Source organism: Eretmochelys imbricata, chromosome 9 (assembly GCF_965152235.1).
Source record: "Eretmochelys imbricata isolate rEreImb1 chromosome 9, rEreImb1.hap1, whole genome shotgun sequence".
NCBI lineage: Eukaryota > Metazoa > Chordata > Testudines > Cheloniidae > Eretmochelys > Eretmochelys imbricata.
In genome coordinates this window covers 18,185,355-18,314,892 of record NC_135580.1, presented here as the reverse complement: position 1 = coordinate 18,314,892, position 129,538 = coordinate 18,185,355, and the positions used below count along the sequence as shown (strand labels likewise).

The 129,538-nt window shown below is 40.6% G+C and overlaps 2 protein-coding genes across 4 annotated transcripts; one reads left to right on the top strand and one right to left on the bottom strand.

Annotated features, from left to right (window-relative positions):
* Positions 1-10,436: 10,436 nt before the first annotated feature.
* PDCD10 (programmed cell death 10) lies at positions 10,437-33,697 on the bottom strand. 3 transcript variants are annotated; one of them, XM_077826525.1, is made up of 8 exons: positions 33,603-33,697; positions 25,652-25,865; positions 21,946-21,999; positions 17,354-17,471; positions 16,352-16,478; positions 13,749-13,827; positions 13,148-13,230; positions 10,437-10,920 (listed from the first exon to the last, which is right to left on the bottom strand). In XM_077826525.1, the coding sequence occupies exons 2-8, from the start codon at positions 25,745-25,747 to the stop codon at positions 10,839-10,841; spliced, it is 639 nt and encodes a 212-aa protein (XP_077682651.1). In that variant the 5' UTR covers positions 25,748-25,865; positions 33,603-33,697; the 3' UTR covers positions 10,437-10,838. The 3 variants fall into 3 exon arrangements, with proteins under 3 accessions (XP_077682651.1, XP_077682650.1, XP_077682652.1); XM_077826524.1 differs by having other exon boundaries at positions 33,539-33,651; XM_077826526.1 differs by having other exon boundaries at positions 33,534-33,604.
* A 146-nt stretch (positions 33,698-33,843) lies between these two features.
* Positions 33,844-113,803, top strand: SERPINI1 (serpin family I member 1). The gene is made up of 9 exons (XM_077826748.1): positions 33,844-33,986; positions 82,112-82,379; positions 84,626-84,856; positions 87,873-88,067; positions 89,628-89,832; positions 101,576-101,673; positions 110,030-110,116; positions 111,514-111,603; positions 113,489-113,803. The coding sequence occupies exons 2-9, from the start codon at positions 82,130-82,132 to the stop codon at positions 113,563-113,565; spliced, it is 1,233 nt and encodes a 410-aa protein (XP_077682874.1). The 5' UTR covers positions 33,844-33,986; positions 82,112-82,129; the 3' UTR covers positions 113,566-113,803.
* The last annotated feature ends 15,735 nt before the right edge of the window (positions 113,804-129,538 follow it).

The window sequence follows — 129,538 nt, the reverse complement described above, 5'->3', positions numbered from 1 at the left end:
AGAGTCCTTTGCTTTCCTTATTCTTGGTGCTTACAAATGTTTCCTGGCAACGTATACAAAGCTAGCTAAGCTTCCCTCCCTTCTCTCCTCTGGTTATTGGTTAAAATGGAGGTGTTTGCATAAGAGGGCTATTTGCAAGCATGACTAGAAGTACAGTATAGCTATAAAGGAATGGCAATGGCACCATTTAATCAAATACACTACAAAGCCCTCCTGTCAAAGCGACCTTTTTTACATACTACAAAATAAGATTTGTTTTAAGTGAACCAGCTTTTACATCACAGTATACAGCAAATTTGGAGTCTGATCTTGCCAATCCTCATCGTGCCCACTGCCAGGCACAATCTTATTGATTTCAGTGAAGTTTCACCAGGTAATAAATGATGCAACTTGGCAAAAAGAGTGGGCAAGATTTGACCTTTTATCCTATGTTTGGGTTTAGATCATAATTATATTACGGTAGTACTCGGAGACCCATATCAGGTTGGGATGCCTATGTGCAAGGTGCTGTATAAGCACAAAGGTAGACCAGGTTCCCCTGCCCTAAAGAGTATGCAGCCTATGGGTATGTCAAGGCTGCAAGTGTCCCCTTAGTCCCGTCCGTCCCCCCCGCCAAAAAAAGAGGCAGCAAGTCTCAGAACCCAGGTCAGGGTTTTAGAGCCCAGGCTCCAGCCTGAGCCCAAATGTTTACACTGATATTTTTAGCCCCATAGTGTGAGCTCTGCACATGCAAATCAGTCAACCTCAGCTCTGAGACTTACTGCCAGGGGTCTACTTTATGGGGTCTCAACCCTGCCAATACTTGTCCATGAATGGTAAGAAAAGTTTCTTGCATGCATATGTTTTGCAGGATTGGTGATGGAGCAGACAAGCAACATATGCAGGGTTGGGAAGAAGGAGAAAAACAAATATACACCATTTTATATGCATTTTATATATGTGTGTATACACTTGCTTGTTTGTAATTACACTGACTTTTGCCAAGTGGGTGTTAGTCTAACTGTGTGTTTTCTTGCAGGCATCAGGCAGAAAACAGATCTTCAGAAGGGATTTGAAGGACAAAGTGGTAGGGCCCTTACTGATTACTTCAGGGAGGGTGTTCCAGACATAGTGGCAGGGTTGAAGAAAGCACAAACATGGTTGTTGGAAGAGTGGAACTATATTTCTTTGAAATACCAATTATGAATAATTAAAAGGACATTTCCTTTCCTAGGACCTAAATCCCATAACTAGTCATTTAAAACGGAAAGAAATTTAAACATCTAATTTCTTTTGCTATCTATAAAGATATCAGAGGGATAAATACCACAGAGGGAGAAGAATTATTTAAGCTCAGTACCAATGTGGACACAAGAACAAATGGATATAAACTGGCCATCAGGAAGCTTAGACTTGAAATTAGATGAAGGTTTCTAACCATCAGAGGAGTGAAGTTCTGGAACAGCCTTCCAAGGGAAGCAGTGGAGGCAAAAGACATATCTGGCTTCAAGATTAAGCTTGTTGAGTTTATGGAGGGGATGGTATGATGGGATAGCCTAATTTTGGCAATTAATTGATCTTCGACTATTAGCGGTAGATATGCCCAATGGCCTGTGATGGGATGTTAGATGGGGCGGGATCTAAGTTACTATGGAGAATTCCTTCCTGCGTGTCTGGCTGGTGAGTCTTGCCCACATGCTCAGGGTTTAGCTGATCGCCATATTTGGGGTCGGGAAGGAATTTTCCTCCAGGGCAGATTTTCAGAGGCCATGACGATTTCTCGCCTTCCTCTGCAGCATGGGACATGGGTCACTTGCTGGAGGATTCTCTGCACCTTGAAGTCTTTAAACCAGGATTTGAGGACTTCAGTAGCTCAGGCATAGGTTAGGGGTTTGTTACAGGAGTTGGTGGGTGAGATTCTGTGGCCTGTGTTGTGCAGGAGGTCAGACTAGACGATCATATTGGTCCCTTCTGACCTTAAAATCTATGATTCTATGATACTCTGTTTTGTGCAGAACTCGTAGCTGATTTATGTTACCTGAGAATCTGGTCTAGTGATGGAGCATTTGGGTTTATTAAAAATTGTCTTTGTTGGAACTAAACAAAACAATGGAACTATTCCCATTAGTTTTTGAGAAGATTATGCTCACCTAACTGAAGTTCAGGGTCAAATTTAACCTGGAAGTGTCCCTTTAAATCCTCCATAGTACCCTCTTTCTTTCCTGTGGAGAGCGTGGTAGTCAGATTACAGTCACCTTTGCTTGATCTCAGTGTACAGATGAGTCACATCATACACACATTTAACGTACGGGAATTCAACTATACGTGCTCGGCAAAGAAAAATAACAAGATACCTGTAAATAGCGTGGGCGATTCCACCCACCATTCCACTCAAGGAGCGTATGCCCTGGAGTGAGCGTGAGATGGGAGACGTGAATCTGCTGTTCCCTCAGTCGGTCTCAGTTCCCGCATGCCTCTCATAGTGTGAGCATCTCGCCGCTCTGAGTGTGAGTCTAGTGTTTAAAGATACGTATTTTTCGGACAACATGGCCCCTAAACACAAGACAACTACTTCATCTGGTGCTCAACCGAAGAAACACATCTGTTCCAATGCTGCAGGAAAAACTGGCTGTGTTGGACTTACTGAGAGACGGTATATCGGTCTCCAACATGGCGTGTAAATATGGCCTCAATGAATCTAGCATCCATGCCATCAAGATTTGAGAGAGAGAAATTCGTCAAGCCGTGGCATCAAGTGCTCCAATAACTGCTAAGATGATGAGCCAGGTGCATGATAAGACTTTAGTGAAGACTGAAAAGGCATTAAACTTATGGCTGGAAGACATGAACCGTAAATGTGTGCCTAGCGATGGCAACACATTGCGAGAAAAGGCTCTTCACCTCTACGCGCTGTCCAAACCTCCCGCCGAAGAGGGACAGCCTTCTGACGAGAAGGAATTCAAAGCCAGCCAAGGTTGGCTTAACAGTTTTAGGAACTGCTTCAACCTCAAAAAAGTGCAGACTACTGGTGAAGCTGCACCTGCCAATGAAGAATGATTTAATTTATGAATACGATCCCTATGTGGAATGAAGCCTCAAAACCACACGTAGTATTACAGACGATTTGAGACCATATTAAGAAATGTTTGAGCAGCTCAAGAGACAACAGTGAAAGTTGCCGATCACCATGTTTTTCAAGGAAAAACAACCAGCAGCAGATGAGACTACGCAATCAACTTCTCGAGCTGAACCAGAGCCCACTACTTCGTCTACGACTCGTTCTCCGTCACCCAAGCTCTCCGTCACCTCTGTCTCCTGGACTGACATCAAGCTCTGACGACACCCTGTAATTACCCCCCCTGTAATTAAAAATACAGTACTGTAAAATTGTATTTTGCATATGTACTCTTTATTATATACTGTACATTACTGTATACATTATACATATTACTGTACAGGTTGTATACACAAAACCATGTACAGTATACTATACTTTATGGGCGATTTAAGGGATTTTCAAGGGTAATTTTGACTATACGCGATTTTAGCCTTTTGCGCTGACTTTAGAACCTAACCCTGTGTAAGATGCGACTCCACTGTATCTCCCAGGCATGGGGATTTCTTTAAGTCCCTTGTTGAGTTTATGGAAAAATAGCTATTACTTTTCTTTTCCTTCCAGCAATCATGTAAACCCTATCTTACCTTCTCTTCTATTTTGTGAGAATGTAGCTGGATTTATTTGCAATGCCTATTGTTTTACCTTTTCGCTTTTGCCCCTACATTTGGGCAAAGGATTCCACTATATTCTCTCTGCTCTGTCCAAGTAAAAATGTGAGATGTTAAAAAAGTAGGGTCCTGAAAACTCACCATCAGTGGGAGGTGCTCAGAGGTATCACACAGGTGCTGAGGTTGGACGTGGAAGGGAGGTCTGCTCCTCCTACACCTCTTCTAATGGCCTATTTTGAAAGAAGCTTCTGCTAAGGAAAAGGGAATGAGAGGGAAAACGATACAATATATCATAAATAAAAGCATGGCAGAACCTATAGATACAAACATGCAAGGCTTGATCACTCCTTGAATTTCACTGGCAGAAGCCAGTTTGGAATCCCATCATAGGGTAAATTGGTCAAGAGAGCAAATCATCTGTAACCCCCTCTGCTGGAGAGAGTAATCATTGCCTACAGAGCCAGTAATCATTGCCTACAGGAAGGTCGGGCCAGATTGATGGGGAACATTGATATGGTAGTTTGGGCCACTTCCTCGGAAGGGGCGCCTACAAAGATCCAAGCGGAGAGTAAATCTACCCTACCCTGCACAACACTTAGTGAAGGATGATGTCAGGCTGACCCCCCCACTCCATCACAGCTGGGTTGGGGAGAAAAGGTTATTGCAGCAACCATCATCAGTTTGCACCCACAGAAATTAATCTAGACCTAACCTATCAAGGCCACTGTAATTCCACCTCCCTTAAAATTCCCTTTAAATTTTGTTTGCCCACTGCACTCCAACAACAGATGTCATGATTAGAGATAGACTGAAAAGGAAGTGGGTCAGATTCTGATTTAATTTACACAGACATAATCTGGAAAAACTGTAAATCCTGAGATCACTGTAGTCAGTGGAGATACTCCAATTTTACCGTGGTGTAACTGACATCAGAATTTGCCCCCAGCCTACAGGTCTCAGTTAGATTTAGGAGCAAATCAAGATTTGAATGAAATGTCTCCCCAAAGTACCTATGTTGGTCCCAAGAGAGATTGGAGAGACAAGATGGGGGAGGTAATATATTTTATTGGACTAACTTCTGTTGGTGAAAGAGACAACCTCCCTCCAACACCACATACCCCTACTTGTCACCTACCCTCACACACTGGGACCCATATGGGGCATCATTAAACAGTTAACAGTTGATGGGAACCATATATTCTGAAAAAAATCTTTCTCAAATTCCCTCTTCTGGACTTCAATACCCCCCCTCCCCCAACCTCATCAAGCTCATCATCAGAAGCATCCTCCTCACTGACCAGGACCCACAACACTTAAGAAGTATGGGCTGGATGAATGGACTTTAAGGTGGATAGAAAGCTGGCTAGATTGTCGGGCTCAAAAGGTAGCGATCAATGGCTCCACATCTAGTTGGCAGCCGGTATCAAGTGGAGTGCCCCAAGGGTTGGTTCTCGGGCTGGTTTTGTTCAATATCTTCATTAATGATCTGGAGGATGGCATGGATTGCACCCTCAGCAAGTTTGCAGAGGACACTAAACTGGGAGGAGAAGTGGATATGCTGGAGGGAAGGGATAGGATACAGAGGGACCTAGACAAATTAGAGGATTGGGCCAAAAGAAATCTGATGAGGTTCAACAAGGACAAGTGCAGAGTCCTGCACTTAGGATGGAAGAATCCCATGCACCGCTACAGACAAAGGATCGAATGGCTAAGCAGCAGAAAAGGACCTAGGGGTTACAGTGGACGAGAAGCTGGATATGAGTTAACAGTGTGCCCTTGTTGCCAAGAAGGCCAATGGCATTTTGGGATGTATAAGTAGGGGCATTGCCAGCAGATCGAGGGACGTGATCATTCCCCTCTATTCGACATTGGTGAGGCCTCATCTGGAGTACTGTGTCCAGTTCTGGGCCCCACACTACAAGAAGGATGTGGAAAAATTGGAAAGAGTCCAGCGGAGGGCAACAAAAATGATTAGGGGACTGGAACACATGAGTTATGAGGAGAGGCTGAAGGAACTGGGATTGTTTAGTCTGCAGAAGAGAAGAACGAGGGGGGATTTGATAGCTGCTTTCAACTACCTGAAAGGGGGTTCCAAAGAGGATGGCTCTAGACTGTTCTCAGTGGTGTCAGATGAAGAACGAGGAGTAATGGTCTCAAGTTGCAGTGGGGGAGATTTAGGTTGGATAATAGGAAAAACTTTTTCACTAGGAGGGTGGTGAAGCACTGGAATGCATTACCTAGGGAGGTGGTGGAATCTCCTTCCTTAGAAGTTTTTTAAGGTCAGGCTTGACAAAGCCCTGGCTGGGATGATTTAGTTGGGGATTGGTCCTGCTTTGAGCAGAGGGTTGGACTAGATGACCTCCTGAGGTCCCTTCCAACCCTGATATTCTATGATTCTATGAAACTCAAAATGGCACCAGACTCTGCCAGAACAGATGCAAAACCTGCAGACATCTCCACTGCTACATGATCAGTTCCACCCCCCACAACACACCTTTCAAGATCCCTGAGTCCTACACATGCCTATCACAAGTGGTGTACCTCATCCAGTGCACTAAATGCCCCATTAACAACTATGCTGCTGAAACCTGACCACCACTATGCTCTCAAATGAACTCGCATAGAAAAATGATAAAAAACAAAAACATGTCACACATGGGCAAACACTTTTCACAAAACTATCACTCCGTAGCTGACTTCTCAATCCTCATCCTCAAAGGAAACCTGCAAAACATCTTCAGAAGACAAGCCTGGGAGCTTAAATTCATAACTTTGCCAGATACTAAAAATTATGGTCTTTATAAAGACACTAGATTTATGACTTATTACAACAATCTGTACCCATTAACTCCTCATTTTTGTCATATGACTACAGGGTTGTTAACCTTAAAACACAAGTTAATTATTTATGCTAAACAATTTGTGCCACCTTGTATTCAGCTGACACTTTTCCCAGAAGTCTGTGTGGCTCAAAAACATGTCTCTTTCACCAACAGAAGGTGGCTCAATAAATATTACCTACCCACCTTGTCCCTTTAAAATTTGGTCATTTATATCCTTTTTCTAAGGCTTAGATTTGTGATCTGTTTCTGTCTAGCTGATTAAAAAAAAGTCAAAGGTTCATGAAGCTAAAATGGAAAGCAATGGCCTCATAAATCAAAGCCTTATTTTGACAGCGTTCCTATGTGGAACATACATGTGCGATCATCCCTGTAAAATGAAAAACGTAGACAATTTCTTCCAAATAATTAAATACAAAAGGAGTATTTCCCCCAGATATGTAGGAAAAGGGTTACCAGATTTGCCCGTTACTTTGGGGTATGCTCATTCATTAGGGTTACTCTTGGGGGCGGTGGTAGAGGGGGCTCTGTAATTCTATCTATGTGCTGCTTGTGTCACTTTTGTTCTCATACGGAGCTCTACTTTTCCCTGCTGCAAGTTCTCTCCCAATGGAGCTGTCCTGCAGGACCTAGGTTCCCCAGGGCTGGGTTCTTCCAGCCCCAGAATCAGACAAACACACACATTAACAGAGAGCCTCTGAGAGGACTGGGTTAATCAGCACTCCCAAGCTAACCCCTTATACGTCCCTGGACTCAGCTGGCTGGGTCGAGCAGCATTTCCAAGCCGTCACCCTCATGTCCCAGGTTCAGCACGTCTCTATTCCTACTTTCATGTTACAATTGTTCTGGTCGTACCTCAAACAGTTTTGAGGTTTGAGGCCACTGCAGGGATCTTTAGTTTAGGTACGAGGAGTGTTTCTGCAGAGCAAACGAGAAAGCCAAAAAAACCCATGGGGTGGAGGGAGAGGGGGTTTGGGAGGAGAGAGAAAAGCAAGCAACCAGCTTAACCATGAAAGTTATTCATTGCTAGGTAATTATCATAGAGCCAAACAAACAAAACAGTTATAAAACTAACTTAAATTTGATTATAAAAGTCAGGTTTAGAAAACTATAACTGATCACAGAAGTCAGGTCAGAAGGCTATACCTAGAGAAAGAGAGTGCTGGGTTCCCATCACTTTGTGAAGCTTGAATCGTTCGGGGGTCCCAGGTGGTGGTGGTAGCTGAGGGTTTGGAGTGCTGGCTAGACAATATGAACTGATCATTCCTTGCTATAAGTGGTGTTCCTTGGAGTGAGCACACAATGCAATTAGGGAGTTTCACTATTTTGGATAACAATAAAAAAAAATTACTAGAATTGGTCTGATAACTACTGAGCTCGGTGTGTGCAGGTGTCAGTTCATTAACAACTGGAGCAGAGATCCCCCATCATGCAGTGCTTCCCTGCTTTTCTGATCCCAGAGTTCCATGAGGTTCTTGCCTTGGAATCTCTGTTCTCCATTCTGTATGCTAATGGAGATGCCTCCCCGTCCCATCTTCAATGCAAATGAGGCTAGGGGAGTTTCCTTAATCCTGTCACCCTTGTCCTAGGGGGTTTCAGTGCGTCTCCCACTGCGTTTTCATTGCTTTTTGTAAATCTTTCTTCTGATTGGTTTTGATTCAAGCAGAGGCCAGAGGGTGGTGGTGGAGGGAGAAGAGGTCTTCCGTGAGACAAACAGGCTCAGTACTGCGCCCTGGTTCCCCAAGAACACAGAACTGATAGGTAACAAAAGGTTTGAGAGAAAGATCACTGGAAAGCAGGATGCAATTGAATGCCAGTCAAGATAACCGAGAAGGAGGGTAGGGGAGAAAGAGAAAGGGATGGGTAAAACAGGCTCTTTCATATCCATAGAAAATGCTATTTATCTCATTCCAGGCAGATCCCCATATTCCATTGTTTTGGTAAATCAAAGTTTGTTTGGAGAGTTCATGCCTGCTGCTGTTACATCTCAGATGGAGGGTAAGCATCTCTGTTGAGCTTGACTACCACCACATTTACTCTCACTTTAAAATGAGTCGCTCACTTGTTTATAATGAACTTTGATTTAATATTCATTAAACTATCAGCTAAACATAAGTGAACTTCTACATTTTTACTTCATTCATATGCTAAGAAAAATATCAAAGCAAGTACCTTTCACAAGAAGTGGTGGTTCTTTGCCCCTTTACAATCCCAGATTTTCTAAATTTTGTTTAACATTGTTTACTGGACTGGTTTTCACATTTACTCTGTAATATCTTTGTTAAAACTCACATTCAGAGCGGATTGCTATAGGAAGACCTCTTCTGAAGTGCTTGAACTGCTATATTAGAAGACTGCAAAAAGTAAGCCTCTCAACAGTTACTCCAGGTTACTCTTATTTACATAGAAGCTGGGACAAGGAAGTTTTTATCAAATGTGAAGATGTACTTTACAATCCCAGTTCAAACATACAGGCTGATAACTCTGTTGTAACTGCGTAGCACATTTGGATAGGATGCAAAGGTACCTATAAAACCACTTATGATCCCCTGATCCTAAATTAGGTCTGTGCTAAAATAGCCCCCTCCAGAGCAAGTTAGAGCAACCCAGTGGTTGCTCTAATGTAAGCTACCTGCACCAAATGCTGGATACTGCAGCTAGGGATCATGATGTGCAGGGGATGGTCTACTCATGCCTCTTTTCCACCAACAAAAAGTAATGAACCCAGAACCATCACACTGCCTTTTTGCCACATGAGTATCTACCTACCTTGACCCTCCCGCAGCCAGCGACCAGTTTTAAGGATGCTTTACATCAACATGGCAAAAACTAGACAACACAGGGAGGATCTAAGCCACTTGTTGAGCTTGAGATTTTTAGATAAATCTTTTTATGAAGATTGTTTTCATGTTTTGTACTGCGCCAAAGCTGTGAACTTTAAAGCATCACCACATTAGACTCAAGTGTATTGGAACATCTGAAAAATTCACCACAAAGCCTAACTGATGTAACATTTGGAACTTTCTGCCCAACACCCATTCTAGGGCTCCTGAATCTCTAGGTAAATCAGATACAGTGTGTCCCTTACCACCATTATAGACTTGCAGTTACTGAAAAATTGGCTGCCTGCAAGGTAGAAACAACTCTTGTCTTTCCTAAAACAGGATAGTTTTAAATACAGTAGTTCTTCATGGGAAAGGGTAAAAATAAAGCTAATTGTCATGTATAATGGATATACATTTCAGAATGTTATTTGCTGAACAAAGTCAGCTGTGTGTGCATATAGAAAGACATATAAAAAATAAAGTATTGTAATTCAGTGCTCAAACTTTAAATACTTAAGATAGTAATAAAGAAAATGAAGTGATATGGATTGGTGTTGTGCAAGCTTCCTTCCTGAACAAATATTAACAGCGTACCTAGACCTGTTGGCCAACAGCCTCAGCAATTACAAGATATATGTTAATTAGATGTCATAGTTAGGATATAAAGAAATGCTCACTAGGTTGCCTGTCACATATTTTAGCTTTATTTTAGATTTAAAACCAGATTTGACAAATTACCTGTGTACCTTGCCTTGCCTTTAATCTATCTTTATTTTTAAAAACAAAATGGCTACTTTGGGGTGCTTTGTTTTGTCTTTATGATTGAATAATAGACGTGTAGCTTAGTATCTTACTCAAAGTTTAACAGTTGGTCATACATTTCAAAAAAGTTTGCTCTCAGATTTAAATGGAAAACAGGAAAGCTCCCTTTTTTAATGTTGTGATTTAAAATGCCATTGACCTAAAACACCCACATAATTTTCTTTTACTTCTTACATCTAGTGTATATTCTTAAATTATAGGGAAACAGGTTACACATTTTCTGTTCACATACAAACAGACAAACTAACAGATGTAAACTATTTATTGAATATTTGCCACCAATATTGTTAAATACATAGTCTTGTAGTTTTTCGCTTTCAAGTTAAAACGTCAGAAATAGAACACCAAATATTTACAATTCTTATAAGGAATGTTACATAATGACACATTAAGGCGTAAATTCTTTTGGCTTATAATTCTGAAAAGAATGATAATAGCAAAGTGATGCAAAATCTTCATTGTGAGATTATGATTAAGCTACAATGTTTTACAAAAATATGGTGTAAGATGGCAATAATCCCATTCAAAATCCTGCATTAGGTCCCTTCAAGAGGGACTGATAATTTATACAGTCAAAACTTTAAAATTTACATATAAAGGTATCCTATCCACCATTGAAAAGTACAACTCTCAACATATACAGTTTTCAGGCCACAGTTTTGAAGGTTTGGAGTATCAAGTTGGTTTGATGAATTAGTCGGTTGGCACTTACGAACACATTTATTGCCCTGTTGTAAGAAAAGAAACATATTTCAACACTAAGAACGGTTTCAGACAAAGACTGCTTTAGAAATACTTTATGCAATAAATTTTAGTACCAAATCTGGACAACTACATGCATCCTGGCTCAGCAAAACATCACAGTGAAGCACATTCAGATGTTTTGCAGTATAGCAGCCTCCATTCAATTTACAGCTGATGACTAGATATCACAGTCTTGCATGCCTTACCCATGCAAAGAATACTAGCAACTGATGGTAGGATCTTCAGTATTTTTGGCTCCTGAAAATTTAGTTAAAAAACCCAAAGCTAGCTAGAGAAAAGCGGAAAGTGGGCATTAAAGGCCTTATTTTCAGAAGTGGTGAGCACTTACAAGTCCAGCTGAAGTTAACAGGAGTTGATGTTTGCCATTTTCTCCCTCATCCCCATATAACAGAGCAACTATACTGTGTTGCTTCAGCATTGTTTAGTCATCTTTAACTTAAAAAAGACCAAGAACGAGGTCAACACAGATGGGATTTTTCACCTCCCTAATCCATAATTGTCAGACTGCTGTCATTTTGTTTGCATTATTGTTGCACTTTTTTCTCGTGCCTTTTAAAAAGTCTAACTTCGGGCCATGGCCAGTTTTATGCAGGTTATATCACTTCTTGTATCCCAACATAGTCAGTAATTCAAGTCTCAGATGGGATCTCATGCAGTATTTTTCAGACTCTCCAAATCCTAGCATTGGCTCTTCCATGCTTTAAGATTATCAGATGAAAGGCACTACAGAAGTGCAAATTATTAATGTGTTCTTGTGTTTGGTCTGATAGCTTTTGTTAATCATCATTATTCCAGGTTTCTAGTTTCCCCTGCTAATTTTGCCTTCTATCACTTGTGTAAGCCTGTTACTTTCAAATATATTTTACCATGCATATTATGGCATATTCCTATACTAGAAGACCCTTTCAAAGTTGAATAAAATCTTATTTATAACTCCTGACTGGTGTCTGATTATTATAGGAAGCTTGCTATTTCTCCAGTTTGTTGGTGTTCTTTACATTCCTAGTACAGACTTAAGAACTGTACTACTCAGAACTACAGTTTTAACCCTGAAACTTCAAGGCCCTGCACTGCAGTCACCATCTTCAGGCTGGGGACAGGATTCCCGCACATTGTCAATTAGCATCTGGTTCAAAGACAAAGATTCCCTGAAAACACAATGGAATACCAAGAATGATTCTCCCCTTCTTCCAAAGGTAGTTGAAACACCATACAGTTCACCTCAGATATAATCTTTCAGCTCTGGCAAAAAACATATTGTGGACTCTGCATGAATACTAAAGATTCCATTCACTTGCGTGAATGTGTGTAATGAGAGAAATATTGGCCAAGTACATCCCTATCTCTGTAAGATCTAACCAACAGTACAAATTTGCTGCTATGTCCTTGACCAAAATTTCTTCTCTTCTCCTATTCGTCTGCAGACTACATCTAACTGGTGCTTATATTATCTGAAAAGTACTTGGAGATATTGTGGTATGAAGGAAATTTTCTAAATGTAAACTATCAGGGTCCTGCAACCTCGTGGCAGTTCTACCATTGATTTCAAAGGGAGCAGGGGAGGTGATCACTGGTAGTTTGAGGACAATTTCCCTCATATAATGGTGCAATGTCTCAACAATGCTCTCAGCCTTTGTTGACTTTGACACAACAGAATGGAAAATGAAAGACAAGCAATACCAGTTGGCTGAAGATTCCGCCTGTCTCCAAGACATGTATTGGACTATGAAATCAGATCTTCTTCATAACAGTAAGTGACAGTGAAATACCATGGCACAAGTGGATTCCAAAACACAAAAAGACATGAACCTTAATGAACTGCCTTTTTTTAAATAGATGAAAAATTAGAAGACACATAAAAAATGTAGACATCTATATTCAAACTGCCATTCACAAACCACTAGTTATAAACATTAAATATCTGTGCAGATTTTTAGTTGGCTTACCTTACTATTGTCCTGTTCTCATAGCTACATATACTATAGAAAGTGAATCACAATATTCAAAATTACACACCTGATTACTTTGTGTTGATTTTTAAGTATTCATGGGTTTATTCTCCCTTTACAGACACACGGAGAAATGAAGATAGACAAATGCCATGGCCATATGAGGCCAAGTAATTTAACACCACATAAAAGGGAAAACACACATTTGTTGTTGTGAAGCTGCATTCAAAAGCATACTTACTTTCCATCTTTAAAATAGGTTTTCAGAGTATCACTGAAACTTTTGGAGTATTTTACAAACTCTTTCTTTTGGTGCTCAAGTGCCTAAAAAATACAAATCCACAATTAAATAAAAAATCTGATTCAATACCTTTACAGAACAACATACTTATAGTAACTCATCACTAACAAGCTACAAAGGACTAGGAGGCAAAACAAAAAAAAGAGTGAATTAAAGACATGCAGATCCAGGAATTCAAAAGATTTTGAAATGAAAAGGTAAGTAATAATGGAATTTCTAAGTTTCTTGTCAGACGTTTCCAGAAAATGAAACATTTATACTTTAATACAATATTTTTAAAATGATACAACACTGACACATCTATACATATTAAAAACCCATGCATACTGGAAGAAATAAATAGAAAAAAGTATATGGCCTTAGTGACAGATTTGAGTTGGTTATACTGCTCTATCTTTTCTTTTCATTTACACTTCCTTCTGACTTGTCAATGACTAGCTAAATTCCACCACTCACCCTTACACTATAAGAACGAAAGATCTTTCATATTTATGTTTAGTAGTAATAATACAATACTACATGCAAATCTTAATTCACGTACCCTCCGGTTCTGGTATTGATATTTCTTGAAGACATTATTTACTGTGTCAAGAAGTTCCTTTATTGCACTGGCAATGTCCCTATTTGATTTAAAAAAAGATAATTATAACATTTTAAATTAGCCTAATTTAATGCTGAATTTTAATCACTTTCAGGAAAAAAAATCATATTTGATACTTACTTCTAAAGAATTTTATAGAAATAATATAGATATGATGCAGGAAGACCAAATGCAAAGAACTAATCAGATTATATAGTACTTAAATCCAAATTAAGTGTAATGTGCTCCTTAGACTCTGAGAGCTAGCATCTGCCAAATAATATGGAAACCTATGTTAAACAATACTATATACTGTACTCACTTGTTTAACAGTAAGAACCAAACTATGCCTTCAGTATGCACACACAGCTCCTAGCAACTTAAGGGGTAGTTGCAGGTGTGGATCTAATAGCAGAATTAGATCCTTAATGTCTGTTCCAAATATGAAAAAAAAATCATCCATTATGTGCCTTACATTTAGGGTACCAAGGGGCTCAAAACAGTTTGGGATTCCTTGTATCTTGCCCAATCACACCAAAAAAAATTAAACTGCCTGGCAGAAAATGTTCACATCCAGTCCCTTTGAAAGCAATTTGATGCCACTAACCCACACATAGGACTGATGTGTACAACAGTATCTAGTTTTGCAGGATTTAAAATCAATTTGAAACAAGACCAGCTAGCATCTCTCTTATTGTACTAAGAGTGGTCAGAAGAGAGTAGTTACTGTGTTGTGCCACTTTCTTTATATCAAAACTGTACAATAGTGTGCACAGTTTTATAAACACCATTATATAAAATGTCAAAAATTACACTCTATATGCAATTTTACTACTATCTTACCAAAATTAAAAATTGCATTTCAGGATGTTTATAATCCCATTTCCTAGTCACTGAGCAGAAAGCAGAGATCTAGGTACTCTTCTGATAAAGTACTACAGGCTATTTCCTGCTTGAGAAATTGCTGACACTTTGTATCACTGTATCAGTCCAGAACAGTGAATCCAAAGTTCATTGAAAGTAGCCCAACTAATCAAGATTAAGTTTTCGCATAGAAATGACATCTTTGTCTGACCCTTTTTGTTTCATGTTTAACATTAGCGGTTTTCAGTTATATAACTGTTCCCCTTAGCTTGTGAATTTCAAGCAAACCCAAGCTTGCTATATTATTGGGACATGAACATATCTTCCTTCACCCCACCCCCTTTTATAAAAAGCAAAGGCACTGCCTCAACCCTTCTATTGAAATGTCAAGCTCTAAAAGTGAAGACTGCCACACTGTAAGACAACGACTTGAGAAAAACAAATCAAACCCACATATGCAATGGAAATAGAAATCGAGAATGGTTAACCAATATAGTAAGCCAGTGCAGTTTATAAAGCCAGGAGTTTTCAGTCAGTACTGTACAAAAGGACTTAAAAATAGCAGTACAAACATGGGCATGTATAAGCCAATCAGCATTAAGAAAATTTACCCCTTCATCCATCAGTATCCATTACATACACATATACTTTAGTAAGTTGTGTTGGTGGCAGGGAAGATCAACTCTTGACATTTAGATACAAAAGTACGTTTACCTGGATACAAGATATTATAACATGTATGGATAGCCGCAAAACCAATAAAATTGAGTTCTAAGATTTATACATTATGTATTACACAAACCCCTCTAAAATCTCTCAGTCAGTATTGCCCCATCTGTGCATTCAAAATCCCCATAAAAAAACAAACAAAAGCAAGTAATCAAAATATAAAAAGTGTACAAATTAAATAGCATTATATCATCAAATTAGGCTAACCATGTAATTCTAGGTTTCAGAGTGGTAGCCGTGTTAGTTTGTATGAGCAAAAAGAACGCCTGTGGCGCCTTAGAAACTAACATTTATTTGAGCATAAGCATGTAACTATAGATTCAACCATTTTCAAATAAGCTGCATCTTGTGCTAAGTTAACAACTGTTAGCACATATAGCATTATTATTAGTATTATTATATTTCATGGACATTAACAGTGTTACTACCGTGACATTGATTTGTTTTATGGTCTTAGGCAAGTCACTCATCGGTTGTGTGGATAAGTTAGTTAGTTTCATGCAATTATAAACTACCTACATAATCAATCCTGTCCTATATTTATTCATACTGTGATTTATATTTTATTACTATGACACACAGTCTCTATGTGTAAGTGAAATATTGTAAAGGTATTTATCACACATTACAACAAAACTACTTTTTAATATATAAGCAAGATTAGTTTCTATGATCATGAAAAGTCAAACTGCAACCAATGTCCTAATTAGCCCAAAACAAGTGCAGCACAAGCAAAAGTAGTCCAAAACATCTTAATGCCCCTGTGCTTCTTCCACATGCTACACAAAGATGCAATGTACAGCATCTCTGAACATGCTGGTCCATTCCTCCAGAGGACCACAGTTCTGCCAAAAGCTCAAGGAGCACTGAAAGCACCACATTACATCACTAAAGCACATATAGTAATATCTTAATATCCAAGTCAAGGCTTCCAGCTTGATCTGCAGATAAATACAGAATGCAGCACTTACTTGATTGTCTGAAGAAATCTCACTCGATCATTGATCTCATCAGGAATCTTACTGAGAATCTGTTTAAGTGCTCGTGCCTTTTCATTTAGGTCTTGGAATTCTGGCTCTGGCCTTTCAATCATATACTCTGATAGGCAAAACAAAATTACAAGAAAAGACTTACTCTCAAGTATATTTTTAGTGACACTGTGGATATTGCTATTCATAAAGTTCCATCAGTACTTCAAAGCAGTATTTTAAAAGAGGTACACAGATCAGCATTACGCATGTGCAATGGATTTCTATATCAATAAAAGCATAGTCTGTTATAAATGCCTTTACTTGATTTTATCCACTCAATCCAAAAAACCCAGAACATTCATTATTTTAATGTAATTTATAAAAAACAAAATCCACGGAAGAGCCACAGAATGGAATGATTGCATTGTGCTAATCCAATACAGTATGAAAGAAGTTTACCAAATGGAGTGAAACCCTCTTACAGTGAATTCCTGGTTCTATCAGGGAAAACACACCACCATATTAGAAAGAACATTTTGCCTCCTAACTTGTGGAAAAGGCAGATTTAATGCTATAGTGAGTAAATAACATGCACTGTGCGTTCTAATAATTTATCATTTTCACTGCAAGGTTAATTATGCTTTTAGAATTACAGAGTATAATAAATATGTAAGTTAAATTACTATGCCCAATAAAATACCCATACCACCACAAGTGCTCATTATAATATGGTTTTTCCTATATTGCAATGGGATTTGTAAAAAAAAAATGCTCACTATTATAGGGGATTCATTACAGCAAGAACAGGATTAACCTGTACTTCCAATGCTAAGATGAAACCTGTCCCGAAAAAGAAAACTGACAGATTTTCTATTCTAATTTTCAGATTTAATGTAACATTTGTCTCTGAAAAACAGCATAAAAAAGTAGGCTTACACCCATCAATATCAGAGAACATGGGTTTAAATGCAATTCCCACCTCCCATTCCCAGAGATAAATACCTTCTACGTCATCTGCAGCCATACGCAGAAGAGACTCTGTAAAATTCACTTCTACACTTTTTTTCTCCAAAATTTTCATAATGATGTCTTGTGTGAGACCTGGATTTTCTTTTTCAGCCTATATTATAAAGAATATTTTGATTAAGAAATATTTAGGACTTGAGTGACATTTTAAAGCATAAAGCTAAATTTCAATGGGACAACAGATTGTACATACAAGATCAAATTATTACGGACTAGAGACGTTGAATAGGCTCATAACAGCAGACCACTTTGTAAAACATTTTTTCCACAATCGCATCAATGGGTCTTGAACTACTGAAGTGTTTTTGCATCAGGAATTTTCCCAATAAGTAATTTCACCCATTTCCATGAAAAGCATTTACGGGTATCTCACACTCTCCCTTTACCTGGTTTTACCCTCTGAATAAAAATTGAAAACATTAAAATTATATTGACATAGAAGGCGAGAAGACATTTTGTATATTTCTATTTAATTCCTCTCAACTGTATTTTTTTCAGGTTACACAGATATTGTGATTTTCAACTTGTCCTCATATCATAACTCTCACATATCACTAGTATTACTTTTTCATAGCTTTTCAAATGCTTCAGTGTTTCTTCTAATGGAGTGTCAGTAACAGAAGAGGACACTCTCTGCAGGTGTTACAACAGATCTGTATAATCCAATAACTGGCTTCATACATGGCTATTGCGCCTTCTTGTCTTAAAAATTATTTTCCACGACTCGTGTTTACTTTAGTCCCTACCACTTTTACTATTACAATACATTCCCTTTATAAAGAGATTTTGTTATTTAAACTCAATAATCCTTAAATGTAAATATTCATTTAATTGCACTAAACACAAAAACGTTATTACCCCTTGGGTCTAATAAAACATGTAGGAGGGTGAAATTTTGTAAGATTTATTTTGGATTTATATTTTTGTTTAACATGTTTTCAAAATCATTACCACATAATATTCAAACATCTTACAATAACACGATCCAAAGAAACAAAGTACACACAAAACAGAACCCCCTAAAAAGGTGAAACAAAAATTAGAGATGTTTTTACACTGAACTGTTGTTGTAAGCATAAGATGTTAATTCTATATTTATCCATGTAATCAATAAAAGTTTTCTATATACTGTTAAATTATCAGTTTTATTTTGAACTCAGTTCTCTCACCAGCAGCCTAGACGTACTATTTTATTATACAAGTCAACTGTCATACATTTGGATTTAATTTTTCCATCATCTACCAATTTTTCCATCCACCTTCACTGATGACTTCTTCCTCTTAGTTTTTGAATTACATGGATAGTATATCTCTACTGTCTTATTTTATTCCAGTCAGGTCATGTTTTGAGTCTCACAACAACATGTTGCACTGTACTGCACTGACAGTCAGGAAAACTTCTGTGCCTGTCCAAAACTCCATTCCAGTATCAGAGTTCACAGCTTTGTACCCATATACCAGCTTGCATTTAATTAGAACTCAAGAAAGAATACCTGGAAAGCTTTTAGACGGGAACACGGGGGGGGGGGGGGAGGGGGGGGATTATTTATCTGTAATTCTGTTTCTCTGAATCCATCATCTTGCAAGATTTTCACTCTTACATCTTAAGGGTTGGTTTTTTTGTTTTGTTTTTTGGGGACCCTTGTGTGCAGTTGTAATCCTCAGGTTTGCTGGTGAGGAGATAGAGCACTTTTGGTATTGAAGCTACCCTAGTAGGTTTACAAGATGAAGCCAAGTCTGCATCAACATTGGCAGTGCTGGCATTGAATCTCAGTACTCAATAGGCTTGGCTGATGGGCTTTAGCTTTGAAGATTTTACTCTTCAAAGCATTCTGGACCAGCCTCGGTACTGGACTCACAACAGTCTCCCAGGGAATGCCTCAAAGAGAGCCTGAAGGTACTTCCCCCATTTCTTCAGTGTTTTATGTGACATTTACAGACATATGTGGCCCTCCTACTCAACAGGGTTGACCTAGAGGAAGTCAGAACAAAAACATGGTCACTAGCTTTTTGACATTGGTCCGTCATGCACTGACAAGGTTGGAACCCATGATCATCTTCCTTTCTCAGAGGCCTTACTTAAAATAAAGAAAAAAGAAGCACCAGTATGCTGTGCCTCTAAGGGCATTGAGGAAAACACTGAACCAATATATACAGAAAAAGTCCTGAGACATGTATAGAACAAGGCATTGAGATGGAAGGTGTTGAGGTGCCTAACAAATCTGATGCCAGAGCATCTAGACTCAAGCGTGAATAGACAGAACAATGCTGACACTGGAGCATTGTACATTTAGTAGAGAATGCTGAAGTAGTGCTGAGGCTCTGACCAAAAGAAAAAAATGTATGTTAGAATGCCAAAAAAATGCCAGTGATGAAAAGACTTCAAAAATACAACTACCATCAGACCTGACTGAAAGTCAGGGTTACTGCAGGTGGAGAGCAAATAAAACATTGTTGGGATCCCATGAAAAGCTGGAAAAATGACCAGCTCGAGGCCAGTGTCCTGGAAGGAGCTCCTCCTCCAACCACGGTTAAGAAGAAACTGACTGGAACATTTGGAGGGCAGCTTTTATACTCCACAGAGTACCTCGCTCATGCTCTACCCTGCTACTGCTACCCACAGGATCAAAGAACTTTAAAAGCTAGTGAACTACCAGTCTCACATTAGAGAGCTAAGACTCTGAAGTGAAAATCCTTCATAGAATGGACTCTTTAGAGCATATAAATTAGATTTCTCAAGATAGTCGGTATATACAGAGACTTATCAAATGCTATTACTTCCACAGTATATCTTTGAAATTATTGCCAATGACAAGGGATGGCCAACAGCATTCTGTATAGCAGAGCACATTCTAAGCCCTGTATCAAGTGAAGTATTTCACTGTTTAATTGTATTTTTTGAGGTAATACTTTCATGATATATTTGCTGCTAACAAGCAATAGCAATGGTATCGAAGCAATGTTCTGTGCCTCTAAGGCAGAGGTGGGCGAACTACAGCCCGCGGGACCCTCCTGCCCGGCCCCAGAGCTCCTGGCCCAGGAGGCTAGCCCCCCCCCCTGCAGCCTCAGTGTCCTGCGCCGCCGGCGCAATGCTCTGGGCAGCCGGGTAGCACAGCTGCAGAGCTGCGGACTGACCTCCTCCCTTGCCCCAACCCTCTTCCCCAGCCATGATCCCCCTCCCACCCTCCAAACCTCTCATCCCCAGCCCCACTGCAGATCCCGTACCCCCAGCTGGAGCCTTCACCCCCTCCAAAACAACACTTCAACCCCCGCTCCCAGCCCAGAGCCCCCTTCCAAACTCAACCCCTCAGCCCCAGCCCAGAGCCCCCTCCCCCACACCTCCCAGTCCGGACCCTCTTCCCGCACATGAACCCCTCATTTCTGGCCCCATCCTGGACCCGTGCCCCCAGCCCAGAACCCATACCCCCTCTCACACTCCAGTCCCCTGCCTCAGCCCCAAACCTCTGATCCCTGGCACACCCCAGAGCCCACACCTCCAGACAGAGCCCTCACACCCTCCCGCACCCCAACCTCCTTACTCCAGCCCTTAGCCCTCTCCAGCACCCTGAACTCCTAATTTCTGGCCCCACCCCAGAGCCTGCACTCCCAGTCGGAGCCCTCACTCCCAATTTTGTGAGCATTCATGGCCCACCATACAATTTCCATATCCAGATGTGGCCCTCAGGCCAAACAGTTTGCCCACCTCTGCCTAGCAGGTTTCTAGGACTCTGGTCACGAGTGCTTGCTGACCCAAGTCAGACTGATTTGGGTGTGGGCAGAAGTGGGGCTTGAGTGAGAGCCCAGGCTTAGTGTGTAGTGTAGACATACCCTTAGAGGCACAGCACAGAATCTCACGCCTACTGCAGAAGAAATTTCAACATTGTTTTCCCATCTTAATTCCAGGCAAGATTTCATCTGTATAATCTATAAAAGCAGTAAAATTAACTAGCCTAAAGCCAGTTTACCTCCTGCCATGGGGGGGGGGGAGGAGGAAGAGAAGGAGGCTGGGGGCGGAAGAGAATCACATACACAGTAGAATGAAAACTCAAGAGGATCCTTGCAGAATTTCCACTGAAATGATTTACTGGAGATAAAGTTTGTCTGTCTAAGCAATGAGCAGAGTGTTCAGAACCTACAATCCACCCATCTCCTACTGTACATTTAATGTGAAGTAGCAGTTGTCAGTAAGTCTATACGAATGATGATTTTTATAAGTATCCTCTACTAAGGTTTTTTTTAACATCAAAGGTGCTTAATATCAGTACATTTAGCAATGACAAAATAACTCCATCTCCCCCATCAGTCCAGTACAGAATAGCACAAACTTTTAAAACCAATCATACAAGTTTGAGACAGACCAATCCATTAGTCTTTCCAAAGAAGTGGAAGCTGGGTACTCTCCTTGTAGACCATTTGATTCTTACCAAATATTGCTTCTAAAACAAGATGGCACAAAGGGAAAATAGAGCAATAAAGCTGAAAACACATTTTAAATTGTGCTTCAAACATTTATTTATAGCGTTTTTGAGTGAGAGACAACTTTTAATCTTTCTTTATTAGTTTCTCACCTTAATAAAAGCTGCTCTCAGGGTCTGAGCTGCAGATAGGTTTACTCGCTCTAGCTGCAATGAAAGTTTAGAACCATTAGTAACATGAAGTTCATCAAATCAGGAAAAGTCAGTAGTTACCTCTGAGCCTCTGTTTGGCCTTCTCTGTCATAATGGGGAAGGCCAGAACAAACAAGAAGCACGCAGTTGGTGGTCTTAGTTGTGGGACAGAGACTTGGAAATCCGACCACTAAGGGGGGAAGATTTTGCACACTGTTGTCCCAAAATAAGCTTTAAAAACTGTAATGCTCATGGATAAGGCAGGAGTGTTGATTCTCCACTGTGTGCTCCTGAAGTCAGAGAATTTGACCCAAAGACAGAAGGAGGTTGACCAAAACCCAGAGCCCCATGAACAAGTCTAAACTATGTCCAGTATTTGCAGGAAGAGACATGGTCCAGATTGGGGAAAAGATGTCACAACTTAGAATTAACATTAACCTTACAATATAGAAAGTTACATTTTAAATTAAAATTATGTTTTAAAATGTTTTAACTGGGCCTTTATAAAAATAAAATATTCACTTTGTATAAAGCAAGTTCCCTGCCAACCTCAAGGACATCACCTAAGCTGAATCTGGTCCATACTGGGAAGATAATGGGATACTTCATATCAGGAAAACTGGGTTGCATATTGTTATTTAACTAAAATTAAGTATTAGCACATATTGCTGTCTTAGGAACTTGCAGAGCGTAAAAATTCATTTTGAATTGTGAACAATTATCACAAAGGATTGACAAAATTCAGCATAGGCATGAAGACTACTAAGTGTATCATGCAGCAGCAGGAATATGCATAATACTTAATCTTCTAGGGTAAACTATGCCAAGGAAAATGTTAGTCCTTTTCATCTTATTCAAACTAGAACTTTCAGGGGCAGCAAAAAAGAACTAAGCTCAAATTACTCATGCCAGTAACAAGTTTTTTGTTATTTGCTTTTTCTAAGTTTCAATTTGTGCATGCGTGTTGTCTATATTTATTTCTACCAGTGTTAACATTCTCCTGGGATCATTATTCCCTCAACAAGATAAGCCTTACCATTAATTGAGACCATAGAGTCACAGGACCAATACATACGCTCACCAGTTTTACATTTTAGCCAGTTTAATTGTTGCAACATCATCTGCTTTCACAGATTTTGAGGCCAACAGGGAGCGTTATGATAATCTTATCTGACCTCCTACATAAGATAGGCCCAAAGAATTCACCCAATAGCTTCTGCATCACACTTGTATCTTCTGTTTGAGCTACAGCATACCTTAAAAAGATATCCAATTTTGATTTAAGACTTCAAGTGATGGAGAATCCATCGCATTCCCTAGGTAAATTGTTACAAAAAATTAATTAGCCTCGAAGTTAAAAATGTGCTTCTTATTTTTAGTTTGAATATATCTAGCTTCAGAGTCCAACCATTGGATCTCATCATGCCTGTTTCTGCTAGTTTAAAGGGCTTCCTCTACTAATGGATCACTTCTTCTGTAGGTATTTATAGACCTTGTTCATGTCACTTCATAACCTTGGATAAATTAAGAAGGCTGAACATATTAAGCCTCATTATAAGGCATGCTTTTGAGCTCTCAGATCTTCCTTGTAGCTTTCTTCTGAACCCTTCACAATTTTTCGACATCCTTTTTCAAGTGTGGACTCCAGAATTGGATACAGTATTCCAGCAAGTCACACTAATAGCATGTACAGAGGTTATATCACATCCCTATTTCTACTTGCTATGCCCCTCCTTAAGCCTTCAAGGATCACATTCATCCTCTTAGCTACAGTATCACACTGGGAACTCATTCAACTGTCGTCTACCATGACCACTAAGTTTTTTTCAGTGTGGCTACATTCCAGGATAGTCTCCCATCCTGTAAGACCTATGTTCCTAGATGTATGACCTTGCATTGGGATGTATTAAAACAAATGTTCAAATAGGCCCACCTTTCCAAGTGATCCAGGTCAGTCCATATAACTGATCTGTTTCTAACTCATTTATCATTCCAATTTTTGTGTCACCTGAAAATTTCACCAGTAATGATTTTATCTTTTCTTCCAGATCATCGATAAAGATACTAATTAGTAATAATTCAAACAGACCACTGCAGGACTCCACTAGGAACACCATACCCCTGAGATGACAATTCCCCATGTAGTTCCTTTTTGTGATCTAGCAGTTAACCAATTTTCAATCTATTGAATTTGGGCTCCACTAATTTTGAATGGTGCTTCTTTTTCTTAAGGAAAAAAAAAAAAAAAAACAGAATACCACATGGAACTAAGTCAAAGAAGGGAAAGTACATTATCAACCACATTTGTGATCACATCAATAAATACGAAGTTTATCCAACAAGACCTCTTTTCCATAAACCACGTGGATTAGCATTATTTATGCTACTACCCTTTATTTCTTTACTGATTGTCCCATATCAGCCTATGATTGTGCCTGGGATCAATGTCTTCCTAACTGGCCTTGTAACCCAGGGATGCCATTTAACCTTTTAAAATATCGTTATGACTTTAGGGAAGTTATAGAGAACTGGAATAAAGTTAATGATTCAAGATCCATTAAAAATCGACATTAATTATTCAAAGAGCTCTTTGGCCAATTCCTTTAGTACTCTTGAATGGAATTTTTCTGGTTCTGCAGTTAATGTTTTTAACTTTAATAGTTGCTGTTTAATACCCTACCTAGATACTGATGGGCTAGAAAGTATGTCCAACTTTGATAATGCAGCACTCATTTTACCACATTTCTGGATTAGCCCTGTATTCAGATTTAAATTTCCTACCTATACAACATTTGCAGATAACCTTTGCTGTCAATACAGTGATCTTAAGGCACGTCTTGAATATGAAACAATTGAAGTGACCCATGAATTACCTGCTGTTTCTATTCTGATCTTACAGGAAAGGATCTATTCATCAACCATTTTACACACAGAGTTTTAAAAATGTACTCTGATTAAAAGATCAGTGATGCACTACAGTGATCAGTAATGAAACTGATTACCACTATCTGTTTCAGGTTCCCACCACTTAAACACAGCAAAAAATCTAACTTTATAAACAGTAATCAGACCATTTAGGTGTTCAGCTTTGCTTCGAGTACCACAAAATGCATTAATTTCTAGCACCAGGAGATCATTTTCTTTTACTTTAAAATTATATTTTGCTGTTAAATCCCATCTTTACTCCCCCAGTCACAAACTGGAGCACTGAAATAATTTTCCCAATGGAACAGTATTCTCTAAAATAGGCCTTACTTTACAGAGACAGGCTGCGTTCTACTCTTTTCTCACTTCTAAAATTGGAGGGGGAGGGGAGAAATCTACTGCTACTTTAAGTTTACGTTGTTTTTTTGCAGCCTGACATATCTCTCTCAAGGTCCTCCTTCTCTCTGCAAAACCAGAGTTAAGGAAAAGATTGGGGCAAAAAAGAAAAAACTGAAATTGTTGAAGATTATGTTAAAGGTTGCTGATGGCTTTCAAGGATAAGGAGGATGAAGAAATACAAAAAAAGAATGTATGGTAGATGTTGGACTTGAGGGCTTGGTAGGACATCCTTGCATATCAAGGCGAACAGCATGTATTAATTAGTGTGCCACTTGCCTTTTGGTTTCAGGTACCTCCAAGTCAGAACAGAGTATTACACTATGAACAGGAGAAAACAGCTTACCTCATTAAAAACAGGATACATAACAGCATACAGTGGCATGGAAACCATAGAAGTGGTCTCTGCTTCATTCTTCATCTCTTCCATTGTCATCCTCATTCAAAGATCCACTTCTCAGGAAAAATGCTATAAAAGCAAAGACTCCTCATTCACTGAAGTGTTTCTTCTTTTTCCTCGTCGTGCAAGAATACTTAAAGGACTTGAAAAATAAATTGCCCTGGGAGGGAGGAGAAAATACATATTATAAACACTGAACTACTGCCACAATTTTCAGATGAAACGTTCCTACAAAAGGTTTCAAGTAGCAGATGTAGTACCACATGATAATTAGAGAAAAACACATTACGTTCACAAGAAAAGAATCCCTCAGTGAATGGGATTTCTACTTAATGAAGTTCCAAAATTTTAAGTCACTGTAGCCCATGCAAGAATTTGTTTTGATAAGCAAGGCACTACTGGAAAGGCTACAGCTTTATCTCAAGTTGTCATACGCAACTTTTCTTGAAAGAAGTATGGAAAAGGAGAATGAATTGATTCTTTCCTTATAGGATTCAGGTTGGAAGCTCTCACCACCACGAGTGAGCAGAAACGTAAGATTTCTGAAGACAATATAATTCACATATGTAAAATGCACACTTTTAAAGTGATATGTACTATAGACCTGAAATGGCAATATATATTTACAGATGCACAATTACTATAAACAGAAATAAAAACATACAATCACATTTTAATCTATACACGCATGTATCTAGTTTCTTTTTCCTCAATATAATCCTAATAATCACTCATTACAAGATACAATCAATCATCACTGCATGCTTTTTTCCTGCTAGCTCAGTCCTCGATATCACATCTTGCCTTTAAACAAACAGAAATCTTATGTCTTGTTCCTACTCAGGGTGTATCAGCAACTATGTTAGCTCAATGGAAAATAGTTGTTCCAGTAACTGAATCTGGTACTTAGAAGTTCTCCACCCTATCCAACCCATCTAACTTGAAGAGATCTGCATATGAGCACTGTATTTAAAGGGAAATACTCATACCTCTACATTATCTGGTTCATGAGAAACCCACATGACAGAGGTAAATACCCGTACCATATTATTCCAACTTGAGGATTTATCTGTGAAAGGGTGTTTTATTCAAACATCAAACCTGTAACAAATATTAAGGGATTTTTAAATATAGAATTTAATAAGGGACTTAATTGTCTTATTATAGGTCAACAGATCAGTCCATTTTTCTTACTCATCTGTCCCTTTGTCTTATGTTCTGGTTTCTATCAACCATGATAACCCCCATTTTAAAGTTAATTTGGGCTGCATGTTAACAGTTTTAGAATATGGTGTTGATATAACAAAGTTTTCGAAGCTGTATATATATATCTTAATATTCCAACGGGAAAGCTTGACAACAGAATGACAGTAAGAATCTCAAATGCTATTCATTACAGAATCGTTGCATACCTCCTTTATCACCTAACTTTGCATGCCTTACTTTTGTGTTATAAAATCTTGTTATGCAACATTTTATATTATTTTTAGGAGAGATATCATCTTAAAAGGTATTGAATCTCTTCTGTCAGCATAGCTGTCTCTACACCAGGGGTTTTGCCAATATAACTGTGTTGGCTAGGAGATGAGGTTTTTTTCACACCCCTGACCAACACAGCTGTGGGCAACAAAACTTTGTAGTGTAGAGGTGGACTTAGTGACTGATCTGAGGGAAACGGCAAGCACAAGTTGGCAGTTGTACACTGCCTGAGACACAAGAAAGGTTGACAAGCAGTCTGCATTCAAACCAGCTCATCACTGGCTTTTTTGCATGTAGAATGCATGCTCAGGTTTAAGTATAGTCTGTGCCGTGTAGCCAATACATATAGAGTGTATGGGGTAAAGGAGGACCTCAGTTAAATCTAAAGAAAGGGACTCTCAACACATATGTAGAGGATGAACAGGATACATACAGTGCATTTTCCAGAGGCTGAATGTGAAAACAGTACAAAGACTCTAGATGTCTGCCTCCTCCAAGGATTAAACCAGTGTGCATTCAAGCCTGTATTCCAGTCCCTCCACTGACTCAATCTGCTTCTGCTGCTAGTTCAAGGACTTGATTCTAACTTTTAAAGTTGTTAATGGAGCAGATCTCAGCTACAGTAGAGACTATCTCTGTGTTCATGAACAATCAAGACAGCTGCATTCCTCTGGTACAATGCAGATCACAAAGCACAGAATCAAGCAGGTGAACAGGAGATAAGGCACTCCCAGTTGAGGGGATTTAGCTGAGGAACAAACTTCCAGAGGATATTAGAAGCTTATTCAGTGACCATATTCAGGATATGCTGCAAGACTTTCTTGATAGAAGCTTTTCCACAATTACATTTAAACGAATAATCCCAGCCTCCCTAAAATAAAATAAAAACCTACCCCAAGTAGAGCTTCCTATTACCCAAACAGCCAAAGAATCTAAGAAGTCACTTAGGGACTACCTATGCCAATCTAAAAGGACAAGTATTTAGAATGGTAATGACAGCCAGTACAAAACCTAGGGTAGAGATGTTCAAACTTCCAATTCTGGCTAAGATAATTAGAGAACTAAGTGCATGCCTGGCACTGCAAAAACATAGGATATTGTCTCTGCTCCAAGGAGTTGAGCTGAAGTTGGCCCTCCAGCTCATAATATGGTGGTGGAGGAGGAAGTATATTGACTCAACTGTATACGAAAAATAAGATGTAACGTTATCATCTATGGCCCATAGCAGGAAGGTGGGCTGAAGGAATGCCGTATCTCTGAACCAGTATGGTAGAGCAGCAGTTCTCAAACTGTGGGTCAAGACCCCAAAGTGGGTTTTAATGGGGTTGCCAGGGCTGGCTTAGACTTGCTGGGGCCCAGGGCCAAAGCCGAAGTGTGAGGGCTTCCGCTCTGGGCAGTGGGGCTGGGGTTATAGGCCCCCCTTTAACTTTGGCTCCCCCAACCAGGGACTTGGACAGGCTCAGGCATTGATCCCGATAACAGAAATTACTACATGACCCCAGAAGTGGGTCATAGTGCAATGAAGTTTGAGAACCCCTGTGGTTAAGGATTCACAGGACAATGCATTTAGTATATGTGGTGGTAGTAGTGGTCTATGGCTCATAATAATGGAAATGAGGTAGGACGCGAAATCTCTGGCACACCTTGGGAACCCACTTCGGTTATAAGCACAGCTACCATGAGCTCATGGAAATTCTAGATTTCCAACAGAGTTCAGGTTCTTTTTTATTTGAATTTACAAAAAACTTAGAACATTGCCTCCACGGAGGACCTCACTATATAGTCTTATTATACATAAAAAGAAAAGGAGTACTTGTGGCATCTTAGAGACTAACAAATTTATTTGAGAATAAGCTTTTGTGAGCTACAGCTCACTTATATAAGCACACAGACATCTATACAAACACACCTATTCTAATCCGTAGATGAATTTGCCAAAAATTAAACATACAGTCAAGTCAGAAGTAAAATCAGCAGGTTATCCTTACTCCAAAACCAGGAAAATAGCCTACTACTACAATAAAAACCAAATCCTAACAATACCATTACAAAAAGCTGCCTTTATTGTGCTGCTCCCACCCCAAAATCCTGGATAATTAGAGAGGCATTACAGCATACCTTGAAGATTAACAAAATCAGGTTATTCAGACTGCAGGCCTAAAGGGAAGGGGGGAAAAAAGGCATGCTCCAATGCTGAGCCCCTCATAAAAAAATGTCTGCCCCAGCTCCCACTCCTTTATACAGGAGAGCTTCAATGCAAGCACTTTAAACCAACACCTTAACCTCCATCTGAAAACCAAGAATTCAGTGCATATCACGAAGCACTGATGTCATGTGTCCCATACAAGGTACACCACTTAAGTTGCAGATTGCTGCATCCTGCCAGCTGACAGCGTACAGTGCATCTCTATAACCTTAAAGTGACAAAGGCATGGATTGCAGTAGCAATCCAAACAAAATGGTCCATCTCATAACTAAGCAAAAAAGGGGGGGAAATGTCTTCCTAGACACTGTTACCATCAACTCCAGTTTGCAAGATCTACAAACAGAATATACCAATCCTCAATAAGAGAGACATGATAATTTTTAATTGTCTTCTGGCTGCTTCCCTCAAATTACCAGCATTGTCTTTGTCTTACCCTGATTGAACTTCAGCAGCTTATTTCCATCCATGCTCCAAACATTAGGCTAAGCAGAGGAAGTTTCGAGCTATATGTCATTAGCATACTAAAAACACCACATATCATACACTGCCTCAATAATCTTCCCAAGTGGGAAGATAGGTTAGAACCCTGTGGAATTCAACATGACAGCACCCTGGGGTATGGAAAAGCAGTTGCCTGACATCACCTTTTAGAAAAATGCAGAAAACATGAGGCTATATCCCATCAACTCCACATGATCAACTACATCAAAAAGCAGCACGTATTTATCAGCATGCAGACAAATCTTCATCTATCACCAGCAAGAGGTCTCCCAATACCACCAGTACAGTCTCAAGTCAAGATCATCTGAGGTATCTAGGTACTCAGAATGGTCTCCGCACAACCTTCCCTATAATATTTTCCAAAAATGGAAGATTAGACATCAGACAATAATTTAGCAGATTCCCAGTGTCAAGTGTTGGTTTCTTGAGCAGAGGCTGCATAACAATTTCCTCAGAGAAGCCACCATCCTACCCTGACTATGGGAAGCACTGCTAATCTGCAGCAAGTTCTTCCTCACTTTCTCTAGACAGAAAAAAGATAAGGGTTCAAAAAAGGCCAGGTTGAGGAACAATGAACCCTCAACAACCCTAGTTTCAGAATAGCAGCCGTGTTAGTCTGTATTCGCAAAAAGAAAAGGAGTTCTTATGGCACCTTAGAGACTAACAAATTGTAACCGGCCTAAACTCAATAGAAAAAAAATTAGCATTTGTCCTGACTAGATCCTATCCTGTATTCATGGAATTAGGCAGTTTGGCTCTTATCTGTTTTTATCCGCAGAGTAATCAGAAACTTCCTAACAGGAAGGGCTTAATCCAGTCACCAAGTGAAGACAGGTGGCAATGTTTGTGATTTGATGAAAAATAGTAAAATGTGGTTTGTTTTAATCATGTTCCAACTTTATGAGTAACTTAACTATATTTGAATTTCTAAATGATTAACCAAAATATAAACGACTATACTAAACAATTTTTGTTTGTTTATTTTAGGAAAAATTGTGACAAACCTGATGATCAGTTCACTTTTGAAGGATCTTTTCTTTTAAAGAATGAAAATGTAGTTTATGTAGAGCAAATATTGTTACATTTACCGGACCACTGATTTACATTATAAACATGATGAGATCAATAAAAGTTAAACCACTGTAACTAAAACTTTGCTAGTCTAACTGGGCAAAAATAAAATAAAAAAGGAACATGCACTCATTTGTATAGATTCTGGTCTCCCCTGCCTCACACACCAAGCAGTTTCATTTATCAGGGTACTAAAAAAATGTTATCAGAAAGTGAAATAATACCCCATTAAAGTTTCAAAATGGGCTTGCCCAAAAAATGTTCCAAAAATAAAGAGCCACCTAAGCAGAGGCTACACTTGAGAAACTGTATGGCAATAAGCTATTTCAAAAAAAGTTGTATGTGTATGGCAAAACCAACAAAAAAAAATAAATCAGGTATTTTATAACCTATAAATGTTATATTTATATAGAAAAATATAGATAATTATAATTGGTTTACTTGTGATAAAAATGCAAGTGCATATTGTAAATTAGGTACACTTCACTGTTGTGAATGTGGCTGAGTGCCACCATTTAAGAAGTTGTGCGAACAATTTACAAAAAAAAGAAAAGGAGTACTTGTGGCATCTTAGAGACCAACAAATTTATTAGAGCATAAGCTTTCATGAGCTACAGCTCACTTCTGAGCTGTAGCTTACGAAAGCTTATGCTCTAATAAATTTGTTGGTCTCTATGGTGCCACAAGTACTCCTTTTCTTTTTACGGATACAGACTAACACGGCTGCTACTCTGGAAAAATTTACAGAAAACATGAAAGTCTACCAGTCAGCTTCATTAAAACTGTTTTAAATCTCATCAGTTTTGCAATTCACTCCCATCTCAACACATTATTTTGAAATAGTGAACTTCAATGTGAGATTAGCACCTCAGACAGTCAAAAGGCAGATAAACATATAGCCCATTTTTAATATCTATCTACCTATCACTTACACAAGAAAGGCATCTTAAATTGGGCTCCAATTTTTGTACCTAGCCAAATTAAAATGATTACAAAACCTAAAAGAATTAGCAAAGATCACACCACCACCATTTAGTCAAGCAACAAATTATCGGCATGGATGCAATGCAACCACAGCAATGACCATGGTGAAGGTAACAGCATGCATCATTTTCTTTATCAAGTTCTCTCCCCCTATGCAGTCTCAGGAATTTGAATATAAAGCTTTTGTTCCTATCCCTGTGATTTAATCAGATGCTTCTAGAAATTAAAATGTAGCATATATTTTAGAAACCAGAATGTAAAACTAACCTCAATGATACCACAACCCACCAAGTAAATTGATATTGTGAGGCTGTGACAAGGTGGTTATCTTTTATTGAAAAGAAGAGTCCAGTGGCACCTTAAAGACTAACAAATTTATTTGGGCATAACCCACTTCTTTAGGTGCCATGCTTATGTCCAAATAAATTTGTTAGTCTTTAAGGTGCCACCGGACTCCTCATTGTTTTTGTGGATACAGACTAACACAGCTACTCCTCTGCTATCTTTTATTGGACCAACTTCAGCTGGTGAGAGAGACAAGTTTTTAACCTGCACACTGCTCTTCTTCACGTGAGTTTATTTCCTGCGATAGGGACGCAACAGAGCCTTGGCCCTGATACTGTTAGGCTGGAGGAGGGAAGTCAACCAGCCTTGACAGTCAGATGTACTGTTTAAAGGGACAGCCAGGTTACAAACTATGTGTTTTAAATTTTCCTTAAGTTGCTCTTCAATTATTAAACTGGAAAAACACATCAGCTTTTACGCTGTTTACTTTTTGCATTTTATTCAACTTGAATAACAAATAGGTCCATTTCACTTTCTGTTTCTCATGCACACCACTGCAAAATTGGAGTTACAAAGACTAGCAAAGGGAAGTTATGAATGACTCCCATCATTCGAGTATGTAAATATTTTATAAAACCTACATTTGTAAATCAAACGAAAGCCCCTTCTTAAAATATTACATGCCAAGGACACACGAGATACACATCCAGGCCAAGATTTTCACAAGTGAGGGAGGGTGCCCAACTTGCCATTCAGAAACTAATAAATCCGAAAATCGGGCCCCCTTAAAGAGGACTCAAAATGTGGGGAGAGGGGAAAGAGCCACACAGAATCACTAACCCCTTGGCCTCCGGCACGCAGAGGACGGGCAGGGGTGAAGCCTTGCGACAGGGCCGAAGGGCAGCCCCTCCGGGCCCGGGTCTGGCTGCATACCTGGCCACCGCCGGCTGACCCCCTCAGCCTGCTGCTGTTAGCTGGGGTGGGGAGATGCCCGCCCCCACCCCTGGGATCCCAGACCCCTTCCCCATCTTAGGGCATTACCAGCCCCTCCCTCACAGCGGCTCCCGAACTGCCAGGCCTCAAATACCGCCACCGCCCCCGCCCCACCGGAGACCCACAGCTCCTCTGAGCGAGGCCCTCAGCCGGGACCCGGATTCTCCAAAGCGTCCTACGCCCCTAACGCAGCGTAGCCGCGAGGGAATCACCAGGCCCTAGGAAAACACACTAGTGACCCTGCCCGGCCCGTGGGAGCCGACCGCTTCCTCCTCACCCTCCGAAAAGGGGGCACACACAGCCAGGTACCTTACCTCCCCCACCCTCCTCGGGGACTTTAACGCTCTTGAGTGGGGTCCGCTGCCGCGCCGGAAGTACCTGCCGGGAAGGAAGCGTCCCTCGCGGTTACCACACACCAGGCGTTGTCCGGAACCAGCCCGCAGCCGCATGGGCCCCTGGGACCTGTAGTGCCGTTCCAAACAACTACAACTCCCGCCAGGCAATGCGAGGGGGCGGAGCGGGAAGAGTTGGAGGAGGAGCGGGGGGAGAGCTAACCCAATCGGAGTGTCGGTCTGGAGGAAGGGGCGTGGCCCCGAGAGGGGCGGGGCAGGCGTGAGAGTATGCCGGCGTCGGCGAACGCTTCAGAAACGATTCCTGAGGCGGTCTCTGTGCTCGCGGCTGCTCCGGCCCCGGGAGTAGCCCCAGTCCAGCGGAGCTGCGGCGGGGGGCGTCCGCATCGGCTGTAGGAGCGCTCCAAGGGAGGTAAGCGCACGCAGGTACCTCGCGGTGCGGGCAGCCTGGGTGCGTGGGGGGGCTCCCCGCCCTAGGAAATCATTTGGTAGCTGCCCCCCGCCCTGTTTCATGCGTGGCAGAGGTTTGCATGTCAGTGGACTTGGCAGTCATTGTTTGGGATCCGTTCGAAAGTCTCCCTCTGACTGTTGCTGCACCTCTATATATTGCCATGCGTGTGAGTCGTTTAAACCTAGCTCACTTCTCAGTTATTGAGAAACCTCCCTCAGTTTCGTGGAGCCCCAAACCCCGTGAAATAAATCCCTGAATCTGGGTATGGGTGTGACCTAGTGCAGTGGTAAGTTTGTCCCCACCCCAGCCCACCCATTGCATTTTTTAATCTTCTATTTTATTACAATGTTGTTTCTCTCCACGCCCCAGTGTTTGTTTTGACAGAGGATATTTCCACACCCGTTATAGATTTGTAAATCTGAGTCCTGGCTTTGTTGTACTTGCCTCACGACTCTGTCAATGACTCGCTGTAAACTGGGACCAACATCTGGTGTTGATGCAATTCAGGGTGTGTTAGCTTTGCTGGAGAAAATAATATTGAGAACTCTGAAGATTTAAGAAGTTCTTAAAACTGAAAAATAATTCAAAAAATTTAATTACAAGTCTTTCAGTTTTAAGTTAATTCAGAATGAGTGTAGAAGTAGGGTATTTAAAACAGGTAGCTATTTGTGTGTGTATATATATGTGTGTGTGTATATCTGCATGTGTATATATGTATCGGTGGGTGGGTGCATGTGTATATATAACTCGTAAGTGTCCCCTATTTGGAGAAAAACTTTTTCAATTTGAACATATTTTAAAGTGCCTTTCTCTTTACAACATAAAATTTTTGCATTGTGTGGCTCACTAAACATGCAACACACCAAATTTGAAATCTCCCTCACTCAAAGTCTCACACACATCTTGACACCTCAGTAAAATGAATAGCAATCTCTGGCAGTGTATATTTACCAGCCTTCTAATACAATAATTATCCCAAGGTTTAAAAAAAATGCAAAAACTAAGTTTTATTTCTAACCCCTTTTATTAAGAATAAAAATGAAGATACTAGAATAATAAATAATGATGATGATGATTATGTAAAGCACTTCGAAATCTTTAAATGAACAGTTCTGTAAAGGTCAAAATAGTATCACTGTTTTAAGTCCTTGCATTTCCCTGTTTAAACAATGGTAACATATGTTAGTTGCTAAGAGCAACTGTTATAGAAAAGCTTTAGAACTTTAATTAGCATATGAAAAAAAGAAATGCGTTCTTAAAAATTTTAAAAAATCAGGTTTCTTAAATTTGTTAGCTCATGTAAAAAGAGGGTTTTTTTAAGAATACTGTATAGTGTGATAAAGATGTAAACACTTCATATAACAGGAGATGTGTAGGAAGAGTGCCAGCAACTGACTGAATAGGTAAATGACAGTTAAACCTATCAACCATTGGTTATAATTTCTGGTAACAAAAAGGGACTGTCTGTGGAAAGCCATGCATACATTTGAGGCTCCTAGCTTTGCAGTGTGGGAACAGAGATCTCAAATATTTGGGACAGCAACACACCATGAAACCATCCATCACCTGTTAGGTCCCGATAGCTTAATGCATAAAGAAAGCCAGAATACCCAAGATGACATCTGAATGTTATGCTTCATTTCAAAACAAACAAACAATATTCCCCTCATTCTACCCTGCTTTTTATTATTTTTAATCTATCTTTGTGCAATCCATCGAACACCAACTCATGCACATCCCTCTCTATTGGTGGGGTAGATCTAGAATTTGTGTAGTGTACAAAAATATTAATATCATTAATAGCTTTTAACTTTGTTTGGCGTCCCAAATATTTTTGTTTTAATAATTGTAGGCTTATGTCTGTAAGTCCTATGGAAAATGAAACTACTGCTTGGGACAGGGTTTTTTTGTTTGTTTGTTTTTTTTTGGCTTTTGAAAAGTCCATAAAATAAATCAAGAGGTGGATGGGGGTGTGAGACTCTCTCTCTCTCTCTCTCTCTCTCTCTCTCTCTCTCATATGAGCGCATGCACAAGGAAATTAAACTAAGTATGTTTTTAAATGAAGCTGTGTAGTAATGCACACTCTCTTTTGTTTAAAAATTCATAGAACAGAATATTCTGTTAAATATCTGGTTCTCTTCCCTCAAATTATTTAACCACAGAATTGACTTTCCAAAACAAGAGTCTATAGTCAGAGAGTAATACGTTTTCCATTCTCTTATCGCTTCCTGGTTTTTTCAAAACTGCTGTCTGTTGTGGTTTTGTGGAGAATGAGGGGGAGTTGGGAGCTTTTTGAAAACCAACTATAGATGATTGCCTTGTTATAAAGCAAGTCCTATGATCTCTTTAGGCCGCTTTTATAATATAGGCCAGTGGTTCTCAAACTGTGGGTTGGGACCCCAAAGTGGGTCGTGACCCTGTTTTAATGGGGGCCAAAGCCAGAGAGCTTCAGCCCTGGGCAGCAGAGCTTAGGTTACAGCCCCCGCTGCCTGGAACAATGGGCCGAGCCTCCCCACCTGGGGTGGTGGGCTCAGGCGGGCTCAGTCTTTCATCCCCCTTCCTGGGGTTGTGTAGTACTTTTTGTTGTCAGAAAGGGGTCACGGTGCAATGAAGTTTGAGAACCCTGGTATAGGTCATAGATAGTCAGACATGTAACAGCACTAAGTGGTTTTGCCTAAGGCACAGCTATTTCCACTATTTCTTTCCAACATGGGCGGGGACCGGGGGGGAGGATTATAGATAAATGGTTGAACAAGCTACATTCAGATTGGCCTCAGGTGAGTGAGTGACAGCCATATGATTAAAGCCCTGCAAATCTGTGAATATCCGCTTTATCTCTGCAGAACATTTTTGCTGATTGTGCATGGATACAGATCCAAATTTTATATCAAGAGCCCCGCAAATCTGCAGCTATCAGTCAGCTTTACATCCATGGATTGCGAATCCTATGTGGATACAAATTTTGTATCCACGCAGGGTTCTACATATGATTTCCCTCCCCCACTTCACCTTACTCCGTGGGGGAAATATGGAGACAAAATATGGTGTCTTTACCTCACCTTGCCAATGTAGAAAATATTCCTACCAGCGACCTCTAAAGGATATTTTAGTCATGATGAAAAGTTTAAAAGCTCAGTAAACTGCAAATGAGAGTTCAGCAAGTATCATTAATGTTAAAACGGTAATTTTTTTACTCTTTTAATCTTAATGACAATAGCTAAAATGAAAATGATGTGAGGAAAATCAGGCTTACAAAACAATCTCAAGATGCAGTAAAAATATTGCTTTAAAAAAATCCTACCAAAAACATTTACGTGAAGATTTGGGTAAAGTCACAAATCTCCATGTAAAATAAGGGTGGTGGTAGTGAGGGGATTACTTAAAAACTGATTCTCCTATCACTCTGAATTAAATCAGAAATATTTCCCTTGAAGTCAGTGGAGGTACACTGACAAAGGAGAGGAAAATAGAGTTATTCATAAAAAGAAAAGGAGTACTTGTGGCACCTTAGAGACTAACCAATTTATTTGAGCATAAGCTGTAGCTCACGAAAACTTATGCTCAAATAAATTGGTTAGTCTCTAAGGTGCCACAAGTACTCCTTTTTTCTTTTTGTGAATACAGACTAACATGGCTGCTACTCTGAAACCTAGAGTTATTAATGTTGACAGTATCTTTTCTGGTTAATCTGGATATTTAAGGTTTCGATATTTAAGATCTGCCCTTTATCACAACTAAGTAGCTAAGTATATCAAGAGCACGGTCTTGGAATGTTTTATGTAACTGTGGGAGAAGGACAGGAAACCTCAATTTTTTTATATAAACAGTGGTTTAAGGGATATGGTATGTTTTGTATCCTACCTTGTACTTTTGAGCTTAATTCTAAACTGATGTTCATAACTGAGTCTTTGATCATCTAAGGAAATATCTTTGAGTGTGCATTATCAATTTAAAGAGAAGATAGATATCCAGGTTTTTTAAATACATTTATGTAAACTATTATCAAGGATGAAATCAGATCAATTTCATATAGATTTTTAACTTGTATCAGTAAGGGAAAGGCTTGTTTGTGTAATTGTTGAGCGATAATGAAGGAGGGAATGTTTTCCTCTCCTGCGGGAACAGTGGTTAAAGCGGATGTTTTAGTCATAGAAATTTTGGCTAAATGTGTCGTGCATTCCCATTTATATACTTTTATGGGTATGCTAGTTCTGAATTATAATCTGGGGGTGTATTTCAAAGGTCTTTGCAATTTTTGAGTGCCTCACACACAGGTAGGTAAGTATATATTGTCTGCAGTACTACACAGGGCAGGTAAGTGACTTGTCTCGGGTGACACAGAAAATCTGGCAGAGGTAGGCCATCCATCCTTTATGTAAACCTTATCTCTTGAGGTTAAGCCTGTTTCATCCTGTGGTCCATTTTAATATATGTGAGTAAATCATTCACTTTTCATATATGGGGAATACCTGGTAATGCACAAGTGGTATATTTTCCAGCCCCATTTACTCACAGTAGATCCCATGTCCCTTCTTGGTCCAATGACTATAGTCAAAATACTACATAGTGAGAGTATTATTTTCATAGAGCAACCTCTTAGCTGCAGGAATTCTGACTTTGATGTCAGCTCTTGCATGAAAGTGGCTGTATAGCGCCTCCTTTGAAGTGTTGAGCCTCTTCACTTTCTGTTGGAGACCATCACTCTTCAGGGTTGGGCCGTCTTACTGCATATCTCAGGTACAACTAAACCTATGGCTACTCATTATAGCATTGTGCTAGTGATTTTGTTATTGAGAAGGCACTTATAGTAAGCCTTTATTTACAGGCCCTTAATAGCTCATTGAAAATTACCTAAATGTCTTCTGCTTATTTTTAGCCAAAGCTGAATTTTATTTTGGGGGCTAGAGGTAGCTTGCCAATATTCTATTTAGCCACTTCTGATTGATCCTGATGTGGAAACTGTTACCCTTAGCTTTTCAAACATTTTGTTCACACGTGAATAAAGTGTCAAGTTAAAATTTCAAATTTGCTAGGGAATTACTCCTCACCGGCAAAGAAATGTGTCTGGCATATTTGAAAAACTTGCTGTAGAAAAGAGCATTTGATAATCCATGTATTTCATAGGCGACATACTTTGTTCCATTAACTTTGTAACAGCACACTTATGGGTGAAATGCACTTTGTGCATGACCTTGTACAGTTTCTCCTCAAGGTGCAGAGCCCATGCTTAAGAGCTTACCAAAAACAGATGCCTAAATATGGACTTAGAGCCTAACATTAGGCACCTGTTTTTTAAAATCTTGCCTTAAATATTCACACACCTGTACTGGTATCTGGTACTTTGCATATCCAAATAAACTCAGCAGAACTTATACACTACAAATTATCGTATTTTATATATGTGTAAATAATATAATTTTTGTTTGTGTATCTGGTTGCATATGTATATGCCTGTCATCAGCAGTGATCAGTGGTGACTCTTTAACTTTTCTTTATATGAAAAACGGAAAATGTAAAAAAACTTTAATGAAACGTTGTTATATCTGAGAATTCTTGTATTACTTTACATCAGGGGCGGGCAAACTTTTTGGCCTGAGGGCCACATCGGATTTCCGAAATTGTACAGAGGGCCGGTTAGGGGAGGTTGAGCCTCCCCAAACAGCCTGGCGTGGCCTGGCCCGGCCCCCATCCAACCCCCCTCCCTGTTCCCTGACAGCACCCCCCCACACACTCCCTGTCTCCTCACAGTCCCTAGAACGGCCCCCGACTGCCCCCTGCCAGCCCGTCCAACCCCCCCCCCCCGTCTTGACTTCTCCCCCGACCGCTGCCCCCATTCAACCCCCCTGTTCCCTGCCCTCTGACCGCCCTGACCCCTATCCACATCACCACCCCCTGACCACCACTACAAACTCCCCTGTCCTCTGTCCAGCTGCACCTGCTCCCTATCCCCTTACCGCGCTGCCTGGAGCACCGGTGGCTGGCGGCCCTACAGCCGCACCACCCAGAGCACCAGGATAAGCAGCCACGGCTCTGCAGCCCCACTGCCCAGAGCATTGCGCTGGCGGCGAGGTGAGCTGATAGCCTCCTGGGCCAGGAGCTCAAGGGCTGGGCAGGAGGGTCCAGCGGGCCGTAGTTTGCCCACCTCTGCTTTACATAGTGAAAGCAATACTAAACAGCCACCTCTTTCCTGGAACACTGCACAGTGCCTCCTATGCACGGTATGAGCGAGGGGTCCTGTGGAAAAAGTAGTATGTGATCATGTAGTTAAAGATTGTATCGTACTGCATGCGCTCAAGAGGACAGAATTAAGGTACCATAGGGGAACTTAATTTTAGCACTTCCTAACTCTTGAGTGCTTGACTTTGCGACCTTAACACATTTCTTTCAACATAGCTTTTTGTTTGTTTAAGTAACTTCCTAGGTATTTAAAAAAACAAACAAAACAAATTTATGTTCAACTGTTGTTGCTTGGACTCCTATAGTAATGCCAGCAGTAAAAACTGCAAAGTATTAGGCCCAGTGAAAAGGAAATGACACACATGAAATGGCAGAGATAACAGAGCAAGTTGCATTAAGGAGTTTATTTAGCTCCTTCTATACTGTGTGTGTGTGTGTGTGTGTGTGTGTGTGTGTGTGTGTGCGTGCGCGCGTGCACATATGCACGTTACAGTTATCACAGACAAGGTGTGGAGACAGTTATGTAGATTTTTTTGGGATGGAGGTGTCCATAAAGAATCTCTCGAGCATTAACCATATACAGCAATGCAAGTGGGTTGGATTACAATACCTGTAGGAAATTTATGTTATGGTGTCTGACTCAGATAACACTTTTTTTTTTTTTTGGGGGGGGGGGGGGCGGAGAGATCATATCAGCTATAAATCCAGATAAGAAGACAGCCCATACAACTTGTCCTCCAATGATTTTATTCAGCGGTGCTTAAAACCGTAAAGCTACATTACATTGCAGTGCTTCAAAAGCAAAAGCGTCATTCTGCTTTTGGTGGATTGGAGTGAAAGTGTCTCTCTCACTCACTCACACACACACTTATATTATACTCCACATCCTGTCACTCATTTCATCACAGACAAAATCAAAGTAGAGCCACTTGTACCAAAAATTGTCTTGTCATTCAGTGCTGAACAATACCCAGTCATGGTACTTGACAGAGTGGCCATTCCTGTCATCGCAGGGCTCTAAAATAGCTATATTCTCTGTTTTCAAAATGCTCTTGGAATGATTCTTCACTATCAGACTTATGCAAGTATGTATGATGACCACCTTTGTGAAGTAATTAAAATTTCAAGTGTCATGTCATATGTCCATAGATATTTATTTCATAAATTTATATGAATAAATGAATATAGCTGCAAACTGAATTTAAGATTTCCATTTTGATGCTCTTGATCTGTATCGATCATTGCAAGATTGCAAAGCGGTCAGACAGATTCTCTTTCAAAGGGCGGGGGGGAAATGTTAATGCATTAAATACAACATATATATTTTTTTGTCAAAAGGTTACTGACCTACTATATTCTATTTTTAAGACAAATTCTCTCCAAAGGAATGGTATTCTATGTTGATTAGAATTCAAGCTCGAAGAAAGGTAAACAATATAGCCATATTTTAGTTTTTTATGCAAATACTAAAATGCTAGCTAAAACTAACTTGGGGAGAGAGAGAGAAATACAGGTCTGTTGTGGTGCTGTACTTTACTCATGCAGTTGTTCATTTAAATGTAATAGTTATGCTTTCACTGAACAAGAGCCTAATAGTATAAAGTGCTAAGAATTCCCTGTGAGTTGCTGACATCTCTCAACTCTTCATGAACTTGATAAACACAAAGGGCACTCAGTTCCTTCCAGGAAGATCTTGGCACTTAAACAGACTGGACCGCAAATACTCACAATACAGTCCCATATGTGAAGTAGGGTTCCTTAGATATAAAACTGTGAATTCTCCCTCACTGGGTTTAATCTTGACAAGAATGCTTGAGAGGGACTTCAGTTTCCTTAACCCTTCCACATTATCCCCTTTCCTTCCATGGATTTAATCCATGTACACAACTTTTGCCGTATTTGACAGGAAAACATTTAAACTCCCATTGACTTGCCATTAAATGGACTTAGAGTTGTTTTGCTTCAGCAACCTTGACAAAGGGAACTGAAATCATCATGGTGCATTGGCTTGTGCACCACCACTTCATAACAATTTAAGAGCAGCTATACTGGGACAGACCAAAGGTCCATCTAGCCCAGTATCCTGTCTTCCGACAGTGGCCAATACCAGGTGCCCCAGAGGGAATGAACAGAGCAGGTAATCATCAAGTGATCCATCCCCTGTCGCCCCTTCCCGGTTTCTGGCCAACAGAGGCTATGGACACCATCCCTGCTCATCCTGGTTAATAGCCATTGATGGACCTATCCTCCATGAACTTATCTAGTTCTTTTTTGAACCCTGTTACAGTCTTGGCCTTCACAACATCCTCCGGGAAAGAGCTCCACATACTGACTCTGCGTTGTGTGAAGAAATACTTCCTTTTGTTTGTTTTACACCTGCTGCCTATTAACTTCATTTGGTGACCTCTAGTTCTTGTATTATGAGAAGGAGTAAATAACACTTCCTTATTTACTTTCTCCACACCAGGCATGATTTTATAGACCTCAATCATATTCCCCTTAGTTGTCTCTTTTCCAAGCTGAATAGTCCCAGTCTTATTAATCTCTCCTCATACGGAAGCCGTTCCATACCCCTAAACATATTTGTTGCCCTTTTCTGAACCTTTTCTAATTCCAATATATCTTTTTCTTTTTTTTGAGATGGGGCGACCACATCTGCACGCAGTATTCAAGATGTGGGTGTACAATGGTATTTTCTGTCTTATTATCTATCCCTTTCTTAATTCTGTTCCCTTTTTTGACTGCCACTGCACATTGAATAGAAGTTTTCAGAGAACTATCCACAATGACTCCAAGATCTTTCTTGAGTGGTAACAGCTAATTTAGACCCCATCATTTTGTTGGATCATATTAAAGAAGTTCTGTATTAAAATCACAAATGAGTTTGATTCCCCAGAGTTTAAATTCCAGGGTATTACTAATTAAGAGGTCTCTTGGTTTTTGGTACTGTTTCTCTACCTCTATGTGTGAAACTTGCAAGCTGCTAATTGTGTTAGTACATTCTAAGACAGTCTATTCTCAAAGCAATTCACAGAGAGAGAGACTCAAAGCAATACTCTAACAACAGAAACAGCACCCAGAGACTCCCCACCCTTTTGTTGTATTAACAATTGTGATTAAAATAGAGATAGAGGATGTATGTGGATGGATGCTTGGTGTGGATAATAACTGAATGATCAGGGAGGTGCCAGCCTAAGAATCCAGTGTCCATCAGCTGAAGAAGGCATCAAGTGGAAATAACCAGAGGACCCCCCGGAGGGCAGACTGGAATCCACCCAACAGCCTCAAGAATGGGAGAACCAAAGAACAAGATAACATCTTGGAGCCGTCAGGAATGTGCTATCTGCTGATGAAGCAATTCCCATAGACTGGCATAGGAAGAAATTCCTATAAAAATAGACTCTAAAAAGTGATAAATTTGGGGTCTGATTCTGCAAACCAACTTCCAGGAGCATCAGATGAGCATCTGACAAGGCCCTGCTCCCTCCTCATGTTCAGGCCACCTGGCCAGTGGCTTGGCATGAGCAACTCTAAGGCTGGTAACTATGATAACAACCTTGCAGAACTTGTGTGTGTGTGTATGTTAATAAATATGAGATTGAATGGAATGTTATAACTATAACTAACTGCTTACTATGATTCTTTCTGTATTCACAGTAAATGTGGTATTTTGCCTTTTTCCCTTTAATAAGATCCTGCTGGTTTTTATTTTATTGGTACAACAATTTTATCTGTATAGTTGGGATTATGTTTTCCAATATGCATTACTTTTCATTTATCAAAATTGTATCTCCCTGTAGTTTATTTCCCTTTATTGTTCTGTATTCATCAATGCAAGATGACTTAAGCTGCCTTAGTAGTAATTAACTTGCTCCCCACGTTTGCCCAGGAGAGTCAAATCCTGGCACTTGTACTCATGTGGTGTAGAACCCAGTTCCATAAGTAAGTACCATTGGAAGCAAGGAGTGAGGTAATCTTTCATGTAAGAAAAGCAGAATTTGGCCCTTCATCTTTGCACCAGTTCTTTGTTTACTATTTCTTCACTGAACATGGCCGCCTTTAAGTCTAAGGGTGATTTAGATACATTTATCTGAAGATGCCCAGGATGAATTGCTTGCTGTCTCACAGTTCCCAAAGGCGTCTACACATCTGCCACATTTCTCAGCACAACAGCAAAAATTGCATCTTCAAACAACATCCGTTTCCATGTCTGAAGATTTTATGGTGATGCTTCCTACCCCAGTTTATCCAGTGAAGACTTTAGTTGTATTTTTATATATCTAACTACAACTTATATATTTTTAACTGGCTTAATAGATCTATTCTTCTAGAGTGCTTTTCCCCCTCTGTCCACATTAAAGCAGTTATTGGAGCATTTAATTGTTGTGTACTTCACATAGCAATTTAAGATCACTGAAGCAGTTCATATATTTTCTTTTCCGCAGACATATTCAGTCTTCCAGATAAAAGCACCCTCTCTTAGTCCTTCTACTATTTATAAATATTAATCAATCAAAACCCAAGGCAGGCTGATCAACTTACTATAATAGCAAATCTTCAACATGAGATCACTTTGTTCTAAATGAGATTCATAGTAGTCTACCAAAATGATCAGCTACATATAAAACCAAGATATTCTTTGCTATCCGCCTGAGAATTCCTGTGATAGATGACGTAGAAAAATCCCAGTTCACTTTACTGTACATATAGTAGTTTATTGTCGTCTTACTTTCTGATTCATTCAAAAGGTAAGAGTGGGGAAAACATCAAAGTTTGCCAAGTGGACAAGGAGGAAAAAATCAATGGGAGTAAGAGGCTTCTAAGGAGATCTTACAAACAATAAATAGAAATACAGTGAAGGAAAATAAACTGCTGGGAGATACTCTTTAAAAGCAGATTGTAGCTAGAGCTGGATGAAATTTTGTGCACAAAACTTTCTCTTTTTGCCAAAAATAAAAGGAGATTTGGGTTGACCGAAATATTTTGCAAATTCATGTTGAACTCAACAAATTTTATGCTTTTTTTTAAAGGTCAAAACGTTTGTTTTTCAAAAAGTCAAAACAAACCACTTAACTATTGTGATTCAAAATGTCTGTTTCAAAATTTACTTAATTTTTATATAAACGTATAAAAATAAAAGGTTGTTTTAAAGCTCAGAACTAATCACTTCATTTTGGGTTGAATTAAATATTTTTGTTTGACCCAAAGTGATTTTTTTGTTTTTGTTTGCTGGCCTTGGCTGCCTGACCCCCACCCCCCAAAAAAAAACAAAAATACAAAACAATCCAGTTGTTCACAGAGCTCTAATTGTGTAATTAGCTTATACTGGCTTTCAAAGCCCTGAATAGTGTAATAATCACTGACAGAAAACTTCATTAACGCAGTTAAGGTTGCCTGGTGGTGTCTTGTGCCCTTCCAGAAAGTGAGTTCAGTGAAACTCAAACTTCAGAAAACAAGGAAATTCAGAGTCAAAGGACGTACTAATGCAACCTTAACTCTACCCTTCTGGAGCTGGCAATAACCAATGGTAATTATCTTCATGCACTTCAGCTATGTTAGGTGTAGCTGTACTGAACGGTGCAGAGATCAGTTGGGGCTACTTGGCAGAGTTGAGATTGTGATATCAGGTCTAGGGTCCTTGGAGAAGGAGGGTTTGAGCTCCATGGAGGTGTGAGATCAAAGGAAAGAAATGCATGTGTACCCTGAGGGATCCAGTATGCCTCCTCTCAGTGCTGAGTTCTGTAGGTTTTCAGTAATGGGACATGCGGGCAGCGGGGAAGTCTTCTTGGTATGGGGATTGGAGGCTTGAGATGGGATATGAGAGTGGTCTTTGGCTTTAGTGATAGGTATGTGAAAGTCTAGTGTGTTAGATGGAATCCTGGGGCAAAGGGGCTGTGACCGGGGGTAAAGGAATTGTAAAACCTATCAGGTGTAGTATTTTTTTTCCTGTGAAGTAGGCTGAAGTTTGAGTGTAGAACAGGTGCAGATAGCTTCTGTTCAGTACAGAACAGCTCACCTAAATACAAGTTCTGCCTTAGCAAAGAGAGGGTGTTAGAACTTGTGCTGCTGTAGGGTTGCCAGGCATCCAGTCTTCGACCTGAACACCTGGTCAAAAAGGGCTCCTGGCAGCTCCAGTCAGCACCAGCACAGCACAGCTGACCGGACCATTAAAAGTCCAGCTGGCCCCAGCTGGTTCCTCGGTGCAAGGGTGGGCAGGAGGGCTCCGCATGTTGCCCCTGTTCGCAGCACAGGCACCACCCCAAGTGCCAACTCCACAGCTCCAGGCCAAAGGGGGCTGCGGGAAGTGGCGCGGGCTGAGGGATGTGCTGGCCGCCAGGGGGCTTGTGCTGGCCGCCAGGGGGCTTACCCTGGCGGGCCTCATGCCAAAGGTTGCTGATCCCTGATTTAGAATCTTGTAAAGTGTATGAGTAGTTTACATTTTTCCGTCCAGTGTTCAGAACTTTGCATTTAACGACATTGAACTTCATTTAGTACCATGCTGTCCATTCATCTAGCATGTTTAGGTGTTTCTGAAATTCCTTAGACTCCTTTGTGGTCCCAAATAACCTGTATAGCTTTGTGTCATCTGCTAATTTTGCTTCTTGTCTACTTACCTCCCCATTTTCCATCATTTAATAATTACATTTTATATATAGTATATATGTTTGTGTGTATAATACTGGATCAACTACAGAACCTTGAGGCACCCCACTTTTACCTTCTGCCATGATGAAAATTGACCATTTAATTCTGCTTTTAGTTGTTTTTCTCCTGACCTAGATGACACGAAGGGACTGTTTGCACATGTCGGGGCCGGGGATGGGGGGGATCATATTACATGGCAGACACTTTTCTCTTGGTTGTAATGTTATCCACTGTTGATCAGCCTGTGAAGATAGGCCCTGAAACTGGAGGATCTACTAGCAAAGTATTCTGCAGTAAATTAGGCCAGGTCTACACTATAAACGTACATCAGTATAAGTGTGCCACTTAGGGTTGCCAAATAACCCCCGGTGTAGGCAGTGCTACATCAATGGGAGCCTTCTCCTGTCGACATAGCTACTGCCTCTCGCGGGGGTGGAATAACTGCGCTGCCAGTGGAAGCTCTCCCATCATCATATTAGCATCTTCATTTTGCTACTGCAGCTTTTCAAGCGTAGATCTGCCCTTTACAGAAAACTAGCCCATAGATTTACAGTGTTAGGAAACATATGGTGATGCATCTAGTGAAAGTTAATAAGAAAATAAATTGAACTGTAGCTGGTATCTTATTCAAGAAAACAAAGGCAGCAGGAGACTTTAGGGTAGTTATGAGTATAATAACTTCAAAAGGGAGTGAGGGCCCACAGAGTGGCCTCAGTGTTTGGTACCTATGTGTGGCAGGGGAAAAGCAAACAAGCAAATAGGCATCTTGGTTTCAGGGATCATTTCAGGCTCCAGCATTGCCCACTAGTAGCACAAAGAAGAAAAATCTAGAGGCTAGAGCCCTGAACTGGGAACCAGAAGACTTGAGTTCAGTTCCTAGCTTAGCTACACACTTTCTTTGTGACCTTGGGGAAGTCATATAATCTACTCTATGCCTGAGTTTCCCCACCTACTTACCTACCTCATAAGGGTGTTGTGAGGATAAAACTCATAAACCATAATTTATTAGATGGCCATAATACTCATCAAATGCAGTGACTTTTTTTCCCCACTCCTCTCCCAGTGGTAATCTACTAGAAACACTATTCATATTAGGTTCTCTCATAAACTATAATAAACTAGTTTTTCTTACCACCAATTTTAAACAAATGTTTTGTAAAACGTTTAGGAACTTTGAGTGTAATGGCTCGAAATAACATTGTTGTACCCAAAATGAAGTAGCTATTACTGAACAACCTAGATTTGTGTCAGTACAAACAACGCTTTCCACAGTTCTGATCAAAATAATACAAAAAGTATCTTTTCGCACCTGTAAATGTAGCAGGAAATGGAGACGCTATAGGAGAACATCAGAACTCCAGAAGGAAATAAACTGTTCTTTTTATTTTTACTTGGAAAATAAGCACAAGAGACTGAAATGTTGGTTGGTTGTTTCGCTCATACAGAAATTCATGGTGTTGAGTGGAATTGAAAAGTCTAAGCAAATTAGCTTGATGTGCTCTGGAAGCAAGAAATTGTTCCATCATTTAAGTTTTTTGTGAAGTTATGGAAACAACATAAGACAGACATGCTCACATGGAATTTAAATCCATTTTTCATGCTTGAGTAGAGTAAGTGTGAAGTCAAGTCACCCAACAAAATGTATATTTCTAAAACAACAATTTAGGGCTGTTTTAGGGAGATCACTTGAGGCAATGTGCTCCTGTTGTAAGAGTCTGTTTCACCTATTTTGGATTATGGAGACCAATGAAGACTTTTTACTCTTAAATTGCTACTAATCGTATTTTTTTTAAAATTTGTCCAGGTTGAAACACTTTATCATCGAAGTTTGACTGTCTCTCAGCTTGCACAAAGCATAATTAAGACCTGTTGCACTCCCCCCACCCCACCCGACCCCACCCCCGCTAGGGTCAAAGTATAATATTCAGCTGGCTGGCATGCATGAATAATCCATCACTGTGAATCATTAACTTACAAGACCAGTTACAGTAATTGTGTCGTCTTGCAAGGTATGAAAATGTTCACGGAAATAATTTATTTCTCTTGCTGGCGCATTTTATAATTCATTTATTTATTTTAGAATGCTTTATGCATTGGGTAGCATTGGGCTGTAAGCTGTGAACCAGCTTTGCTTGAGGTTAAACAGCTGAAAGGGAGCAATTTTATTTAAGTAAACTTCTCCTAACTTTTTCTTTGAATAAAGGAAATAGGTGTTGGAGGGAATAAATACATATCCTACTCTGAAACTGTGTATTTCAAGTTAATTTAACCTCTTCCTCTTTTGGTACATATAATGGATGATGATGCATGTTGCTTTGGTTAGAAATAAAATTAGAAATCATGAATAAGTTTATTAAAAGGCAAAGGTTAATTTGCATATGATAAATATTGTATTTGGAAAATGTATAGCATTAACATAGTACGGTAATAAGCAGTGATATGATCAGTCAGGTACAAAACACTAATACTCAATGTGTGAAAAAAAATTAAACTCATACTGTATTTAGCCTTTTTATGTTTTTTGTTCTAATATAGTAAATGATTACTTAATGATATATATATGACAGTTATACTTTTCTGAAGGGCATAAACTGTGAGGCAGTATAGCTTACCACATAACATTTGAAAGGGCTTCATAAATCAGGTTATAATCTCCCTAGTAGTTATGGCTACCTCACCTGGCAGGAAAAATTACACTATGGGCAGGTCTTCACTACCCACCAGATCAGCAGGTAGTGATCGATCTATCGGGGTTCGATTTATCGCGTCTCGTCTAGATGCGATAAATCGATTCCCGACCGCACTCCCCATCAACTCCAGCTCGCAAGAGGCAGAAGTGGGGTCGATGGGGGAGCAGCAGCGGTTGTCTCACTGCCGTCCTCACAGCCAGGTAAATTGACCTAGATACGCCAACTTCAGTTGAGGTCGACAACCCCCACTCCCCTCCACTGTAGACCAGGGCTTAGTAACATTGGCCTCTTTGGATTTTCACTGTTGTCAATGGGGTTTAAACTACTAAGGTCTACTTAGTCTGCAGCCATTCCACCATAGGATGTGACCTCCTCAGCTATCCTAAAATAAGCAAAGTGAAACTGGGCTAGTATTTGGATGGGAACTCTCAACAGAACCCTCAGGGAATGATGGTGGGAGTCTTGCCTTCAAATTGGTACTGAATCAATATCCCAGAATAAAGGCACAGTGCTTCTTTTGTGGTGTGGTGGCAAGTTCATTATTTTGGTTGAAATGTAACCAAGTACCTAACTGTTTTCATTAAAGATCCTATGGTACTCAAGTAGATGTGGGGTTATTTTAATCCCCATGTATTGGATGTTATGCTCTGTCAATATTTACTCCTATATCTAAATTTCCCCTGCGTTTTTAACTGGAGAAGATATTCTTTGCTTATTCGTTTAAACAAAAAAACAAAAAAAACCCTTGTGTAGTGTGGTGGTGTTAAATGACAGTTTTATTTCTGTAGCAGGTGAGAGATTCTTGTGTATATATGGCAAAGTCTTCAAAAATGAGCATTCGCTTTTGCATGCCTGTTTATATGTGTGCTTGGGTAGCCAGTTCCAAAGCCAACTGAAGTCAGTAGGAGCATTTTTATTGACTTTAATGGGCTGGTATGAAGACCTACAGGAATAAGTTGTACTGCCATGTTATCTGCTCTAGAAGGGAGAAACATTAAAAATACATCCATTTATCCGTTGAGTGGCAAGAGAGGAAAGGGAGCGAAGTGGCTCATTGGAATATCATAACTGACTTTCCACTTGAATTTCTGAAATATTGATTGTGCAAATGAGTACATGTGTTAACGCATGAATGTAACCAACACCCAAATTATACGGTGACAAGCACTTTTGAAGTAGTTATAGGTATCCAGATGTCTGAAAGCAGAAAAAAGTTAAATCTGAACATAATGGACTCCTCTGGACCAGCATAGAATGTCTGGTGAAAATAAATCTCTATAGACTTTAGGGTTATGTGTATCAGGGTGTTTTTTATTTTTTGTTTATGATGTATTACTTGTTTTTGTTGTTTTTAAAACAACACTACATACTAGTGGAATGATGGAAGCTCAGGAGTTTAGTAAAATGTCCATACTGTGGTAAGTACCCCAACCAGATAAAACGTGAAACGGTGAGTTCCTAAAATGACTGACAGAGAAGAGATCTACATTGTTGACAGGTTTCTCATCCATCATATTGCCCAATAAATAATTAATAGATTAGTATCTGGGTTTGACAAATTTGGCTCCTACTAATCTGAAGATTAAGCTCAGGGGTTAGGATGGAAAATCTCTGTATGGTGCCCCATGCAGGGGCATGAGTTTCTGATACTCGTATTGAATGCCTTAATCCATAGATGGTCTTATTAACTTAAGTGGGACATCTTTCGACTTGGCCCTAAAACAATAAAGCAGCTTTTTGTACTAAACTTGACTGGAAAGTAATTTACTATTAAGGCTGATCAAAAGCAGAAAAAAAATTGACTGTTTTATTTGACTTTATTTTTACCACTATATGACAACTAACATCCAACCAGCTAGAGACCTCGTCTATCATTGCATCCAGGGGCGGATTAGGATTTTGTGACGCCTCTGGACCAGAGCAAGTGGAGGCCCCCTGGCGCTCCTGCCAAGGAGTAGGGTTGGGATCCAGGGGCAAGCCCTCACTCCCCGAGCAGAGCGTGAGTGAGCGCAGCAGGGCAAGCTCCTGTGCCCCGATCCTGCTCCCTGGCAGGAACGCCGGGCGGAGCAGGTCAGGGTGTGGGGGCACCCATTTTTCCAGGGTCCCCCAGTTGGCCAGGGCCCAGGGCATGGGCCCCATTGGCTAATCCGTCATTGACAAATATTATGATGCAGTCAAATTATCTGAAACATCTCTGTAAAAACTCATCAAATAAAATAGCTGACCAACCCTACTTGCCATAGGCTTAAATTCCACTTCCTGCCTCCCGTCTTTCCTACAGTAGGCTGATGCTGTATCTCGTCTTAAGTCCTTTTTAGTGCCTAAATTCTCCCCCCGCCCTCACTCGCTGCCAATATTACACTGTGTTCCCTTCCTCCTTCCCTATATTTTGTCTCCTTTCTACATACAGTGTCTTTCCTTAACTTATCCTTTTAAGGATGAGATTTTTCAGAAGCAGCTGAGTGATTTAGGATCCCAATTCCCCTTAACTTTCATTTATCCTTAGGCACTGTTGAAAATCCTAGCCATAATCTTTCTCTATGCTCACACCCATCCCCCTCCACACACCTTCATGTGGGGCTTTGAAATTCTTCCAGACACCTAACGGTTTAAATCTATTAGACAGACACAAAGAAAGACGAAAGGAAGATGATCTAGTTTTTCAGCTGTAACCCCAATGTCAGAAACATTGTTGCTAATTCTCATGACTCTCTCACAAGTCTTGTGATATTTTGTATTTTTAAAGCCTCAGCTCCTGGAGTCAGGTGATTATATTAGAATCCTAGCTTTTATTTTTTAAAAGAAATTAGTTTCTAGCCCCCATGGTTGTAAAGAAAACTTGAAAATGCAAACCCTGAAGACTTAAAAATGAGACAGCAAAAAAAAAGAAGCACAGGTTTATTACTTTTAAAACTTAACAATTTTTAACCAAATTTCATGACTTTTGGGCACCTGACTCGTGAATTTGGTATATTTGAAGTTTGCAATATTGGAGAGGGCAATCCCTCTTCCACCCCAAACTGCTGGGAAAGAGATTCCTGCCATGATTATTTGCATATCAGCCTCTGGCTAATAGAGGTCAGGAAACTTGAACCTTTCCCAAAGTCTCTCTCGTCACTGGAAAGAAAAGGAGTGTGTTGGTTCGTTCTCTCATCCACCCTGAAAATAATTTAATGTTAAAAACTAATTCTTATATTTAGTGAAATCCTCTTTCAACGTTTCCAGTTCGCTAAATATATTCCAGAATTTAACACTGCAAATACCAGAAGTCGCTGCGCAGTCCATATTTGACTGATAGTTGTATCTGGATACATGAGTCGTATGTTAATGAGTTGATATGATGGATACCTTTTTATATGAAGAAAACTTATTACTGTTCCACCTGCATTGCCTGTTGGCTTGCCCAATTATCCCTTCAGGTTCAATTAATCTCAATGGAACATTTTTTATTTTCAGTAGATTTTCTTCAACATAGCACATACTGAATGGAGTCATGTTTATAGAACAATTAAATTGAACAAAAGAAAAGGGGTCAGGTCTTTATCTGGAGTAAATTGGCATAGCTCTCTTGAAATTCAGTGGTACTATATCAGTGTACACCAGCTGAAGATCTGGCCCTGTGTAGTGACCATCCTCCAGGATAGGTTGTAGATCCTTTACGATGCACTGGAGTGGTTTTAGTTGGGGGATGTAGGTGATGGCTAGTGGCATTCTGTTACTTTCTTTTTTGGGGCCTGTCCTGTAGTATGTGACTTCTGTTTCTTCACTTCCCCAGGTGGGTATTGTAGTTTTAAGAATGCTTCTTAGAGATCTTACAGATGTTTGTCTCTGTCTGAGGGATTGGAGCAAATGCAGTTGTATCTTAGGGCTTGGCTGTAGACAATGGATCGTGCGGTGTGTCCTGGATGAAAGCCGGAGGCATGTAGGTAAGTATAGCTGTCAGTAGGTTTCTGATATATGGTAGTGGTTATGTGACCATCGCTTATTTGCACTGTACTGTCCAGAAAGTGGATCTCTTGTGTGGACTGCTCCAGGCTGAGGTTGATGGTGGGGTGGAAATTGTTGAAATCATGGTGGAATTCCTTAAGGGCCTCCTTCCTATGGGTCCAGATGGTGAAGATGCCATCAGTGTAGTGCAAGTAGAGTATGGGCGCTAGGGGACGAGAGCTGAGGAAGCGTTGTTCTAAATCTGCCATAAAAATGTTGGCATATTGTGGGGCCATGCAGGTACCCATAGCAGTGCCATTGACTTTAAGGTATAAATTATCCCCAAATCTGGAATCGTTGTGGGTGAGGACAAAGTCACAAAGCTCAGCCACCAGATCTTCCGTGACATTATTGGGGATACTGTTCCTGATGGCTTGTAGTCCATCTTTATGTGGAATGTTTTTATGGAGAGCTTCTACATCCATAGTGGCTAGGACGGTGTTTTCTGGAAGATCACCAATGGATTGTAGTTTCCTCAGGAATTCAGTGGTGTCTCGAAGATAGCTGGGAGTGCTGGTAGCATAGGGCCTGAGGAGAGAGTCCACATAGCCAGACAATCCTGCTGTCAGGGTGCCAATGAGATTATGGGGTGTCCAGGATTCCCAGGTTTATGGATCTTCGGTAGCAGATAGAATACCCCTGGCCGGGGCTCTAGCGGCATATCTGTATAGATTTGCTCCTGTGATTCTTCATTGAGTTTCTTGAGCAGATGGTACAGTTTCTTTTGGTACACCTCAGTGAGATCAGAGGGTATTGGCCTGTAGAATGTGGTGTCTGAGAGTTGCCTAGCAGCCTCTCATTAATACTCCGACCTATTCATGATGACTACAACACCTCCTTTGTCAGCCTTTTTTATTATAATGTCAGAGTTGTTTCTGAGGCTGTGGATAGCATGGTGTTCTGCACAGCTGAGGTTATGGGGCAAGTGATGTTGCTTTTCCACAATTTCAGCCCGTGCACGTTGGTAGAAGACCTCTATGTAGAAGTCCACTCTGTTATTTCAACCGTTAGGAGGAGTCCATGCAGAATCCTTCTTGTAACGTTGGTAGGAAGGTTTCTGTGGGTTAGTGCGCTGTTCAGTGGTGTGGACTGTCAGTCTAAAAGGGATAGCTAAAGTGGCCAAGCTTCAAATGACCTACTTTAATATAGGTAATATTCCTGTACTGTATTCTGAAAGGCATCATTTGGGGGCACAAATCTTACATTTAGTAGTGTCTAACTAGATCTCTCTTTCCTGTTACCTTTTGGTCATACTTTTTCTCTCTTGACAATTTACCAATAAAATCTATTATTTGAAACCACTACAATTGGATATGGGATATTAAGTGGAGGGAATTGCTGATGAGCACCCCATAGGGAAACTGAGTTTAGAGATTAACAGAGGGCGGGAGTAACGAATGGTTTAAGCACCGAGTCATAGGCAAAGTGAGTTGCAATCCCCCTCCCCGTAGTGTTCAGTGAATGGCAATGATGAGGGACATTGTGGATACAGGGAGAGACAAATAACCCATGGTGCACAAGGTGTGGTTACATTGTAGCATTTGTAATGTCATGGGCTGATTCACTACAGAAGAAGGTCAGATTTTTAGTTTTTCAAATAGATACAAGGAAAACATCTGCTGCATAAGTGCAGAATAAAGATTTTTCTAACACCAACAAATTTACAAGAAGTGTTTAGTATTAGAAGCATGTGAGTTTAGAGATCCGCTGTGACCTTTCATGCACATAATTGCAGCTGTGATAAGTGAGTTTTCAAGTCTCATTGTATTAGTAATTCCTCTTTCGTAGTTAAGTTTTTAAATCCTTTTTTATTAATAGTCATTGCAGTGTCACTCCTGATACATAGAAATCAATCCTGAAATTCAGCTGATCATCAGAAAAAGACCACCTCAGGTTGCTGCAGCATAAGTTTAATCTTACCTAGTCTAGCAAAAGAATAAAATATAATAATGGTTGCTATAGCAGTAGTAGTATTTGTTTTTGTTAACTCCTGTAAGCATGTCTGGGGCCATGTAAACTAAACTACATCACTCTCACAAAGTACAACTGCATATGCTGTTAACCAAGCAGGGCCTGCATTTTTATCCCCATTACCTGTATGGGTATGTCCTTTCTAGGAAGCCCTCAATAACATATCCCGCTTGAGGCTTGGCTCTTGTACTTAATCAACTAATTTGTTACCATATTAAACAAAAATGGAAGTGAAACATCAAATGTTTGGTGGCATGTAATTGTGCACTTAAACGAGGCTGGACACTTGCAAGTCGGATCAGCCTCTAACCCTTTTCCTTAGGGCTACTGTAAGTTAAGTTGGCTCGTAATGGCCCTCTCTGGGTCCGCTCTCTCCGAACGAGTCCTGTATGCTAGGGGCTGTGAGGGTAGAGCTGGGAGAATAATGGAATTATTTGGTTTGAAGGGCTGAACTGAAAAAGCCAAAAAAAAACCTGGTTCAATGAGAAGACATCTATCTTTTCTGAAGTTTTCATCCAAACAACCTCCTTCCCCAAAAAGTTCCGTTTTGAGAATTATTATTTTTCTTTAAACAATGCCACGATTATACAACTCCATGGATGTAAACTGGGTTCAATTTCTGTCAGTCAGGAAAGCTTGTCATCAAAATTGTAAAAATTATGCAGTGCACAGTATCTCTTTAATGATATGATTTGGTTATTTGCTATAAATTATTGTAACATTCAGATTTTAAATGAATCATAGATGCCCTTTTTAACTAAATGTTTTAACTAATGTCTGCTTAAATAACAAACCTGGGACCAAAATCTACCCTCTGCTATATCCATCCAGTCACAAATGAGATTGCGTGGCAGTGAGGGTGCAAATTAGCTCATTGTGAGAACTATTCCAACAGTTACAAGTTGTCAGATCTGACCCTGTACAGACTTCTTTGTTTTAATTGTGCCAGTTGTCCCACATAAATAAAATGTGGTGGGCAATTTCACTTGGAGAATAGAGAGAACTCCTGGAACAGCAGCAATTGTGCTGAAGCTTTTATCAGGAAGACTTGAATAGAGATGTATGTCAAAGCCAAGGCCACCCTTCCAATACACAGCCTGGGTACTGGACTGCTGACTCCACGGGGGAGCCAAGTGGGAGGAATCTGCTCCAGCAGCACTCCCAAGTCAAGAGAAACAAACCATTCAGAACAAAGACAGAATTGTTCCCATATTATGGGATTATAATTATTAAATTCTATGGAGTGTTTTATCCCTAAGGGCTTCAATGGAAACAGGATCAGGCCCCTCACAGCTATTTGGAGACCTGACTTAAGTCAGATGAGTAAGTCCACAGCCAGGAAGTACAAAAACAGAGGGAAAAATTAACTGAAAAATTTCAAACTTCAAGGGGGAAAAAAGTATTACTTTGGCTACTGGATGCAAATCTATGTCTGAAACAATTTCCCTATTCCTGTGAAGCCCTATTTGCATCAAGGACTTAGAACCAGATTCTGATTACATTTACACCAGTATAACTCCACTGAAGTCAATGGAGTTACTCTTGATGTAAGCTGGTGTAACTCAGACCAGAATCAGACCATTAAATTCCACAAAAATAAAATAAGGAATCAGTGGATTCTATTTATTTAAGGATGGCATCAAAGAGAGCATTAGCATTAAAAGATGTCACACAATGTGTGAGGAATGCCAGTTTATTATTACAAAGTATTTGTTATAAAATAACTAGCAGACCTTGCTTCTCCAACGTTTTTCAGCTTTATAGGCAATTACTGTATACAAGATGAAAGACTGCAGCAGCCACAGCCATTGGTGAGCTCCCAGACAGACTGCAATTATCCTTGGACGTGATTACATGAATCAACAAACTGTCAGGATAGCCACAATGCTGACAGCCAACCAACAGACATGTTTTAAAAATGGGACTACAAGGCACATCAATAGGCCAACAAAGCTTCCAAAGGGACCGAGCTAGTCCTGGCAGCTTCTGTACTGGCAGATGTTGTGAAGCCAGACAGCTATGAGACTTGTACTGGCAGAGTGCTGAATCTATCACCATCCCGTTAATAGAGCTGTACTGGCAGTGGTTCTGAACCTGGCCAAGAACTATAAATGATTGCGACCAAAGCCTGCTGAAAGAGCTGTTTTAGCAGGGATGCGAAGCCCAACCAGCAGAGCTGCAATGGCTGCAAGTTTGAAACAAGCTTGCCCATAAAACTGGACGTGTGCAAAAACTTCCAAAAACCACCTAAAGAAAAATGGAAGGAAAAAAGTAACTGGATAGATACTTATTTCTAAAAGGAGATCACAGAAAAGGGAGGGAGTCATTCAGTCTACATAGGTGTATTCATTACAAATCTGAACTGTATGGAGATACAGGAACTATCATGAGCAATTAACCACATTCCTCAAGTATTTCTCTGTCTCTGATGGGATATCCCATTACAAGATCTGTTTGACATAAAATAAGTTAATGAAGCGTTCCTTCTTAGATCTGCTGAATAACAGACTGGATGTCCAACATGTAGTCAGGCTGAAGTGTTATATACTGTAACTTCATATAGTGAAAGAGACCTGTCATAAATATAAAGCGAATATAAAATCGCTCCTGGCCAGAGGAAAAACCCTTTCACCTGTAAAGGGTTAAGAAGCTAGGATAACCTCAGATTCTGTTTTGTTTAAATGCTGATAAAATAAGCTGTGCTGAATGGAATGTATATTCCTGGTTTTGTGTCTTTTTGTAACTTAAGGTTTTTACCTAGAGGGATTCTCTATGTTTTGAATCTGATTACCTGTAAGGTATTTACCATCCTGATTTTACAGAGGTGATTCTTTTACTTCAATTAAAATTCTTCTTTTAAGAACCGGATTGCTTTTTCATTGTTCTTAAGATCCAAGGGTTTGGGTCTGTGTTCGCTGATGCAAATTGGTGAGGATTTTTATCAAGCCTTCCCCAGGAAAGGGGGTGTAGGGTTTGGGAGGATTTTTTTGGGGGGAAAGATGTTTCCAATTGGGCTCTTTCCCTGTTATATATTTGTTTAAATGCTTGGTGGTGGCAGAAATAAAGTCGAAGGGCAACAGGTAAAATAGTTTGTACCTTGGGGAAGTTTTAACCTAAGCTGGTAAAAATAAGCTTAGGGGGTTTTTCATGCAGGTCCCCACATCTGTACCCTAGAGTTCAGAGTGGGGAAGGAACCTTGACAAGACCAAAGACAACAAAAAAATTTAAGACTTTGTACCATTTTTGATGCAGAGGATGTTGATTACTCAGCACTGACATAGTTGAAACTAAATAGTAAGAAATCCGAAAATATCATGTACAGAAGAAGGTCCTTTGTCCCCAGAGAGGTTTCATTTTAAATCAGCTCCACCTCAAACTTTACTTGGCATCGCATCCTTCCTGCCCTGTTAATAATATCAGCCTTCTTTATTTCCATCTGCTGCTTTCATCTCCAGGCATCATTTCCCTTGCTATTCCTGTTTGCCAAGCCACCACGATCTCCTCATTCAGATCCTTCCTGAGAAACACTTCTTCCTGGCTGGAGAGGCTCCCATGGCAGCAGAATTAATGCTGTTCTGAGCAAGGGGGCCAAAAGGCAGCACATATCCCCTGCCTAGCGTACCACGCTGCCCCTTAGCATTCCAGTGTGCAATGGGGATGGGCAAAGAGGGAAATGATCCAGTGCTATGCAGCGCCTTTGCTCACAGTGGAGAACACGTGCAACAGCCGTGGGGAACTTCTTCAGTCACAGAGGAAGGTACAGGATCTCTGGCATGGTTTAAGGATATCATTCTCCATTATATTATACAAGGTTTTAGAATGATTCCAGTAGAACCCTATAGGACTTTTTTCCACATGGAAATCAATAGCACTCTTAACAGTGACTTCAGCGAGAGAAGGATCAGTCCCCAAGTAGTAACAACTTTAGGGTACTATCAGCCTAGCGCACATTCACATGACTCATCTAGAGGTGAAGGGATCACTATTCTATTCCCAGTCTTCTTGAGCCTCCAATTCGTTGAGCTCTTTAGTCTTCCAATTCTTGATATTCAAAATCAGCTATCATCTCGTTTAACACGTAATAGCTGATGTGTGCCCAGGAATTGCCCACTACGGTACTAGCATGTAGTTCATCACTGTGAAGCACTTTGGGACACTTTCAATATATGAGAGTATGCATGGAGTTTTAAGTCTCTGAGTTTGTGTATGTGCTTTGATCTTTGTTTTCAAAGTTTGGCAGCTGTAAATGCCTTCACAAAGTAAAAGAGACCAGGTGAATGAGGTAATGTCTCTTATTGGACCAGCTTCTGTTGTTGAGAGAGACAAGTTTTCACGCTTACACAGAGCTCTTCTTCAGGTCTTATTTGATAATTTTATTTTCTGCTGATACTGTAATATCAGAAGGCATTACAGCAATTTCTGTAGCATAAGTGACAGCTTTCATTACTTATAAAAGCATACTTCAGTACATGCGATAACATCGCCTTTAGACTTAAACTGAAGTGATGCCATCTGGCAGCTGCGTATGGTGAAACTTAGCTACTGCCCTTTTAATTAAATTATAGTTGGGAGTTAGCTTCTGGGATCACACTGATCTACCAAATTTCACAGTAGAATACAAAATATGTGACTCATTTAAATGATGGAATCTGTGATATGTCTGAGAGCAGAGGGGAAGATCTTCTTAACGTGTAGAGTTTCTTTAAAAATTGAGAACTCATTGCTGCCTCTGATGGAAAATTATTTGACCCAGTGTAGTTCAACCCCCCACATCTCCATGTCTCCTTTGAGGAGTCTTCCCCAGGTCCGCCCATTGTGGGGAGAGTACTGCACCCACCTACCCATAGAAAAAAGCAAGGGGTCGGCTCTTGCAGATCTGTCATATTTGTGGGTATCTCAGAGAGCCCACTGGGTCCCCCATCTCTGAGGTACAAAAAAGAACATCTGGGATGATCCTGAGCCATAAAACTAGACAGCTGGCAGTGTGTACTGAGCGCCTTTATAGATTTCCCAGGACAGCTACATCAAAGAAGGGACGGTCCTGGGAAAATCTGGACAGGTGGCAATCTTAGGACCCTCTGGAAGCTAAGGCCCCACCTCCAGACTCTATGCAGCTTTCTCCTTCTCCAACTTAGCACAGTTGTAACGGAGCCTCCTAGGGCTTCCCCTCCTTTAAGGATGCTCAGTACTAGAACAGGTCAGGAACCAGAATTTCCAGTCTGTGGGAAATCCAACATATCAAACTTTTTTTTAGTGCCAAATTGAAACAAATAACACACTTCTGAAACTTCCCACAAAATGCAAATTGAATTTTTTAAATTAAGACAATTAAAACATTCAATTTCAATAGCATTGATATACTTCATTTCATTTTGAATTTTATATAATTGAAATTGACACTGCACCCAAAATGTTTAGGTTTTTTCGACCCTCCTCTACTCAGTACTTCCTAAAAACTGGGTCCCTTGAAGGTGTTTCAAGTTGGGCACCCAAAATCACTAGTCGTTTCTGAAAGTCTTGGTAAATTTAGATCAACACTTTCAAACTTGGGCTCTGCTAACGTTCGGAACTCAAACAAAAGTAGTCTCATTGTGAGAGGTGCTGAGCACCCAGAGCATGTATTGAAGCCGACACATATTGTGGGTCAGCCCTGCTGAAGCTCTCACTGTTGAACACCCTCACTAGGCTTCTGGGTTTGGACCCACATGCTGGTCCAATGTGCTATAGAACTTTCCTTTGGTTTGGGTAGACCCAAAGCATGGACTCCTTTCCTCCAGGCTCACTCCATAGGCATAGATTCTGTCTGGTAGCCCTTCTTGGAGATATGGCTTCACAGTCCTGCTGCCTTTATTCCAGTGCTGAACACACTTTTCACGACCTCCGAAACAAGTTCCCCAGTAGCATAAGGATACCTTTTTTCCTAGAGCACCACCCTTATATTTACTCTGGTTTACCCTTTGGGGGACAAATGATAGTTGAAACAAGTAGATCTAGGCTTTGCAGAAGGATTTCTAAAATGATCACTCTTTCTTCAGGTGGAGGTAGGAGCTGAGTCTTTTAGGGAGTTCAGGACCTTGTCTCTCTTCTCTTCCTGCATATACCTGTCTTTTGCTTCTGGTCATTTTTCTAAAAATGGCCAGTGACAGAACCTACCTTCTAGAGACTTCCAGTACCCCATCAGGTGATCGCTATGGTTAGCCTTAAGCCCCATCTTGTGATCCAAGTCAGTTGTAGGTGATCTGTAGCTTGGGCACCATCGACCTGGAGTCTAAACTTGAAAAACTGGTTTACACTGGGCAGTAGCCACCTCTTTGTCCCGGGCGGGGGGGGGGGGGGATCTTCATTTTAATGGACAATCATCAGGGTTTAACTGCCTCCATTGTTAGCTTTCTGTTAGGTACAGGAATTTCTCCTGACACCTCCTGTGCATTTCAGCTCAATAGGGAAGGTACAGAGCCCAGGTGAAGGATCTGTACAGTCTTATAATCGAAATGGTGTTTAGGAGGCTAAATGTGGGTTCTAGTCTGAAATAGGTACGGCATTCATAGGCTGAATATAAACAGGTTCCCTTAACCGACACAACCCACAGAAGTTGGTATCTGTGAAAATGAGGCCACTTCTCTTTAAGTGCCTGAATATGAATTTAAGTGCCTACTGTAACCATAGGGTATCCAAGCTTGTGTCTTTTGGCCACAGCCTCACAACACTCTTGTGGAGGAGAGAGCATTATTGTTGGATTAATTGTTAAAATTGAGGGAATAAGAAGATTGAATAAGCTGTCTGATTTGCTTAGCTGCTTTTTGGGACCAAGTGCTAACTACCCTGCAGGATTGAGCCCCATTTTGGAAGATGATTTTAAAAAAAAAAACTTCGCATTTTTGTTTTTGTTTTTAAATGGCACTTTCCATTCATCCCTAGCAGATATATAGCTTAGGCAATCAGACATCTTGAAATAGCATGCTTGATACCAAAAAAATCCCAAACCTTGTGATATCTCTTTAAATGTTATCTTTAGGGGGACTCTTTTTGTTTGTTTGTTTTTTGTTTTTCTTTTATTTAGTTCCATGTACATTGGCTCTATTGGCTAATCTCCCATCATCTTTGAAATAACTTTGCTGTCACTTTTTAAATACTTCTGTGAGGTGTACAGAACTGCAGACAACATGAAATTGACTTCAGGGTTTCCTGCTTCAGAAGCCAATGACTGTGAATCAACAGCTGGTGTTAAAATGTCATAACTTTATTATTAATATTCATGGAGATTAAAATATAAATGTAATTGCACATTGCTAAGGCAAACATACTCAAACAAGTTTGATGCTTGACATCTGTCCATAGCAACTCTGTGACAAGATCATAAGCTCATATAACTATATTAAACTCTCCTGAATACTCAGTTCTTCCGATGCAGCAAGTCAAACAAATGTGCATATCATGAACCAGCTGACTCACCGGCTATGGGCAACCAGAGTATAACAGGCACTAAAATGCTACTGATGAAACACAGTAATAATGCCTACATGGGTGAGCAATCTTGCAGGGTTGTCATGGTAAATTTTGGGAAAAGCCATGGTAACAATATCGCAAGTTATGGAAACCTCTGAGCAGGAGGGGGTTGGAATCACAGTGTTTATCATTTTTGTACCAACCAAGCTATCTTACAGACCTCTTAATACAACTCTTGCAGTATTCACAATAGGGGTATCTGACAACTTTATTGACAACTGGTTACTGTTCCTCACCCTCAGACATCCTTCTCCTGGCTGCCCACACTCTAATTTTTGTTTAAAAATCTGGCCTTTAAACCAATGGCTCTCAACCTTTCCAGGCTACTGTACCCCTTTCAGGAGGTTCTGATTTGTCTTGTGTAGCCCCAAGTTTCACCTCCCATTTAAAATCTACTTGCTTACAAAATCAGATATAAAAATACAAAAGTGTCACAACACACTATTACTGAAAAAATGCTTACTTTCTCATTTTTACCATATAATTATAAAATAAATCAAATGGCATATAAATATACTTTTCTGTGTGTGTGTAATATATATAAGCCTATAGACCAACTGAAATGAAGGCCATATTGTTCTGTGTTTCTGCAGCACCTGGTAGACAGTCCTTGCTCTGAACAGCTTACATCTGAGTAAACAGGATCGGCAAAGAGCAGGGGAAAAGGGGTATAACAAAATGACAAGGGAAAATGTCATGTTAAACCATGATATGTTGTTGGGTTTGGGTGGGGGGGGTAGAATTTAGTTGAGAGGTGATTACTTAAAGAAAAAAACAAGAGAAAGGGAAGAGGACACTGCAGGAAGGGAGGCTGGGGGCAGACAGGGCAGTGCAGGAACGGGGGAGGGTATGTTCATGGTGCAGTATAGGAAAACTTGACTGTCCAGAGGACAAAGACAATTGGCCTGTGGGATACTTTTGGCAAACTACCAGGGCATGAGTCCAGTGGGGCTGCGTCTACACTGCAAAGCAAGAGGGCTTGAACCCTGGCTCCTGGCTTTAACCCGTCACCCCTCTGGGGTTCTGGGACACTGGATCTGAGCAGTAGGTTAGCATGATTTGTGTGTAGACAGAAGAGAAGTTAGGCTTGAGCGTGAGTTGGAACCCTGGATTTACTGCTCTACATAGCAAACAAAAAACCCCACCACCGCGAGTGCAGCTCCACCAGAATCCCCTCTAACAATCTTTTTGTCAGTCTCCCTATGTTAGGGCAGCAAGTTAATTGAGAACATCTTGTAGCACAGAAGCAATTCTGTCAAACTTCTGCATCGATCCCTTATTTATTCCTCTCTGAACAAGTGAACACAGTCAGTTCTGTCGCCTGCACCCAAACACCTCCCCTAGCAGTTGCCTGAAGTTCTGTTCTTCAGATCAGAAATGAAAAGCTGCTGATGCTTCCTGCTCCCCACTCCCCAAGTGTTGTTTTGCCTGCAAGTAACTAAGTGTGATCTATAAAATGACAATTCTTAGTCTAATCCCTGTGTGCCAGGGAGCTGAGGATAAGGATCATGAGTTTATTCTGGAAAGTTACTTTATTGAAAAGTCATAAGGATTATTTGTTTATAAAATTAATAAGTGCATTGAATGTGTGACCAGGCAAACAAAGGACTACACTTTTTTTTTTAACCTGTCTGGGCATGCAGAAGACTAGAGTTTGACACTTTGGTTCTGCTCATTTAGAAACTCAGAAAAATCTTGGCTTGCAGGTGATGCTAGGCCACTTGAGTGTCTCTTTAACAGTGTGTACAATGAGCTGTGTAGTGTAGCCAAACAGTGTAGAGTAGGAGCTTTGATTCTGCCTCCTCTCAGGTCCTTTTGGGGTGGTTACTAGTGCCAGCCTGGTGTTCAGGGAGTGCAGTCCTCTGTCCCATCCCCTGACCCAGTCACCGCTCTCTTACACCATTTAGACCAGAAGTTACCCCACCTGTTGCCATACAGGAACAAAACTGAAACTGCTCCAGCCAAGGGGGAGGGTAAGTGAAAGCCACTCCTGAATACCCCCTACCCTGGTCGTCTTTGAGGGTTTGGGGGGATACAACAAGGCAGTTCAAGTTGAATTGTCTTGTTAGAACTGACCCCCCATTGGGTGAGGCAACTCCCATCTTTTCATGTACTGTTATATATATCTTCTTACTGTATTTTCTACTCCATGCATCTGATGAAGTGGGTTTTAGCCTATGAAACCTTATGCCCAAATAAATTTGTTAGTCTCTAAGGTGCCACAAGCAGGTTTAAAACAAATAAAAGAAAGTTCTTCACACAGCGCACAGTCAACCTGTGGAACTCCTTGCTTGAGGATGTCGTGAAGGCTAGGACTTTAAACAGGGTTTAAAAGAGAACTAGATAAATTCATGAAAGTTAAGTCATTAATGGCTATTAGCCAGGATGGTAAGAAATGTTGTCCCTAGCCTCTGTTTGTCAAACGGTGGAGATGGATGGCAGAAGAGAGATCACTTGATCATTACCTGTTAGGTTCACTCCCTCTGGGGCACCTGGCATTGTCCACTGTCGGCAGACAGGATACTGGGCTGAATGGACCTTTGATCTGACCCAGTATGGCCATTCTTATGTTCTTATGTTTGTTGTTTTTGCTACATGGCTACCTCTCTGAAACAGATGTCTAATGGAGTGGTCCCTTGGGAATAAAATACAATTAAAATTTTGTGGCTTACAGTTTGTGTTGCAAGTGAACCCTACGAAAGATATAGTCTTGTATTCTGTTCAGTTCTGGGTGCCACATTCAGGAAAGATGTGGATAAATTGGAGAAAATCCAGAGAAGAGCAACAAAAATTATAAAACTTTAGAAATCATGATCTATGAGGGAAGACTGAAAAATCTGGGTTTGTTTTCTGTAGAGAGAAGATTGAGGGGGGACATAACATAAGTTTTCAAGTACATAAAAGGTTGCTACAAGGAGGAGAATGAACAATTGTTCTCATTAGCCTCTAAAGAAAGGCAAGGAGTAATGGGCTTAAGTTACACCAAGGGAGGTTTAAGTTGAACATTAGGAAAAACTTTCTGTCAGTGTGGTTAAGCACTGGAACAAATTGCCTAGGGAGGTTGTGGAATCTCCGTCAGTGGAGATTTTTTAAGAGCAGGTTAGACAAACACCTGTCAGGGATGGTCTAGTTATTGCTTAGTCCTGCTTTGACTAACATGCAGATGGCCTATTGGGGTCCCTTCCAGTTCTACACTTCTATGATTTGGTGTGTTTTGGGAAGGGATGGGGACCTTAATAAGCTGGTCTGTGTAGAGAGAATTTTGTGCTAGGATACAGATATGTTTCCCTCTAAGGAAGCCCCTTTGCTGTAACTAGGCAAGTAGTTACACTGGTACAGTATTTTGGGAACTAAGGATTTGATACTATATAGAACTCGTGATAGCCGCTGTCTTGTTTAACATACTAGGGATTTAACCTGGGACCTCTAAAAAGTGAGAGCTCTACAGTTTGAGTTATGGAGCCAAGCCTGTTTAGCTGAGGCTGTTGCAGACCCATATCCTCTAGATCAGAGGTGGGTAAACTATGGCCTGTGGGCCACATCCAGCCCATGGGACCGTCCTGTCTGGTCCTCGAGCTCCTGCCAGGAGGCTAGCCCCTGGCCCCTCCCTTGCTGCCCCCCAACCCCCACAGCCATGCTGCTGTGCGGGCAGCACTCTGGGCAGTGGGGCTGTGCGCTCCAGCCGAGCAGAGCAGCAGCGTGTATAGCTCCGGCCGGGCAGCACGGCTGCCAGAAATGCTGCTCTGAGCGGCATGGGAAGGGGGCCAGGACTGGGGTGTTGGATAAGGGGTGGGGATTCCGGGGGGGCAGGCAGGGGGCATTTGGATGGGGCAGAGGTTCTGAGGGGTGGGGACAGTCGGGGACGGGGAACAGGGGGGTGTTGGATAGGTGTGGGATCCGGGGGGGCAGTTAGGGGCAGGGGGTCCCGGGAGGGGGCAGTTAGGGAACAAGAAGTGGGGGGGGTTGGATGGGTTGGATTCTGAGGGAGGCAGTCAGGGGGCAGGAAGTGGGAGGGGGCGGATAGGGGGTGGAGGCCAGGCTGTTTCGGGAGACACAGCCTTCTCTACCCGGTCCTCCATACATTTTTGCAACCCCAATATGGCTCTCGGGCCAAAAAGTTTGCCCACCCCTGCTCTAGATTCTGCACAGAGGGGTTCTGTAACACACACTCACCAGTGGGTTTCATTTGCATAGCATTTTTCATCTTCAGACAAACGCAAAGTGATAGTTATGGCTTACAACATCCTAGTGAGGCATATAAGTACTTCATCGTTCCCATTTCACAGGTTTGGGGAGGGAGAGGAGGAAGACTTGGGACACAGGAATGTGAAGACCTCGAGATGAAAGGTTAAGTGCGTCATTCTTAGTACTAAATTGTCTAGTCTATTGAATCATCTTGTGCAATAGATCATGTCCATGCTGCCTAGCAGGGACAGCAGTGGGTACATTAGAGACACGTAATATAGATGGAAAAATGGTATTGTAGTGGCTTATAGAAAAAAAATATTAAATGAAACCCTGAACTGAAAGAGATGATATCAAAACTGTTTCATTGAATAACTTCTCTGCAAGTTTCACTCTTTTTAAAAACTTTTCTTTAAGACTTTTTTAAAATCCTTTTTGCCCAAGCCTCAAACCCTTCTATCTCCTCTGCTGATGTGTTTTACTGAAATTCATGAAAACCAGGCCACCATAGATCATAGAATATCTGGGTTGGAAGGGACCTCAGGAGGTCATCTAGTCCAACCCCCTGCTCAAAGCAGGACCAATCCCCAATTTCTGCCCCAGATCCCTAAATGCCCCCCTCAAGGACTGAACTCACAACCCTGCGTTTAGCAGGCCAATACTCAAACCATTGAGCTATCCCTCCCCCCTAGACAATTGGCATCAGGTTTGCCAAATAGACCTGGTACAATTGTTTGACAGTGGTAAAACTAGGACTTAATTTTTGTTGAGAGCTGGAAGTCCCCAGTGAAAGAGGGAAAGAAACATATGGGTGGAGTTAAGAATAATTTACAGAAGGGGCTGAGTGTTTGTCATGTCTAGCGGCAGCATAGCCCTGTGGATAGGGCACTGGACAGGAACTCAAGAGACATGAGGTCTGTTCCCAGCTCTGCCACTGATCTGTTGTGAGACCTTGGGCAACTCACATCACCTTTCTGTACCCGTTTCCACTCCCATCCTTGTCTGTTTAGATTATAAGGTTTGTGGAGAAAGACTCTCTCTCTCAACATGTTAGTACAGTGCCTAACACAATGTGGTGCTGATGAAATACAAATAATAATCTGTTAATCCAAGTATATGCTAATATTTTTTGATCGCTGTGAATACTCAAAGTTGAGCTACCCTGTGGTAATGAACAGAAAAATGTCACTAAAGCAGAATGTTAGCACAGGTAATTGTTTCTTAATGTTAGGTAAATGTCAAGCTGTAGTCAAGTCATTTATCAAAAATAAATATGAAGGAGAAAGACCTTTATTTTCACAGTAGGTGACACGCTGTGGTGATTTTTCTACTGTAGTGACTTAATTTCTGGTACATCAAGAGACACGAGGTTGCATCATCAGGTCTGATGTAACCTCTTTTGTGAGGAAGCTGAGAGTGGCCATTCCACCTGGCAACATCAGATTCTGAAATCCTTTTACTTCCAATAATTCAGAAGTCCTCTTTCCAACCTCAAGAAGAGGTCTCTGACGCTCAGAAGTTTCTCCTTCGTCAGCAGAAGTTGATCCAATGAAAGATATTGCCTTACCTATTTTGTGTGTCTCATATCCTGGGCCCAAAAAGGCTACAAAATCATTGCAAACTTCATAGACCACATCACTTGGAACACTGAGGCCACCCCATGAGCTACCCACCTTCCTGGCTCATCTGGTAAAGAAGTCTCTCTGGCTTCTTCCACTGAAGGCAGGTTCCAGCTCCAACACTTTAGAAAAGTAGGTGACGGAGCCTGCTTTGAAACTGAAATAATAAAAGAAATGTGCTGGATTCTTGTGTGTTAACTGATTATTTTTTTCCCAAATAATTAGTTTTAAACACCTCTTTCTGTAATGTTCACAAGGATAAGAGACAGCAGTCTCAAATAACAGATTCATTATTATGGAAAAGACTTATATTTTTTAACAGTGATGAAGGCCACTAATGTTCTACAGAAACTACTCTGAGCCCTGGTCTACACTAAGACTTGAGGTCGAATTTAACAGTGTTAAATCGATGTAAACCTGCACCCATCCACACGATGAAGCCCTTTTTTTTTTGACTTAAAGGGCTCTTAAAATCGATTTCCTTACTCCACCCCTGACAAGTGGATTAGCGTTTAAATCTGCCTTGCCGGGTCGAATTTGGGATACTGTGGACACAATTCGACGGTATTGGCCTTTGGGAGCTATCCCAGAGTGCTCCATTGTGACCGCTCTGGACAGCACTCTCAACTCAGATGCACTGGCCAGGTAGACAGGAAAAGAACCGCGAACTTTTGAATCTCATTTCCTGTTTGGTGAGCGTGGCAAGCTGCAGGTGACCATGCAGAGCTCATCATCAGAGGTGACCATAATGGAGTCCCAGAATCACAAAAGAGTTCCAACATGGATTGAACAGGAGGTACGGGATCTGATCGCTGTATGGGGAGAGGAATCTGTGATATCAGAACTCCGTTCCAGTTTTCGAAATGCCAAAACCTTTGTCAAAATCTCCCAGGGCATGAAGGACAGAGGCCATGAGGGACAGAGGCCATAACAGGGACCCAAAGCAGTGCCACGTGAAACTTAAGGAGCTGAGGCAAGCCTACCAGAAAACCAGAGAGGCGAACGGCCTCTCCAGGTCACAGCCCCAAACATGCCGCTTCTATGATGAGCCGCATGCCATTTTAGGGGGTTCAGCCACCACTACCCCAGCCGTGTCATTTGACTCCTTCAAGGGAGATGGAGGCAACACGGAAGCAGGTTTTGGGGACGAAGAAGATAGCTCACAGCAAGCAAGCGGAGAAACCGATTTTCCCGACAGCCAGGAACTGTTTCTCACCCTGGACCTGGAGCCAGTAGCCCCCGAACCCACCCAAGGCTGCCTCTGTGACCTGGCAGGCGGAGAAGGGACCTCCGGTGAGTGTACCTTTTAAAATACTGTACATGGTTTAAAAGCAAGCATGTGAAAGGATTAATTTGCCCTGGCATTTGCGGCTCTCCTGGATGTACTCCCAAAGCCTTTGCAAAAGGTTTCTGGGGAGGGCAGCCTTATTGCATCCTCCATGGTAAGACACTTTACCACTCCAGGCCAGTAACACGTACTCGGGAATCATTGTAGAACAAAGCATTGCAGTGTATGTTTGCTGGCATTCAAACAACATCCTTCTTTATCTCTCTGTGTTATCCTCAGGAGAGTGAGATATCATTCATGGTCACCTGGTTGAAATAGGGTGCTTTTCTTCAGGGGACACTCAGAGGAGCCCGTTCTTGCTGGGCTGTTTGCCTGTGGCTGAACAGAAATGTTCCCCGCTGTTAGCCACGGGGAGGGGGAGGGTTGAGTGGGTAGCCACGTGGTAGGGGGAGGCAAAATGCGACCTTGTAACGAAAGCACATGTGCTATGTATGTAATGTTAACAGCAAGGTTTACCCTGAAAGAGCGTAGCTACTGTTTTTATAAAATGTGTCTTTTTAAATACCGCTGTCCCTTTTTTTTTCTCCACCAGGTGCATGTGTTTCAATGATCACAGGATCTTCTCCTTCCCAGAGGCGATTAGATTAGAAAGAGGAAAAAAAAACGCACGCGTGATGAAATGTTCTCTGAGCTCATGCTGTCTTCCCACACTGACCGAGCACAGACGAATGCGTGGAGGCAAATAATGTCAGAGGGCAGGAAAGCACAAAATGACTGGGAGGAGAGGTGGCGGGCTGAAGAGAGTAAGTGGCAGGCTGAATACAGGGCTGAAGCTCAAATGTGGCGGCAGTGTGATGAGAGGAGGCAGGATTCAATACTGAGGCTGCTGGAGGATCAAACCAGTATGCTCCAGTGTATGGTTTAGCTGCAGCAAAGGCAGCTGGAGCACAGACTGCCACTACAGCCCCTGTGTAACCAGCCGCCCTCCTCCCCAATTTCCATAGCCTCCTCACCCAGACACCCAAGGACACGGTGGGGGGGCCTCCGGCCAATCAGCCACTCCACCAGAGAGGATTGCCCAAAAAAGAGAAGGCTGGCATTCAATAAATTTTAAAGTTGTAAACTTCAAAAGTGCTGTCGGGCATTTTCCTTCCCTTCTCCACCACCTCTCCTGGGCTACCTTGGTAGTCATCCCCCTATTTGTGTGATGAATGAATAAAGAATGCATGAATGTGAAGCAACAATGACTTTATTGCCTCTGCAAGCGGTGATCGAAGGGAGGAGGGAAGGGTGGTTAGCTTACAGGGAAGTAGAGTGAACCAAGGGGCGGGGGGTTTCATCAAGGAGAAACAAACAGAACTTTCACACCGTAGCCTGTCCAGTCATGAAACTGGTTTTCAAAGCTTCTCTGATGCGTGCCACGCCCTCCTGTGCTAACCGCCCTGGTGTCTGGTTGCGCGTAACCAGCAGCCAGGCGATTTGCCTGAACCTCCCACCCCACCATAAACGTCTCCCCCTTACTCTCAGGTACTGTGGAGCGCACAGCAAGCAGTAATGACAGTGGGAATATTGGTTTCGCTGAGGTCTAACCGAGTCAGTAAACTGCACCAGCGTGCCTTTAAACGTCCAAATGCACATTCTACCACCATTCTGCACTTGCTCAGCTTGTAGTTGAACAGCTCCTGACTACTGTCCAGGCTGCCTGTGTACGGCTTCATGAGCCATGGCATTAAGTGGTAGGCTGGGTCCCCAAGGATAACTATAGGCATTTCAACATCCCCAACGATTATTTTCTGGTCTGGGAATATAGTCCCTTCCTGCAGCTTTTGAAACAGACCAGAGTTCCTGAAGATGCGAGCATCATGTACCTTTCCCGGCCATCCCACGTTGATGTTGGTGAAACGTCCCTTGTGATCCACCAGAGCTTGCAGCACTATTGAAAAGTACCCCTTGCGGTTTATGTACTCGCTGGCTTGGTGCTCCGGTGCCAAGATAGGGATATGGGTTCCGTCTGTGGCCCCACCACAGTTAGGGAATCCCATTGCAGCAAAGCCATCCACTATGACCTGCACATTTCCCAGGGTCACTACCCTTGATATCAGCAGATCTTTGGTTGTGTGGGCTACTTGCATCACAGCAGCCCCCACAGTAGATTTGCCCACTCCAAATTGAGTCCCAACTGACCGGTAGTTGTCTGGCGTTGCAAGCTTCCACAGGTCTGTTGCCACTCGCTTCTCAACTGTGAGGGCTGCTCTAATCTTGGTATTCATGCGCTTCAGGGCAGGGGAAAGCAAGTCACAAAGTTCCCTGAAAGTGCCCTTACGCATGTGAAAGATTCGTGGCCACTGGGAATCATCCCAGACCCGCAACACTATGCGGTCCCACCAGTCTGTGCTTGTTTCCCGAGCCCAGAATTGGCGTTCCACAGCATGAACCTGCCCCATTAGCACCATGATGCACGCATTGGCAGGGCCCATGCTTTCAGAGAAATCTGTGTCCATGTCCTGATCGCTCACGTGACCGCGCTGACGTCGCCTCCTCATCTGGTATCGCTCTGCCAGGTTCTGGTGCTGCATATGCTGCTGGATAATGTATGTGGTGTTTAATGTGCTCCTAATTGCCAAAGTGAGCTGAGCGGCCTCCATGCTTGCCTTGGTATGGCGTCCGCACAGAAAAAAGGTGCGGAACGATTGTCTGCCGTTGCTCTGACGGAGGGAGGGGCGACTGACGACATGGCTTACAGGGTTGGCTTACAGGGAATTAAAATCAACAAAGGGGGTGGCTTTACGTCAATGAGTATTTCAGGCAGGACTTCACGGAGGGTTCCAATAAGAAATGGTGCACCTAAGTAATTGTTCTTATTGGAACAAGCCGGTTGGTCTGGCCTCTGATACATGGCTAGATTTACCTCGCTGCACCTTCTCTGTGAGTGACTGCAGTGTGACCTAGAGGAATGAGTCCCCTAGACGGGGGAGGTGGGGAAGCAAATGAGTACAAAACAAATCTGGTCTATTTCTTGTTTTGATCCACTCCATCTATCTTTTACATCTTTGGCTGGCAGCAGACGGTGCAGAAGGACTGCAAGCCATCCACATCTCATGGCTGCTCGGCAGAAGATGGTGCAGTAGGACTGCTAGCCATCCTCATCTCTTGCCTGCCTGGCAGAAGATGGTATAGTAGGACTGCTAGCAATCCGTATCACCTGCCTGCTCACCATAAGATGGTTCAATAGGACTGACTGCAGGACTAAAGAGAATGACCTGGTCAAGTCACTTCTAATGTAGTCCCAGCACCCATGACTGCCCAGGCGCTCCTGGCCGACGTGGCCAGGAGCACCGCGGACATGACAATGACAGCTACCAGTCCTACTGCACTGTCTGCTGCCACAAGGCGAGGGGTTGCTGCTGCTGTGTAGCAATACAGTACCATGTCTGCCAGCACCCAGGAGATATACGGTGACGGTTACCTGAGCGGGCTCCATGCTTGCCGTGGTATGGCGTCTGCAAGGGTAACTGAAGAAAAAAGGCGCGTAACGATTGTCTGCTGCTGCTTTCACGGAGGGAGGGAGGGAACGGGGGCCTGACGATATGTACCCAGAACCACCCGCAACAATGTTTTAGCTCCATCAGGCATTGGGATCTCAACCCAGAATTCCAATGGGCAGCGGAGACTGCGGGAACTGTGGGATAGCTACCCACAGTGCAATACTCCGGAAGTCGACGCTTGACTCGGTACTGTGGCAGCACTCCGCCGAGTTAATGCACTTAGAGCATTTTCCGTGGGGACACACCCACTCGAATATATAAAAACTATTTCTAAAAAAACAACTTCTATAAATTCAACCTAATTTTGTAGTGTAGACATACCCTTACATTCAGTAGGCTTTTAGAGTGATACACGTTCTAGAATCTTGAACCATCCTATATAATTCTATAGCAGGGATAAAATTCTGTTAAATTTAATTGGATGGCCCAAAATACTTACAGAAAGGTGATAATTTTCTATTAAATACTATAAGTCTTTTGCAGAAACACTTTTTCCCCTTTTTAAAAGTTAATTTGGTCTTGATAAGAGCAAGATATTGTTTCCCTGGCTATAACACTAACTATATTAATAAACCAAGAAAATACTAGGGCTGGTTGAGCATGTTTAAAAAAATTGATTTGCAAATATACACCTGTATAAAAGGAGCAAGTTTGTTTCACCATGGTTCATGGGATCCTATTAATTTTTTGCATATTCATGTAACTGCTGGGTATTTGAGAATATTTGCTGCCCTCTAAATTTCACACATAATTATTCCTCCATAAATTCACTATTCTCCAGTGTGGATTACTGAAATATTTTTAGGAGGGAGATGAGAATTATGCTGTATGAATTAGGCATATACAATGAGTTACAAATGGGAAGTAGTGGATGCAAATAGATAACCAGAAAATCATAGTATAAAAACCATTGCCCCAAATATTTGGGGGTAGAAATGTATTAAAGAAAAGAACCACCTGGCAAAATAAATAATTTGCCAAGTTGCAAAGAGACTAAAGCCTAGTCTTGTACTGAGAAACTCTCAGACCCTTGTAACTGCCTGGTGCTCCATTGACCTTCCTGGTGGAGAGGTCTGGGCTTTGTTGTTACACTTATCTGTATTAGCGTAGCACGTGGAAGCCCTAGTCATGGACATGGGCCCCATTATGCTAGCATCTGTACAAACACAGTATAAAAAGACAGTTCCTGCCTCAGGGAGTTTACAGTCCAAGTATAAGATGAGACGGGCTGTCAGTTAATCACAGTTAATGCATGCAATTCACACGCAACAAATGAACTAGATTTTAAAAAGTAGCCACAATTGATCACAGTTTTAATCACACCGTTAATAGCAGAATATCAATTTAAATTTACTATAAATATTTGAATGTTCTTGTACGTTTTCAAATATATTGATTTCAAAGTGTACAGTGTTCGCTTTATATTTTTTATTACAAATATTTGCACTGTAAAAAATGAGAAAATATTTTTCAATTAACCTCATAAGTACTGTCGTGCAATTTCTTTATTGTCAAAGTTCAACTTACAAATGTCGAATTTAATTATTTTTTTTACATAACTGCACTCAGAAACAAAACCGTGAAAAACTTGAGAGCCTACAAGTCGAAACATGAATGGACATACAAACGTTTAACATATCTGGCACATAAATATCTTGTAACACTGGTTACAACAGTGCCATTCAAACTCCTATTCTCACTTTCAGGTGACCTTGTAAAGAAGAAGCGGGCAGCATTATCTCCTGTAAATGAAAATAAACTTGTTTCTCTTAGAGATTGGCTGAAAAAGAAGTAGGACTGAGTGGACTTGTATGAATGAGATGAATGGAAAAAAATGAGGTGAATGGAAAAATACTGTTTCTTTTGTTTATCTTTTTTACAGTGCAAATATGTTAATCAAAAATAATATGAGCACAGTACACTTTGTATTCGGTGCTCGGTGTAATTGAAATCAATATATTTGAAAATGTGTAGAAAAACATCCACAAATATTTATAATTTAAATTGTATTGTTTAACAGTGCGATTTAAAACTGCAATTAATTGCAGCTTTTTTTAATCTCGCAATTAATTGCGACTTTCTTTTTAAATAGTTTGACCACCCAAGATGAACCACAACAGATGGATACAGACCAATGGGGGAGTACAAGGAAAAAATGAAACAATATTGGGCAATATGATAAGTTCACGGTATAAGACCGGGGCCTAAATCTGTAACCAAAAGATTCGCTAGTTCCAGAAAATACTGATCCATATTTTTTTAAAATGGATGGCAGTATTTTCCTTGGTAATGTGGGAGGACAACAGAAAAGTGAGAGGGAGAATGTTCAGAGCTGTCGTGTGTAAATTGCTTTGCCATGTTGGAGCCAATAAACAATGGATGTTATAGTCTGACGGATCTTTTTGCTGTATAATTAGGAGAGGTTTTGCTTTAACAGTTAGTTCAACAGCACAAATTTCTGCATCACTATATTTTGACAGTGAGCCTATGAGGCCTGATGTTGAAAGGACGGGATTATAAATATCCAGACTCTTCTGGGTTTTATTTCCAGCTCTTCCATGGGTTTGCTATGTTGCCATATGCAACTTAACGTTTCTCATTCTGTGTGTACCCATTATGTGTGTTCAGATTGGATGCTTATTTTTATTTTAAAATATTTGTTTAGAGCCATACATTTTAACATATCTTGCAAACCATAGATTAGATATGTCTCTTGTCCCAAAGGGTTTGGAATCCGTGCTTGATCGTAGGGGGAACTGAACAGCTGTTCAGAACTTTACAGGATCAGGCCCTAATTTAATTAGCACTTTTTCTGTACATCAGTTGCTTAGAAATGTGTGGGCTCATAAAACTAGAGTTGTAGTTTATGCTGAGAGTCACCTGATGACATTCTTAAACATAGTAAGCATAGCCAGAAGTGTTTCTATTTCATGAAAAAATTTGAGGTTTCAGAATTTGTTTTCATTCCAGCATGGAACGAAAGCAAGGCCGTTCAATGTTCTTCATCTTAAAAACCCAACAGACAAAGACATCTACCCCAAAACAGTCAATAGCCTCTTGGTTAAGACACTCACCAAGTATCTGGGAGATCCAGTTTCAAATCAGACACCTCACAGGTGAGTGCCCTAATCACTAGGCTATTGGCTTTTCTGGGGTAGGGGTCCTCTCCATTTTTGTTTGAAAGTTTTTAGCTCTGCAATCAACTTGGTGAAAAAGAACTTTAATTTCACATAAGTATACACAGTAACTTCAGAAACTAAATTATTCTTGGTTTTTAAACACTCTTTATTCTATTTAACCTTTTCTTTTCCTTTTAATCTTTTTTGCAGCTAATACAGTACCACTTAATTGGAGATTTGAGGCCTCTGCTAATGCAGAGACTGATAGGATCTAGTATCACCTAATGCTGATGGCTCAAAGGAAAAGATGTATCTGAAAAGGCCAGTGATACTCATGAGAATTATCTAATTTTCCAGGCATAAATTAGAGCATTTTAAGTGAAGGAAATGAAGCTGAAATTATATTTGTGTATACAGTACAGTTAATTCTGGACTGCCTTGTAATTCAGTGTAAATCCAATCCAGCAAGGTGCTGAGTGTCCTCCACTCCTGTTCAAATCAGTGAGTGTTGAGAATGTATTGCTCCGTGTAGAGGTACTCCTCAGTTCAGTGGATTAGACCCTTTGCAAAAAAGCACTGGGATAGCCTAATACCAAAGAGGAGTATAGCCTGAAGCAAAGAATAAGAGAGCTGATGGTATAAGAGCAATCCCAGTTATGTGGTTGTAGTGATAAGTCAGATCCTCAGGTGGTGTGTAAATCAATGTAATTATGCGGATTTACACTGCCTGATGATGTCGCCACAAATTTCAGGTTGAACAGATAAGAGAACTTGAAAAATGGTAAATTTGTGTCATAGTGCCTGACAAGCGATGCCAGCAGAAATTTTCAGAGCCGTCTGGCTGGTTGTGCAAAGCTTTATCGACTGATCTGTGAAACATGAAATTAACATTCAGTACTTTAGGCAGTGCTCTTGTTCACCATTGTTTTTAAAGGCATATCTGTGAGAAATATTACTTAGTGTTATAGTTCTGGCCTGCTAACATGTGAAACCCCAATTCAACAAAGCAGTTAAGCACATGATTAATTTTAAACTTTGATGTCAATGGGCCATACGCACAAGCTTCAAGTTAAGCATGTACGTAAGTGTTTTACCTGAATTGAAGTGCTTACCTGAATTGAGACCTGAATCAGTTTGCAATCTGTTATCTTTCTTCAGTTTTAAACTTCATTATTTCTCAAAATTTTGTGTGTCAGGATGTGGGTAAAAAAGCAAATCTCCATATCCAAATTGTGAAGGGGGAAAAAACTAACTATCCGTTAAAAGGTCTCTGACCACTAAAAGGAAAGGTAGCATTGAACAAGTATAAAACTAACTAGAACTAAATAAGTTCATGGAGGATAGGTCCATCAGTGGGCATTAGCCATATGCAAGGATGGTGTCCCTAGCCTCTGTTTGCCAGAAGCTGGGAATGGGCGACAGGATGGATCCCTTGATGTTTATTTGTTCTGTTCATTTCCTCTGAAGTATCTGCCATTAGCCACTGTTGGAAGACAGGATCCTGGGTTAGATGGACCTTTGGTCTGATCCAGTATGGCTGTTCTTATGATAGCCTTTTCACTTATTAAATTAAATATAGTCATCCAGTTTTTGCTTTAATATATTGATACCGCTTGACTCTAAATATAAGTAAGGAAGCATTTTATCTACCAGAGAACTAAATGAAACTGCACTGTTTTCTTTTCAGGTAACTTAATGGCCATGAATCGCTGTTCTTCATTTACAAAATAATAATTATTATGCTCTGATTAGCAAAACAACTAAAATATATTTTAAAAGTTTAAGATCTGAGGTGTGTGTGATTTTTGTGCAACGAAAAGGGGTGGTGTTGGGCATGTGTGTGTTGCATAAACCTGATTAAAAATATTAGCATTTAAATGGTTCAAACTAGCTATTGAAGTTTTCTCTCTAGAAGATGTGTGCATCTCCCTTTCTGCTATTGTTATAGCCTATCTTGCTGTAGCACATACGGCAGACTGTTGATCAGAGTGCTGAATAGCTATCTTCACAACCAGAAGTAATTGGAAAGCTTTTTTGAAATGACAGAGAAGATGATGCAATGTGCATCAAACTAATTACCCCTTTCAGTTTTCAAAGCAAGCTGGCATGAGTTAAAACTACAGCCTTGATGTGGCAAAGCACTTAAATACATGCTTAAGTCCACCCCCATTCAGCAGAGCATATGACGTTTTTATTTAAATCATTATATGCTCTTTCCCAAAATTTGGGGGCAAGCTCAGAAAAGCAGTGTGTTGCTTTGGAGAAGAACAATGGATGTCTGTTTTAAGGCTTTGGACTGGGATTCAGGAGATCCGGGTTAAATTCCTGGCTCTGCAGACTTCCTGTATGACTTTGGACAAGTCACTTAATCTCTCTGTGCATCAGTTCACCATCTGTAAATGGAAGATCATACTGCCTTCCTCCCATTCTTTGTCTCTCCTGGCTGTTTAGCTTATAAATTCTTCACGGTAGGAGAGTGTCTCTTACTAAATGTTTGTACGACGCCTTGCAAAATGGGGCACTGCTGTTTGGAGTTTCTTGTAATAATATAGAATAGCACACACACACAGGCACTCATTGAGAAGGAAGTCTTAAATGTCCCAACTAGCAAAGACAGCCGTGTTCACCCTATTATGATTTATATGTTAAGTATGAAAAAGATTAAATTCCTCAAATTGCTGGGTAGCGAGCGGGCAGGTAAGAAATCCTTAGCGTCATTTAGGAAGGTAAGTGGGAAGCTAGTGACAGATAAAGTTATTAGTTTGGACCAGAATGAATTCATTGCATCAATGTTCTTGAAAGAAATAGTGAAGGTCATGCCTCAAAGACTGGGAGACATTTTCCTAAGGGAGACAAAGAAATGTTAGATGGTCTTATGATTATGCTAAAGTAGGTAGTCAAGCCATAAGCAACAGTCAAAGCTGACAGGCCCAGATGATTTGTTTTACATAAAGCAAAAACTAATGAAATAAAAATCTCCACTACAGGCTTTCTTGATGTCTTGATAAGAAGTGGGAAGATAATTGATCTACAAGGAGGGATAAGAGACATACAGTTAAATTCCGTTTTGGGGGAATTTATTGGAAACTATGGGCTGGGACAAGGTCCATACAAATATGTAAGCAAAAAAGAATATGGATCCATAAAACAATTCCTGGCTAATATGCATGAACTCCTTTAGTGCATCAATAAGGCCATATTTTTGTGAGTGTTGTGTAGACCCCGCAACAGTTAACAAGTTAAAGTGTTTTGGTTACTCACTGAAAAAGCAAAGCAAAAAACCTTATCTGTGACATATGTGGCTAAGGGTGAGGGAGATCACTAAATAATGGCTACATCAGAGTTGTAGCCAAAACATACACACATCTGATTAATTCTTATGTTTCCTCATCTGTGAAAAGAGGGTGGTAATGCTTAATTGCTTACCACTCTGGGGTGTTGAGTTTTAATTGGATAACACTTGTTTAGTGCTTTGAAGATAAAATGCACTATATAAATATTAAGTAATATTATGTTAAGGTTACTGACTTCAGGGTCCCTAGTGTCCTGAAATAGTTAAGCAAACTACTAATCAGAGTTGCCAGGCCCCACAAGAATCATGAAATTTAACACCCCCACCCCCTCAAGTAGAAAAGGAGTCCTTGTGGCACCTTAGAGACTAACCAATTTATTTGAGCATGAGCTTTCGTGAGCTACAGCTCACTTCATCAGATGCATACCGTGGAAACTGCAGCAGAGTCTGCTGCAGTTTCCACGGTATGCATCTGATGAAGTGAGCTGTAGCTCACGAAAGCTCATGCTCAAATAAATTGGTTAGTCTCTAAGGTGCCACAAGGACTCCTTTTCTTTTTGCGAATACAGACTAACACGGCTGTTACTCTGAAACCCCCTCAAGTGTTTTTATTTGCCTTCTGGCTTTGGAGACTTTTTGAGTCATGTTTCCAAGCTTTTCTCTGCAATTATGAGGGTTAGAAAGTTAAACTTCGTCAGTTTTTATTTAAAAAATAAATTCTCACATAACTCTAAGAGCTGAGGATTTAAGAAAAACATCATGAGACTCGTGATAAAATTGTAAAAGCTGGCAGCACTGTTGTTTGCTGACTCATTTTCAGCCAGGCCTGCAGTGCATTGACAGAGAGAGCTGACAACCAGAGCTTGTTCTGTTGAGTTCTTCTTTCCTCCGTTTGTGACATTTTCCACAAAGGATACTCCAGCCAAACACTGTATTAACTGACCCCACTACTAAAGTCCCCAGGTGGATGTTTACTCTGGCTGGAAAAGCTAACCCCTTCTTAGCTGGTTTGCTACCAACAAGGATCTTATTTCACTCAGTTGATACCCTTTTTTTCCCCACCAATCTTTTAAATTACTTTCCTTTCAAAGTCTCACTCTAGGAACTTGGCACATGCTTTGTGACCAAGCAGCCTCCCTAGTATGTTTCCATTGATCTGGGTATCTGTGGGCTCACCCAAAGCAGTTTCAATAGGAAATGGCATATCTTCATCAGATTTGGACATTGATTTCAGTGTAACTGGAGGGCAAAGAGAGAGCTCAGCAATGCACATGGACGGTCTGCCTTTTTTTGATCTCCCAACTAAAGAGCGGTTTCAGAGTAACAGCCGTGTTAGTCTGTATTCGCAAAAAGAAAAGGAGTACTTGTGGCACCTTAGAGACTAACCAATTTATTTGAGCATAAGCTTTCGTGAGCTACAGCTCACTTCATTGGATGCATACCGTGGAAGTTTCCACGGTATGCATCCAATGAAGTGAGCTGTAACTCACGAAAGCTCATGCTCAAATAAATTGGTTAGTCTCTAAGGTGCCACAAGTACTCCTTTTCTTTCAACTAAAGAGCAAGTTTCTTTGCAGAATTGCAGACACGCCTTAACACCACAGCCACTGCCTGACGTGCCACAATTTCAGCTAAATAAATAGGACCTTGACTCGGTGGACAAAGACAAAGCCTTGCACGTAACTTCATTTTTAATACACATACTATTGGCAAAATCCATTTGGAAGGGAAATTGTTGTAGACTTCAAAAACTATTTTGATTGTTCATCTGTGTTCATTTTTTTTTTTTAAACTGCAGGTGACTTTTGAAAGTAAAAGGACACAATAGAATAGATAAATATTGTAATTATCTATCTTAATGATCTTCTACAGAAATCTCTTTGGAATGCACATGTACTAGCTTTACCCCTTTCCCAATAAATAAGTTGCATGTTTAAATTCTCTATATTTTTTCAACCATGGTACAAAACAATATAATTAGCTTTACTGTGGTGTGTCGTCGCTCCCTCCAACCTCTTCTTAAATACAATTTACTCATCCTCTCTAAAATTTTATCTTGCAGACCTGAAACTCACAAGACATGTACTTCCTTGGACTGTTGTTTTTGCTGGTTTTGCAAAGTAAGGCCTTCAGCACAAATTTTCCTGATGAAACTATTGCAGAGTTTTCAGTGAACATTTATAAACAGCTGCGGGCCACTGGGGAAGATGAGAACATTCTATTCTCTCCTCTGAGCATTGCAATTGCCCTGGGGATGGTGGAGCTTGGAGCTCATGGGTCCACTTTGAAAGAAATTCGACATTCCCTGGGATATGACAGCTTGAAAAATGGTAAGGTCTTCCAATTGTGTTTCTCTATGTATTTTTGTTGTAAAGGAAGAGATGGAGCCTATTGAACAACCATGGAAATGTCAAGGGTTTGTTCATTGATTTGCTATTTAATCAGTAGGTTTAATGACATTCTGATTTATAATTTGAGCATGTTGAAGTATATTGTAGTGGACTCAGCATAGAACTGTAAACTCCTGGAATCTAATACCAGGCCTGACAGCGCTCAAGATTCAGGAGTCAAGTCACTTGAACTCTTCACTTCAGTTTCCATCTGTAAAATAATGATGACATCCACCTAAAAAGCCTCCAAATATCTTTGGGAATGATCGTTTTGTTAATACCTGTAAAGCAACTTGAAGACAAAAACAATAGAATTATAATATGGTATTCTTAAGGAGAAAGTCTGAAAACCTGTTCGTTGTTGCACTTGAAAAGTAGTAGAATTTCTTGAAGCTGTAATTTTATGTGATTTGTGTAACGTCTAATGCAAATATTTTTAGCATAACTATTTTGTGATTCCTTGATGGGACTAGATGATCAAATTTAGAATAATAGAAAAAAATCTTAGCAGCTGGTGTAATGGGGTAAATATTTAGCATCATTAGATAAGAAACTCCCATTTAAAATCTGTAACAGATGGGCAGATAATGCCTATTGTATGAACTAGTTGTTGTGAGTTGAAATATAGGGACAAGAAAACATAAACCTAGAAAAGTTTCTTATATTATACGTTATCCTTGTGTGTAAATATCTGTTGTTTTTAATAATACAGGATTAAACTCCACCCGCAGTTACATCTGTGTACTTTCAAAATTGTTGTGTGGACATACTTGAGGGCAAATTTGGTTCACAGGTAGTAGTGATGGTTGTTTGTAGTGAATCTGCTGGGCATTTCCACTTTACCGCATGTCTCTGAGTAAATGTAACTCACCCCATAACATGACTGTAGCTAGAGACCGTCACGTCAAAGGATCGTAATGGGAGGCACTGTACGTAGGTGTTTGCTTGAAAACCTGTGAGTGAAACTTCTGGCCTTTATTAAAATCCTCTGGACCTGGGGTCCTCTGAGAAGCAGCATTTTGAGGGCAGCCTAGAAAATAAGGTGGTGCTCTAGAGATATATGCATGTAATTCCACTGGCCCTGCAATAGCCCTTTTGCATAGTCCCCTACACAGATGATGCCTGCAGATTATATTTGCTGTCTAGTTCTACAATTTTGCCTCTAAGGGATTAAAAAGCAGACAAGTACACTCTGATATTTGAAAGTGTAGTCCAGTTAATGTAAGCAAGGCCATGCTTGGATCTCAGACACCTACTTTGTATACACTGCTATCAACTCCAATTTCAGCTTCATGTAGAGTGCACTGCAATAGCTATCTGCAAAGACCAACCAGAAGCTTCAGCTATTGTAGAAAGCAGCAGGTTGCTTGAATCTTTGTTCAGTACACATTAAACTCACTGCACTTGTTCTCCATATGCTTTATTGGCTTCTGTTTTGACTCCAGGAGCAATTCTGGTTGCTGGGATTTTTAATCTATGAAACCTGTTACTTTCAGAGTTCCTGGTTACCTAAGAGAGTGCTTTTCTCCTTTCCTGGGCAATGTCCTGACAACTGAAGTTAACTGAAGTAATTTTAAAGTCCCTAGACCGGAGTTCCACTGATGAGTTCTCAGTGGAGGGCTTTGGCATTGAAACTCATTCTTGCCCCCCGGGCCCAAAACTGTTAACATTTAGGACACAGTACAAGACCCATTGAGCATTTGGGAGGGAAATATGTGCAAGAATTTTTTTTTTCCTCAGGATAGATCAGAATGATTCATTATGATGTTGGGACAAATGAAAGCACTACAATTGTCAGGGTTGTGTGTGGGGTTGAGGAAATGGTTCGCTAATGCTACTTATTGTGGATAGTAAAAACCCAAACTAATCATTGCACAGTGGCCTTCACATCTTCAACGTGCACATTCAAGTCAGTGTAATGTAGTATAATATCTTAGTCACTGTGTGTGGTGGTTTTTTGTTTGTTTTGTTTTTATTAACCTCTGATTTGTTTACATTTTCTATGTCTGAGTCTTAAAAAAAAAAAAAAGATAAACAACTCTAAAATGTTAATGGATGTTCTGTACTTGAGGCTAAGATGCCATTATGAACTGGTAGTGTGGAGAATATGTAATATTTCTTTAGTATGTTTGCCTCACTAAGGAAAACAAACTACTTTTTAATGGGTTTTTTTATTTTATTTTCAGGTGAAGAATTGTCATTCTTGAAGGACCTTTCTGATATGGCAACTACTGAGGAAAGCCAGTATGTGATGACAATTGCCAACTCCCTCTATGTTCAGAATGGATTTCACATCAGTGACAAATTTTTGCAATTGCTGAAAAAATACTTTAAAGCTGAAGTAGAAAATGTAGACTTTAGTCAAAGTGCAGCTGTAGCTAACCACATCAATAAGTGGGTTGAGAATCATACAAATAGTAAGTCCCTGTGGTTCTCTTATTTCTCTCTTAATGTAAATGTTTGTGGTTGTATCGTGCTGAAGTAGGTCAGTACTGGTTGACCTTTGTCTTGTCTGTCATCTTCTCTCTCACTTAAGATTAAGAAATCTTCTCTCTCAGCGAGAATTCTAGCATCGGTTCTTAATACAATTATAATTTTTTTTCCTGTACTGTGATAGTCCTTTCAAAAATCAGCTCTGAGCAACTGTCATTTGCTCTTCTACGTATAAGAAAATAACTGTAGTATCTATTGGTAAATAATGACACTTGACTAGCAACCACTCTGATTTGAGTCTCTGTTTTCTATTTAATATAAATGTATTTATTAATGAAAATTAATTTTTTTCATGCTTTCTTTCTAAACTGTTGGTTACTACATAAAAAATGTTTAAAGGCGTTACTGGCCTGAGCTTAGTAATGACTTAAAATGAGAATTGTGGGTGCTCATTACCTCTCAGGATCAGGCCCAAATATATTAAGGAATATAAAGTCAGTTTTGGTAGACATGTGCAGATCCAATGACAAAGTCTTGACACATGCAGCCCCTGTTGACTTCAGTGGAAGCCATATCAGTGTAGCCAAAGACAGAATTTGACCATTGATAAGACTATCACTACTAAGGTGAACAGAGATCTCTAGTAGGATAAAACAGTAAAGGCAAAACTAAAAAAGTAAATGTATTTGCTCAGATCTGCTGTTGAATTCTGATCATTGCCTGTGTGGTGCTTCCATTGATTGTTTGGTTCCATACATACTTGGAGAGCAAATAGAAGCAGCGTGTGTCCCAATTTGTGGATCAGAGAATAATTTTGTTCTAATTCTTTTTCCACCATATGTCTCTTAAATTCAATTTGTGATGTTAATATTTTAACAATAGAGGCCAGATTCTGTCCTCAGTTGCAATACTGTAAGTCTAAAGACTCAGAATCTTTCTAGGAATTTCTGCCACATACACATCCTCATGATACTTGAGAATCTAGCTGTAGAGCTGTAATGGGAAGAAATGCTTTATTTAATACGTAAATTTGTGGCTCAAATGGGAAAAGTACTCAATGTTAAGGCTCTTGCTCTAGTTTGAATTCATCCTGTTTTGCCAGGGTATCAGGGAATGTGTCGCACTTTGGAGGTAAAATCCTGCCTTGCTGTTTGGAGACACAGAAATGGAGGAGACAAAGTAGCACCAGCAGGCAATAGGTCACATCATGCTGGCGTAGGTGAATGTACAGTTGGGTGCACCTTTGTGTTTTTAGAAGGTGCAGTATAAGTACCGTCTAATGCCTGCTGCACGAGCATGCTTTGTGCTGACCAAGCTGGCAGTCTGCAATCCATTGGGGCAATGATGCACTGACAGGCAGTAGGGGTCCCTCAGCTTAATATGTTGGTAGCACCAGAGCTCATTCTTGCCTGGCTGCTGTCAAGGGAGGAGATGACCCTCTTCCCTTGTTAGCACAACAGTGCCACAGAGGTGGTCAGGATTTCATCCATGGCTTGTTAAACACACTCCTCTCAAAGCTTTGAGGAATATGCGCTCAACGAGGTGCAAAATAAATGAGACATAACTGTCTTAGGTTTCTATATAGTGTGGAATATTCTTAATATACAATAACGCGTGTTACCAAGAACTGTTTGGAAAATATCACTGAAAATGAAATTTCGAACAGAGGAAGGAAAGACTTCTGATTACTTCTCCTCCTCCTCCTCCTCCTCCTCCTGTATTCAAACAAGCTTTCATGTTGGAACTGAGTGAGCGTGCTTGTGTGTTCTCTTGACTGTGGTAAACTTACTGCCTCAAGGGACATTGCCCTGAATAAACTGAAGTATAAACAAAAACAGTCACTCCCAAGACAGCATGAACCAGATTCTGCCCTCTGATCCACAAATGTGATACCAATTGGCTGCTCTGTGGAGCTCTGCAAATGCATCCAGAGGCAGAATTTGACTCTAAACACACTCGCGGCACAAATCAAATTGAGAAGTAATAAATAACCGATAGAGTGCTTTTATTTTTTTAACCCATTATATAGCATGTCGGTCACAAATGGGAGTAAGGAATCCATCTGGGATGATTTATTAAATGCAGTGACTAGATTTGTCATTATTCTTAGAGTTATAAAATCAAAATTATTTTACTGAAAACAAGCTGTATCCAATCAGGTAACAGACAATGCACTCTGATTGGAATAATTTATTTAGGAGTGTGAGCATAGCAGCTGCTATGCTCAGCTAACAAGCCTCTCATGACTACAACAGATGTAAGATGTCTTTTCTCCTTTCCTTTCCATGAGCAAATGTCCGTGAATCAAATGCTGAGGGCTTCGTCTCTTTAACAGTCCTCATCTTGGAGACAGTGGGCCTTCGCCTGAGTGAAAACTGAGTACCTGACCCACTCTCAGGGCCGTAACCAAGGCAGGGCAACTTCCCAGGGTGCAAAGCCACGGGGACAGAAAAATTACTGGGGGGAGCAGGGGGAGAGGATGAAACAGTAAGGGGCTCAAATATGCTTGCTCACTCCAGGCACTAAAATGCCTGGTGACGGCGCTGCCCACTCATTGCTATTAAAGGCCCCAATCAGTGGGACTCCTTATGTTCTTAAAGTTAAGCACATCTTTAGGGGCTTCTTCAGATTAGAGCCCAAGTCCATAAAAGTTGATCCCCTAGGAGGAAAATAGTGAACTGTACTGTAACACCGGTAGAAACTTTCTTTATTTGACCTACATTTCCTCAAGGTTTCAATGTGGGTTATATTTTAAAAGTGATGCTCAGAAACAAGTGACTGGTAACCACTTGAAGGAAGGATTTACATACCAACACCATGATTTAGGTTTTGAAAATGCTGGAAATTTAATTTGGAATTTAATGTGAAAATCTGAATTGGAAATTATATGTTAGTGCTATTTTTTATTTTCTTTCTTTTTGCGAGCTGGATGAGCTTTGATTGAATATTCAATTTTACGTGCAGTTTGAAGCACTCCTTCTTTTCCTGTCTCTCTGACAGACATGATCAAAGATTTTGCCTCATCAAGGGATTTCAGTGCTCTAACTCATTTGGCCCTCGTCAATGCAATCTACTTCAAGGGAAACTGGAAGTCGCAATTCAGACCTGAAAACACAAGGACTTTCTCTTTCACTAAAGATGATGAAAGTGAAGTGCAGATTCCAATGATGTACCAGCAGGGAGAATTTTATTATGGTAAGCTGGGACCTGGACAGCTGACTTAATTAGTGCAGATAACGCTAACTCATTGTAGCGATAATATGACACTATGTATTCAGCCATGCACAATTCTGCACTTGTATGTATATGATTGACAAACTATATGCAGTTACCTGATTGACATTCCCTTGTTGGGTATTTCTTCACACACATGGTCAGTTACATGTTGCATTGACAGAATTAATTTTTTATTTTGTTTTTTAATTTCAACAGGTAATATTGAAGCTTATTTTTAAGCATTTTTTCTTTTTTATCAATTTAAATTTTCAGTTGCAGGAAATTACAATGGGGGTAAATAATTAATGATGGTAGACATTGAGTGTCAATAAGTTTAAGCTTTATAATTGTTAAAACAGAAATAGTTAACATCACATGTAAAATATACAAAGTAAAAAACCTTAAATCAAACTTTACTGAGTTCTCAAGCAGCAATTTTCTTTCTTCATCCTTAATTCTGTAAATTTCAGTTCTAGCCACTTTAAAATTATGAAATGTTTGATTTTGAAGTTTGATTTTTCTCATGTTCTGATGAAAGGTGTCATCTCTTATCCTATTCAAAAGCAGTTGTGAAAGTTACTAGGGAAATTGAATTTTTTGTTCCACTTATTTACTGCTTCAGTTTTCTAAAATATAATTGTACATGCATGTCTTGTGCTCTGGATACCTATTTAATAAATTATAATGAGTAAAGGATGGCTTATAAATATATCTACCTCACTGAAAAAAGGGGTGCCCAGAAGGATAACAAATCTGGGTTCTGCAGACCAAGCAGGGAGCAAGTTAAGGAATCATTTTTCTCCACATGAGGATGTAACTACACTTGGAGAGAGAAAATGCTAAACAAGTAAATGTGAGCAGTGTATAGCTGAATTGTTTTGATGATGACATTAAGGTAATAAGAGGAGGATTGGTCAAGTGATAAGTGGTATCGAAAGCTGAGATTTATGTTCAGTTTTACTGGCACGTTTTTTTTTTCTGAATCATTTTCTAACATAGTTGGGGAATCTCCTTTTCTAAATACTATGTATTGTCTTAGAAATACAAATACAATTACAAACTTTTTAATTGAACATCACAAGGAATCACGTATCAAGAAAGACTTAATAATTGAGACAAAGATTAAAATTTTCAAAAGCGCCTTTAAGTTACATCTACACTACAAATGTCTGCCAGCATAATTACGTACGTTAGTTATCTGACCCAGATAATTATGCCAGCACAAATCTGTAGTGTAGGCCTGGCTTAAGCCTCATTTTAAAATATAATTTAGGCATTTGGGAGCCTAAGTCTCATTGAGTCAGTGGGACTTAGGTTCCCAGTTTCCTTAGGTTCTTTGAAAAATGTTACCCAAGATGAGGTTAGTAATTTAAGGTGTGGTGTTTTGCCTTCTTCTGAATACAGTGTACATATTTGTTATGTTTAATTTACATCTGACAGTTTACTAGTGTTGCATAGTGTTCATTTTCCCCCAGTTTGTTTAGTAAAGACAAAGTTTAAAGGAAATGCTTATGGTGGAATTATATTCCTTTTTTGTAGGGGAGTTCAGCGATGGCTCCAATGAAGCAGGCGGTATCTATCAAGTTCTGGAAATACCATACGAAGGCGATGAGATAAGTATGATGATCGTTCTTTCCAGACAGGAAGTTCCACTAGTCACACTGGAGCCCTTGGTCAAAGCCCAGTTGATTGAGGAATGGGCTAACTCTGTGAAAAAACAAAAAGTGGAGGTATATCTACCAAGGTGAGGCTATATTTCCAAGTACGCATTTTTTAACGGGGTGCATTTATGTGCTTTGCCTACTATGTCATTATATGACTGTACAGGGTAGCAGAGACATATTGGCGCAGCAGCAATTGCTTTTAATCATCACAACAGCGTTTTCTGTTTTCAGGACAGTTTGAGATTTGTCATGTGCTCTGCAGGGGGGTGGGGTTTAGAAAACAGATGTGAAATTTCTAGGCAGTGAGAGAACAGGGAGGGAATCCTTGGAGATTTCCCATAAAATTACATCCAAGAGGCCATTTTATTTTGATGTAAGATGATCCAAATTGAAACCTTTCTTCTTGTCAGCGCTGATTTTAAGGTTAAAAGATTGATTTACACTGGTTACTTGGAGCAATGACAGATCCGTTCCATCGGATACAAACCTCTTGTCAGGCTTTTCTGTAGCCATCTGTTGCAGTAGTGACCCTTACAAACTTGCCAGTTACCTTTTGGATAAGGAAGTATTTGCAGTTATATAACCTTAGCATTTGTAATATGCAAGGTTATTCTGTAATAAGCACAGGAACATAAAGGAATCCCTCCAGATTTGTTTTCCTTTTGGGCCTGATGCAAAGTCCACTTATGTGTATTGACTTGATATTATATCAAACCATTGCATCTATTTTCCTTAGGTGACAGTGGCAGCTTTTCAGTGTACAGCAAGAACTTCCCTCAGTGATGTATGCAGTTTTTGAAAAGATGCTCTTTAATCATCTTAATTTCTAAATTTAGACTAGCTGAAATTTCATTATCTAAGAATATAACTGTGCTTCTCATTTATTGTTTTATGTAAGGCTTCTTTAGGCCACTCTACAAACTGAACAGCTGGGGGGGGAGTGGCAGAGGAATGGTTTGAAAACAGGGAACAGGTGGTGGCAGAGGACATCTGAAGTGCATTATGGTCCAGTGGTTTTAAGGAACTGTTAGCTTTGCCACCATTCTGTTGCTGCAGAGCAAAGACATAAAATGGTAGTTACTGCTCTTTATTTCAGTAATGTTTAATTGAAATCGTGTACGTATAACCCAAGGGCCTCTTTGTGCTAAGAAGGGATAATTTATAACTGTTTTCTTTTAAACGAATAAAACTCTCTTAACCTAACCCTTGTATCCATGTGAAGGTCCTTTTCAAGAAGGTACCTTGCAGCCATGGGTCCATGCTATGGATTGTAGAGCAAATCCAGAGTTATAGGGCTAGATGAAGGCAAGCCAGGGCCCTAGGCACATCATACCACCCCATTCTGGTCCTGTCTCAAGCCATGCCTCCTCCCCACCACCACCACTTGGAGTGGCAGAGGCTGGGAAACCCCTCCAAGAAAGGCAAAAGCATTAGTTTGGGGTCTCCATCTCCCCCAACTCCCGAGAGCAGCACAAGTAGCCACTTCTTCCACCACCACCCTTGCCCCCTGCACTCTGGAGAGGCACCAGGGGGGTTTGCACAGCAGCCAGCATGTGTCTACTTGGGCTGGGCCCACTACACTGTTCTTCAGCTGGGGTGGTGTTGGCAGGACCCTCCAGAGCAATGCCCCCATTGAGATGCATGAGGCAGTTCACCCATCTCAGAACTACTGTTCCAGGTTGTCTGCAGACTCAGGCAGGTGTCATTGCATCTGTTACAGTCCTATCACATTTTTTTAAAGCTGCTCTTTGCAACCATAAGTGCTAGAAACTTTGATAGAGTCTCTGCTTTTTTTTTATGTTCCCTCTAATTTTTCCATCCCTCTGCGGGATAAATTTTGTTATGCGCACTGAGGTATGTGCGGATGTGCTCCACCAGTAGAAACAAACCTAGATATAGTTATATATTTTTAAAAAGTTAAATAGGGACAATTACTTCAGCCAGGACAGAGAATATATGTGCATTGCAGGAAGTACCAAGACATAACAACAACAATAATACAAGTATGTGTTGGGAGGTGAGTGTGACACAGAGATGGGGGGGGAGTGTGCGCGAATGCGTGCGTACGTGCTGGCTGCTGAGAGAGTTTCTGAGACGCCCTGTGCTGTCTCTTTAAGGCACTCATTGAAAGCTCTCCTGCTCTGATCTGAGTCATGTTGTCTCCCCTCCCCCGCTCTGCTGAGATGGGGTACATGAGCAGGGAGGGAGAGGGGGAGAGAAAGTGAGACTGTGTGTGCACGTCAGAGACACACAGACATACAGAGAGACTGTGACTCCGTAAGCTGGATGCTGGGAAAATCTCAGAAACAATGCACTGTCTCTTTAAGAAAGTCACTCACCATTCCTTGCAGCAGCTCCAAGTCTTGAGTCAGGCTGTGTCCCCTGCCTTTCCCCTGCTCTGCAGAGATGGAGTGCAGGGGGAGGAGGGACACTGACATCGGCACCCTCCTCTGCCCCTGCACAGCCAGCAGGAGAGTCCCAGGAGCAGCTACAGGACAGAGCAACGTTGCAGCCGGGGCACCTGAACACATGCACAGCACTTAAATCTCTCCTGCGCAGCCACTCAAGCGCGCAGCTTATAGGGAACACAGGACTCTCTAATGTCACGTGATTCCAGGAGTCAGAATCCTAAGCATGCGCCTATAGTGGGTAGGCTTTAATCCAGTCCTGCTGGGTTATGCATACTTCCCCACTCCTATTGTTCCTCTTCCTCAAACCAACAGCTCCTCTTCTGCTAGTCTTCATGCCCCGTCACGTGGAGGAGCCCATCCCAACCAGCTGGGAAACACAGATCTACTACTCCCAATGACAGGTTTCAGAGTAACAGCCATGTTTTCGTGTCACGAAAGCTTATGCTCAAATAAATTGGTTAGTCTCTAAGGTGCCACAAGTACTCCTTTTCTTTTTACTACTCCCAATGTAACCTCAGTTTGCACCTTCCATCCAGCAATCTTTAAGCATTTTGTACACGTTAATGAATTTGGATAAAATTGGGTGCCATTAATCTCCCTCTGTATTTTCAGATTATTAAAAAAACTAGTGTGGGCTTGAAATTCAACATAGAGATACTGTAATTCCCTTATTAAATTGCAGAGATTAACTGTGCACTCCCAGCATGCTAGATTTCCATTAGGATTCAGAGGTGATCTGCAGAATTTTATCTGTGCACTAAATAAACACTTCATAAATATTTTATGCTCTCACTGAAAAGGCATGTTATGAAATGTGGCCTGCAGACTCTGTCCACTGAGAAATTGAAAGCAGCAGTGGAATAGAATTAAATTTTCATACCCCTGAAAGAAACTATCCAATTATAAAGTGAACATTTTTTAAATTTATACATTTGTAATCGGGCCTGAATGACTAGTCACAGCAGAGTTAATCACAACTTTTCCAATATCTGTCTGTGCTATCTGTGTGCAAATGAAACTCTGTATTACTTCTCTTAATAGCAAAGGGGACAATTATACTTTCTCATTTTTCATTTTCAAATCATTTTTTCCAGCTTAACGAGGGCTAAAGTGATCAACATTTTAATCCACTTCTGCATAGAAGTGAAACAGACCATGAAATTAATTTACAAAAACGTCTCCCAAACATAATTTATTTGAAGAGAACCAAAGGGAGAACTACTGGCTAATAACAGGAGTGCAGTCTGAGCAGTTCTTCAGAGTTTCACATGCCACAGTTTGCCTTAAAAAGGGGAGTGGGGAAGCTTTTCCTACCTGCTCATTCTTTCCTTGGCCCTTCTGCTGTTTCTGGTATTTGTCAGCTCTGGTTCTTCTTGTGACATGATCATAGAGATGTCCAGAACTCTGGGTATAGCAGCTCTGACTGCCGTGAGTGAGGGCTGAGGTAGAGGATGCCTATGGCCTGGTCTTGATGGACAAAGATGGGGAGGGAGGAGGCTGTTTCAGTCATGTTCGCTCAGATGAGTTATCTTTGACACCATTGAAAAGCCCTGTTAAGATGCAGGCTGATATGTCTGAAGTCATGTTAACTGACCATATAGAAGCCTAGGCTCCCCACTAGACTAAAACACTGCTTCAGATGCTGAGGGCTTATACTGGCCACCTAGGCAGGTGTTAATTTTACCTGTGATCTGAACTAATGCACTTGTTCTTCTTTTTCATTTGCTCTGCTTTTTGCTCTGCATAAAAGTATGTGCTATGGATCAGTTTGAGAACCTAGATTTTCAACTTCCTGTCACAAACTAAGTAACTTTGAAATGATAACCTCTGGCTGAATTAAATTTTTGCTCCAACTCTTTTTGCTGTATGAGCAAAAAATAGACCCAGTCCCCTTTGATTCTAAGTACTCTCAACTCCCATTTGGTTCAGTGGGAATTCAGCAGCTCACAGGAGGCACTCAGCATCTTGTGGGACTGGGCCATCTCTCCTTTTTTTTCTGTCCTTTCTGAACATGGAAGGTTTTGAATGAATCGTATTAATTAATTCTCTACATAAATTCTAAACTAAGGACTCTGTTCTGCCAAGGAAATGAATACCTCCTCTAAATCTCACTGTTGTATAACTTTAATCCTTGACGCAGGGCTCATCTTCAATAACTCTGGTATTTATTGGAAAGCTGGATCGTATCAGAGAAGTTTCGATACTGTGTTTTGCTATCCCTAGATGATATGGTGCCTGCCCTAAAGAGAAACGTGGTCATCTACTTTAGTGAGCTCTGGATCAGGCCCACAGTTCTAGGTAGGAAGTGAAGAGAGAGACCAGGTAAACCTAGTAAAAAATATGACTGCCACACTAATGCTTACCCCGACTCTTTCTCATACTTGTGCTGCTTCTTTGCCTCTTGCCAACATCTGCTCTCTTTATAAAAGTCTCCAAAGAGATATTAACATGTGAATACATACTTATCAAAGCTATTGTAATAAAGGAAATAATTCCCAAGTGTGTAGCAGATGTTAGACATTCCCCTTTTTATGAATGTACTACAAATTCAGGCCAGTCATCTCGCCTCTTAAGCTATGGTGTTATGGCAATAAACATTATTGGTTTCTTTGAAAGTGGATCAGTTCACAAGTTAGTGCTCTCTCAGGGAACAGATAATTGACATTTTTCACTTTCATGGAAGCATGAGGTCATGTAACAGTTTTTCCAATGTATTCTATACAAACAAGCTTTCATTCAAGTCCAGCTAGTCCTGTCTTTCTCTTCTATCTCTTGTCTGGGTGTTTTTGTTTTGTTTTGTTTGTTCAATGCAGAAGAGTCCAGTTTTTCACTTGTTTTTTGCATTACTCTCCCTATGGTGTCTCGGGGTTGATAGAATAGATTTAGGTTTAACATATAGGTTTTCTTTTGGTCAAATTCCACTTAAGTTTCAAGTGCTGTCAAATAACTGCAGTTCTTCAGTGACTATGACTTCTGTCTGATGGGTATGGAAATTTGATTTGCCCTATTTGTAGCATTTGAAGCTCCAAAGTAAATCTCCTTTTCTCCAGTTGCCAGTATAAGACTGGAAGACAGATACTTTTAGCGCTCATGGGAATATGCGGTTCTTCTGCTCTGCATGATGCACCCACATACTTCCTGAACATTATGGAGGAAACTACTACTTTATGGTTGAATATTATGTAATGCAGTATTCCCAAAGTGTGGGGTGCCCCAAAGGACTAGCTTAGGGGCTGGGGCTGAACAGGCAGCTCAGTTGTTCTCTGGACTACCTGCTTTAATTATAATAATAATAATCATAGAATCATAGAATATCAGGGTTGGAAGGGACCTCAGGAGGTCATCTAGTCCAACCCCCTGCTCAAAGCAGGACCGATCCCCAATTAAATCATCCCAGCCAGGGCTTTGTCAAGCCTGACCTTAAAAACGTCTAAGGAAGGAGATTCTACCACCTCCCTAGTTAACGCATTCCAGTGTTTCACCACCCTCCTACTGAAAAAGTTTTTCCTAATATCCAACCTAAATCTCCCCCACTGCAACTTGAGACCATTACTCCTTGTTCTGTCATCTGCTACCACTGAGAACAGTCTAGAGCCATCCTCTTTGGAACCCCCTTTCAGGTAGTTGAAAGCAGCTATCAAATCCCCCCTCATTCTTCTCTTCCGCAGACTAAACATCCCCAATTCCCTCAGCCTCTCCTCATAACTTATGTGTTCCAGTCCCTTAATCATTTTTTGTTGCCCTCCGCTGGACTCTTTCTAATTTTTCCCACATCCTTCTTGTAGTGTAGGGCCCAAAACTGGACACAGTACTCCAGATGAGGCCTCACCAGTGTCAAATAGAGGGGAACGATCACGTCCCTCGATCTGCTGGCAATGCCTCTACTTATACATCCCAAAATGCCATTGGTCTTCTTGGCAACAAGGGCACACTGTTGACTCATATCCAGCTTCTCGTCCACTGTAACCCCTAGGTCCTTTTCTGCAGAACTGCTGCCAAGCCATTCGGTCCCTAGTCTGTAGCGGTGCATTGGATTCTTCCATCCTAAGTATAGGACTCTGCACTTGTCCTTGTTGAACCTCATCAGATTTCTTTTGGCCCAATCCTCCAATTTGTCCAGGTCCCTCTGTATCCTATCCCTACCCTCCAGCATATCTACCTCTCCTCCCAGTTTAGTGTCCTCTGCAAACTTGCTGAGGGTGCAATCCACACCATCCTCCAGATCATTTATGAAGATATTGAACAAAACCGGCCCCAGGACCGACCCTTGGGGCACTCCACTTGATACCGGCTGCCAACTAGACATGGAGCCATTGATCACTACCCGTTAAGCCCGACAATCTAGCCAGCTTTCTATCCACCTTATAGTCCATTCATCCAGCCCATACTTCTTTAACTTGCTGGCAAGAATACTGTGGGAGACCGTGTCAAAAGCTTTGCTAAAGTCAAGGAACAACACGTCCACTGCTTTCCCTTCATCCACAGAACCAGTTATCTTGTTATAGAAGGCAATTAGATTAGTCAGGCGTGACTTGCCCTTGGTGAATCCATGCTGACTGTTCCTGATCACTTTCCTCTCCTCTAAGTGCTTCAGAATTGATTCCTTGACGACCTGCTCCATGATTTTTCCAGGGACTGAGGTGAGGCTGACTAGCCTGTAGTTCCCAGGATCCCCCTCCTTCCCTTTTTTAAAGATGGGCACTACATTAGCCTTTTTCCAGTCGTCCAGGACTTCCCCCAATCGCCATGAGTTTTCAAAGATAATGGCCAATGGCTCTGCAATCACATCCTTTAGCAGTCTCAGATGCAACGCATCCAGCCCTATGGACTTGTGCACGTCCAGCTTTTCTAAATAATCCCGAACCACTTCTTTCTCCACAGAGGGCTGGTCACCTCCTCCCCATGCTGTGCTGCCCAGTGCAGTAGTCTGGGAGCTGACCTTGTTCGTGAAGACAGAGGCAAAAAAAGCATTGAGTACATTAGCTTTTTCCACATCCTCGGTCACTAGGTTGCCTCCCTCATTCAGTAAGGGGCCCACACTTTCCTTGACTTTCTTCTTGTTGCTAACATACCTGAAGAAACCCTTCTTGTTACTCTTAACATCTCTTGCTAGCTGCAACTCCAGGTGTGATTTGGCCCTCCTGATTTCACTCCTGCATGCCCGAGCAATATTTTTATACTCATCCCTGGTCATTTGTCCAATCTTCCACTTCTTGTAAGCTTCTTTTTTGTATTTAAGATCAGCAGGGATTTCACTGTTGAGCCAAGCTGGTCGCCTGCCATATTTTACTATTCTTTCTACACATCGGGATGCTTTGTCCCTGTAACCTCAATAAGGATTCTTTAAAATACAGCCAGCTCTCCTGGACTCCTTTCCCCCTCATGTTATTCTCCCAGGGGATGGAGTCAAAGTCTGCTTTTTTGAAGTCCAGGGTCCGTATTCTGCTGCTTTCCTTTCCTCCTTGTGTCAGGATCCTGAACTTGACCATCTCATGGTCACTGCCTCCCAGGTTCCCATCCACTTTTGCTTCCCCTACTAATTCTTCCCGGTTTGTGAGCAGCAGGTCAAGAACAGCTCTGCCCCTAGTTGGTTCCTCCAGCACTTGCACCAGGAAATTGTCCCCTACATTTTCCAAAAGCTTCCTGGATTGTCTGTGCACCACTGTATTGCACTCCCAGCAGATATCAGGGTGATTGAAGTCTCCCATGAGAAGCAGGGCATGCAATCTAGTAACTTCTGCGAGTTGCTGGAAGAAAGCTTCGTCCACTTCATCCCCCTGGTCCGGTGGTCTATAGTAGACTCCCACCACGACATCACCCTTGTTGTTAATTAAAAATTAATTAATAAATAATGCAGTAATCATCATAATTGATTTAAATCTCTAGCTGTTACAGCTGCAAAGAAATCCTTGAAAATGTGAGCTGAGTGTAACTGATACCGTGATGTCTCCCTGAGTTTTCCAAGAGCCTGAAGCGTGAACAGACCCATTACTTTCAAAGGGAGTTCATTCATATGCCAATTGTGATATTTTAATTGTAAATTCACCGTTTAACAGAGCATGTAAAAAAGGAAAGAAGGCATCCTATTGAAAAGATCTACAGAATCTAGACTGAGTCAGCTGAGTCAGGTTTTCAACAACACATGGCAAAGTGAATGGGGTGTGATTAGTGTCACTTTTCTTAAAGGGCCAGCTTGTTTTTCAAAAGTTCAAGAAACACTTGTAATGTTTCTCAGTCCGTATCTAGGAGTGTACAATTTTCTGATGATCAAATCTGATCATCTGATGAGATCCCTTTGCAGGCCTTCTGGTGAACTTCACCCACCCAACATTTTGCCCTGTCAGAGGTCTGAATGAGAATAGGGCCTACATTATATATACTGTCAATACCATATTTTATATAGTTCTTTAGTAATATGATAGATAAACTTTTTGAATTTTTCCCCCTCCTTCCCATCCTCCCAGCCCCATCCCCCCTTCTGCAGCATATTCGGTTTTGATGTTTAGGGATTTTTCAAAAATAACTCCCAGATCTCTTCCGAGCTTAGTATGCAAAAGTATCTTTTCATGTATCCGTTTGTGTTCTCTTTTTTTTTTGTAGTTTATTATTTGTCATTTATCTGCTAAGCATGTTATTTGCGGTCTAGTAGTCAAGAGACTTAAATCCACTTAAATCCCATTTATATCTCCTTGTAATCTTTCTGCAGTTGGAAGTTTCCATTTGCAGTAGTTGAGGTTTCTTTGCTTTTTTTTTTTTTTTTTTTTGGGGGGGGGGGGCGGGGGTTGTGTGGTTTTTTTTGTTTTGCAACCTCTAGGTTGTTTTTCAAACCCATTACCCTCACTACCATTCTACCTCACTTTAATGATTCACCAACAGTATTGAGTTTCATCAGATGTGTATAGTTATGTTTATTCTCTGTCAGAGTCTATTGCTGGTGGGAGCCTATCTAGCTGATTTGACACTGGCAGTATGAGATATTAGTTGGCACCTTTATTGTAATGCTTACTCTTTTTTTAAAAAATAGCCAATTGCTTTACATAATGCATATATAACCAACTAACCTAATACCAAATAATGTCATCCCCTGTGCGGGTGGATTAGGGGGCATGCTTGGGCTCTTAATTTTGAAATTTATCTCAATTGTAACGTGGCAATAAATATTCCTCGGAACGTTCACCTCTATATAAGGTGCCCATACAAGTCCATCTGCACCATTTAAACCCCAGTTAAACCCTGCATCGAGGGCCAAGCACTTTCAGCTCTTTCTAAGAGTTCGCACTGAAGTCAGTGGAGTAACTCTCTAGATTTACACTGGCATAATTGAGAGCGGAATCTGGCCCACCGTTTGAGAGCCTTGAAGTCGGGAGGGGCTTTGAATGAATAAAGACTTGAGGATTTGGCCCTTAATGCAGGGCTAAAGTTGTTCAAAGGGCCTTGCATTGGCTAATTGCATGGGGCTTTATTCCACTCTACGTGAACTCCCAGTTCATCGCTGTGGGCAAAGTGAGTGCTGCATCCTTTCAAAGAACAAAGCTAGTTAAGGACACTTTCCCCTTCCTGAAATCATGTTGGCTGCCTTGGTTCATCTGTACACTATGCCTTTACATGTTGTTCATGAAGAGTGTGCAGTGCTCTGACAAAAGATGTCAAGCTGACAGCAGTGAAATTTGCTAGATCACCAGAGGGGACTTTCCCAACTAATGACATTGTATTAGTCACTTGCTGGTCCTCTGGTATCCTGCCAAAGCAATGAACTCTTAAGGAAGACTGTGTCTCCTGTTTTCCTCCCAAGCACCATGATCCTCCTGTAGGTTGTTTGGGCCTGGTGCTTTAATTCTTTTGCTGTCACCAATAAGGTGTAGCTGCTCCTGTACTATCCCTCATAAATCATCTTTTCATTTAGACAAATTCTTCCTTAGTAAAGAACATTAACATCTGTTTAGCTGAATTTTTGTTGATTCTCTTTGGCTTGTTTTGTCACTTTTTACCTTTACATTTTTGTTGCATAAATATGAATCATGTTTTCCATTTTCTTCTTCTGTTAGATTTTTCTTGACAATGGGAAAATCCAGCTGACCTTTTTCATTTCATTCTTCATTATCTCTAGATTTTTTTATTTTGGGGGAGGAAGGGGGGCGTTAAGCTTCCAGTTTTTGCACATGCTCTGACATTCAGTGAGATCATCTCCACACTTCATCAACTGCTTTATGCTGGGTCAGGATTCTGTGCAGCACCTCTCATTTCTCACAATGATCACATCAATAGGATCATTGCTGCTGGATGGTTGACACATGTTGCATTATACGTGGTTTGTTAATATGAAATAAGACTGTTTAATTATTTTTATTACAAGAAATGGCACAGTGGTACAATAGTTTTTCTACTGGGTCAAGAGTATACGAGAGAGATTTTACTAAGAACTGCAGTCTGAATGCAAAATAGTCTCTAGCCATATGGCTTGCTGAAGAAATTGTGTAATGAAACCCTTCTATGCTCTGTGCTTTCTCTTTGTGACCCTATAGTTGATGGCCGCATAATTGAAATGCTTTATAATTAATGTTCTGGTCATTTTACAAAGAGCCTTTATTACACGAAAATTTCCTATTACGCCTTCTCATCTATCAATAGACCTCTGTGACATTTCTAATCTAGCTAAAGGTAGCCCTTTGTCATTATTACTTTGATAAACTCCTTTACTACAGGACTTCCTAGTCTAGGACCCAATGCTGCAACATTGAAACTAATGAGAGTTTTGCCATTGACTTCATTGAAAGCAGGACCAGAATGAATTACTGAAGTGAGCTGTAGCTCACGAAAGCTTATGCTCAAATAAATTGGTTAGTCTCTAAGGTGCCACAAGTACTCCTTTTCTTGTAGCCTTCTTGGTATTCTGTGTTTTTTATTTATTTTCTTAAAATAAAAGATGAGCATCTTTATTTTCCTAATCTTTCTTTTTGCTAACATCTACCTATAAAGTTTCTGCATTCTTTTTGTATCACTCATTGTTCCATTATCTAGATTAAACTTAATCACATTCAGTTTGATATTTGCTAGCTTTCTTTTTCTCCTATCTATTTAATCTAACTACATTACTAAGTTTTTATAGGCAGGGATTTTGTGTATGCCTCATGTATGTAATGTTAGCATATTTCGGGGGCTGGTGCAGTACAAATAGTTATAGAATATTCTAGCCATGAATGTCCGTTATCAATAAATATATGTATTTATAATGTATTTATAAGCATTTCTATAGCATGCAGCACCATACTATCGTATCTGAGTACTAAATTTGCTTCTTTTTTATTTAACTTGATGTTTCAACCTCAATTAACTACAATTTACAAACATGCTAATAAAAATAAATACTACTCATACATCCTTGGATTTTGCAATTCTCTGTTATGCTCCCCAGGTTCACAACAGAACAGGAAGTTGATCTGAAAGATGTTTTGAAGGGTCTTGGAATCACAGAAGTATTCAGCAGAAATGCTGATCTCACTGCAATGTCTGGTAAGACGCTCTTGTTTCCAGTCTTTCACAATAGAGCATAAAGTCTCGATGTTATTGAGAGAGAGAACAAAAAAGGACTGCGAAATTGGTTTTTGCCAATAATATAGTAGGCTTTGTGACCCTGCAGCATTCTTTTAATATCTGACAGTGTGCATTTATCACTGGATTGTGAACTTTCCAAGAACAGTTTTGAGAGAGATTATTTTACAAGCTTTACCAATCTGTGGGTTTTACCTTTGCTTAAGAACCCTCTACTCCTGGTGTTATAAGCGGCAATGCTTTTGTTGCATGAGTAAAGAGAAAAAGGAACATTATGCAAAAGGTGGATGCCACTGGCATGATGAACAATATTGAGGCCTCTTATACACATGGCCTTAGTGGTTCAGTGGATTTGTTTATCTCGTAGCCTGAATTCAAACAGCAAGTGACTTGTCATCTCTTACCCCAGGGGCCATCTGTCCACAGCATAAAGCTATCGTAAGGTTAATCATCTTCTGTGTAGAAGAAGCATTGGAAAGGAAAAGTTTTTAAGATTAAGGCACATGAGCACAAATAACTACATCCGCTGCATGTCTGTTCAAGCCAGTTGTCAGCATTTCACTTTCATACCTACCAAGATCCTTTAAATTTAAAAATTTATTTCAAATAGACTCAGCAAAAAGAGCTGGGTTGGTTTTTTTAAATGAATGTGAAGTCCAGGAAAGGTGTTGAGCAGACAACTGCAGGAAGTGACAGAGTGCCGTCCTTCTCTGAGGAAATTACTCCCTTACACGCAACAGTAGCAGGCAGTTCTGTAGCACAAGCTCCCCCATATTCAGTCCTGACCTGACGGATGAGAAACTGATTCAATCTCCAGGCTTATTTGTTCCCTACTTTCTAGTTATCGGCTATTGCCAATTAGCTGACTATGATGGTTTAATGGAGTCTAAGGCCAGAAGGGACCATTATGATCATCTAGTCTGACCTCCTGTGTAACACAGGCCATAAAACTTCCCCAAAAATAACTTCTAGAGCATATCTCTTGGTACAATGTCCAATCTCTATTTAAAAATTGCATTGATGGAGAAACCATTGGAACAATTTACCAGTTACTCTCACCATTAAAAATTTATGCCTACTTTTCCAGTCTAAATTTGTCTAGCTTCAACTTCAGCCATTCGTTACTGTCATACCATTCTCTGCTAGATTGGAACACTCATTATTAAATATTTATTCCGTGTAGGTGCTTAAAGACTAATCAAGTCACCCCTTCTCTTTGTTAAGCTTAATTGACTAAGGCCATAGCTGCAGGATGGGAGGGTGGGGGCTATATCCTGGGAACTCTGAAAAAGATTTGGGGATCAAGGTGAATAATCTGCTGAACATGAGCTCCCTGTGTGGTGCTCTGGCCAAAAGGGCTAATGCAATCCTTGGATGCATAATCAGGGGATTTCCGAGTAGGAGTACAGAGGTTATTGTACCTCTGTATTTAGCACTGTTAGGACTGCTGCTAGAATACTGTGTCCAATTCTGGTGCCCGCAATTCAAGGAGGATGTAGAAAAGTTGGAGAGGGTTCAGAGAAGAGCCCCGAGAATGAACAAAGGATTAGAAAACATGCCTTATAGTGAGACACTCAGGATATATGTTCTTTGTTCCTAGATGTATATACATTTATGTGTAGCCTTATTAAAATGCATATTGTTCAATTGTGCCCAGTTTTATTAAGCAATCCAGATCTCTCCGAATCAGCAACTTTTCTTCTTTATTTACCATTCCCCCACTTTTTGTGCCATCTGCATACAAATCACTGAAACTTTGGTTTCTTCCAGGTCATTGATTTTAAAAAAAAAAAAAAAAAAAAAAAAAAAAGCATAGGGCCAAGAACCAACCCCTGTGGGACCTCACTGGAAATAGACCCTCTTGATGATGATTCTCCATTTACAGTTATATTTTGAAACCTATCATTTAGCCAGTTTTTAACCCATTTAATGTGTGCCATGTTAGTTTTATATCATTCTAGTTTTTAATCAAAATGTCATGCAGTACCAAATCAAACACCTTTCAGAAGTCTAAGTATATTACATCAACGCTATTATCTTTATCAACCAAATTTGTAATCTCATCAGAAAAAGATATCAAGTTAGTTTGACAGAATTTGTTTTCCAGAAATTCATGTTGATTTGCACTAATTACATTACCTTCCTTTAGTTCCTTATTTAAGTCCTATAGCAGCTGCTCCATTATTTTCCCCAGGATCGATGTCAAGCTGACAGGCCTATAATTACCCAGGTCATCTCGTTTACCCTTTTAAAAAAATTGTCACAACATTAGCTTTCTTCCCGTTTTCTTGAACTTCCCCAGTGCTCCAAGACTTATTGAAAATCAACATTAATGATCCAGTGAGCTCCTTGTTGTAATTTACATTTATATAGCTTTGTCTCCCTTGTCCCAGAACACTTCACTAGTCTTAACAAACTGATACACAATCTATACCAAACTTCAGTGTGGTGTGGACATTAGGAATTGGACTGTGGCAAGAAAACAGCCATAATTACTTTGTCACTGCTATGCTGGGCTGGATTTGAGCTGTTAAGCCATATCCAGCACCCAAACTCCAGAGCCACCCAGTGCCCACAGAAGTACTGGTTGAATTGTTCCTGCTGTGGCCTTCCGCTTGCAATCCTTATTCTACATTAGCTCTGCAGTTGTGGGGAGGTTTTGTTTTTTATATACCTTGGTTATCCTCAGGGGATCCCACTGACCTTCCACCCAGGAAGCTGTAGCCCAGGGGTTCTCAAACTGGGGATTGCAAGATTATTACATGGGGGTTGCAAGCTGTCAGCCTCCACCCCAAAACCCTACTTCACCTCCAGCATTTATAATAGTGTTAAATATATATTTTAAAAAATTAATTTATAAAGGGGGTCGCACTCAGAGGCTTGTGTGAAAGGGAGTCACCAATACAAAAGTTTGAGAACCACTTCTGCAGCCCTTCTGGGTTGCTGCTTAATCACCCAGATGGATACCTGAGTCATGGGAAGTCTCCTTTCTCTATCACCTACTACAGCGAATCAGAGCCAAGTGAAGGTTTTCAAACAACAACAGCAAAAAGTTTTAATCTGAAACTTTCACCAGAAATGTTAAGGTTTTGTTTTCCAAATGTTCCCTTTTTGCAAAGTTAGATATTTTAAAAAAAATAAATAAATAAAAATTGGTTCACTTTTCCTTCACCAGCTTTCTCTTTCTCTTCCTCCAGCCCTCTGGCCCACCCTGTCTGTCTGTCTGTCTTTCTCCATTACATAAAATGGAAAAGGGAGGGGGCAGGAAATATAAAAATGAATATACAAAAAATTATGCCTTTTTAAAAACCTGCGGAATTAATTTTCCACATTTTTCGTGAAGAATGTCTTCCATTGTTTTGACGACCTGTAGTGGAAATGCTGATCTCACAGTAATCTGTAGCTCTAACACAAGAAAAATCTTAAAATGAATGTATCAAAGATAATTTTGGAAGTTCACTTAAGGTGTTGGGTGGTGGTAGGACTGGCCCTCCCTCCCAGTCTGTCTATGATGTAGTATCCAATAGTGCAATGGAGCATGTCCCCTTATTTCACTCCATATACAACACAGAGGCATAAACATCAGTGAGCAGCTCTGCACACAGGAGTGCAACAGGTGGATTGAATTTGTTTGTGTTTAATCCATGAGATTAGTTATTTGTTCAAAGATTTATATTTTGTACAATTATGTCTTACAAAAGCAAGAAAGAGTTTAAGACCACACATATATTTTGCTTGGACAATTTAACTTTGCTATTTAAAGGCACAGAGGCACTATATTTATGGCCTATTACAACAATCTGTAACCCACAATAACCCCCCTTTTGTGTCCTGTGACTAGAGAAGTGTTAATGGGCAACTTCACCTTCACTGGTCTCTTAGCATATGTGTTAACTACTTATGATAAACAATCTATTCCACCGTGGATTTAATTCTGAGGCTCTGAGGGCTTGCCCATGCTTAAAATGCTATGTTTTAGACACTAGCTACAGCAAGGGGAGGGGTTCTCCTGGAGAGGCAATAGCTAGGTTGACAGAAGAATTCTTCCATCCACCTAGCACCAACAATGGGATGCAACACCACTTCTGAGGGTCCCTAGCCTCCGTTTGCCAAAAGCTGGGAATGGACGACTCACTTGATTGCCTGCTCTGTTCGTTCCCTCTGAAGAACCTGGCATTGGCCACTGTCGGAAGACAGGATATTGGGCTAGATGGACTGTTGGCCTGACCCAGTATGGTCATTTTTATGTTCTTAGGACTGGTTGGCTTAACTATGCTGCTCATAGTGGGACTTTTCACAACCCTCACCAACGTAGTTAAAACAACCTAATTTTCTTGTGCACACCAGGTGTGAGACTCTTTCCCAGACCTTAAGAGCTCTGTGTAGCTCGAAAGCCAGGGTTGGTCTGCACTGGGAACTTATTTTGGCATAGCTACGTCTCAGGGGGTGTAAAAAATCAGCACCTCTGAGATGTAACTAAGCCGACCTAACTGCCTTAGTGTAGACAGTACTTGGTTGACCCAAGAATTCTTCCATTGGCCTAGCTATTGCCTCTCAGAGAGCTGGATCACCTATGCCGATGGGGAACCCCTCCTGTCAGCACAGGTGGTGTCTACACTGAAGCGCTACAGCAGCTAAGTTACAGTGATGCAACTCTGCTAGTGTAGCGTTTTAAGTGTAGATATAACCTTGTTTCTTTTATTACAGAAGTTGGTCCAATAAAAGATATTACCTCACCTATTTAAAGATTAAGTTGTTTATATTGGTATGTAAAGCATTAAGTACAGCAATGATTAACGTTGCTGCACTCTAATTTTTCCCACTGAATGTCCGAGGAGATGTCTAAGGACATTCATAGTTTGCCTATTTCTTAATTTAATAAAGTAATAGAGACAAACTTTTGAGAGAGCTTTTTGTAAGTTCAAAAGTTTGTCTCTCACCAACAGAAATTGGTCCAATAAATGGTAGTGCCTCACGCACCTTGTCTCTGTAATGTCCTGGGACCAACATAGCTACAACACTGCATACAGCCATCAAGCATAAGCATTCCTTAGGGTTTAAGACTATCGGGAGCTTGTAGATGGCATTTTTCTTACTCCAAAGGATTTCTTTTGGTAAATACATTGGTCAGCTCAAATATTTAATCAAATTGTGGAAAGATTCTCAACTAGAGTAACTGAAATTACACTAGATGGAATGGAAAATTACAGGCTAGGCCAGCCAATAGATAGAAGGGGGACTATAATAGGAGTGATATGTAAAAGAGAGACTTCTAACTATGTAGATTATTAGAAGTGTTCATCAGAATATTTCCATTATAATTGACTAACTGTTTTTGCATATAGCACTTACTGCTGAGAATTTACTTGTTCCACATGACAGAGTGGGTGTAGCCTAGAGCTGGCTCAGCACTCTGAACTTCCTAAGGGTCTCCCCATCTGCTGAATAGGGAGATAATTGATTAGTTCTGGATGATTAACCAGTCAATAATGTGATTCAGTTAGTCTGCTATGGACCATTAAATGGGCAACGGGAAAGTAAGGGGGAAAAGAGCTGGATGGAAAGGTTAAGAATCTGAGAGATGAGACTTTTCTCTCCCTGCCCCCCTCACACCGCCATCTAAGGGATATGCTCAAGCTTCGGAAAAGCCATATGGTGATAGGACATGAAACTGCATGATATGCTGTAAATAAAATGCAATGTAGTGAACTTTATGTAAGGGTGTGTGGAGACTGCTTGCAAAGAGAAATTCAGAGTGGGGGAGCACACACCCCCCCCCCCATGACATGCCAAAATGCTGCAGTTCATTCTTCAGAAAATTCATTTTGTTTAAGTCTGAATACTTTCCTATGAGTGGTCGCTTTACAGGAAGACTGCCTCTGGATTACTGGTGCAAATAAACCATTTAGACCAACTTTTTGGTAAAGTGCAAAAAGTAATAATCACATGTGAACACTTCACATATTATATTTTTGAGATCTTTCTATTAATAGCTGTTATGTCAATACCTAAATGAGTGAGAGTTCTGCTTAATCCATAAGATAAACAGATGCTTTGTGACAGATGTGCTACAAATAATACAGTGGAGGCTCTTTCTCCCTGCTTTCAAGACAACAGCAGCATTTCTGACAGGTTTCAGAGTAACAGCTGTATTCACAAAAAGAAAAGGAGTACTTGCGGCACCTTAGAGACTAACCAATTTATTTGAGCATAAGCTTTCGTGAGCTACAGCTCACTTCATCGGATGCATACTGTGGAAAGTGTAGAAGATCTTTTTATATACACACAAAGCATGAAAAAATACCTCCTCCCACCCCACTCTCCTGCTGGTAATAGCTTATCTAAAGTGATCACTCTCCTTACAATGTGTGTGATAATCAAGGTGGGCCATTTCCAGCACAAATCCAGGGTTTAACACGAACGTTTTGGGGGAGGGGGTAGGAAAAAACAAGGGGAAATAGGTTACCTTGCATAATGACTTAGCCACTCCCAGTCTCTATTCAAGCCTAAGTTAATTGTATCCAATTTGCAAATGAATTCCAATTCAACAGTTTCTCGCTGGAGTCTGGATTTGATTAGCAGCATTTCTGAAAGCTTAGAACTGAAGCCTAAAGCTTGTACCGTTCTTAGCAGTCTCCTGTAGGTTTTACCACATATGATCCCATAGGAAATCAGTTGGGGATTTTGTTGAAGAGATGCTGAGCAGTTGAACTGTGAGATCTAGTTCAGTTCAGAGCCAACCTAGCTCATCTTGAGTTAATGAGACGTATTGGAGTCATGTGATAGGCAGGGCTGTCTTTCCTCTCAGTTGTTTACATTAGCATTGGAACCATTATCTTTTGTTATGAGAGAGAGTTGACATAAATGAAGATCAACTACAAGAATATTCCCACAGCCTTTTCTTATGGGTGGTGATTCAGTTAATGACTTATTTGATTGATAGGTATTGGTGTTCTAAGGGTTACGTCATGGAAGGCTTCAGAAATAGAGAAGGTTTTTGAATCGATTGACTTCTTAGTTTAAATTTTGCACGTTGATTTATTTCCCTGTTATGAATATTCTATTAATTTCCCACCTCTCAATTTTTTTCTCTTGTGTCAATGTGGATATGAGATATTTCACCATGTTTATTCCCTCCGCCCCTCTCCCCCCCCCCCCCCCCGTTCCTCAGACGTTCTTGTCAACTTCTGGAAATGGCCCACCTTGATTATCACTACAAAAGGTTTTTTTTCCCCTGTTCTCCTGCTGGTAATAGCTCACCTTAAGTGATCATTCTCGTTACAGTGTGTATGGTAACACCCATTGTTTCATGTTCTCTATGTGTATAAATCTCCCCACTGTATTTTCCACTGAATGCATCCAATGAAGTGAGCTGTAGCTCACGAAAGCTTATGCTCAGATAAATTTGTTAGTCTCTAAGGTGCCACAAGTACTCCTTTTCTTTTTGTGAGAGTATATGTACAGTGTAGATCTAATCCAGTGTGTATTTATTTTTTCTGTAATATATTGTGTTGCTGAGGTGGGGTGGAAAATAGTTAAAGATTGTACTAACTAGGAGTGTAAAGGCCTATTGCCAGGCCCTTCTATGGTCTGATCCTACTGCCATTGAAGTCGATAGCAATGACTTCAGTAGGAGCTGGGTCAGATTCATACTGAATTGCTGGGATGGGAGTGTGAGCACACAAGAGGGAGAAAGCAAAGGCTCAGTCCCTCTCTCAGTGAACTCAGAGTCAATTACATCATTTCCATTGGTCTCACTAGGTATGAAGATGAATCCTTGGTGATCACTGGTGGTGATTCTATTGCAATACCATCTGACATTTAATTTTTAATGTCAGGATGGAAAGAAAATATGCATGAAAAATTTGGGCCTGATTATGCAAGCTCCTTCCCAGAAGTTATATAGCATCTTTCAGCATTGGTTCAAAATGGAGAAACAAATAACTACTCTCTGCTTGTAATGTTACATCCTTTCCTTTCCTCTCCAACTTTTGGTCTGCCTTGTCTATTTAGAGTTTAAGCTCTTCAGGGTATGGACTGTCTTTTATTCTGTGCTTATATGAAACCTAGCAATGAGGGCTCTGTCTCAGTTGGTGTTTCTAGGTGCTACTGTGATACAAATAATAGTTAAATAAAAATATAAACAAGGAAAAGGCTGTTTAAAACCAAGATGAGGGAGGAAGTCATTGCAGTTGAATTTGTTCTTTGCCTTCAGGTCTTGGAGGTGTTTTTTTAATAATAAAGCTTTTTTTTAAAAGCTTCACTTTTTACTAACCCACTTTAAAATGTCTCCTTTTTTTTCTTCCCCTCCCCCCAGATAGCGAAGAGCTTTACCTTGCTAAAGCAATTCACAAGTCGTTCCTAGAAGTTAATGAGGAAGGTGCCGAAGCTGCTGCTGCCTCAGGTATCTGACTCTGAAAACAGGAACTCAATTATGGGTCTGGCTGTCCTATATTAATTAGTATTTTAAAAATGTCTTGGTGCGGAGCCCAAAAGCTGAGCGCAATACAGCATGAGGATGTAGTCTGGCAAGTGTCCCTCCTTCCCGGAGAGGATACTGGAAATTGAAAATGCCAACATTTTCTTGATATGAGTGTGTCATAAAGTGTCTCAAGTGCTCAGTGAAAAATATTGCTCCTTTCTCCCATTTCCTTTCTAATGAGAGGTGGGAGGGTACGTGCTGCATTTTTGAAGATAGATTTTCTTTCTGAAACTTGAATCTTGGCAATTTGGAATGGTTGTGGTTATTTTATTTTCCCCATCTTGTGTGATTTGCTAATTGAGAAGGTCTGTGTGTTGTCTCCAAAATGGTTAGAAGTACCTCAGAGACATTGTTGTGTTTTAATAAGCACTTAAACAGGGGTGTGAGCTGGGATGCAATAGCTGGAAAAGGCTAGCTTGCCAGCAGTGATGCTTCAGGGGCCAGATGGTGAAGGTGCTTGGTTGTCACAGGCAAATCTTGACTCTCCCTCTTGCAAATGAGTTACTTCATTTGCCAACTTGCTTGCATTATTATGTGATTTCTCTCCATAAGTACTTGTACTATTCTTCGAGCAAGAGAAAAGCAGCATCCTTTATAGTCAATCCCAGTGATTCTTTTGAGCTTGGCATTTAATATTCATGTGGGCAGAGATTATTGGCATGCATAGGTGTTTTTTTAATTGCCAATGCAGTCAAAGTGAAAAAGTTAATAAAACACTTGTAAATAATAAAGCCTTAGTGAAAACCTTAGAAGATTTCCAAATATAAGAAAATACCAAATGGCCAAAGTCTGCCGGTCTCCTCATCTATTTTGCCTTTAACTTTATTCTTTAAAATAGAGTAAACAACAAAGAGCTAAATTAAAAATGGCAAGGTCAGCCCACACTCTTAACTCGTCTATTTAATAAGCAGTTAATGTGAGTGCCAGGGTCAGGCTTAGAGCTCTGTCTAGCACAATAATGCATTTTCTACTGTAATGCATTTTCCTTTGAAAGGGAATGGCCTTCATTATCCAGAGGTTCTCCCTTTTTGTAAATTATAAGCTGTTTCATCATCACTGGAAATAAATTGTGCCATTGCCCATTGTTAATCCTTCTCCGAGCATACATAGACATGTAATTACTTTGTAAGCCTGCTTCCTTTTAGATTAGAAGTGTCATGCTATTTGTTGGTGACAGTGCAGTCGTGTAGGCTTTAATTCCTATTCAGGGGCTTTACAAATATCACGTGTGAAGAAGTTAACATGCTGTATAGAGGGAGAGTATGGGGAAGATAAAGCAATACCTGACATGCTGCTTGTGTGTGTTCTCTCCCCGTTAGGAATGATTGCCATTAGTCGAATGGCTGTGCTGTACCCCCAGGTTATAGTCGATCATCCATTTTTCTTTCTGGTCAGAAACAGGAGAACAGGTAAGTGTATGCAGTTTCCGAGCTGCTTTCTCATTGTTTACAGTGAATCCCCATCAGACCCATGCGGCAGAGGCGCTCTGTTTTGGATCAATAAACTGGTCTCAGAGATCAGGTTTCAGAGTAGCAGCCGTGTTAGTCTGTATTCGCAAAAAGAAAAGGAGTACTTGTGGCACCTTAGAGACTAGAGTAATTTTTTCTTTACTTTCTGCTCTGCAATGCTTTGTGTTGAGGGATTTTAACTAATCTCTCATAACACACATTCCTTTAACACTCCTCCCAACCCCAACCTCACACAGGAATAGCCTGAAAAATATGATTGCTCTTTTTTGGTAAGGGATCGTTGGAAAAATTCACCAATAAACTTACTGAGGGCTGAGGCAAAATTGTCATTGTAATCCTAAACAATAGCTCTATGTTTGACTTCATCAGGGGACACAGTCCTGAATCCCCTTGTGCAGTCAGCATTCTTTGAACATACCCTCTGACTTCAGTAAGAGCTTCACTTTTGCCCCAATACTAAGTGATTTCCAGAAAGGACAGATATTGCAGTTATGAATAATTCTCAGGTTCCATTGGTATATATTCTGTGGCAGGCAATGATGAGAACTTGCTGGCAATACAGCCTCTGATGAAGCAATGTTTTGGTTTGATATTTGTAATTTATTCTTGGTAATGTTGTGGATGTGACTGGATAACAAACAGCATGTTACTATGTGGCCACACAGGAGCTGGAGCTGTCTGTTATGACATCTCGCCTAGTCTGGAGCAAAATTCAGTCGCTGCAGGTCACAAGGGTTTTCGTGCATCGGAGATCAGTCTGGCCCAGCATGTGCAAGATCTGCTTTCTTATTATTAAACATTCATATTGCAGTACTGCCTAGAGTTGGGGGCCCATTGTGCTAGGTGCTGTACAAACATTAAAAGCCTTTGTCTCAAACCTTGCATATGGTGAGCTAGGTGTGTCCAAGATGCCCTACCAATGTACTGTCCAAGCGGATTAAGCAACAGTGAATTACAGTGAATCACATTACTTCTGAATGAGGGCATCCACACAGGGTTTAATACACGATAACTTATGTCCATTTACTGAGTGTCCCCTTAGAGACCCTTCCAGAGAGATGGGGAAGGGAAATCTGATGGGCGTCACAGAAGGCTACAAAACCCTCAATCTGATAGTGTGTAGTGAGCAATTTATGCACTGTGCTATATGTGGGGACTGAATGACGGAGGACAGTAGTACTTGTATATACAACTTTTTGCCTCTTTGTATCCTTCAAATGAGAAACAAGTCCAGTCAAAGACCAAAGTTTCATTCTTTTTGGAGTCATTGGGAGCCTTGCCAGGGAATTCAATGGTAGCAGAAACATGAAATTATCATGAAAGTTGCCTGTGGGCAGGTGTCCACATTTCAGTTGATCCTTCTTGAGATCCTCCACCTAGAAGCCAAGGACTGAATGGATGTGGACACTGAACTACCCATTGACATCAGTGATGGTCCCTCTAAAGCCGAATGAAGTCAATATGCATCTTTCTATTGATTTCAGGGGCTTTGGAGCAAGCCTCTGGAGTGTTGAGGTGCATTGTCAGGGCAGTGGAGAAGTTTTCACTGCTTCTGTCTGCGCTGTACCTGTTCTGAGTACAAACAGAGGAACTCATTCTCCAAGGCTATCAATCCATCACCTCTCATGGATACTAAACTCAGACGTGTGCGTGTGTACGTACGTACATGCATGTGCGCACACAATTTATAAACATTGTGCCCTATAAAATCTGTATCCTTATCAGATGATGAATAAATCACAAATAACTTCAAACAATGGAGAGTGGTTTAGAAGTGTATGTCCTTCTTTGTGGTTCTGATTTGTGTGTTCTCTCATTGGTTCAGGTACTATCTTGTTCATGGGAAGAGTCATGCACCCAGAAGCAATGAATACAAGTGGCCATGACTTTGAAGAACTTTAATAATGCCACACACTAAAAAGGAGGGAAATAAGCACACTGAGTTTATAATTGATATATTTAAGGTTTGCTGTGTTTTACAATGTACCTTAAGACACTGTTGAAATACTTCCATATTTAACGTGGTTTAAATTACAAGCCAAGTTTATGGAGGAAAGCTTTCAGTATTAAAATAACGGTTCTGTTGCTGTCATTGTGATTGCTGTGTCAGTCCTTTAAAATAAAATTGTATACATGTCAACAGCTGTGTTTCTTATTTTAGTGAATTGTACTGCAAAAGTTTAATTCGTAAGTACTATATTTGTTACACCTCAAAGCTATCATGATCAGTAAGACTGGACTAGAATGTCTACAGTTTTTTAAATATTACCAGTGGCAAAACTTGATAAATTATTCATCCGGTTTTATTAATTATTTGAAAAATGTAGTCTCTCTTGAAATATTTGCAAGCAGATTGTAATGTCTTGTAATTCATTCATTATTTGAATGCTCTTATGCAAATCTTTTTAACTCTCTGGATTGATTGTGAACTGTTCTGAAAGTAAGTATTTAGTATTCACTGTACTGGTTCGTTGTGATGGTTCAGATAAGACTTGTGAGGTGAAATCCTGACCTCTTCGATGTCGGTGTAAAACACCCACTGACTTCAGTGGGGCTAGGAGTTCGTGCGTGGTGACATATAATCTGTTGGATAACTGTGGTAGCCCTTCTTCTGTTAAGACTCCCACATGTGAATCTAAAATGCTGTTTTTATGAATACTCCTGCATGTGACTTTAAAAATTCACTTTCCGTGAATGCTGATGCCAGTAAAACTCAAGTTGCATGAATATTTGTGAATAGTGAGCACAGAGCATGACTGAACTGAAATCATTTACATCGTCACATAAATATTTGTGGATATTTTCCCGCCTCGCTCCTCCCCCACCCCAATGTTTGCCTGGCTCTACTCACTAATTCTATCTCCACAGCTCTCTCACAGTAGTGAGCAACAAGAGCATGTCTACAAAAAAGGCTCTTTCAGATAATCCTAAAATGTGTGAAAATGATGTTCAGTTTGTGAAATAAATGTCTAATGAAATCTAATCCTCTTTCTTCCTAAACTTCTTACTGAGAACAAAGTGCCAGATGGAACATAATGATACATGCCACACTCTAAATATGAGGTGGGATAATAAATGCCACACCCACTCACAGGAAGGAAGAGAAAGTACCCGCCAGTGCCAGACGCTGACATATAATTATCACTTCCCACATTGTGTAAAATATAAAATGAACTGTAATTCCTAACAAAGGTGAAAGGGAAAAAGAAAGAAGGTGGTAGGGCTGGAATCCAGTCTATGGCAGAAAATAGAGTCTGCGGGTAAGAGGCAATGTGGTTCCTTCTTCCAGTCAATAGGAATTTTGCCTTTGAATTCAGTGGGAGCAAGCGGAGGCCTAATTTCTGAAAAAGGTATTGGCTGAGCTTTAGGTGGAATTATTCACATAATTTCCTGGTATGTTTTCAGTTTAAACCAAGCCCTCGCAGGCACTTCTTACATGCTGTACAACAGAAAGAACGTCCAAAACTTGACACTTTGTTGTTCGTGGGACACTCTCTCATGCTCCCAGGCTCAAAGCTTGAGCCTAGTGCTCAGGCCAAAGAGCTTGATGAGTGCTGGGAAGAAGCGTTGAGAGGAACGAAAGGAAACTTAACTGAGCACGCACCTCCCAAGCCATACTGCAGGATGACGCTCTCCATGGAGGCTAGTTACAAATGCCTCATGGAAACTGGGCAGGAGGATCCACTGAGTGGCTGATACGCCCCCCCACCCCACCACCTCAGGCAGGCTGAGCCATTTGAGCAACTATCTAGCAGCACCTTCTGCCGTGGAACTACCCCAGTACTGCTACAAATTGGCCTCACAAAATTTCTTTATGTATTGTGTTCTGGACTCTGAGTAAGAATTTACAACCTCAATATCGCCTCCACGGAGAATCCTATTTCCTAATCAGCCCCCAAATTAACTCAGAAATTGGAATTTATATTTCCATAGAGTCCAAGGCCAGAAGAGACCATAGTGATCATTGAATCTGACTTCCTGTATACTTTGTTTCCTTGGTCCTGCTTTAGCACAGGGGGCTGGACTTGTTGACTTCTCACGGTCCCCTCCACCTTATATTTCTGTGATTCTATGATAACACAGGCCATAGAACTTCATGCAATAGTTCATAGAATTTTCCCTTCGGAAAAACATCAAAGCTTGATTTTAAAATTGCCAGTGATGGAGAATTCACCATAACTCTTGGTAAATTGTTCCAATGGTTCATTACCCTCACTGTTAAAAATGTGTGCCTTGTTTCCAACCTGACTTCTATCCATTGTATTGTGTTAAACCTTTCTTCGCTAGATTGAAGAGCCCATTGTCACATATGTTTCCCCATGTAGGTACTCGTAAACTGAGCTCAAGTCACCCCTTAGCCTTCTCTTTGTTAAGTTAAATAGATACTCAAGGAGCTCAATCAGTATAGGGCATGTTTTTCTAATCTTGTAATCATTCTTATGCCTGTTCTCTGAACTCTCCCATTATCAACATCCTTCTTGAATTGGGGATGTTGTACCAATAAAATAAAAACCAGCATGATCTTATTAAAGGGAAAAAGGCAAAATACCACATTTATTGTGAATACAGAAAGAATCCTAGTAAGCAGTTAGTTATAGTTATAACATTCCATTCAATCTCATATTTATTCACACATTCATTCATTCATACACACACACACACACACACACACACACAGGTTCTGCAAGGTTGTTATCATAGTTACCAGCCTTAGAGTTGCTCATGCCAAGCCACTGGCCAGGTGGCCTGGACATGAGGAGGGAGCAGGGCCTTGTCAGATGCTCATCTGATGCTCCTGGAAGTTGGTTTGCAGAATCAGACCCCAAAGTTCTCACTTTTTAGAGTCTATTTTTATAGGAATTTCTTCCTATGCCAGTCTATGGGAATTGCTTCATGCTGTTGCTGAATCAATCAGCAGATAGCACATTCCTGACGGCTCCAAGATGTTATCTTGTTCTTTGGTTCTCCCATTCTTGAGGCTGTTGGGTGGATTCCAGTCTGCCCTCCGGGGGGTCCTTTGGTTATTTCCACTTGACGCCTTCTTCAGCCGATGGACACTGGATTCTTAGGCTGGCACCTTCCTGATCATTCAGTTATTATCCACACCAAGCATCCATCCACATACATCCTCTATCTCTATTTTAATCACAATTGTTAATACAACAAAAGGGTGGGGAGTCTCTGGGTGCTGTTTCTGTTGTTAGAGTATTGCTTTGAGTCTCTCTCTCTGTGAATTGCTTTGAGAATAGACTCTGTCTTAGAATGTACTAACACAATTAGCAGCTTGCAAGTTTCACACATACAGGGAGAGAAACAGTACCAAAAACCAAGAGACCTCTTAATTAGTAATACCCTGGAATTTAAACTCTGGGGAATCAAACTCATTTGTGATTTTAATACAGAACTTCTTTAATATGATCCAACAGGGACATCAGAACTGGACACACTGTTCCAGCAGTGATCACACCAGTGTCAAATACAGAGGTGAAAATGACCACCTACTCAGTATTCCCATTTATGCATCCAAGGATCGCATTAGCCCCTTTGGCCAGAGCATTGCACTGGAAAGTTATGTTCAGCTGATGATCCACCATAACCCCCCAATCCTTTTCAAAGTAACTGCTTCCCAGAATAGAGTCCACTTTCCTGTAAGCATGGCCTACTTTCTTTGTTCCTAACTGTATAAATTTTAAATTTAGCCATACTAAAATGTATATTGTTTGCTTGCACCTATCTTAACAAACTATCCAGAACCCTTTGTTTCCGAGACCTGTCCCACCTATTATTTACCACTCCCCCAATTCTTGTCATGGGCAAACTTGATCAGTGATTTTATGTTTTCTTCCAGGTCATTGATAAAAATCTTAAATAAGATGGAGCCAAGAACTGGTTCCTGCAGAACCCCACTGGAAACATAACTGCTTGATCATGGTTCCCCATTTACAGTTACATTTTGAGACCTATCAGTTAGTGAGCTTTTAATTCATTTAATGTGCACCCTGTTAACGTTATATCATTCTAGTTTTTTAATCAAAATAGCATGCGGTACCAAGTCAAATGCTTTACAAAAGTCCAGGTATATTGTATCAGCACTGTTACCTTTATCAACCAAACTTGTAATCACATCAAAAAAAGATGTCGTTAGTTTTGGCAGGATCTATTTTCCATGAACCCAGGCTGATGGGCTCTGATTATATTACCCTCAGTGCAAGTTACCTGGACCTGTTAATTTTAAAGTGTTTAAATGTACTAGCTGCTGTTAACATCCTCCTGAGATACCAGTGAAATGGAATGTATGCTCATATAACATGACATCATTTTTCCCCTAATACATAACTGAAATATTTATTGAAAACTTGTGCATTTTCTGCATTACTATTGATAATTCTACCATTTCCATCTAGTACGACCAATATCATTACTAGGATTCTTTCTGTTTCTATTATAGTTAAAATGTCCTTATTGTCCTTCATTCTGCTGGTCATAGATTTCTTCTTGTGTCCCTTTGTGTCCCTTATCAATTTTCTACAATTCATAGCTTCTGATTTATATTCATTACTATCTAGTTCTGTTTCTTCCATTTGTTATATATTATTGCCTTCACTGCCTTCGTTTTCCTTCTAAACCAGGTTATTTTTTAACCAATATGACTTTCTTCCATGAACTGTGCTATTGTGGCTTTTTCGCTATCTAATAAAGTGTTAAACAACTTAGTCATTCACATTTTTCTGACTAATTTCTTCCTTCCTGATAATTTGGCTCATAATTTGTTTTCAGCTTTGTGAAATTGGCCCTTTTAAAGAACCAAGTATATATATATTATTGGTCTGGACTTTATACTGTTTACACATTATAAATGTGATCAAATCTTGATCACTTGTACCTAAGCTACCATAAATTTTTAGTTCTATTATCAGTTCCTCTTAATCTGTCAAGATGAGTTCTAGTATAGAATTTCCCCATGTTGGATGCAACACTTTTTTGAGTTAGTAAATTTTCATCTATAATATTTAGAAATTCCAAGGATATTTTAGAACTGGCTCCATGAGACCTCCAGCATATGTCACTCAGATAGAAGTCCCCCATGATCATGCAGCTTTTTTCCCTACACATTATAGATAAGTGCATAAGGAGCCAATCCTCCTTTTCCCGAGTGTGATTTGGTCTGTAGCAACATCAGCTAATATTCCATCTTGTGCTTTATCTGTTAGGACGTTGATTCATAAGCATTCAAGATAATTTTCTTCATTTTATGCTTATGTTTTTTTTGTATATCAAAACAATAAGATAATTGTACTTTTGTTGGTGAATCAGACGAGACTTCTTTAAAAACAAAACTTTCCAAGTTAATGGCCAAATCCAGCTCTGGTGTAAGTAGAAGCAACTCCAGTGACATCCGTAGAGTTGGCCAATATCTGAGTTTTACCCAAGATGTACAGCCTCTGTCATTTTCAGGGAAGTACTTTTCATTGTTTCTAGAATTGTTATAATACGTGTTTAAACATGCTTCAGATGTGCTAAGTAATTATGATCTTTTTGTCATTAAACCTGTGGGAGACAAGAAAATGGCTAATAGTTTATATATCAAAGGCTCTGGTTAAAAATATCTTCAAGTGCCAAACATGCAATCAAAAAGTCTGAAATACCTTTTTTCCATTCAATACATACATCAAGTGCAAACATCTCGAGAAACCTAACAATCAAATATCAGTCTAAATGTTTGCATTATGAGCTAATAAGAAAACACTTTACATTCTCAAAGCACTTTACAAATTACTAATCTATTAGATGTTCTTAGTAATATTGCTTTTAGATTGTAATATTGCTGGCTCTTTCACGCTGCATTTCTATATGTTGTAGTCAATCTTGTTGACATCACCATAAAATCTGCAGCCAAGTTCAGGGATATTGATGAGAGCATTAATCTTCTTAATTTGTTTGCATTATGTTAACATGCTACTTATGATGTTATAATGTTAATAATGGACCAAATGTCCTCGCAAAAGCCCCACCAAAGCTGCTCTCTAGGGCTTAGGTTCCAGATCTAAAAGATGCAGCAAGGAGTAAGACTGGGAGAATGCCTGCTTTCCATATTATCCCCACTTCATTTTGGAAAGCAAGCCTGTGCATGTTAATGCTGACTGTTTCAGCTGTAACTTGCCTAGGGTCCTCCTCTGTAGTATGAATAACTCCCATAAGGGAAGGGCACCAGGCGTAGCCCTTTATCGCAGTCATGGAGACAAGGTTACTGGGTACCGTACTCAAGGTGTCTTGTGCTTGTGGTAGAGCCTCTGAAATCTAGGTCAACCTTGGGTGATCTGCAGGTCTGAGGAACCTGATTCTTGCCCCTCATGAGGGAATGAGGCAGAAATTAACTTTCCAAGCCATTATATGAGAATAGCGGACTGTGGAAGCCTATTCCTGACATGAACAGCAGTGCACAGGAAAGAAGAGCAAACATCCCATGCATAAGAACAGCCATACTGAGTCAGACCAATGGTCCATCTAGCCCAGTATCGCATCTCCTGATAGTGGCTAGTGCCAGCTGCTTCCGAGGGAATGGCCACAACAGGGAAATTGAGTGATCGATCCCCTATCTTCCAGTCCCAGCTTCTGGCAGTCAGAGGCTTCTGGACCAAGAATAAGAGGTGGGTGCTTTGGTATACAGGCTGCTTTGCCAGAGATGAAATAGTTGTTCCATGTTTCTTGAAAATACAAGAGTTTATTACTAGCTGTGTTGCTGAAAACCAAATTAATAAAGTTGTTATCCACAAGTGTTGGGCTATAGAACACAAGCTATCACTCAGCAAGAGGATCTCTAGGATAGCATATTTTTTTTAGATAATACAAACATGCTGGATATTATTGCCAAGATGTTGGGAGATGTGTGTATATATATATAATTGAATTCAATGCTATCTGCTGTTGGCTTTGGCACACTTTCAGCATTTTCTTTTCATTCCTTTCCTTTTGAGAAAGTGTCATTTTTCTTCAACCCCAGGGAGTTGAGGAAATAGCTAGTAACTTGGGGATTGAATCTCGCCTATGAACATAGATCTATCATCGTGTGGAAGCACGCTTTCTAGTTTATGCTGAAGTGTTGGGGACAGTACTGGGCCATTGTATGGTGTAGTATAGTTACTACAATTCTGCTGTGAGGGCGTGCTAACAAATGGATGGAGTCCGCAGTGAGACTCACCGGCCCTCAGACATGCGTATGTGGGGGACACAATAGCCCATAGTTAGAACTGCTGTTGTACCTTACAGTGTGGTTAGCACATGAAGCTGCTGCAGGTTCAGGATTAGACTTCAGTTTCCCAGGCTTCCCACCCCCCAACCAATATGTGGCTGAGAGCACAGCCTGGAGCATTTATTTCATAACTTTCACCCTAGCAAATAAGGAAAGAAGCCTATACGATAATGACTCATAAAAAACCAATGGTCAGGTTCTGCCTGACTGCATTCACTCTTTGGGTGATCAGCTTATTTACGCATTCTCGGAGCTCACAGTGCGTGAAAGCATCTATTGTGTGTGAAAACATCCTCTGGTGGGGAAAAACCGCTGACACATTTTAGAGGACTCCAGCATTTTTCAAACTTAAAATGGGAATAAACAATTTGAAAGAAAGCAAACTTTAAGCTCTCTCTCTCTCTCTGCCCCCATTCAGTCAAATCTATGGTCTTCAAAATGTAACAGACTATGTGAATTTTTATAATGGTATTGCATTAACTGAAGAACCACCTGTCTTCAGCAAGGCCAAGAATTCCCCCGGGATGCTAGTCCTTGGTTCGAACCACCTATGAATGTTTCTTTCCAACAGTAAAATTGTTACAGCAATCTTAGAAGTGGTGGTGGTTGTTAATATTTGCATCAAAAACCAAAAACAGCCACTCAACCTGAATTCTGAGCCATTTTGTATTGTCAGTCAGCCAAAGAGGGCAACATTTTATTACTCTCTTTATTTGTGTCCCTAAAATAACATGTATTCTCTGCACCAGAAAGTTTGCAGTCTAGTACCCCAGTCCTGTGGTAAACCCCAAGGGGAGGCCAGGGTGTGTCTGTGCAGAATAACATCACAGGATCAGCACCTATAACAGATCACTCAAACTCCTCCAACACTATGTGACAGTGGTTGAGGAAAGGAAGTGTGTGCACTATTGGTGAGGAGAAAGAAGAATTCCTGGAAGAAGTGGGATTTAACAAGAGATGTATCTATTTGCTTCAGTTTTCTAGGCTGGACATTTGGTTGACATTTTACCTGATTGAGGTAATAGGCTGTTAGTCAATTATAATAGAAAAGTATCTCCTACAGCCAGCTGAAAGATGCTAAAGGAGCTATAAACCTTTGAGAGAGACAAGAACAGAAAAAAAGTCTCCCCCTTGTGTGAACAGAAAGTAACTCTGATTCAGAGTAAAGATACGCCAATATACAGAGAGTATGTAGAAGGATTAGAGGTAGCACATTCATTCCATTTTTCTGTATGAACTGTAGAGAGAGGCAGAGGCATAGTCAGAGCAGAGCACGAGGGAGCCTTTAACCTCTGAATCCTAATCCTGGCTTTGATACCGAATTCATGCTTGAGAGCTGATTTTGGCTCCCTATATGTAAAATGGGGATAATAATACTCAGTGGAATGTAAGTTGGAGATAAGTGCTAGGTACCATTAACTTCCAACACTAGGAAATGGATCCCCTGTCTCTTGATTTTACTGCAATATAGTATATTTAATTTGCTTTAATAAGTCTGGGATTTCTGTGAAACACCTAAATGAAGACCTTATATTTGCATTGAAGAAGTTCTGAGAGTTATAATAAAAGGCCAATAGAACGGGTGAAATCCTGATTCCACCAAAATCAACACACACACAACTCCTGTTGGCTTCAATGGAGCCAGAATGGACCAAATCCTGGTCTTATGGCAGCCAATGGGAACTCTGCCAATGATTTTAATGGAGTAGGATCTATCCCAATATTTCCACTTGGTGTAGCGACACTCTGGTTTTACTGTAGGGAAGCCATTAAAATCAACTGGAGTAGTTTTACAACTACTATATGAAACGTTGTTCTGACCTGTGCTCTCCATAAGGTGTAGCACTCCTGGAGCATTCAATAACTACAGTCTTTCATCAGAGCAAATAGAAAGTTTAGCAGTAAAGAGAAGACAAAACATGTAAACTATGTAAAGAACAATGATCGTGGATTCCATGGTGATGTCCCAGGAGATCTCAGGGGTCCAGCATGGTCACTGGAAAAACCTCTGAACCAGGAAATCTTTTCTGTAGCCATGGCTTGAAAATGAACATGAAAAGCTGCAAAAGGCAACAAATATTAATAAATCTGAGCATGGCTTTTATTTATGTTGGTAAAACTAATGCTTACAGGAGGTGGCTAGCCTAGAGACTGACAGTATTCAAGATTAGAGAAAATCTAGTTCATATACTTTTTTCTACAATTTTATCAGATTTTTTTCCAGAAAATATTTTTCAATCAGACAGGCTTATTGAGTCATAGAAGAGCTTCGGTAAATCAAACTGGTGTCAGTATATTTCCTCTGGTAGAAGACTATAGTTTACATTCTGCATCTGTAGGAAGATGGACTACAAGATAAAATAAACTGTTCCATATTTTACTCTGATCCCAGGATTGTATCAGCCATAACAGACAACAACAATAACTCAACAGATTTTTCACATTTGTATCAAATCAATGAGCTGTAATGTCATCCACAACAGAACACTGAAATTCTGAACACTAAGTGAATGTTAATCTCCTACAGAAGGACTGAATTATAGAAATGCCTGATTAATATTAAAGAAGAAAATGTGGATATTAGAAATAAAAGCTATTGGTGTTTCCCTAGGACTTCAGGGGGGACTGGCTAACACTGAGTGCTTTTGAAAATCCTACCCTTAGAATACACCAGCAGTACAAAACAAGTTTTATTCTAGCAAACGACACTTATTCTAAAATGTTAGCGATATTAACATAAATTGTAGCGTTAGGGACAATTACATGAGTATTTCTTTAAGAAGAGAGTTTGTCATGTTCAAATATTTCATTTTGTTATTAAAGGGCCAGTTTTTTAAAGGAATTTAATCATGGAAAGATGGAGATAGGCACCTAATGGGATTTTCAAAAGGGCCTAGTGTCCAGATCCTCACATATTTAGGTGCCTAGCTCCCACTGAAACCCGCCTCTTAACTTGCAGTGAAATCAATGTAAATTAGGTGTTTTTGAAAATCCCACCAGGTGCCTATCTGCATCCTGAGACACCTAGCTACCATTTTAAAATATGACCCAAAGTTTCCATTGGTCATGAAGCACCTTTAAATTGGTGTAGATAAGGAGGCCCCAATCCTGTACAGTCTTGTGCTTAAATGTATGCACTGACAGTAGGCCAAACAGGACTACAATCATAGGACTGGAAGGGAGCTCAAGAGGTCATCTAGTCCAGTCCCCTGCACTCATGGCAGGACAAAGTATTATCTAGACCATCCCTCATAGGTGTGTCTAACCTGCTTTTTGAAATCTCCAATGATGGAGATTCCACAATCTCCCTAGGAAATGTATTCCACTGCTTAACTACACTGACAGTTGAGAAATTTTTCCTAATGTCCAACCTAAACTATCTTTGCTGCAATTGAAGCCCATTGCTTCTTGTCCTACCCTCAGAGGTTAAGGAGAACAGTTTTTCTCCTTCCTCCTTGTAACAATCTTTTATGTACTTAAACTGTTATATCCCCTCTCAGCCTTCTCTTCTCCAGACTAAACAAACCTATTTTTTCAATCTTCCCTCATAGGGCATGTTTTCTAGACCTTTAGTCATTTTTGTTGCTCTTCTCTGGATTTTCTCCAGTTTGTCCACATCTGTCCTGTCATGTGGTGCTTGCAACTGGACACAATATTCCAGCTGAGTCCTAATCAGCGCAGAGTAGAATGGAAGAATTACTTCTCGTGTCTTGCTTACAACGCTCTTGCTAATACAGCCCAGAATGAGATTTGCTTTTTTTGAAACAGTGTTACACTGCTGACCCATATTTAGCTTGTGGTCCACTATGACCCCCAGATCCCTTTCCACAGCACTCCTTCCTAGGTAATCATTTCCCATTTTGTATGTGTACAACTGATTGTTCCTTCCTAAGTGGGGTACTTTGCATTTGTCCTTATTGAATTTCATCCTATTTACTTCAGACCATTTCGAATTTTAATCCTATGAGTTTCTTGGACCTGATTCACTACTGGATTTACTCCAATTTTACAGGAGATACGTGGGTGTAAAACTGGAATAGTGCAGGGATGAATCAAGCCCATGGTATTAAAACCAGCCTTCAGAGGTCTTAAAATCAGATTAGGTGTCAAAAACAGAAGTCAGAGTAACAGCCGTGTTAGTCTGTATTCGCAAAAAGAAAAGGAGTACTTGCGGCACCTTAGAGACTAACCAATTTATTTGAGCATGAGCTTTCGTGAGCTACAGCTCACTTCATCGGATGCATACTGTGGAGTTCTTTCCACAGTATGCATCCGATGAACTGAGCTGTAGCTCACGAAAGCTCATGCTCAAATAAATTGGTTAGTCTCTAAGGTGCCGCAAGTACTCCTTTTCTTTTTGAAAAACAGAAGTGTTAGAGAAAGCTTGTAACTAATTTATACCTTTCAGAGAGACAGAGGAAGAGATGACTACACCACAAGATGTCACTCTAGCCTAAGAAGCTGAGAAAGGTCACTCTCTTATGGGCAAGAATTCTAAGGTGTATCCGGCTAATTGATTACCAGCGGGGGGTTTATGGCTCAGATAACTAAGTGCAACTCCCATTGGGAGTTGCTGAGGTGTAGTGGAGAGCCTAATTGGGCTCATGTGTCTGAAATTAGCAGTTGGGCTAGCTTGCTCTATTTGTGCTGCTGTGTGGTATAGATCCTCTTCCTTTGATTCCTAACCACAGCTTGCTACGCTAAGCTTATCATGGCTGCTGTGGTCATAGGGGACTTCTTTTCTCCAATCACAGAAACCAGGTTGTGGTGTTTGAGGGGGTGGGGGGTGAAAGGAATTTTCTTAACAGAGTTGTTCTGTGGCTATTGCTGGAGCCCAGGGTTGCTGGAGCCTGTACAGGACCCATATGCTCTCTCTTAATTACAGGGGAGAAATGGCTGGTGAATCCATGGTGAATGAGGTCACTGACACATGGTTATACCACCTCTTTCTCCCCTCCCTCCCCCGCCCCCCACAAACATCGTTGCTTGCAGTATCCTTGCAGGAGTAGGGTCACAGCCCATTGCTTTCCTCGGGTGAGGGAGTCATACTCGCCTCTGGAGCCAGGGTAGTGCCCTCTGTTCCTGGAAAGAACAGAATTTGTCCCTTAATGATTTGCAATGCAGGAGAGTCAACAATTATTGCCAAAGCAGTCTTTCCTAGCTCAGTATGGAGCTGCATTTTCTGCCTGGTTTGAAGGGACTTTTGTCTCGTCTCTTAAGTGGCAAAAGAGTGAGAGACTGGGAAGAACAGACCCATCCAGAATTGAAGAGTGTATGAAGTTGTGCTCAGTGCGGCTTTCCCAGAGAACACAGCGTATCCTAGCCAGAGCAAGGCAACGAACAGTCTACCATTATACAGCCATACGAAGAACAAAAATGCAACCTCGGTAACTGAGAATCAGCTAGGCTCAGCCAAAAGAAGGCTGTCATGTAATTTGCTTTGTAAAACTGCTGTGTGATGTCCATAAGCATCCTTGTTCAACCTGCAGCAGCAATAACAGCCAGGACACAAATAAAGAGCATCTAACCAGTGCCTGCGGAGCTCTGCTAATTAGTTCACTATTCTCTAGTTTCTGGCCACCAGTTGGCATCTGTTAAGAGCTGCAAAGGAAAGAACTACACCCAAGAAGCCTTTCACTAATACAGAAAGTGTTATTGATCCTGCAAAACCTAGGATCAATGCTACATATTCTTGAGCACTATCTACTGGCATTTTATTTATTAACTATTTACATATATACAAACGTTTTTTTACAGGTATGCTCCTGTAATAACATTAACATTATTATTTATCTTGCACTAGTGCCATGGAGCCCCAGTTGTGGACCAGATTGTGCTAGACCCTGTACAACCATAGAACAAAAAGATCATAACTTCATCATGAATTCAAAAAGTGTAGTTCCAAATGATAGTGTAACAATATCCATTACCCAGCGGATGGAGACTGCTCTCTTCAAAGGTAATGGTATCGTCCAGACCTTAGGACTAATATGTTGTTTGAGGGGCATCTATGAGCACACCAGACAAATGGTTAATAGCAGTGAAGGTAGATCCCCTTATTTTAAGAGCGGATAAATACATCTCTAAATAACAGATGAATCTCAGCACTCAGATGCAATTTTAGAACTGTTGAGAATCTTGTCAAAGTGAAATACAAATAAAGTCCTCAAAATCTGTTCAAGGCTCCAAATGACTATATTAAGAACTCAAACGATGTGAAGTAGATAGCCATGCTCAAGTCAGTAGGAGTCCAGGCCTGGTAACAGGTGCCTCAGCCCAAAATATTGTTAGCCATCTGCAAAAGCATAGCATGTAAAAGAGTCTCCACGGGATAGTCTGACTTAAAATGTGGTCCGCTGAGCTGCACTTTTAATCCAATATTATTGTAATGATATTTTTACTGATGATCTCAACCTGAAACTGTCCCCATCAAAATAAGCTCTACTCCCTTATGAAAATCAAACCACCACTAGTGGTATTAAAATTCCAGGTTGTAGTAGCCATTTTAAAAACAAGGGATCAAATTCATTCCTACATGAAACTCAAGGGAATTTAGCCCAAAAGCTAAAGGTACGCATTCCTTTCTTAAAGTTATCCACATTTTCCATCATTTACTTCTAGGTGCAGTCATAATACAAATAGCAAATTCACACATATGCCATGCTCTCAAGTGACAAGTCTTCCACCTTTGAACGCCAAGGATAAACAGACATCTGCTTCTGCCTAGGGGAAAGATGGCTCCTGTACTGTCAGACAGATTGTAGGTGAAGAGCTCTTACAGACCAACAGTCCCTGTGTTCATGCAGATGTCTTCTCGAATTAAAAAATGGGGGGAAAGATATGCAAAAATAAGTGAGACTGTAACAGGATTGTTTCTAAACCACATTTTCTAATGGTGCCTGCAAGGGAACAGTAGGTGATTATAAAAACTGTCCAAGGATAAAGCTTGCTACACCCCCTGCCCAAAGTTCCTTTTAGAAAACAAACAAACAAAAAAAACCCTTACATCTTTGAGACTGGATGTAATGCTACTTACTTCTAATTAGAGAGGACCTCGATCCACAGTCTTGGATCCAAAACTTAGGGAAAATTCAGATCCAACTCAGATCTGAATATCGTGCCTCTGCTCCATTTTTATATCTAGCACTCTTCGAGATACGTGATTTTAAAATCAGGATACTCAAAGTGCTATAATGAATGCAAAGCTGGATAAGTGTACAGTACTTCAGTGTAGGATGTGATGTCTGTTGCCTGTACACCTAAACGTATGTCAAACAAACCCCCAATAAACAGAAGTGACCAGAAAAGCCTACCTTCCCCAGATCCTATTAGGAAAGTGATCAAGATAGTGCAAAAATAATATCAGGTCAACAAGGATTATCTGCAAAAAGAAAAGCCTATTTACTTGATGCATTTTCCACTGTTGTACACCCTATGGAAGTGTTATCTTTCAAATAGTAATTTACATTTTAGTTTCTATAATTCTGCCTTTGCTCTGGTGTAAATCTGGAGTAACATCCAATGGAGTTATTCTAGGTTTACACCAGTCTGGAATAATAATTTGATCCTAAAATTCATTATTTCATGTTCTATCAACAGCTCGCTTTGGGCCATTCTGCCTCCCTCTCCAAGGGCAAGCCATACAGGCTCATCATCCCACCTGTCCTGTGCCATCAAGGAAATCCAGTATCCCAGGGGTATTTCCTGGGATTCAGTTGAGCCATCTTTGAACAGCCATTAAAGGTCCTCAAGGGAACCTGCAAATGGGCCAGTGTGTCCAATTCAAATCCAAGCTAGACCAGTTTTATAGTAATGTACTTCCACTAACTATTAGCACTAGTCCCAATTAGCCATCTAAAGGAGAAGAGAATCAGGGCCAGTGTGATATTGTACATCTTAATAGTTTCAGATTATTTTTAAAGAAAGACTTTGCAAGTATCTACAGCATGTCAACATTAGTCTTGTAGTCACTATTTAATAGGGTGGGAATGGAGCTGCCTAATCTTGCATCTCCTTTTTATCCATTTATTTTCCAGTTCTCCTCCAATTCTAATGTATATTTGTCTACTGAGCAAACTGTACAGAAGAAATTATCTATTGATTACTGACCTTTGGAGTCATGAGACACGAAGGACACAGATGCTTGAATCTACAAGCAAACACATTACAATTCACCAAGCACTTACAAGAGCCAAAGACATTACCATTGCTCCTCCTTCACTGGCTAGAAATCTCAATACCATGATGAGTACAACAAGGCAAGCATAAATCATCCTAAGGGAGAAAGTGCAATTACAGATGGACACAATTTAGGAATGTCACCTTCCAAATGTTAAATGTTTAAATTAAGCAAATGATCACACAACGTACAAATAAAAATAAGTATCCCAATAACAATGTCACTATTCAGCCTGAGGTTTTATTCATTTAGGGCCTGGTCCAAAGCTCACTGGAGTCAATGCAATCATTTCCATTGACTTCAATGAGCTTTGGAAGCCCCTACTGCTCTCTCTTTCTTACTTGTAATTATCTATAGTTGGGAAAGAACCTAGCTTGATTCCACTGGAGAAAGAATTATGTTAGTAGATTCTGACTGGGTGAAATTCATCCATGTGCAGAGGGGAT

Bases quoted from the DNA above. Each gene is read 5' to 3' on its own strand.
- PDCD10 (XM_077826525.1), bottom strand. From the start codon at position 25,747: ATGAGGATGACAATGGAAGAGATGAAGAATGAAGCAGAGACCACTTCT. The intron at 22,000-25,651 runs GTAAGCTGTTTT...CTTTCATTGCAG, and splicing joins TGTATCCTGTTTTTAATGAG to CTAGAGCGAGTAAACCTATC. The intron at 13,828-16,351 runs GTAAGTGCTGCA...TAAATCAAATAG, and splicing joins AGATTTCTTCAGACAATCAA to GGACATTGCCAGTGCAATAA.
- SERPINI1 (XM_077826748.1), top strand. From the start codon at position 82,130: ATGTACTTCCTTGGACTGTTGTTTTTGCTGGTTTTGCAAAGTAAGGCC. The intron at 82,380-84,625 runs GTAAGGTCTTCC...TTTTATTTTCAG, and splicing joins ATATGACAGCTTGAAAAATG to GTGAAGAATTGTCATTCTTG. The intron at 110,117-111,513 runs GTATCTGACTCT...TCTCCCCGTTAG, and splicing joins CGAAGCTGCTGCTGCCTCAG to GAATGATTGCCATTAGTCGA.